The 144,179-nt window shown below is 38.0% G+C and overlaps 4 protein-coding genes across 5 annotated transcripts in view; all 4 read right to left on the bottom strand.

The window, feature by feature from the left end:
* Positions 1-20,687: 20,687 nt before the first annotated feature.
* On the bottom strand, positions 20,688-67,713 carry LOC103127616 (disintegrin and metalloproteinase domain-containing protein 29-like). Of its 2 annotated transcripts, none has more exons than XM_060186430.1 (2): positions 67,668-67,713; positions 20,688-23,242 (listed from the first exon to the last, which is right to left on the bottom strand). In XM_060186430.1, the coding sequence occupies exon 2, from the start codon at positions 23,088-23,090 to the stop codon at positions 20,931-20,933; it is 2,160 nt and encodes a 719-aa protein (XP_060042413.1). In that variant the 5' UTR covers positions 23,091-23,242; positions 67,668-67,713; the 3' UTR covers positions 20,688-20,930. The 2 variants fall into 2 exon arrangements, with proteins under 2 accessions (XP_060042413.1, XP_060042412.1); XM_060186429.1 differs by lacking the exon at positions 67,668-67,713 and adding an exon at positions 23,689-23,851.
* Positions 61,532-64,616, bottom strand: LOC103118093 (disintegrin and metalloproteinase domain-containing protein 20-like). The gene is made up of 2 exons (XM_007528270.2): positions 64,549-64,616; positions 61,532-64,060 (listed from the first exon to the last, which is right to left on the bottom strand). The coding sequence occupies exon 2, from the start codon at positions 63,929-63,931 to the stop codon at positions 61,532-61,534; it is 2,400 nt and encodes a 799-aa protein (XP_007528332.2). The 5' UTR covers positions 63,932-64,060; positions 64,549-64,616.
* A 36,776-nt stretch (positions 67,714-104,489) lies between the features above and the next one.
* Positions 104,490-110,107, bottom strand: LOC103118094 (disintegrin and metalloproteinase domain-containing protein 20-like). The gene is made up of 2 exons (XM_007528271.2): positions 110,038-110,107; positions 104,490-107,187 (listed from the first exon to the last, which is right to left on the bottom strand). Exon 2 carries the CDS (start codon positions 107,061-107,063, stop codon positions 104,616-104,618), a length of 2,448 nt encoding a protein of 815 aa, XP_007528333.2. The 5' UTR covers positions 107,064-107,187; positions 110,038-110,107; the 3' UTR covers positions 104,490-104,615.
* Positions 110,108-142,806: 32,699 nt separating this feature from the next.
* LOC103118095 (disintegrin and metalloproteinase domain-containing protein 20-like) overlaps positions 142,807-144,179 on the bottom strand; it is a 2,540-nt gene continuing 1,167 nt past the window's right edge. The window contains exon 1 of the mRNA XM_060171655.1: positions 142,807-144,179. This exon is cut by the window's right edge and continues 1,167 nt beyond it. Within this exon, the coding sequence (XP_060027638.1) occupies positions 142,917-144,179 (1,263 nt within the window). The 3' untranslated portion in view covers positions 142,807-142,916.

Consider the following 144,179-nt stretch of genomic DNA (forward strand, 5'->3'; position numbering starts at 1 on the left):
AAGGCAGACAGAGAAGAGAGAGATGTAAAGACACCAAAACACTTTTCTACCATGGTTGGAGCACCTTTTGTACTATTACTGGTTCTTGCATGTAGTATCAGAACTTGAACCCAGGGCCCCATCCACTATAATCCATGAACTTTACCCAATGAGCTTTTAACTCTCAAAACCATCACTTTCAATGGCCTACACTAGAAAGTCCTGCATTGTCACTTAAGTCATACTATTTTCATTATGATCTAATTACTATAGTCAATTAATAGTGAAAGGTTATAAATAAACTTTGCTTTTCATGATGGTGTACCAGTATGTCACTGGAGAAATGGCATTTGTGCGTGGTCATGACTCTGGCTGGCTCTCTTTGTAGTGTACAATTATTTCATTTGACTATTTTTAGAGATCCATTTATTTATTGTCTCTAATGGGTGTACAATTTTGAACAATAAGAAGGAGCTTTGCTTATCCAAAAAATTTTAAATCTTCTAGTAAGGGTGCATTGGAGGACTTGTGGAACAAGTGAGATTTTGGCCATACCTTCAGAAACAGCAATGAGTCAAATAGGACAATGTTATCAGAGACAAAAAGTCAAGCATAATTACAGAATAATGTACTGAGTCACTAATCAAATTAAAGAATAAAATGATATACGTTGAAAACATTTTCTGATGACTTTGGATTACTTTATCAGACTGTGATACAATGGGGGGTTGGTATTGCACAAAACATTGACCATAATAAACACAACCAAGCAGAGGAAAAAGGGAAACTACATGAGAATTTGCAGACAACAAAATGGTAATGTTTATCTTACATTGCAAAACAACTAGATCCCTTCATAGTAGACTGAAAAGTCTTTCCTGAGATGGAGATTACTCATACCCTTGAAGCAAATTGCCAGCTGATGTCACATCATAAGAGATATGTGCTACTATTGTTCTTGACTATTTTACTTATGAGAGGTACTCAACATCTTGGTGCTGTTTCCAGAAGGGAAATTGGCATTAAATTAATTAACCAATCAGAGAAAAGGGAATTTCCATATGCCTATTTGGCTAACATTTCCCCTTTCCATATTCTTTGGTGAAAGAATGATGAAAGATATAGTCTTAATAAAGGTTTTCAAGTTTTGTGTTGGACTTAAATCTAGAAGAAGCTAAGTAAAGACATGCAGGGATGATAATTAATCCTTGACCTAAATCATTAGAACATATCTGCCAGTTCTGCACAAAAGCCCTTATTATCTACCATAGCAGAAGACCTAGAAGCCCCATCTGTTACAGTACAAGTGTGATGCCATCAGCAGTAAAAGTCCTCAGGAGAGGGCACAGTTTATAAAGGTCTACTAATGTCGCAAAAGATGAAGTGAAACCAGAAAGGTTACTCAGTGGTAGAGGACAGGACTCACATGGACACAGTCCTCGGTTTTCTCTCTGGTCAGTACGTGAGATATAATGGTGTCCTGGTTTCTTTTCTTTCAATTTTTTACTCACTCTAAATGAATACATGTGTTGGAGAATGGAGCCCACTGTCCCAGGAAGTCCAGGCTGTTGTTTCCATGAGGTTCAAGTCAGTTGACCCCAACTCTCCCTTTAGGTGGAGACAAGGGAAGGTCCCCCTGACCTCTTGAACTAATGATGGATGGCTTCTCCAAAAAGGGGGCTACCTTTCTGCACATGCCTCTCCTCTCCCCTTAAAACAAAGGCCATGAATACTGTACATTGTTTTTGGCCTAACTTGAAAGCCACCACATGCGTTTTTACTCAACTGTTTCTCCTTCTCCCCCTTCCTCTGAAGTGCCTGTAATTTACCCTGAGGTGCCTGTAATTTACCCCGGGGGAAATATGCATTGTGAAGCTTGTGATCAAACCTTGTATGGTCATTCTTCATTTGTGATCAAATAGTTTATAGGTTAACATGCGGCTATGCATTGTGTTGCTCTGTGCTTGGGTTAATGATTACTTTGACTTCTACCTGGGCAATGGGTATATGTATTTGCTTTCTCTCTCAAATAAACGAATCATTCTCCGAGGTTTTTCCCAGGGCTGACTGAGTGCTTGTCTCCCTGAGCACTTCGCCCTTGACAGGCTGAGCTGCTCCAGGACCCATGGAGGCTGCTTTTGACCTCTGTCTCCCAATAGCCAGGAAAACGGGCAAACCCAAGAGTGAGTCCACAGACACATGTTCCTTAAAAGATAGAGGAAACAGCTTCAGAATACTCAGTTTACTGACTAGATAAAAGCAATGACCTTTGCTCCATACTCTCAGAGAGTTAAAGAATAGAAAGTTATTAAGGGAGGGGATGGGATACAGAGTTCTGGTGATGGGAATTGTGTGGGGTTGTACCCCTCTTATCCTATGGTTTTGTCATGTTTCCTTTTTATAAATTGAAAAAAGAAAAACAAGTGGAATACATCAATTTTTAAAAAACTTTTTTGTTGTTGTTCATTAAACATCTTCTGTGAAAATATTGATTTAAATTAATTATAGTTCTCCTTTTGGTCTATCTCCTGGTAACCTCCAACTTACCAAAAGGAAAAAAATTCACATCGCTGCTACTGAACCAGTAAGAACAAGAAATCCCCTTATTTATCCTATGGCTGAAAAATGGGAAATATATATATACCCTTCACTTAAATGGCTCTGTGAAGGTTCTCCAGACAGCTTTCCAGAATGCTGCCAATTTACATACTTCTTATATTTTTAATGAAATTCTCCTTAATTTTCACAACTGTATGTGTGGACTTAGTTCTTTGATATAGTTCCCAGAGTTTAGTAAGACACAAGCCCTTCACTCTCTGGGAAGAAATCTACTGTCCATGATATTCCTCATAATCTTTAGTCACTGTGGTGGCAGTTGAATGTTCCTTCTGAGACTAACTCCTTTCCATTGCATTTTTCCATGGGGATGGTGGTGGCAGGCAGTGTGTGGGGGGAGCTTTTTTACTTTCCTTAAAGAGAAGATAATCAGCTGTCCTCAGCTTTGTTTCAAAATAAAATTTTGTATGCACAGTTCCAGGGTCATTGTCTCTGAGGGGAGGAAGCTTAGTCAATCTCTACTTCCCAGTCATAAACACTTGCATTAGGTCAATGAAATAGCTCAGTGCTCCTTTAGCACTTTGTGTGTGAAACTACCTATTTTGTGATGTATGTATATGTGTATAACATTCCTGTGAATATACCAGCATGGGAATGTGCCACAAATTATTCAACTATAACTGATTGAGATGTATTGGTCAAATCACAGCTTGGACATGGTAATAGTATAGTTACTGTCAGAACTGAGTATCTGTGATCATTTTAATAATTTCAATCACTGAAAATACGAGGCCATTTCTATAGGGCCTATAGTTCATATTGTAAGTATTCAAATTCCTGCATATGCTAAGGAATATAAAATAGTTCAAGGTGCCAGGGGTCAGCCCCAGCAGGTACTTAGGGTAACCTGAAAGAGAAGGCGAATCGGCACAGAATGAGGAAGAATGAGAGACGAGTGAGTTGATACTGAATCAAGCTCAAGCAGACATCTCTGTCATACTTAAGCAGAACTTTATTTTTGTAGTCTCATTAGACTTATCTCATTAAAACAAAAAATCACCAAGGGATGTATTATTAAAGCAAAAATCACCAAGGCTTTGGTCACTAATACATAAATCACCAAGGCTTTGATTATTAACACAAAAATCACCAAGTAAGAACAGCACAGGTAGGGAACACCTCCTGCTTTGTGGAACATTCATATTCCAGGGGCACTTTTCTACCTAGATATCACATCATAGTTTCTATGTTTTTTTGTTATTCCTGTAGCTGTGTGCTAGGCAGATGTCCTATTGATTAAGATTAATATTCTACCTGTGTGTTTATGACATTCTCTTGCCCCTATGCATCAGAAGTCGTGGTTCATAGAAAGTTCAAACATGTTATGTTTCTAGGGACCTTAAATAAAAGTCGTGGTTCATAGAAAGTTCAAACATGTTATGTTTCTAGGGACCTTAAACAAATTGAGCAGTCCATTTTTCATAAAATTTGTTCCATTGTTTGATCAAGGGGTTTTGTTTTATTCCTTACTGAGAAGGCAGCAATGTGGTGCTGACCTGGGCTAGCCTCTCCATAAAGTTAAGCTCCCTAGCTGGAATCCATCTTCTGTGTAAGCTCACTATGTGACCTAGGTTCTCCAGTACTATTCCTGCATAAGGAAGTGGGAGCATAGTCGTAGGTGGTCAATTAAAAGGCCCATTGTATCTAGGCAGGTATCATAACCTTCTGTTTATTAATTATGCTATGTAAGGTGGCCCTTCTACTGTGGGAGCCACCAATCTTTTCCTATATTTTAGTGGGAATACTAAAGGAAGTTGTGTTGCAAAGAGGAAACCATTTTTTCCTATTGGAGTCTCCTGAAAAATTCTGCATTACAGATATCGCTTGTTTATTATGATCGATCTTACAGAGTGCAGTGCAGGTTTTGTCATTACTTTTGTTATTGGTCCAGCTATGGGCCTGCCCATAGGTAAATATTATTAAGACCACCCAGAGCTTAATCCCAAGCCCTCTACACAGCAAAAGGCAAGATGGTTTCAGTTTGGTCTGGAGACTCCAGCTGTGCTGAACTTCCTGCAAAGTTGGTACCATGTCAAGAAGCTTGCATGCCGGCATCTGCAACATCAAGGGGCCTGGGGCAACAGAATAATGGTTCTGCAAAATACTTTCATGCCTGAAGTACTGAGGCCCCAGGTTCAATCCCCAAGAAACACCATAACCCAGAGCTGAGCAGTGCTTTCTCACTGTATCTCATTAAAATAAAATATTGTGTAGGGGTAGATATCACAGTGATTATGCAAAGAAGCACTTATGCCTGAGGTTCTGAAGTCTCAGATTCAGTCTTCTGAACCACCATAAACCATATCTGAGCAGTGCTCTGGTAAAAACAAAAACAAACAAACAAAAAAATTTCAAAGCAGTTTTCAAATTTGTTTATAACAGTTTGTGTCAGGAAATTGTGAGGGTGTGGTAAAGCCTGGCAGGGCTTGACCTGAGGAGGGTGTCTATACTGTCAGTATCTCTTTCTACTGAGAGGTTGAGCAAGGAAGGACAGGAGTAACCCCAAAGGTTTTCCTTATCTTATCAAACTCCCTGTCTCACAAGTCACCCAGTATTCCTGATACTATGGCCATTGGATAAAAAGAAAGGGGAGGATGTCGGGAAATAGTGAAGATGTGGTTGAGCTTGACTTGAGGGAACTTCCATTCTCTCATTTATCAGACTTATTATCTGTATAAAAATTGTTTTTCCTGAAAGATCCCCACCCATTTCCAATCTTTTGATCTATCTTCTTTCTACCCTCAAGACCCTCCCTGCCTGCAGGATATTATTACTCCTACCAGTAAAACCCTCGCAACAGTTACTAAGGAAGTTCCTACTTTCCCCAGCCCCCTTATGCCTTTCTCTGACTCTTTCCAAACCATGTCAAGCCATTTCCATTTCCAACTTGCTACTTCCAGGTCTGACCTTTAAAAGCCTATTCTCCCTGATCAATAAAGAACTGAATTATCTTGGAGGGCAAAGCCAAGATGGCAACTTGGAGGCAGCTGCTGGCATGAGCTCCAACAACAACTGCTGAAAAGGGTAGGATACCTGGCCATCAGCAAGATGGTTAAAGAGGGGTCCTCAGTATGACACCAAAAAGGTGTAGCTCAGTTTGGGTTAGGAAACAGAGGAAAAAGAAAGGAAATTTTCTGATTATTTTTGAAGCGCACCCCTCTCTCACACCCTATAACAAGACTCCGAGGGCTGGAGAGCTGCTACTAGCAGACTCCCTGCTGAACTTTTTTCTTTACCAAGATTCATGGCTAACTAGGGGTGTGATTCTAATCCTTTTACTTTCTGATTCTCTTTGCTCTTTTTTTTTTTCTTTTCAAGCTCAATTGGAGTGACATTATATCTAACCAATCAGAGCCATACCCTGACTGAGAAAGGCTACCTGGAGTTTTTTTTGTTTTGTTTTGTTTTTTTAACAATTGGCTGAAATTTCTCAGGCTGCTTGAGCCAATTGGGAGCCATCTATGCTGCAGACTGACTGTTATGGCTTTTTTATTCTGTTCTATTCTATTATTACTATTATATATACACATCCCTTTCTCCCCACTCCTTCAGGTTGACCAAAATTAACTTTTAGTGTATTTTCCATTGTTAAGTGACTAGGTGACCTATCCATTGTAAGAGGAACTTGTTTCACTCTACCTACCTCCTCTATCCACTGCCCCCCCATCTCACTCCTCCTAGCTAATTAAAAAAAAAAAAAAACCTCTTTCCTTTCACTGCTATTGTTTTTTTTTCTTCTATTTATTCTTCTTTTTTCTTCTATTTATTCTTATTTTCTTTTTATTCTATTTATTCTTATTTTCTTTTCTTCCTCCTTCTTCTGCTTTCTGAAGTCACTGATACTCATTTGTGAATTATTTTGGGGAAGATTTCTGACTCAAAGTGGAATCTCTTTGTGGGTGTCTCTTCTATACTTCCCTTTCCTCTTGATACCCCTAGAGTTTACAATGGACAGCAGATTTGCATAACTGTCTATTCTTGCTATCCCTTTTTTCCTATTGCTTTCTTTTTCATTTGTATTTGGTTGCTATTTTTTCTTGAAGGCATTGTTTGGCTAACTGATATTGGTTAAACTACTTCAATCCTTGCTTCAGTTACTACTGTAATTTCCAAGGTTGGTGACTGCACTTGTCATAAAGTTCTTTAGTATAGCATGGTTTGTACTCAAAACACAACAACTGAAGAATAACAGAACAAAAAATTAAAAAACACATCAATAAAAGAAAATGATTAAACCAAGAGCAAATAAAACTGCTACTGCAATGAATGAAGACAGGAGCCCAAGAGACTACAAATCAGTCAGAACTAACCATAGACAAGAAAAGTATGCAAGCAATACTAAACTTAATAATCACAGAAATGAAGACAACTATGGAGGAAAGGGCAAGCAGAATTAGAGAAATATCAGATAAGACCTGTCGGTCCCTGTTTGTGTGCCGGATGATGCTTCGCAGGCAGGAGAGAGACAGCCAGGGACTCATGGCTGAACTGGAAAGCAGTGCAATGCTTATTGAGAAAAGAATCTGCATTTATAGTTTCCAGGAAAGAAGTGGTAGGGTGGAAAACAGGATGTGACTAGGAGAGGGGGCAGAGTGAAAAGAGAGTGTGAACCAGTGAGGATTAAACTAGTGTCCTGAAAACAGGGCGAGTCTCAGGTAAAATGGTGATTATGTAAATAGACCACAGCATTAAACAGGAGGGAGCTGGCATACTGCCCCACAGAGACCCTCAAGGAAAATAGTAGCTACCTCTAGGTAACACAAGAACTGCAAGATGAAATAGATGAACTGAGGAAAGAAGCTGAGGGAAGGGAAAGCAGACTAACAGAAGCAGAAAACAGAATTAGTCAGACAGAGGATGAGTTAGAGAAAACTAAGAAAGAGGTGAAATAGCTCAAAAAGAGATTGGGAGACACAGAAAACAACAACAGAGACATATGGGATGATCTCAAAAGAAGTAACATTCATATAATTGGCCTGCCAGAGGAAGAAAGAGAGGAAGGGGAAGCAAACATTCTAGAGGAAATAATAGAAGAAAACTTCCCACACCTGAATAACAGAAAGGACATTAAGATTCAAGAGGCCCAGAGAGTTCCAAATAGAATCAACCCAGACCTGAAGACACCAAGACACATCATAGTCACAGTGAGAAGAAGTAAGGATAAAGAAAGGATTCTAAAGGCTCCAAGAGAAGAACAAAAAGTCACATACAGGGGAAAACCCATAAGACTATCAGCAGACTTCTCCACTCAAACTCTAAGCCAGAAGAGAATGGCAATATATCTATAGTGCCTGAATGAAAAAGGGTTTCAACCAAGGATAACATATCCTGATAAAATTCATTCAAACTAGATGGAGGAATAAAAACCTTCTCAGACATACAACAGTTAAAGGAAGCAAACATCACCGAGCCTGCCCTGAGGTTCTGAAAGACATTTTATAAACAAGAACATCACTATAACACTTGCAATATATCAGAAAAAAAATTGTTTAATAATGGCAGTACAATACATTGAATACATAATATCAATAAATGTCAACGGCATAAACTCACCCATCAAAAGGCACAGATAGATCAGAAGGAGGATAGATCCGAAAACATAAGCCAACCATATGCTGCTTGCAGGAATACCACCTGACCCAACAAGACAAACCCAGACTTAAAGTGAAAGGATGGAAAACTATCATACAGGCTAATGGACCACAAAAAAGGGCAGGAATAGCCATTCTCACCTCTGATACAATAGACTTTAAACTAAATAAAGTAATAAAAGATAGGCAGGGACATTACACAATGATTCGAGGATCAATCAACCAAGAAGATTTAACAATTGTTAACATCTATACACACAATAAGGAAAAATCTAAATACATCAAACACATACTGAAAGAACTACAAAAATACATCAATAGTAATACAATAATAGTGGGAGACTTTAACACCCCACTATCACACTTAGATCAACAAAGCAGAAAATCAACAAAGATAGAAGAGAATTAAATGAAGAGATTGACAGAGTAGACCTCTTGGATATTTTCAGAGTCCTTCACCCCAAAAAACTGGAATATACCTTCTTTTCAAATCCACATAACACATACTCAAGGATAGACCACATGTTAGGCCACAAAGACAACATCAATAAATTCAAGAGCATTGAAATCATCCCAAGTATCTTCTCAGACCACAGTGGACTAAAAGTAACATTTAACAACAAACAGAAAATTATTAAAAGTCACAGAATTCTACCATTGAACCACCAATGCCCTGGAGGGAGGGTGGTGCTTAGTTATCAATGGTTATGTAAATAGAATACAGTGTTAAGCAGGGGGGATTAAACCAAATGAAACAGAAGGGGTTTTTAGAAGCAGAATTAGAAGCATATCAACAACCAGTCAACACCCATGTTCAGCGGGGAAGCAATTACAGAAGCCAGACTTTCCACCTTCTGCAATCCACAATGACCTTGGGTCCATACTCCCAGAGGGATAAAGAATGGGAATATCAGGGGAGGGGATAGGATATAGAGATCTGATGGTGGGAATTATGTGGAGTTGTACCCCTCCTATCCTATGGTTCCATTAATGTCTCCCTTTTTAAATAAATGGAAAAAAAAAGAGAATTGTATTGTCTTGCCACCTTAAGTCTGTTCCTGAGTCATCTCCCTCCATTGCTGAGTGAATAGCAGCCCAGGCTGGCTCTGGTAGTATTCTCTCCAACCCAGAGAGTATGCGCCCAGGAAGAGGCACCCCCAAGCTAGCCTGACAAGTTTGTATATAAGTGAATTAGAATTTTAATTATTAATATTTCTTATGCTTAATATATTCAATTAAAATTTTCATCACAGTATTTCTGCTACATATAAAATGATGTAAAAGTATACTTCTGGGAGCTGGGCAGTGACACATCTAGAGTATACACATTACAGTGCACAGGGACTCAGTTTTAAGGCTCTAGTCACTACATACAGGGGAAAGCTAGAAAGAAATGCTAGAGTTGTCTCTTTCTCTTTCTTTCCCTCCTGAATTTCTGTCTCTAAAGGGGGCTGGATGATTGTGCACCTGGTTGAGTCCACATTATGATGCACATAATTCCAGCCCCGGCTTCCCACCGGTGTGGGTGGGCACTTCAGGAGTAGTGAAGCTGGTCTTCAGGTGTCCATATATCTCTCTCCTCCTCTACCCCCTCACTCAATCTCTCACTTTCCTATCAAATAAGATAAAAAGGAAAAAAAAAATTGGAGAGGGATGGCCATCGATTGATAGTACCTGGCACAAAGCCCCAGAGATAACCCTGGTAACAAAAACAAATACAGAAATAATTTTAAAATATACAACTTTGATAAAAACATTATTTGATAACTAAAATATTTCTCTCCTTTACAAATATATTCTGGCTATTGGTTTTATTTTCTGAAAAACAGTTCAATTATTTGGCCAATTTCTTTTAATTAAACATATTGCTTCATTGCAATATTCAGACAATTCTGTGATATGAATATAAAATACCACTTATGCATAGAAATTAGATATTTTTCTAACAACAAAGTGGCTTTTCTTTTTAATTTTATGGTGTTTCAGAAAAGAAACTAACTTGTCTTGAATGTCCTATTTTGAAACCTATGTTTTGGTTCAAATAAATTTTGTTTTGGTTTAAATAAAATTTGCCTACTGCTTTGTCATTCTCTCATTTATTCACTTAACATAAGAGTTATGTCTTACGCTAACATTATGGCCATGGATGCTAAGTTCTCAATATTTCATGCCCTATCTTGTTCATAAGACAGCTGTTCTATGACAAGAAGGCAAGACAGGAAGAACATGATCAACCATTGTTTTTTCACACATCAACTTATAGAGTGGATACCTACCCTGACAAAGAGGTATGCTGTCTATATCTACACCCTTATTAGTGGAAAACATGTTTTCCCAAGGTAAAGTCACTACCTATGGAAACAATACCTGAAAAAAAAAAAAAAACTGACTTCATTTGGTACCCGGAATGGAGAAACTCATGAATAACATTATTTAAATTTTTTAAGTAGTAAGCTCTTATTTTTTTATTTTTTATTGTTGTTGTAGTTGTTGTTGTTGTTGCTATTGATGTCATTGTTAGATAGGGCAGAGAGGAGGGAAGGACAGAGAGGGGGAGAGAAAGATAGACAGATAGCAGATCTGCTTCACCACCTGTAAAGCGACTCCCATGCAGGTGGGGAGCCTGGTGCTGGAACCTGGATAATTAAGCTGTCCCTTGCTCTCATGTGCACTTAACCCACTGCACTACCACCGTACTCCCGAATAACATTTTTTTTAACTATACATGGTGGTTTTGGTGCAAAATACTTTAAAAATTGACTGTAACATAATTCTAACAGCAGCAAGCAAAATGGAAAGCCATCTGAAGTTAATAAAAGACAACAACAACAACAAAAAAAAAGAAAACAGTAGGAGTCCATCTGGGATTATACACAACAATAGGCTCCCTTGTGGGCCGCCATAGGATCTTGCTCTCAACATGGATCAACAAAGGTAAAGAATATTCCATCCTCTGAAGGGTATCTGTACAACATACTCTATCTTCCATGTGAGGAAGATGGGTCCTGAAATTGGGGCATCTTGGAACATTCCTACTCATGACCACAGAATGTGAGCTCAGATCTACAGGGATGCAGAGGTCACATAGGCTCCTAAGCTAAATATAGATCCTAGATCAGATCAAATCAATGGAGTTTACAGTCAACAATATTCATACACCTTTTCCATACTTGGAAGCTACTCTCTTCCCTGATACAGTTTTCTGGTCCTTCTTCCAGCCATGATCTTCCCAGACAATAACTTGGATCCATCTGCACATCAGATGTCAGGCTCAAAACAAAACAAAACAAAACAAACAAGCAGCAACAGCAAAAAATCAGTATAGTCATGGACCCTTTGGAATATAACTAAAATAGACCTTCTAACTGTCTATAAATTGGAGACCCCCAACTCTTCATCTGCATTATTCCAGCCTTTAGGTTCATGATTAGCCAAAAATTTGTTTGGCTTTATATGTTAACTCTTTTTTAGCCACTAGGTTCCAGATGCTAACACAATGCCAACCAGACTTCCCTGGACAGATGACCCACCAATGTGTCCTGGAGACCCACTTATCAAGAGCCTCCCCCCGCCAGGGAAAGAGAGAGATAAGCTGGGAGTATGGATCGACCTGTCAGTGCCCATGTTCAGTGGGGAAGCAATTACAAAAGCCAGAACTTACACCTTCTCCACCCCATAATGACCCTGGGTCCATACTTCCAGAGGGAAAAGAATAGGAAAGCTATCAAAAAGGGGATGGGATGCAAAGTTCTGGTGGTATGAATTGTGTGGAGTTGTATCCCACTTATTCTATTGTTTTTGACAGTGTTTCCTTTTTATAAATAAAAATAAACAAAATAAATAACATATTATCATTATAACTGCTTAAATGAAGTTTAAGATAATATATATAGTGTTGTTTTTTTATATAAAATACAGACAACTGTTAGAATCTATAAAAATTAAAAATATCAGATTTCTGGATCAGGGAAAAAAATAGTACAGTCATGGGTCCTTTGGAATATAACTAATATAGGTCTATAAGTTATCTACAAAACAGAGACTCCCCCCCTCCATTCTTCATCTGCACTACTCTAGCCTTTAGGTTCATGATTAGTCAACAGTTTGTTTGCCTTAAATGATAACTCTCTTTTCCGTCACCAAGTTCCAGATGCTAGCATGATGCCAAGCAAACTTCCCTGGACAGACAACTGCACCAATATGTCCCGGAGCCCTGCTTCCCCAGAGCCCCACCCCACTAAGGAAAGAAAGAGAGGATAGGAGTATGGATCAACCTGTCAATGCCCATGTTCAGCGGGGAAGCAATTACAGAAGCCAGACCTTCCACCTTCTGTGCCCCATAATGACCCTGGGTCCATACTCCAAAAGGGTGAAAGAATAGGAAAGTTATCAGGGGGAGGTGTGGGATATGGTGCTCTGGTGGTGGGAATTGTGTGTACCCCTCTTATCCTATAGTTTTGTCAATTTTTCCTCTTTATAAATTAAAAGTAAATTAAATTAAAAAAAAAAAACATTGGGGGAGTTGGGCTGTAGTGCAGCGGGTTAAGTGCAGGTGGTGCAAAGCACAAGGACCGGCATAAGGATCCCCGGTTCAAACCCCGGCTCCCCACCTGCAGGGGAGTCGCTTCACAAGCGGTGAAGCAGGTCTGCAGGTGTCTATCTTTCTCTCCTCCTCTCTGTCTTCCCCTCTTCTCTCCATTGCTCTCTGTCCTATCCAACAACGACAACAACAATAATAACTATAACAATAAAACAACAAGGGCAACAAAAGGGAATAAATAAATAAAATAAATATAAAAAAAACATTGGAAAAAAAAGAACAGGGGCCAGGCACTGGTGTATCTTGTCAAGTACACATATTACCATGTTCAGCAGGGGTTCAAATCCCCACTCTCCACCTGCCAGAGGGATTCTCCATGAGCGGTGGTAAAGTAGGTCTGCAGTTGTCTATTTTTCTCTTTCCCTTTCTATCTCTCCATCTCCTCTCAGTTTCTCCTGTCCAATACAATAAATTAGAAAGAAATGACCACTGGAGTAGTGGATTTATAGTGCCAGCACTGAGCCCCAGCAATAACCTTGATGGTAATAATAAGAAAAAGAATAAACAAAGAACAGTAAGGGAAAACTTATAAGGTGAAACTTGGACTGGGTGTGGCTTATTGCTCCAAAGCAAAGGACTCTGGGGAAGGAGGGAAAGGGACAAGATGAAGGGACCTTGGGATATTGTTGTATTTTTTTACTAGATACCAATCAAGGGAAGATGAGAGGTTGTACCTATGTGTTAAAGACTATAAAAATAATAAAATAAAATTAATTTTCTAATTGAAAAAAATTAAAAATGGAATAAATTTGTGCTTAGCATAAAATTTGATAAAGCAATTTTCTCTGGAAGTATAAACAAGTAAATAAAAAGATATATCTTTAATATCTATTTGCTATTTTCAAGTCTCTTCACCAGAGGAAACTTGTCTGTTAAGACTTACATAACCTGTATTGAATTTATCTTCTTTATACTATCACTCCCATTTTTAAATTGAAGTAACGTGGCATCATAACTTCATATATATTTCAGGTGTACATCATTGAAAACCACCACTTCTAGCAGAATATTACTGAGATGCAAGAAAAGATGAGATTTGCCTTTTTTTTAAGTATTTTATTTATGAGAGAGATGCAAAGAGAGAAAATACAGAGAGAAACACCAGAGCACTGCTCAGCTCTGGCTTATGGTGGTGTGGGGGCATTGAACCTGGAACTCTGGAGCCTCAGGCATAAGAATCTCTTTGCGGGGGGTTCCCGGAAGATGGCGAACTGAGAAGCTGCTAGTGGCTTGAGCTCTGATCACATCCTCTGGAAATGGTAGGATTTTCTGCCTTTAGTAGCCCAGTCAATAAGGGGTTGTAGCGGTAACACCAAGGAGGTGACTATAACTTAATTTGTGTTAAAAAATAAAGTAGAAAAAAAGAGAAAAAAAATTTTTTCTTTTAAATTATTATCTCCAAAGTGTACCTCCCCCCCCCATAACCAGTCCCTGGGGACCAGCTCCTAGCAGGCTCCCCTGCTGAGCTTCTTTCTTTACCAGGATTCCCATCCCACCAGGGAGTATCATTCATTCTAAGTCTAGTCCCTTCTGAAACCTCTGGCCTTTTTTCTTTCTAAGTAGTCAAACCCCCCCACCTCACCCCACATAGCTAATTAACTAATTTAAAAAAAAATTTTAAATAAAAAACTCTTTCCTTCCACCACTCTTTTATTACTGTTCTTTTTCTTATCTTTTTCTTTTTTCTCTCTCTCATTCTTTTTTTTTTCATTCTTGTCATTCTTTCTTCCTTAATCCTACAGCTTCCAAAGCCACAGGCCACATCCCCCACACCACCAGTGTGCTTTCAGTGATACACGTTTGGGAATTATTTTGGGGAAGAATTCTGACTCAGAGTGGACTCTCACTGCAAGAATCTCTGCTCAACTTCCCTTCCTCCTTTAGCTACCCCTAGAATATACAGTGGATAGTAGATTTGCATAACTGTCTATTTCAGCTATCCTTGTCTAGTCCTGAGGTTTTTTGTTTGTTTGTTTGTTTGTTTTTCTTTCTTAACAATCAGCTGCCACTGCTCAAGAGGTTTGAAATAATCTGGGATAGGGTTTTTTTTGTACCCAGATCTATTTTATTATTAATATTATATGAAGGCATATATCTTCCCCCCCACCTTAGTTTGATCAGAATTAACTCTTAGGGTATCTTTCATTGCTAGGGTAGTGGGCATCTTATCTATCATGGGAGGAACTTGTCTCCTTACTCCTCCCTACTCTATAGACTCTCCCCTTCCTCCTCCTCCTAGCTAATTAAAGAAAATAAAATACAATTAAAATAAATTAAAAATAAAGTAATTAAAAAACACTTTCCTTTCATTGCTCCTGTTCTTATCTTTTCTCTTTTCTCTCTCTTGTTTCTTTCTTTCTTTTTTTTTTATGTTGTCATATACTCTTCCCTCTTCTTTGCCTTTCTGAATTTAGGATTTATTTTGTGGAAGAAATCTGAATCAGAGTGGACTCTCTATGTGTGTGTCTCTGCTCTACTTCCCTTTCCCCTCTTGTTACCCCTAGAATATACAGTGGATAGTAGATTTGCATAACTGTCTATTCTTGCTATCCCTTCTTTCTTTTCTCTTTCTTCTTAACTGGGATTTGGTTACTATTTCTTCACAGACTAGAGACATTGTTTGGCTAACTGGTAATGATTAAACTGCTTCAATACTTGCTTCAGTTGCTATTGTAATTCCTGAGGTTGGTGAGTGCAATTGTCATAAAGATATTTATGTAAAGACAATTATAGTGTTGCTTGTACTCAAGACACAAAAACTGAGGAACAACAGAGCATAACAATAAGAAACACATAAATCAAAAAAATGGGTAGATCATAAACAAATAAAACTGCTACTCCAATGAATGAAGACAAGAGCCCAGAAGAAACTACAAATCAGCCAGAAGTAACCATAGATAAGAAAAATATGCAAGCAATAATAATATTATTAATCACAAAAATGAAAACAACATTGGAGGAAAGGAATGGCAGTATTAGGGAAACAACAGTTGAGACCCCCAAGGAAAATACTATCTTGAGGCAATTAGAGAACTGAAAGCTGTAATGAAGAAAGAAGCTGAGGCAAGGGAAAGCAGACTAACAGAAGCAGAAAACAGAATTAGTCAGACAGAGGATGAGTTAGAGAAAACAAATAAAGAGGTGAAAGAGCTCAAAAATAAATTGAGAGACACAGAAAACAACAACAGAGACATATGGGATGATCTCAAAAGAAGTAACATTCATATAATTGGCCTATTAGAGGAAGAAAGAGAGGAAGGGGAAGCAAACATTCTAGAGGAAATAATAGAAGAAAACTTCTCAGACCTAAATAACAGAAAGGACATCAAGATTCAAGAGGCCCAGAGAATTCCAAACAGAATCAACCCAGACCTGAGGACACCAAGACATATCATAGTCACAATGAAAAGGAGTAATGATAAAGAAAGGATCCTAAAGGCTGCAAGAGAGAAACAAAAAGTCACATACAGGGGAAAACACATAAGATTATCTGCAGACTTCTCCACTCAAACTCTAAAAGCCAGAAGAGAATGGCAAGATATCTATCGAACCCTGAATGAAAACGGGTTTCAACCAAGGATAATATATCCTGCTAGACTTTCATTCAAACTAGATGGAGGGATCAAAACCTTCTTAGACAAACAACAGTTAAAGAAGGCAACCATTACCAAACCGGCCCTAAAAGAGGTTCTAAAAGACCTCTTATAAACAAGAGCATCACTATAATACTTGCAATATATCAGAGCAAACAAATATTTATTTTGAACAATGGCAATACAATACATTAAATCCATAATATCAATAAAAGTCAATGGCTTAAACTTACCCAACAAAAGGCACAGAGTGGGGAGATGGATCAGAAAACATAACCCAACCATATGCTGCTTGCAAGAATCCCATCTGTCACAACAAGATAAACACAGACTTAAAGTGAAAACATGGAAAACTGTCATACAGGCTAACAGACCACAAAAAAGGGCAGGAACAGCCATTCTCATCTCAGACACAATAGATTTTAAATTAAATAAAGTAATAAAAGATGGGCAAGGACATTACATAATGATTAGAGGATCAATCAGCCTAGGAGACTTAACAATTATTAACATCTATGCACCCAATGAGGGACCATCTAAATACGTCAAGCACTTACTGAAAGAATTTCAAAAATAAATCAATAGTAATACAATAATAGTGGGAGACTTCAATACCCCACTCTCACACTTAGATCAACAAAGCAGAGAACCACCAAAGATACAAGAGAATTGAATGAAGAGATTGACAGACTACACCTCTTGGACATTTTCAGAGTCCTTCAACCCAAAAAACTGGAATACACCTTCTTTTCAAATCCACATAACACATACTCAAGGATAGACCACATGTTAGACCATAAAGATAGCATCAATAAATTCAAGAGCGTTGAAATCATCCCAAGTATCTTCTCAGACCACAGTCGAGTAAAACTAACATTTAAAAACAAACAGAAAATTATTAAAAGTCACAGAATATGGAAACTAAACAACATACTCTTTCAGAACCACTGCGTCAGAGATTCACTCAAGCAGGAAATTCAAATATTCCTGGAAACAAATGAAAATGAAGTCACAGCCTATCAAAATATTTGGAACACAGCTAAAGCAGTACTGAGAGGGAAACTTATAGCCAAACAATCACATATTAAACAACAAGAAAAAGTTCAAATGAATGACCTTACTGCACACCTCAAGGACTTAGAGGAAGAGGAACAAAGGAACCCTAAAGCAACCAGAAGGACAGAAATCACTAAAATTAAAGCAGAAATAAACAACATTGAAAATAAAAGAACCATAAAAAGATCAGTGAAGCCAAATGTTGGTTCTTTGAAAGATTAAACAAAATTGACAAGCCCCTAGCCAGGCTCACGAAACAAAAAAGAGATAAGACTCAAATTAATAGAATTGTAAACGATGCAGGAGATATCACAACTGACACCACAGAAATCCAGAGAATCCTGCGAAACTTCTATAAAGAACTATACACCACCAAGCTAGAGAATCTGGAAGAAATGGAACAATTCCTAGAAACATATGCCCTTCCAAATATGAACCAAGAAGAACTACAAAATCTAAATGCACCAATCACAGACAAAGAAATTGAAACCGTTATTAAGAATCTCCCCAACAACAAAAGTCCCGGACCAGATGGCTTCACAAACGAATTCTACAAAACTTTCAGGAAACAGTTAGTACCCATACTTCTTAATCTTTTCCATAAGTTTGAAGAAACAGGAATACTCCCTTCCACCTTCTATGAAGGCAACATCACACTGATACCAAAAGCTGATAGGGATATAACAAAAAAGGAAAACTATAGACCAATATCTCTGATGAACATAGATGCCAAAATATTAAACAAGATCTTGGCCAACCGGATACAGCTACATATCAAAAAAATTGTTCATCACGACCAAGTGGGTTTCATCCCAGGAATGCAAGGCTGGTTCAACATCCATAAGTCAATCAATGTCATTCACCACATCAATAAAAGCAAAGCCAAAAACCACGATTATCTCAATAGATGCAGAGAAAGCTTTTGAAAAAATCCAACACCCATTCATGCTCAAAACTCTACAAAAAATGGGAATAGATGGGAAATTCCTCAAGATAGTGGAGTCTACATATAGCAAACCTACAGTCAACATCAAACTCAATGGACAGAAGCTGAAAGCATTCCCCCTCAGATTGGGGACTAGACAGGGCTGTCCACTGTCACCATTACACTTCAACATAGTATTGGAAGTTCTTGCCATAGCAATCAGGCAAGAGAAAGAAATCAAAGGAATACAGATTGGAAGGGAAGAATTCAAGCTCTCACTATTTGCAGATGATATGATAGTATACATAGAAAAACCTAAAGAATCCAGCAGAAAACTACTGGAAGTTATTAGGCAATATAGCAAGGTATCAGGCTACAAAATCAATGTACAAAAATCAGTTGCATTTCTTTATGCAAACACTAAATCTGAAGAAGACATCCAGAAATCACTCCCCTTTACTGTTTCAGCAAAATCAATGAAATACCTAGGAATAAAGTTGACCAAAGAAGTGAAAGACTTGTATACTGAAAACTATGAGTTGCTACTCAAGGAAATAGAAACTGATACCAAGAAACGGAAAGATATCCCATGCTCATAGATTGGAAGAATAAATATCATAAAAATGAATATTCTTCCCAGAGCCATATTCAAATTTAATACAATACCCATCAAAGTTCCACAAAGCTTCTTTAAGAGAATAGAACAAACACTACAATCATTTATCTGGAACCTGAAAACACCTAGAATTGCCAAAAACATCTTAAGGAAAAGAAACAGAAATGGAGGCATCACACTCCCAGACCTTAAACTATATTATAAAGCCATCATCATCAAAACAGCATGGTACTGGAACAAAAATAGGCACACAGACCAGTGGAACAGAATTGAAAGCCCAGAAGTAAATCCCCACACCTATAGACATCGAATCTTTGATAAGGGGGCCCAAAGGATTAAATGGAAGAAGGAGGCTCTCTTCAATAAATGGTGCTGGGAAAACTGGGTTATAACTTCCAGAAGAATTAAATTGAACCACTTTATCTCACCAGAAACAAATATCAACTCCAAATGGATCTAGGACCTGGATGTCAGACCAGAAACAATCAAATACTTAGAGGAAAACATTGGTAAAACACTTTCCCACCTACACCTCAAGGACATCTTTGATGAATCAAACCCAATTGCAAGGAAGACTAAAGCAGAAACAAACCAATGGGACTACATTAAATTGAAAAGCTTCTGCACAGCCAAAGAAACTATTAAACAAAAGAGACCCCTCACAGAATGGGAGATCTTCACATGCCATACATCAGACAAGAAACTAATTACCAAAATATATAAAGAGCTCAGCAAACTTAGCACCAAAAAAGCAAATGACCCCATCCAAAAATGGGCAGAGGATATGAACAAACCATTCACCTCAGAGGAGATCCAAAAGGCTAGCAAACATATGAAAAACTGCTCTAGGTCACTGATTGTCAGAGAAATGCAAATTAGGACAACACTAAAATACCACCTCACTCCTGTAAGAATGGCATACATCAAAAAGGACAGCAGCAACAAATGCTAGAGAGGTTGTGGGGGCAGTGGAACCCTTTTACAAAAAATTATATCATTTTCAGGAAGTCCCAGAGATAGTTTATTTACCTTTATTTTTTCAAATTCATTAGCTTTTGTCTTCCATATTTCACATATGAGTGAGAACATCCTGTGGTTGCTCTTCACCTCTTTACTACTTCACTTATCATAATCACTTCAAGTTCTAGTCACTTGGTTCCAAATGATACAATTTGGTCTTTATGATTGGAGAGTAGTATTTCACTTATGTCTAAGTTCAAATCAAGCCCTTCAAGTGGTAAGGGGAAAATGTAAAGTTCAATACCAGAAAAATTATAGTGCCTTCTATGTGAGGCTCTTGTGTTCTCCTTAATATAAGACAGAAACTGTATCAGTTCAGTTTAGCCACAATAAGAAAACCACACCACCGAGATAAACATGAGTTACTCTCAAGATATATCCATTACTCACTAGATTGGAGATCAAATAGAAAGGATGAACGTCACTGGAAACTGTGTCTCTTATCTAGGTACATTGGTCTCAAACAGTGACAAACAGTGACTGGAACCCTGGATATTTGACTGTAGACTCAAAGACCTCGGAGTTAAATCTCCGTGGCAATATACTTGTTAACTGTGCCAGTTTGTAAAATGGGCAGTGCTCTTGGGCTGTCAACTTAGGAAGGTACCAAAATTACATATGTATTATACATACATATACATGCACATACATACACACATATATACATGTCCATGCAAATGATGAACCAATATATGTTACATATGTGTTTATTTTTATTTATATGTATTTATTTACTATTTTATATGCTGTTGCCAGTATAGAAAAAGCAATACATGAGGAACTTTCTTTAGAGATTGGTTTTATATTTTATAATGCTGTGTTTTTGATGTCTTCTGTTAGATGAAGTCAGAACATTGTACTTTTCTTCCATAGAACATTTTACTAGAGCTGAATTTCTTCTTTATTATATTAAATTAGTGCATGCTGTTCTTTCTTATCTATGTAATCGCACATAAGTTAAAATGGCCATACAAAGAAAGAAAAAAATAACATGAATTATCAGTATTATTAATACAGCATTAACATAACCATGTTTCTTATCCACAGCTCTTCTCAGAATAGGAGGATGTGGGCCACTGTCGATACTGCCTCCATTGCCTGGTAGCTGGCAGTTGGGTGGGTCCCAACCAGTGTTGCAATGACAGTGTTGCCTATTGTTGCAGACTCCACTCATATTGCAGTAGACAGGTGAGCAGATACTGTCAAAACTTGACACATGGATACATTTCCTTTCAATGCAGATGTGCTCCACCCCACACTCTGTACCATCTTCCACATCACCAATATCCGGAATGGTCATCCCCACATGGTAATCAGTGCCCCAGCAAGTGATGTCATTGAACTGAGTCCAATGCACAGTACTGTGATCTTTCAGATGTGGAATTTTTGTGACATTTTCACATTGAAGTCTTCCACACAGGGTATCAGAGATAGAACATTGTATATACCGATAGTCACGAAATCCACAGTGACCAAAACGGTCACCTTGGATGTTTATTTCCATATAGCATCTGAGATCTGCACTCCTGGACCCATTGCCAAAAATTTTCCTGCACTGTTCATCACGATTATTGCATTTCTTCTCATAGCAGTAACTGCCACCTGTGCATGGCGTTCCATCCTGCACATACATGTCTTCTGGACAATGATAGGATATCCCATCGCACCACTCTGGGAGGTCACATTCATTTTCCTGTTTTCTGCACTCTGTGCCTGATGGTAAGAACTGGCAGCCTTTGCAACAAAGCCCAGAAGCACAAACAGCATCAGGTGTCAGAGTGCAATTTGACTGACAACATGGATTTTCTTCACATAACTTTAAGGAGCCACAGTCACACTCCTCTTCATCCTCAATCAGGCTATTCCCACAGCGTGGGTACTTGGGGATCTTATCTGGTTGTGATGGACTGTGCAAACACTTCAATTCTGCAATGAGATGATTCCAAAACCTGATATAACTACAGTTGCTGAATCTGGTTGCTAATGCTTTGCTTGGATTCATTATGCAATGTCCTTTTCCACATGTGCATGTGTCATTATCATGTCCCATGCCTAGACTGTGACCAAGCTCATGTGAGACAGTAAAAGCAAATTCTTGCAGTTTGTCATTGACAAAATTCTCAACTCCACAATTACTATAACTATGGCACACCCCTGCTACATAGGCTAAGGCACTGGTGCCAGACAATACTTGCTTTATGAAAAGGTGTGCAACATGATGTGGCAAGCGGAAAGTAAAACTGCTTTTCTTCCATTTGCAAAATTCCGACAAGAGCATGATCATATTATTTGCATGAAGATGATTTTCGTCAGTCCAGATTTCAATTCCAATTAAAATTATCTCTATATCCAGTGATTTTAGAAAGAAATCTATTCCGTTCATAACAATACATATATCAATGTATACATTTGAGGCATTGCTCTCACTATGAAGATACCGGTTGTGATCCACCACCACTGCCAGTTCTAAATACCGCTTTTCAGACCACCAGCCTTCATACCCACTCTGCATCAAAGTGGAATTTACTCTTTTCAGGGACTTTAGTTGTTGTTCTATTTCTTCATCTGTCAACCCACATCTCATGGATGGGGAAATATCCTCAGTGTCCATCCTATATATCAGATGTTCAAATGTGTTAGGACGATTCTGGGGTTTGATTTCATAAGTAATATCATGTATCTGGAACATTCCTCTAAAACCACCAAAACAGCTACTCAGGGCCACAAGGGACTCTGGGTCTCCCTCCACATATCCATTGTAGAAGCAACCATGCTGGACAAAGGGCTCGTCCTCGAGGAGAGCACCCTGGTCTGTGTAGGTGAACACTGGCATATTTCTAGCCAGCAAATGCTTGTTGACTTTCATGTGGAAGATGTGTGTCTTGCCTCCAAAATGCAAACTGTAAGAGATCCAGCCTGGGGGCCTCATGCTTTCATAAGTACCTGTTATCCTCAAGGGTGTCACCACTTCTGGGAGACCTTGATATCTGGAGTACACAAGTTGGCACTGCCATCCACAATGGAACAGAAAGACCCTCAGCCAGAGCATTAGGGGTGTGTAATTCACATGAACTAGGACTTTAGCCACAGCCATTATGGAGCCAGTGTTTGGAACGATTGGTGACAGCAATAGAGGTTAGGGCAGGAAGCATCACTCTTCTGTCTCCTCTGTGAGAAGGCTGTGTGCAGTGTTGACTTTGAATGATCTTCCTCTGGGTGTAGTGTCAGACCAGCAAAATGGCTACCCTAAAAATAATACAAAGAAAAAAAAAGGCAGAGACTGGAGTGTGATTATGAAAGATCCAAGGCATAAGAGGAAGCCAAAGTAATTTGATAAATAGAATTATCATTTGGCTTAAGACATGAATGATTGTACTTCATTTCATTTAGTCTGAAATCATGTTGAAATAGAGTGATACTATGAGTGTGACAATAAATGACAAGTTGACATTTATTGAACAGAGATGAAGGGCACTTATGTTATGTTGCACTCTTATTATTTAAATATATTAGCATGTATGAGCATTTCCACAGCCAATATATATATATATATTCTCACCAGGATTAGTGCATGCACAATGTATGCACAAGTCCTGGATGCCATTTGTTTCCGTATTTCTTTCTTGCTCATCACTTGTTTCTTTTTAAAAATAAAAATGGAGAGAAGTGGGTATGGGGGTGGGCAGAGATACTTGCAACACTGTTTCACTTCTTGTGAATGGACCTCCTGTAGGTGCAACCTGGGAGCTTGAGTGTGGGTCTTTGTGTTTGGCCATACATGCACTCTTACCAGATATGCCAATGCCTGTGCCCAAAACAGTCTGGTCTTGATGGAATGGTAATAATTGGTCCTGCTTAGAGGATGGTCTCTTGGTCTATATATAACTATGTGGTAAAAATAATAGTTTTCCTTTTAATTTTTGAAAGATTAATTACATATTTCCATTAGTAGTAAGGGATAAAACTATATACATATAACACAATTTTCCCATTTTTATAAAATAATCTTCTAAAAATTATAACATCCTAATTACCTTCTGAAATCATTTTAACTTGTGGTATTGCAATAGTAAGGTAGCAGTTTATTTTTATAAGTTTTTTTTTTCCCTTGTGGAGTTAGGCCTCTGTATGTACACATTTCAATTTTAGCAGGCAATTTTTTTCCCTGTTTTTCATTGAGAGGTATGTAGCTAGATAAGATAAGATAGAAAGAGAAAATGTGCAAGTTTCCTCCAGTGGCATAGGAAATTGCTCCTCTTAGACCCTGGATTCAATTCTACTTAAATCTTTTTTTTTTTGCTTTTCTCCATATTGTTTCATCACTTTTCTTTGTGATTATTTTCTAGTCAATGATGGTATATTTTTTTCCTCAAGAGTGACAACAATATCTGCTTATTTATATTATCAAAAAGCATGTCATCCTATTCAATCTACTTAACCATCAATTTCCATTAACCCAACAATTTCCATTCTCAGAATCCCAGTAGGACAAACAGACCTGACATCTGCTGATGCTGAACTTGGATTACCAAACCCACTTCCAAATAATTAAACTGGTAATCATCTCATTCAATCATTCTTAGTCTTACACCAACTGCTGAACCAATCCTGTGCAAATTTGAAAGACTGACCATCAGATTTAACTATTAATGTTTATACAAAAATAATTTTATTCACAAAGTTTTTCTATAATGTTTATTTTACAAAACTAAATATACTAGTAATAAAATAAGGTTATTTCAGTTCTAGAACTTATTTACAGCAAAATTTATCCGTTGACCCATTGTCACTACCTATATCATATCACCTTGACTGTTTTCTTACATAGAAAACATAAACCACAACTTTTAAACTACATCAAAATCTTATTTTCAAATAACCAAGTCCATGAAGGAATCAATTTAATTTTAATTTGATAGTTTTGGAAAAACTTAACTTTTTTTTTTTTCACAACAAAAAACATAACAGAAGAAACACCAAAACACTTCTCAGCTCTTACATATGGTAATGCCTAGTACCAAATCTGGGCCCAACAAATCCAGTTTCCGAACACTGAGGTATCTCATTAAAACTCAACTTATTCCCACTCAATTTTTTTTTGTCTCAAGTTTAAAACAAATTAGAATGATCTTTTATTCTTGCTTTCAAAACTGCCTTATCAAACTTTCAAAAAAAATCTGTGAAAATAAAAGGGTATCCTTAGAGGAATAAAAATATTTAGAAATATTGAGTAGCTTGATGCTTTATCTGAAATGATTAACTCATAAAGACATTTATTGCAGCCATTTTACTTTTCTTTTGTCCCACATTATTTCTAAACTCTCAGTCTATACATTTCCTCAACATGACATAGAACAATTAGCTATTTTAAAATCTATTATTTTTAAGTTAACACTTAATTTTGAAATTCAGCAGTGATAGTTTAATTACAAAGCCAGAAATTTTTTTTATGATGAGTATATTTAATATTCTCATATGATCCCTCTGCTTTGGTGTTGCAGATAATTGGTAGAGGTCTTGTTTTAAGCTGATTTTTGGTAGTATCTAATGATTTACTAGCATGAAGTTGAGTTGATGAAATGCCAAGTTTCCAAAAGAAGAAAGTACTGTCAATAAATTTTGTTTTGAGAAAAATATTTCTATATTGTGGGTATAGTCTTAGCATACTGATCTGCTCTCCAAGTATCTTCTGATATGTACATTATTAATTACTTGTAGCTATTGTGATGGAAAGAAATTATTTGTAAATCATGTAATGTGGTTGAGAAATATTAATTGATATAAATAAATCCTTCAGAATTCATTTCTGGAATCAAAGCTTGTAAACAACTAATAGGAAAATGAACTTCAAGTATATGTGAACTAGACTTCACTTGTCCTTATAACACTATTTTGTGCAATGAATGCAGGGACACACCTCCTGAGAGAATATACCATTTTCATTCATGATGTGACATAGTATGAGTACCTACAAAACTTCAAAGGAGACTGTCAGATACTATTTTTTTACATTTTTTTCATCTTCTGACAATTTCATCAAATTTATAAATCTCTGTACCCTAGTAACGACTCCCCTCTTTATGCTTATAACCTAGTTTACTATTTTTCAATCTATAAGAAGCAATCCATTTAAAATATAATTTTTCAGCTCTCAAGTAAATTAGCATGGGGTTAGACACAATGAAGATTACAGACCCTCAAGATCTGAAAAACTGACAGTTGTGTTTTGTTTGTGTTTGTTCATGTGTACACTAGTACACCTGTTTTTCCCATATAGAGAGATTAGTTCTTAAATCACTTACCAGCAGAAGTATGAATCCTTCTCATGGTATTTTCTCACTATAACCCTGTCATAGAGAGTTCATACAACCAGTGTCTATGAATAAAGATGTTGACATTTTTACATAATAAAAAAAAAACTAGCTCCTTTTCCTTTCATCTCTCATCTTATTATGATCTAGTTTAACTTCTTAGCAACAAGACTTAACAATTCTATAGACCATGGCAACTGGCTAGTGGTTCTCCTAACTCTGACTTCACTGCCTTCATAAAACTATATCATTCTACCCATTCATAAAATAAATTATAACTTTACCTGTAGTACTGTGTATTCCATAATTACGGTATAAATACTTTGGTTTCAGCACTGCCAATACAATCATAGTTTTGTTTTGTTTTTTGTCATCGACATTGAATGGTAGTGTAGACCACATGAAATTTTTCATATTACATGGAGAGATTTACCATTATTTAAACTGATTTTCTGGAAAACCATAATTAGTGGACAGGAACGTGGTATTGATAGAGCAAGGAACCTGAATGGAGAGGATCCTGGTTTGATCCTTGGTGCTACACATACCAGTCTGGGGTTCTCTGGATTCTCACTCTTGCTCTCTCTCTCACTTACTATAGGAAACTCTATCGCATATGAAATAAACAAATAAAATAAACATTAAAATTGAATCCATTCTCAGTAATTATACATTAATTTATTTAATGAAATTTATCTATATTGAGCTATATAGCACATTTGATTTACATATGCTTAAGGTCCTTAACAAGGATGTTACATATATTATGAAATGATTACCACAAAAATTGAGTTAATATCCAACATCTATTTAAATCCATAAAATTAATTTAATTTTCCTTATAATGGTAACTCTTAGGATCTCCTCTATAATTTTTATATAACCTTCTTCCAGATTGTGACAAAACTCTATGCCTTACATTCTTAGTAGTTACAATAAAAATGCAAGTTTATGTAAGCAGATCCTTTGCTTTTTTTACTAAAAAAAAAAAAGTTTCAAGTTACCATGATTAACTACCCTGGTTGAGGCTCCCTGTCCCCACCTGAAGGGAGGAAACTTCAAATAGGTGAAGCTGTTTTTCAGGTGTCTCTCTTTGTCTCACCCTTTCTTTTCTTTTCTTTTCTTTTCTTTTCTTTTCTTTTCTTTTCTTTTCTTTTTATTTAAGAAAGGATAAATTAACAAAACCATAGGGTAGGGGGGTACAACTCCACACAATTCCCACCACCCAATCTCCATATCCCATCACCTCCCCTGATAGTTTTCCCATTCTCTATCCCTCTGGGAGAATCGACCCAGGGTCATTGTGGGTTGTAGAAGGTGGAAGGTCTGGCTTCTGTAATTGCTTCCCTGCTGAACATGGGCGTTGACTGGTCAGTCCATACTACCAGTCTGCCTCTCTTTTTCCCTAGTAAGGTGTGTCTCTGGGGAAACTGAGCTCCAGGACACATTGGTGGGGTCTTCAGTCCAGGGAAGCCTGGCTGGCATCCTGATGACATCTGGAACCTGGTGATGCAAACTCTAGTGTACTTCTGCTTTCAGGTATATATTTTGCACTAGTTTATGGATACGTGTGAAGATATGCTCTCTCTCACAGAAACTGGTGTATATCTAGGTTTTGGGACTTTGTCAGAAAGTGAGCCACCTGAGATGGAATTAGAGTATACTATGAAAGGAAAGGTCTCACCTGAGTAATGAAGCTGAAGGGTTGTCATTCCACACGTGAAGTCTCTGGACACAGTCTGAAGTGAAGCATGTTGAGGTGGCAATCGTGTTGATTAGGTTGTGATCGGCAGATGCAATATTATTTGATATGGATTGGGAGAGGCATACGGGAAAGTGGGCCCTATCCAAGGGTTCCAGGACTGGGGGAAGTGGAGGCTCTGTAGTAGAGATGTGAGGTTTCTGCTTTCTTAGGGTTCCAAAAGACAATCGATAGTTAATGTTATCATCACATTATTTGGTAATTGGGTTAACTTTGAAAAGTCCTTTTGTTATGGTTTGCTATACAGTACCCAGTATCTTGTATATAGCTGTGCTATTGGTTGCTTCTGATCTACTTGGTTTAGGGTTTTGAAAGAGTCCGCATATCAAATACACAGCCTATATATTAAAAAGCTTCAGTTTGTGTTTTAAAAACTTTGAGACATACAATTAATTTTCCCCCTCTCATATTAGTTAACTAGTGATTTATATGACTAAATTTACTAAGAGTATACATAAACACCATTCCCACCACCGAAAGACTGAAGAAGACATCCAGAAATCACTCCCCTTCACTGTTTCAGCAAAATCAATAAAATACCTAGGAATAAAGTTGACCAAAGAAGTGAAAGACTTGTATAATGAAAACTATGGGTCGCTACTCAAGGAAATAGAAACTGATACCAAGAAATGGAAAGATATCCCATGCTCATGGATTGGAAGAATAAATATCATAAAAATGAATATTCTTCCCAGAGCCATATTCAAATTTAATAAAATACCCATCAAAGTTCCACCAAGCTTCTTTAAGAGAATAGAACAAACACTACAATCATTTATCTGGAACCTGAAAACACCTAGAATTGCCAAAAACATCTTAAGGAAAAGAAACAGAAATGGAGGCATCACACTCCCAGACCTTAAACTATAAAGCCATCATCATCAAAACAGCATGGTACTGGAACAAAAATAGGCACACAGAACAGTGGAACAGAATTGAAAGCCCAGAAGTAAATCCCCACACCTATGGACATCGAATCTTTGATAAGGGGGCCCAAAGGATTAAATGGAAGAAGGAGGCTCTCTTCAATAAATGGTGCTGGGAAAACTGGGTTGTAACTTCCAGAAGAATTAAATTGAACCACTTTATCTCACCAGAAACAAATATCAACTCCAAATGGATCTAGGACCTGGATGTCAGACCAGAAACAATCAAATACTTAGAGGAAAACATTGGTAAAACACTTTCCCACCTACACCTCAAGGACATCTTTGATGAATCAAACCCAATTGCAAGGAAGACTAACGTGGAAACAAACCAATCGGACTACATCAAATTGAAAAGCTTCTGCACATCCAAAGAAACTATTAAACAAACAAAGAGACCCCTCACAGAATGGGAGAACATCTTCATATGCTATATATCAGACAAGAAACTAATTACCAAAATATATAAAGAGCTCAGCAAACTTAGCACCAAAAAAGCAAATGACCCCATCCAAAAATGGGCAGAGGATATGAACAAAACATTCACCTCAGAGGAGATCCAAAAGGCTAAAAAACATATGGAAAACTGCTCTAGGTCACTGATTGTCAGAGAAATGCAAATTAAGACAACACTAAGATACCACCTCACTCCTGTAAGAATGGCATACATCAAAAAGGACAGCAGCAACAAATGCTGGAGAGGTTGTGGGGACAGAGGAACTCTTTTACATTGCTGGTGGGAATGTAAATTGGTACAGTCTCTGTGGAGAGCAGTCTGGAAAACTCTCACAGGGCTAGACATGGACCTTCCATATGACCCAGTAATTCCTCTCCTGGGGTTATACCCCAAGGACTCCATAACACCCAACCAAAAAGTGGTGTGTATTCCTATGTTCATAGCAGCACAATTCATAATGTCTCACCCTTTCTACCTTTTGTTTTCCTCTCTAAATTTCCTCTGCCTCTATTTAAAAAATGTAAGGAAAGGATAAAGAGAATGAGAGAGAAAAAGAAAGAAAGGAAGGAAGGTAGAAGAGGAAGAGAGAAAGGAAAAGGAAAAAAAGAGAAAAAATGGCTGTAAGAACTAGTGCATTTATCATTTTGGAATCAAGCCCTAGCAATAACTTTAGTGTTTTCTAAAAAAAAGAAAGAAAAAAAAGATAAATGAAACTGAAAATAAGAAATATAGAATAAAAGAAAGTAGTAGAAGTAAGAAAAAATTAAGATAGGGCTTGCAAAATAGCTCACTTGGATAGTGATACTGTTTTCTCATACCCACAGCCCAGGTTCCATCCAGACCCCCAGCACACTGAAGGAAGCTTCAGTGATGTAGTATCTTTATAAATCTGTCTCTCAGTTTCTACCTGAAAAAAAAAATCAGAACAAAGCAATGAAGCCCTGACAAAGAACATCAAAATAAAGAAAAAATAATAAAATAGACTAAGAGGTACAGAAGAAAAAAGTCTCAACTCTGAGCATCTTTACCAGATACCTGGGTTCTAAATAAGATTAGCTGAAAAGCACAGCTACACCACATGTTACCAGTAAAGTAAAAGTTTTTTTTCCAGCATTTAATAGCCACTTAACTGCCAGAAAAATATGAAACAAAAGAAACATGCCACTAGAAGAGCACTTTGAGTTGACACTACAGTGGCAGCTTGAGAGGGGCCTGTTGATTGTTTCTGCAGTTGTAGTCACCATGCAAAGTTGTATTCTGGGTCTGAGATGGGCCTGCTGAGTTCATAGGTATATGCTTGTATTAGAATCCCAGGAAATTTCCAGGATATATTGTAGAAAACTAAAGTGACTAGATTCTAGCACTCCTATCTGCTACAGCATATCGTTTACCTATTGTTGTTGTCCTTGCTGCTGTTTTTTTTTGTTTGTTTGTTTGTCTGTTTGTTTGTTTCAAGAATTAAACCCAGGGCCACAGGTGCAAAAATGCATTGCATTCCTGTACTTACTTATGGAATATATGCAAAAGAAAGTAAAAAAAAATATGTCATTCCTAGTAGTGCAAAAATACATAGGATTACATTTAACCAAATAAGTGAAACATTGGTACAGCAAAAATAAGACATAATTGAAAGTAATTCTAGAAGACAGTCATCAATAGAAAGGTAATCTGTGTTCGTGAATCAGATTAATTAATGTAGTTAAACTACCCTTTGGATCATAACAATTGTATACAGTTAATATAACTTCTGTCAGCATTTCAGCTGCAGTATTTACAGAAACAGAAAATGCAAACTTAAAGTTTTCATGGAACTACAAAAGACCCCAATATCCAAAGAAATTCTGGGAAGGAAAAAAGAAAGTTGACATCTCAAAAATCCTAAATCCAAACTATCTTACAAAACTTAAAATCAAATCAACTTTGTTACAGTTTTGATTATTAACATCAATGTAATATCACTGAGGGTAGCTACAAACTTTCTGCTCTCTTCAAAATGTACTGTGGAATACTGAAAATTTGACTCCTTGTCCTCTACAAATCTTGTTCATTACATTCACCTGTGCTCCCTGTATAGTTGCTCAGACTCACCTGACATGCTGCTCTCTGAAGTCCTTGAATTCTTGAGATTTTATGCTTCTGAGGAAGATCCACTCTACCCACAGTAGTTTCTCTTGTGAACCCATCAGTGTGCCATACTTTATATCCCTACTTAATTTTACATAGTCTTTAATTAGTATTTGCTTATCTTTGTAGGTTATAAGCTCCAGGAAAGAACATGGTTTATTATTTTTGTTCACAACTATTCATAGTGACTGTATAATACTTGGTACAAATCCAATGCTCAATAAAAGTTTTTCTAATCCAAGGAATGAATGGACATCATTAGCTGACAAGAAAGTAGGATGCTATTTGTAAAGTTTTCTCTCGCCATAGGATCAATCTGAGAAAGCAATTATGACTGAACTGTTTCAAAATCCTATTTTCCTCAAACATTTGCTCACTCAATTAACCTGCAGCCAGTGACTAATTGATACTGGGACACTGAGCTGGAATAATAAATATCATTCCTACTGCCTCATGAAATTTACTCAGTGGTAAAATTCATTTTCTAGAAATACCTGTGTAGATAGATCCATTCTATGCTCTGTACAAAAAATGGATCCTTCCTTAACTTCCATATGTACATATTCAACTTTCTTCTTCTTAACACTTTTCTTTCAGAGAATGATTTTGAAAGAGCAACTCACATAGAGTCTCCACCGCAGACTTGACTTCAGGATCTTGATATAAAGTGTATTAAACTATAGAGTATAAAATATTTTCTTATTTGAAGAAGTAAATGATTATATATATATGTGTATATATATATATATATATATTCTGAGCCATATATATATAGATATATATATATATGGCTCAGAATGTCTGCTCTATAGGTGTGACCATCTAACTACCAGTGGAAGCAGGAGTTTTGATTTGGATTGAAATATCATTAGGAATTTCTCATGAAAACCATAAATACAATGTCTGCTACTCTGTAATAATTCTTCTTTTTTAAATTTCTAAAATGAAAATATAGACAAGACCATAGAATAAGGGGGGTGCAATTCCACAAAATGCCTACTACCAGAGCTCTCCATATTCTATCTCCTCTCTTGAAAGCTTCCCTATTCTTTAGCCCACTGGGAGTATGAACTCAGGGTCATTATGAGGTGCAGAAGATGAAAGGTCTGGCTTCTGTAATTGCTTCTCTGCTGGACATTTTCATTTGTAGGTCCATCCATACTCCTACCCTATCTCCATCTTTCCCTAGTAGGGCAGGGCTTTGGAGAGGTGGGGTTCCAGGACACATTGCTGAGGTAGTCTTCCCAGGGAAGTCAGATTGGCATCGTGGTAGCTTCTGCAACTTGGTGGCTGAAAAAGCATTAATATATATAACAGAACAAATTGTTTAGCAATCAGGAACTGAAAGGCAAGAATATAGCAATGAGATTTGTGGGTCTCCATTTTGGAAAAACCTAGTAAGTCTATTTGAAGTATATTCCAAGTGGCCCATGACTAAACTAATTTTTACCTGATCCTGACAGCTAACATGTAGCTGGACCAAAGGTATGGTCTAGGGAGATAGCATCAGAGTTGGAAATAGGGCTAGAAAGCTGTATTAGGGAAGAGAATAGCTCCCAAATATGAGAAAGGTATATAAATATTGCTAACTGTAAGCCCCATCAATTTGATCAGGGACCTGTATTCATTGCAGAAGCCTGTGTAACTTCTGCATCCTTGTAGGTCTGATCTTGCAATGTGTGGTCATGGTTTAGAATATTCTAGGCTGCACTAATTTCAGGACCCATCTTCCTCAAGTGGTAGAGTATGTTGGCCCAGCCTCCCTTCGAAGAATGGCAACCCCTGCCTTTGTTGATACATATTGAGGGCAAGGTCTTATAGGAGCCCACAAAGGGGTACACTATGTTGTTCCTGATGGAGATGACCAGTGACAGTGAAGAGAGGAATCTATTAGAAGTCTAGGCCCATAATGTCTGTGTGGGAATCCCAGGATTCCCTGACTAGGGACCCAGGTGATGGGATAGCCTGGTAGTAACCAAAAGAGCCGTTAGTAAAGTATTCTGGTCTCTTGCCCTTATCTAGCTTGTATAGTCCTTACTTTGTCTAACAAGATTAGCCTTGGAGTGAATGAGACAAGTGGAATAGGAAGTAGTTGAGGAAGGTATCTAGGTCTAAGTAGAAGCTATTTTTTAAATTTTCATTATTGGGGGATTAATGGTTTATAGTCAATAGTAAAATATAGTAGTTTGTACATATAACATTTCCACATAATACAACCCCCACTAGGTCCTCCTCTGCCATTGTGTTCCAGGACCTGAACCCTTTCCCCCACCTGAGTCTTTTAATTTGGTGCAATACACAAACTCCAGTCCAAGTTCTGTCAAGTGTATTCCTTTCTGATCTTGTTTTTCAACTTCTATGAATGAGACCATTCCATATTCATCTTTTTGCCTAGTAGGAGCTATTTGATTAAGTACTTTATGTTGTCTTTTTTAGGTCTTTCTACTTACTTGCTGCACTTATTGCAAACTATTGTGCACTTTTACTTTAAAGTATATATATATATTTCCTCCTATGTTCATAGCAGCACAATTCATAATAGCTAAAACCTGGAAGCAACCCAGGTGCCCAACAACAAATGAGTGGCTGAGAAAGCTGTGGTATATATACACAATGGAATACTATGCAGCTATCAAGAACAATGAACCCACCTTCTCTGACCCATCTTGGACAGAGCTAGAAGGAATTATGTTAAGTGAGCTGAATCAGAAAGATAAAGATGAGTATGGGATGATCCCACTCATCAACAGAAGTTGAGTAAGAAGATCTGAAAGGGAAACTAAAAGCAGGACCTGACCAAATTGTAAGTAGGGAACGAAAGTAAAAACCCTGTGGTGAGGGGTAGACATGCAGCTTCCTGGGCCAGTGGGGGGTGGGAGTGGGTGGGAGGGATGGTTCACAGTCTTTTGGTGGTGGGAATGGTGTTTATGTACACTCCTAGTAAAATGTAGTCATATAAATCACTAGTTAATTAATATGAGAGGGGAAAAATCAATTGTATGTCTCGAAGTTTTAAAACACAAAAAAGCTTTTTAATATATAGGCTGTGTATTTGATATGCGGACTCTCTCAAAAGCCTAGACCAAGTAGATCAGAAGCAACCAATAGCACAGCTATATACAAGATACCGGGTACTGTATAGCAAACCATAACAAAAGGACTTTTCAAAGTTAACCCAATTACCAAATAATGTGATGATAACATTAACTATCGATTGTCTTTTTGAACCCTAAGACATCAGGAACCTCACATCTCCACTATAGAGCCTCTACTTCCCCTAGTCCTGGAACCCTTGGATAGGGCCCACTTTCCCGTATGCCTCTCCCAATCCATATCAAATAATATTGCATCTGCCAATCGCAACCTAATCAATGCAACGATGGCCACTTCAACATGCTTCACTTCAGACTGTGTCCAGAGACTTCACGTGTGGAATGACAACCATTCAGCTTCATTACTCGGGTGAGACCTTTCCTTTCATAGTATACTCTAATTCCACCTCAGGTGGTTCACTTTCTGACAAAGTCCCAAAACCTAGATATACACCAGTTTCTGTGAGAGAGAGCATAGGTTCACACGTATCCATAAACTACTGCAAAATATCTACCTGAAAGCAGAAGTACACTAGAGTTTGCAGTGAGTATCCCCCTAACACTAACTCTCCACTATTCCAAGCTTTGGGTCCATGATTGCTCAATAATTTGTTTGGCTTTGTATGTTAACTCTCTTTTCAGCCACCAGGTTCCAGATGTCACCAGCATGCTGGCCAGGCTTCCCTGGACTGAAGACCCCACCAATGTGTCCTGGAGCTTCGCTTCCCCAGAGACCCATCCTACTAGGGAAAGAGAGAAGCAGACTGGGAGTATGGACCGATTAGTCAACGTCCATGTTCAGCGGGGAAGCAATTACAGAAGCCAGACCTTCCACCTTCTACAACCCACAATGACCCTGGGTCCATGCTCCCAGAGCGACAGAGAGTGGGAAAGCTATCAGGGGAGGTGATGGGATATGGAGATTGGGTGGTTCGAATTGTGTGTAGTTTTACCCCTCCACCCTATGGTTTTGTTAATTAATCCTTTCTTAAATAATAAAAAAAAAAAGTATATATATTTCCCCTAACTTTTGGATACATGAGCACATATGCCCTACCTCATTGGCCCTGGTCTATATCTAGGTTCTGAGGCTTTGTTAGGAAGTACACCACCCAAAATATAATTAAAGAGTCCTGTAAGTTAGGAAAGGCCTCATAAGGTTAATGGAGCTGTAAGACTGACATAACATGGCTGGTGTCTCTGTATATAATCTAAAGTAAAACATGTTAAAGTGGTACTGGTTGTATTAATTAGGTTGAGATCAGCATATGCAGCATCAATTGCTATGGATAGAGGAAAGCATACAGGAAAGTGAGCCCCACCCCAGAGGCTCCAGGACTGGGAGAAATATGGGTTTTGTAGAGAACAGGGAAAGTTCCTGTTGTCTTAGGGTTTAAGAAGACAATAGATAGTTATTATTATAACCAAGATATTTGGAAATTTGATTGACTTTGAAAATCCCATTGTTAAAATTTGCTGTATCATACAAGACCTGACCATAATTTCTGTCATTTAATGTTATTTATGTATACAGCTGTGTTTTCTATAGTGACAAAAGCATTTACTTCTGGTCTCCCAAGTCTAAGACTATAAATGATTCAATATTTCAAAGAAAGTCATTATTAGAAGTGTTTTAAAAATTTAAGCCCACTGTTAAAATTCAATCAGGTTACCAATTTGAACCCCTACATGCTTAAATTGAAGAACTATATACTCATAGCTGGATCTATGCATCAAAAAATTCAATACATTAAGTTTATGTTTCCCCTCATATATATTAAATAGTGGTTTATAAGACTATAAGTTAATTGGGAGTATATATTGACACCATTTTATCCACCAAAATCTATGTCCCTACCTCCAACCCCACCCCCATAAAGTTGAAAATCTCACCCTCCACCCAGAGATTTTTACTTTGGTGCCCTATACCAAACACAGTCAAATTCTGCTTTGCAGTTCCCTTTCTACTCTTCTTTCTCAACTTCTGTTTATGAGTGGGATCATCCCATACTCATCTTTGTCTTTCTGACTTACCTCTCTTAACAAAATTTCATCTAGCTCCATCCAAGTTGGGTCAGAGAAGATGGGTTCATTATTTTTAATAGCCAAGTAGTATTCCATTGAGTATATATACCACAACTTTCTAGGCCATTCATCTGTTGTTGGACACCTGGACTACTTCCAGGTTTCAGCTATTATGAACCATGCTGCTATGAACATAGGTGTATAAATATCTTTTTGCTTGGGTGTTATGGAGTCCTTAGGATATATACTTAGAAGAGGAATTGCTGTGTTGTATGGAAGATCCGTTTCTAGCCTTGTAAAAGTTCTCCAGACTGCTCTCCACAGAGATTTGATCAATATATATTCCCACCAGCAATGCAGGAGGATTCCTGTGTCCCCACAACCTCTCCAACATTTGTTGCATCTTTGATGTATGACATTATCATAGGAGTAAGGTGGTATGTCACTGTCGTCTTTATTTGCATTTGTCTGGCAATAAATTACTTGGAACAATTTTTTAAGTATTTTATTTATTTATTTATTTATTTATTTTTGAGAGAGATGCAGAGAGAGAAAGACACAAAGAGAAACACCAGAGCACTCCTCAGCTCTGGTTTATAGTGGTTGGGGGACTGAACCTGGGACTTTAAAGCCTCAGGCATGAGAATCTCTTTGCATAACAATTATGCTGTCTACCCCTGTGACTTGGAAGAATTTTTCATATGTTTATTTGGTCTTTTGGATCTCTTCTATGGTGAACATTCTATTTATATCCTCTGCCTATTTTTGGATGGGATCATTTGTTTTCTTGTGGCTGACTTTGGTGAGATCTTTATATATTTTGGTTATTAGCCTCTTGCTTGATGCATGGCATGAAAAAAAATCTCCCATTCTATAAGCAGTCTCATCATTTGGTCATGTTTCTTTTTGCTGTGCAGAAGCTTTTCAGTTTGATGCAGTCCTATTCATTTAGTCAAAAGTGGGTTTGTGTAATCAAAGATGCACTTGAGGTTTAGATGGGAAATTGTTCCACCAATATTTTCCTCTAAGTATTTGATGGTTTTTGGCCTAATATCCCGGTCCTTGATCCTTTGGGCTTGACTTTTATTTCTGGTGAAATAAAGTGGTTCAATTTCATGCTTTTGCATGTTTCAACCCAGTTTTCCCAACACTATTTATTGAAGTGACACTCTTTCCTCCATTTTATAATTTGGGCCTTGTTATCAAAAATTAGATGTCTATAGCTGTGGTTTAATTCTGTACTTTCAGTTCTGTTCCACTGGTTTGTGAATCTATTTTTGTTCTAGTACCAGGATGTTTTGATGATGATGCCCTTATATATAGTTGGAAATCTGGAGTATGATGCCTCCATTTCTGCTACTTTTCCTCAAAGACTGCTTTTGCAATTCTAGGTGTTTTCTGGTTCCAGATAAATGATTATAATTTTGTTCTATTTTCTTAAAGAAACTTGGTTGAACTTTGATGGGTACCACATTAATTTTGTATATATTTCTGGGTAGAATATTCATTTTAATGACATTGATTCTTTCAATCCATGAGCATAGAATATCTTTCCATTTCTTTATATTTTATGTTTTCTTGATTAGCAACTAATAGTTTTCAGTATACTAGTCTCACTTCTTTGGTCAGATTTGTTTCTAGATATTCTGTTGAGTTTGCTGTGATAGTGAATGGGAGTGATTTCTGGATATACTATTCTTCAGAACTAGTGTTTGCATAAAGGAATGGCACAGATTTTTTTCACATTAATTTTGTAGCCTGACACCTTGCTATATTTCCTAATAATTTCCAGAAGCTTTCTGCTAGATCCTTAAGGTTTTTGTGTGTGTATAGCATTATATCATCTGCAAATAACAAGAGTTCAACTTCTTCCCTTCCAAGCTGTATTCCTTTCTTTTGCCTGATTGCTATGGCAAGAATTTTCAACACTATGTAGAAGAATAATGGTGATAGCAGATAGCCCTTTCTAGATCCCATCTGAGGGGAAATGCTTTCAGCTTTTGCCAGTTGAGCATTTTGTTGGCTATAGGTTTGCTATATGTGAATTCCACTATCTTGAGGACTTTTTCCATCTATTCCCATTTTTTATAGTGTTTTGAATATGAACAGATGTTGGATTTTGTTAAAAGCTTCCTCTGCATCTATTGAGATAATCATGTGGTTTTGGTTTTGCTTTTATTGATGTGGGAAATCACATTGATTGACTAATGTATATTGAACCAGCCTTGCATTCCTGGGATAAATTGTACTTGGCCATGATAAACAAATTTTGATATACTGCTGTATCCAACTGGCTAAGATGTAGTCCAGTATTTTAGCATCTGTGTTTATAGAGATATCACTCTATAGTTTTCCATTTTTGATGTGCCCATCTTCTTTTGATATCATGGTGATGTTTGCATGATAGAAGTGGAAAGGAGTAGAATTGTAGAATTCCTGTTTCTTCAATCTTTTGGAAGAGCTTTAAAAGTGTAAGTATTAATTGTTTCCTAAAGGTTTTGTATAATTCATTTGTAAAGGCATCTGGTCCTAGATTTTAATTGTTGTGAAGATTCTTAATAGCTGTTTCAGTTTCTTTGTCTTTGATTTGTCCACTTAGGTTTTGCAATTCTCCCTGTTTCAGTTTTGGAAGTGTATATGTTTCTATTCTATATTCATCCATATTTCCAGATCCTCTAGCTTGGTGGCATATAGTTGTTCATAGTAGAAGCTTCACATGATTATTTCAGATCCCACTGGTGTCTGTTGTGAAATCTCCCCCAATTATTTGCAATTCTATATATTTGATAGTTCTCCCTTTATTTATTATTTCATTTATTTATTTATTTTAGTGTGTCTGGCTAAGGGTTTTTCAATTTTGTTTAATTTGTCAAAGAGCCAATATTTGGCTTCATTAATCTTTTGTATTTGATGTTGTCTATTTCCACTCTAATTTTAGTGATTAAAGTCCTTTTGGAAGCTTAAGGGTTCCTTTGTTCCTCTTTTAAGTCTTCTTTAAATTTTTTTATATTTATTTATTCCTTTTTGTTGCCCTTGGTTTTTTATTATTATTGTTGTTGTCATTGATATTGTTGTTGTTGGATAGGACAGAGAGAAATGGAGAGAGAAGGGGAAGACAGAGAGGGGCAGAGAAAGATAGACACCTGCAGACCTGCTTCACCACCTGTGAAGCGACTCCCCTGCAGGTGGGGAGCCGGGGACTCTAACCGGGATCCTTAACACCGGTCCTTGCGCTTTGCGCCACCTGCCCTTAACACACTGTGCTACCGCTCGACTTCCCCTCTTTTAAGTCTTTAAGGCATGCAGTAAGGTCATTTACTTAAGCTTTTTCTTGTTCTCTAATGTGTGCTTGTATGGCTATGAAAGTACTGCATTAGCTATGGCCCAAATATTTTGATAACTCGTGTCTTCATTTTCATCTGTTTTTGAACGTTTAGATTTCTTGCTTGAGTGTCTCTTTGACCCAGTGATTACTAAGCAGTATGTTGTTGAGTTTACAAATTTTGTGACTTTTATTAATTTCCTGTTTGTTAATAAGTGTTAGTTTTATTAAACTGTGGTCTACAAAAAATGCTTAGGATGATTTCAGTGCTCTTGAATTTGCTGATACTGTCTTTGTGGCTTGACATATGGTCTATCCTTAAGGATGTTCCATGTGGATTCAAAAAGTATGTTTAATCCAATTTTGGGGGGTGAAGAACTCTGAAAATGGCTGGGAGGTGTAGTCTATCCATCTCTACAATTCTGTTTCTTTGTTGATTATCTGCTTAGATGATCTGTCTAACTGTGAGAGTTGAAGTCTCCTTCTATTACTGTGTTATTATCGGATGTTTTTGCTATACCCAATCATATATATATATATATATATATATATATATATATATATATATATATATCAGATAGAGATAGAAATTGAGAGTAATGGGTATTATAAGAGAGTGATAAAGATAGCTGTAGCATTGTTTCACTGCTTATGAAGCTTTCCCCCCTCCATGTGCAGAAAAGGCACTTAACCTGGGTCCTTTGCTCACTGTAATATGTATACTCAACCAGCTGTGCCACCACCTGGCTTCTTAACAATTACTTCTCACTATACTTTTTGACTATGACTAGGTCTCCAGTAGAAATGTTATATTTTGTCTAAGCCATGTATTTCTTAACCTCTTATTTATTGTATACTTTTTATCTTCCATGTGTATCTCCACTTAACTGCTTCCAGATTAATACTTCTGCAATCTAGTTTGAATAACCTACTGTTCTACCCATTCACTCAATTCTTATCATAAATTGTTTTATTTTTTAAATACCCATTATGTTATTTTTTCATTTTTAAAATTTGTATTAGTGATTTAATATTGATTTACAAAATTATGAGTCAATAGGATTATAAATCCACTCTGGGAATCGGGTGGTAGTGCAGCGGGTTAAGCCCACGTGGCACAAAGCACAAAGACAGGTTTAAGGATCCCAGTTCAAGCCCCCAGCTCCCCACCTGCTGAGGAGTTGCTTCATAAGCGGTGAAACATGTCTGCAGGTGTCTATCTTTGTCTCCTCCTCTCTGTCTTTCCTCCTCTCTCCATTTCTCTCTGTCCTATCTAACAACAATGACATCAATAACAACAACAGTAATAACTATAACAATAAAACAAGGACAACAAAAAGGAAATATTTTTTAAAACAAAGGATTGTAAATCCACTCTATTCCCACCACCAGCTTTCTGAATATTATTTATTTATTTATTCCCTTTTGTTTGTTTTTGTTGCTGGAGTTCAAAACCTTCTCATCCTCTTCCTCCTAACAATTCTCCCCCACTGGGAGTATGGATCAAGCTTGCTTTGGGTGTGCAAAGGTAGGAGTTCCAACTTCTGGAATTGCTTTTCCGCTGGACATGGGCATTGGCAGGTCAATCCACACCCTCAGCCTGTTTCTGTCCTTCCCCAGTGAGCCAGAGCTCAGAAGAATTGAGGTTCCAGGACACACTGGTAAGAACATCTGCCAAGAAAAGTCAGGATGGAATTATGGCAGCATCTGCAACTTGGTGTCTGGAAGATGGCAGGACATAAATAGAGGCAAAATGGTTAATGAACAGGAACCAAAAAAGTAGGAATAAAACAGATGAGATTAGGGATTTTAGGGTAGAAGAAAGCTAGAAAGTCCATTTTAAGCATATTCTTGGAGGTACACAGTTTTGATAGTTTGTTTCAGTTTGATAACTAGCCAGAAGTTGGATATATATATTGTCTAAGAAAATAGTGTCAGAGTAGATTAAAGGCTAGAAAGTTGGATTAGGGCAATTAATATCTCTCATTCCTGAAAAAAAAAAATCTGTGGATACAATTAACTATTTACTATTTACCGTCATTCACCTGACCCAGGATAGATATAGATATGGATATATATATATGATATAGATAGATATAGAGATAGATAGATATATAGATAGATAGATCTCACCAGAGCCCGGCATTACATTATTTTATACAGATTGTTATTCACTCATAATATTCTTAATCTTTTCCCATAATCTACTTGTTTTTTAAAAATCTATTTTGAAACCATTAATTGCTATATGGTTTTTACATCTTGCTTTATATATATGAATGTTGGCATAACTTATTTTCTGCTATTTTCTCTTTCTTTTCAGAATAACTCACATATTTTAGGCACTTTCATTATGTGATTATTTCATCTCCCAGAGCCCTACCCCCTCCCCCAGGGCAAGATAGAAATAGGCTGGGAGTGTGGATCCACCTGCCAGTCTCCATGTTCAGCAGAGAAGCAGTTTCTGAAGCCAAAATATCCAATTTCTGCATGCCAGAAAAAATTCTTGTCCATACACTCAGAAAGGAATAATGAATAGGGTAGTTTTCAATGAAAGGGATGGGAAATGGGACTCTGGTATTGGGAACTGCATAGAATTGAACCCGTTAACTTACAATCATGCTAATCACTATTAAATCACTGATACAGAAATAAAATAACATAAATTAGCATGTATCATTAATTAAGGATCTATCCTCTCATCACATAAAAGTTCAAAATCTGGTCAGCTTACATTTGCTTGGATAAACCTCTATATGCTATATCTCTGTCCAAATTATATTAGGATATTAAGGAAATGTATATTTTAAGACGTTCAAAAGAGGGTCTAGGTGGTGGCACACCTGGTTGAGTGCACATATTATCATGTGCAAAGACCCAGATTAAAACTCCAACTCCCCAGCTATGGGGAGGGGGGAGCTTCACACAGGTGGTGAGGCAGGACTACAGATATCTCTCTACTTCTCAACATCCCCCTCCCCTCTCTCAATTTTTATCAGCCCTTTCTAAACAAAATTAAAAGAAGGAAAGAAAAGTTTTACAGGACTGGTGGATTCTTTGTACAGCCACCAAGTTCCTAAGATAACCCTGGTGCAGGGAAAAAAAAAAGTTTTAAACTACCAAAACAAACTCTCAAATCATAAATGTAACTGGAAGAAAACTGTGAATTGGATGTCCCTTGGTGTCTTAATTTACCAATTTAGCCTTGTATAGTACCTGAGAGCACTGAGTACTTCTTTTGTTCAGCAGAGATCCTCTAACTACAGCATGCTATATTGAAATTTCAGAGGAATAATTTATAGATAGATTCAGAATACTTTTCCTTACATGGAAATGTACTTCATCAAACACACTTCAGATGTCTGGTGTTTTAACAAATATTTTTGAGACTTTTTTATTGTATTTATTTTCTGTATCATTTACACATGAAATTTTTCCTAGGGAAGAAAGTGAGCACATGAATTGTTGTACTTGGAACTTAAATTTAAAAGGGGGCTTTGGATTGCAGGGCAATTAAAGGATTCACACCAGGGAGCTGGGAACGAAATGCATTTAAACAATTAAGGGTTTACTTAGGGTGACACTGGAGTGAAAAGCCAATATCTAGGTACTGTAAATAAGCAATTATCAGCCCCTAGATTAAGAACACAATAGCCCAGAAAGTTCATGAGTCAATAGCCAGGAGTTTAGCCCTAGTTTTCAGAGTTGCAGTGATCAGCAAGTCTAGAGGGTCCTGGGAAGCCTTAGCTGGGGTCACCATGTCCCACAGAAAGCACAGGAAATCAGAAGAGTGGGCTAGATCATAAGAAAGATAATTACCTAGGTTAAACTTTACATGTGACTGAGTCCGAGAAAAGAGCCATCATCCACACCATCATCCCTTCCAGACTCTCAATCCCATGCCAGTCACTCCCTGGCACCACATTCTCCCACAGCATCCAGTCACCACATGCATTCAGGCAAAGAAAGCTGAACTTCTGGCTACTTGCAAGTTCCACCAGGCTGACACCATCTCCAGCCAATTACGTTACACAAAAAATTGTGGAGATACAGACAGAATAAAACCAACTCATAAGGCCTATTTTGCATATGGTTACCAAAAAAAAAAAAGGCCTCAATTAATAAAGTATTAGTCTCTCTTTCTTTATTGAGGGGATTAATGGTGTACAGCAAATATAGTTCATGGGAAAAATGTATCAATTTTCTGAAAAACATTCTTATCTCCAGTCTAGATCATCCCCCATCATCATGCACAATATGTGAAAGCCCCTTATATCTCCACCAAGAGTCCTCTGATTGTACACCAATCCAGTCCAAATTCTACTTTGTATTTCCCTATTTTGTTACTTTTTTTCTCTCAACTTCTGTTCATGGATGATATAATTCCATATTTATTCTTCTCTTTTTGGCTTGTCTCACTTAACATGATTGTTTCACTCCTTTGAAGAACAGTTAGAATTTTAAGAAGGCTGGAATGAAACTACTTAGTTTTTTTTTTTTTTTCCTACAGGAAGCCAGTCTATTACAACATAACATACACACAAGTTTATATGCCATTCGCTCTTTGGTTCTTCTTTCTTTTGTTCATCACCTGGGCTTCACAGCTCTAAGATGAATTTTTCAGATAGGAAATGAGAGAGAGAGTGAGAAAGGAGAGAAAGACCACAGTACCAAAACTTCTTCAGTTCAGTGGGGGTCAGAGTGAACATTAGTTATAAACATAACAAGAAAAGTGCAATTTGCACGTCAGCTATTTGCCCTCATTCTTTAAGTAGCTTGTTATTATTGATACTATTATTATTATTATTATTATTATTATTGTTATCATCCAGGGGCTTGAACCCAGGTCCTTCTGTACTACAGTGTGTGTGCTTAACCAGACATGCCACCACCTGGCCCCCAATTAAGTAGCTCTTTTATCTTAGGTTAAAAAAACAATTACATTGGTATTATATAGTAAGTTTTATGTCCTTTTTTTCAGAATTCATACTAAATCTAAATTTTAATCATGACTCCAAGATGGGGAGAGAAGGGTGAAAAATTTCTATCCCCTCTAATGTCAGATTCCTTTCTGTGCAAGACTTGAAACCTGGGAATCAAATCACCAAGGCTATGATTGATTATAAGAACTGATAGTTTCTAGAAAATACTACATTGTATTTATTATAGAAAATTTTATGTTGTATTTATTATAGTATATAATATATCTCATATGTAGTATGTTATGTGATATGCAATATAACTTGTCACATGAAGTGATAGAATATATGCTCTATGGAAAATAATTTGGGAGGATTTCCAGGAGGCGTGGTTTATGTGGTAGCCATGATTCAACTTCAGCTATCCTCGAAACAACTATTGAACACAACAGAGATCAAATTGGACACATAATCTACAGCTGAAAACATCTACAGCCTCAGGTAGGTGCCTTTGCATGTGGTTTGGGAAAATAGAGAGTGAGTTGGAAGACACAGAGCTCCTAGTAGGCAACACAGCGCTGATGATTCGTGCTATTTTGGACAGAGTACAGTTAACACACACACACACACACCAGGAAGAAAAGAAACTGGAGCTTAAAACCTCTTAATCTCTGACTCCGTTTTTTTTCTTTTTTCCCCGCAGTCTGAGTTTCAGACTAGGACACATAACTCTGATAGCCCACAAGATAGCCCAAAACACCCCTTCTCCACCCACCACTGAAGATTATACAAACAAGTGAAAACCAGAGATCACTGCTGGCCAAAAATAACCAACACCATACATGCGGAAACAGAGACAAAGAGCTAAGTATGCCACAACAAATAGAAAGAAGCAAATCAGATGAAATCCAAGAAATTCCAGATGCAGAGAGCCTATCAGAGACAGACTATAGAAAGCTTATGAGAACTCTATACGAACTTAAGCAATAGTTGAAAGAGCATTTTACTTAGGAATTAAGACAAACAAAAGAAGAACTCAGAACAGAATTTTATAAGAAGCTACAAATCTTGAAGGAAGAACTTTAAGCATAGGTCACTAAGCAGTTAGGAAGCATGAAATAAAGATTTCAAACAGAACTACAAGTACTGAAAGAAACCTTTAGTGCAGTTCAAACCCAGTTAGAAAGGCTTAGGAAATAGAGTAAAAAATGTAGAAGAAAATTTTTCCAGTTGATTCCAGAAGATGGCGGAATGAGAAGCTGCTAGTGGCTTGAACTCAGACCACATCTACTGGAAATGGTAGGATTTTTTGCCTTTAGTAGGCCAGTCAATAAGGGGTCCTAGCAGTGACACCAAGGAGATGACTATAACTCAATTTGGATTAGAAAATAGAGTAAAAAGAAAGGGGAAAATTTTTTTCTTTTAAATTATTATTCCCGAAGCGCACCCCCTTCACCCTCTCCCTCATAACCAGTCCCTGGGGACCAGAGATCTGCTCCTATCAGGCACCCCTTTACCAAGATTCCTGTCCCATGAGTGGGTGTCATTCATTCTAATTCTATTCCTTTCTGAAACCTTTGACCTATTTTCTTTCTAAATAGCCAATCAGCTGCCTCTGCTCAGGGGGCCTGAGACAATCTGGAGCCATCCAAGCTGAAGACAGGACAGATTTATTATTCTGTTCTATTTTATTTTTTTTTTATGTCTCTATCCCTTTTTTTAAAAACAAATTTTTTATTTAAGAAAGGATAAATTAACAAAACCATAGGGTAGGAGGAGTACAACTCCACACAATTCCCACCACCCAATTTCCATATCCCATCACCTCCCCTGATAGCTTTCCCATTCTCTATTGCTCTGGGAGCAGGACCCAGGGTTGTTGTGGGTTGCAGAAGGTAGAAGGTCTGACTTGTAATTGCTTCCCCACTGAACATGGACGTTGACTGGTCAGTCCATACTCCCAGTCTGCATCTCTCTTTCCCTAGGAGGGTGGGTCTGGGGAAGCGGAGCTCCAGGACACATTGGTGGGGTCTTCAGTCCAGGGAAGCCTGGCCAGCATCCTGATGGCATCTGGACCCTGGTGGCTGAAAAGAGAGTTAACATACAAAGCCAAACAAATTGTTGAGCAATCATGGACCCAAAGGTTGGAATAGTGGAGAGGAAGTGTTGGGGGGGTACTCACTGCAAACCCTAGTGTACTTCTGCTTTCAGGTATATATTTTGCACTAGTTTATGGATACGTGTGAACATATGCTCTCTCTTACAGAACCTGGTCTATATCTAGGTTTTGGGACTTTGTTAGAAAGTGAACCACCTGGGATGGAATTAGAGAATGCTATGAAAGGAAAGGTCTCACCCAAGTAATGAAGCTGAAGGGTTGTCATTCCACACGTGAAGTCTCTGGACATAGTCTGAAGTGAAGTAGGTTGAGGTGGCAATTGTTGCATTGATTAGGATGAGATTGGCAGATGCAATATTATTTGATATAGTTTGGGAGAGGCATGCGGGAAAGTGGGCCCTATCCTAAGGTTCCAGGACTGGGGGAAATATAGGCTCTATAGTGGAGATGTGAGGTTCCTGCTGTCTTAGGGTTGAAGAAGACAATGGATAATTAGTGTTAACATCACATTATTTGGTAATTGGGTTAACTTTGAAAAGTCCTTTTGTGAGGGTTTTCTGTATAGTACCCAGTATCTTGTATGTAGCTATGCCATTGGTTGCTTCTGATCTACTTGGTCTAGGCTTTTGAGAGAGTCCGCATATAAAATACACAGCCTATATATTAAAAAGACTCAGTGTGTTCTAAAAACTTCAAGACATACAATTAATTTTCCCCTCTCATATTAATTAGCTAGTGATTTATATGACTACACTTTATTAGGAGTGTACATAAACACCATTCCCACCATGAAAAGACTGTCTGTTCCATTTTATTATCAATACAAGATAAACGTGTACCCCTTCTCCCTCACCTTCAGGTTGACCAGAATTAACTCTTAGTGTATTTTCCATTGCTAGGGAACTGGGTGTCTTATTCACTGCTAAAATAACTTGTTTCACTTTTCCTACCACCCCCACCCATTCTCTCCCTCCCTCCTCGCATAGCTAATTAAATAATAAAAAAGAAATAAACAAATAAATAACTCCTTTTCACTACTCTTTTATTACTGTTCTTTTTATTTACTTTTTCTTTTTTCTCTCTCTCTTTTTTTCTTCTTTTCCTCATTCCTGTCATCCTTTCTTCCTTCCTCCAGCTTTCTGAATACACTGATACACATTTGGGAATTATTTTGGGGAAGAAATCTGACTCAGAGTGTACTCTCTCTGTGTGTATCTCTGTTCTACTTCCCTTTCTCCTTTAGCTACCCCTAGAATATACAATGGATAGAAGATTTGCATAACTGTCTATTCCTGCTACTCTTGTCTAGTCCTGAGGTTTTTTTTTCTGTCTTAATAATCAGTGCCTCTGCTCAGGAGGCTTCAGGCAATCTGGGACAGGTATTTTTACCCTGCTCTATTTTATTATTAATATTATATAAAGTTGAATCTCCTTCTCCTCCCCTCCTTTAGGTTGACCAGAATTAACTCTTAGGGTATCTTTCATTGCTAGGGGACTAGGCATTTTATCCATTATGAGAGAAACTTGTCTCATTACTCCTACCTCCTCTACAGACTCTCCCCTTCCCCTCCTCCTAGCTAATTAAAAAAATAAAATAAAATAAAAAATAAATTAATCAATTAAAAAGTTGCCTTTCACTGCTTTTTTAATACACCTCTTTTTCTTATATTTTTCCTTTTTACTTTCTTGTTTCTCTTTTTTTTAATCTTGTCTTCCATATCTTCCTTCCTTCTTTGTCTTTCTGAATTCAATCATACTCATTTGTGAATTATTTTGGGGAATAAATTTGACTCAGAGTGGACTCTCTATGTGTGTATCTCTGTTCTACTTCCCTTTCTCCTCTTGCTACCCGTAGAATATACAATGGATAGTAGATTTGCATAACTGTCTATTATTGCTATCCCTTCTTTCCTTTCTCTTTCTTCTTAAATTAGAATTGGTTGATATTTTTTCATGGACTGGAGACATTGTTTGGCTAATTGGTAGTGATTAAACTGCTTCAATCCTTGCTTCAGTTGCTATTGTAATTCCTGAGGTTGGTGATTGCTTTTGTTATAAAGGTATTTAGTACAGTGTTGCTTGTACTCAAGACACAATAACAGAGGAACAACAGAACATAAAAAATAAAAAACAGATAAATTTAAAAAATGGGTAGATGAAAAACAAATAAAAATGCTACTGCAATGAATGGATACAAGAGCCCAAAAGAAACTACAAATCAGTGAAGTAACCATAGATAAGAAAAGTATGCAAGCAATAATAAATTTATTAATCACAGAAATGAAAACAACATTGGAGGAAAGGAATGGCAGTATTAGGGAAACAACAATTGAGACCCCCCAAGGAAAATACTGATTATCTTGAGGAAATTAGAGAACTGAAAGCTGAAATAACTGAACTGAGGAAAGAAGCTGAGGGAAGGGACAGCAAACTAACAGAAGCAAAAAACAGAATTAGTCAGACATAGGATGAGTTACAGAAAACTAGGAAAGAGGTGAAAGAGCTCAAAAAGAGATTGGGAGACACAGAAAATAACAACAGAGACATATGGGATGATCTCAAAAGAAGTAACGTTCGTATAATTGGCCTGCCAGAGGAAGAAAGAGAAGAAGGGGAAACAAACATTCTAGAGGAAATAATAGAAGAAAACTTCCCATACCTGAATAACAGAAAGGACATCAAGATTCAAGAGCCCAGAGAGTTCGAAACAGAATCAACCCAGTCCTGAAGACACCAAGATACATCATAGTCACAATGAGAAGAAGTAAGGATAAAGAAAGGATCCTAACAGCTGCAAGAGAGAAACAAATGTCACATACAGGGGAAAACACATAAAACTATCAGCAGACTTCTCCATTCAAACTCTAAAGCCAGAAGAGAATGGCAAGATATCTATCGAGCCCTGAATGAAAAAGGGTTTCGGCGCGGTGGGGGAAGATGGAGGACTTCAATACTTACTTCAGTTGCTACAGTAATTCCGGAGGTTGGTGAGTGCAATTGTCATAAAGGTATTTAGTACAGTGTTACTTGTACTCAAGACACAACAACTGAGGAACAACAGAGCATAAAAAAAATAGAGAAACACATAAATAAAAAAATGGGTAGACTAAAAACAAATAAAACTGCTACCCCAATGAATGAAGACAAGAGCCCAGAAGAAACTAAAAATCAGTCAGAAGTAACCATAGATAAGAAAATTATGCAAACAATAATAAACTTATTAATCACAGAAATGAAAACAACATTGGAGGAAATGGCAGTATTAGGGAAACAACAGTTGAGACCCCCAAGGAAAATACTGATTATCTTGAGGCAATTAGAGAACTGAAAGCTGAAATAGCTGTAATGAAGAAAGAAGCTGAGGCAAGGGAAAGCAGACTAACAGAAGCAGAAAACAGAATTAGTCAGACAGAGGATGAGTTAGAGAAAACAAAGAAAGAGGTGAAAGAGCTTAAAAAGAGATTGAGAGACACTGAAAACAACAACAGAGACATATGGGATGATCTCAAAAGAAGTAACATTCGTATAATTGGCCTGCCAGAGGAAGAAAGAGAGGAAGGGGAAGCAAACATTCTAGAGGAAATAATACAAGAAAACTTCCCAGACCTGAAAAACAGAAGGGATATCAAGGTGCAAGATGCAAGAGAGAAACAAAAAGTCACATACAAGGGAAAACCCATAAGATTATCTGCAGATTTCTCCACTCAAACTCTAAAAGCCAGAAGGGAGTGGCAAGATATCTATCGAGCCCTGAAGGAAAAAGGGTTTCAACCAAGGATAATATATCCTACTAGACTTTCATTCAAGCTAGATGGAGGGATCAAAACCTTCTTAGACAAACAACAGTTAAAGGAGGCAACCATCACCAAGCCGGCCCTGAAAGAGGTACTAAAAGACCTCTTATAAACAAGAACATCACTATAATACTTGCAATATATCAGAGTAAACAAATTGTTTTTTAGAACAATGGCACTACAATACATTAAATCCATAATATCAATAAATGTCAATGGCTTAAACTCACCCATCAAAAGGCACAGAGTGGGGAGATGGATCAGAAAACATAACCCAACCATATGCTGCTTGCAAGAATCCCATCTGTCACAACAAGATAAACACAGACTTAAAGTGAAAGGATGGAAAACTATCATACAGGCTAACGGTCCACAAAAAAGTGCAGGAACAGCCATTCTCATCTCAGACACGATAGATTTTAAATTAAATAAAGTAATAAACGATAGGCAAAGACATTACATAATGATTAGAGGATCAATCAGCCAAGAAGACTTAACAATTATTAACATCTATGCACCCAACGAGAGACCATCTAAATACATTAAGCATCTACTGAAAGAATTTCAAAAATACATGAATAGTAATACAATAATAGTGGGAGACTTCAATACCCCACTCTCACACTTAGACAGATCAACAAAGCAGAGAACCAATAAAGATACAAGAGAATTGAATGAATTGATTGACAGACTAGACCTCTTGGACATTTTCAGACTCCTCCACCACAAAATAACTGGAATACACCTTCTTTTCAAATCCACAAAACACATACTCAAGGATAGACCACATGTTAGGCCACAAAGACAACATCAATAAATTCAAGAGCATTGAAATCATCCCAAGTATCTTCTCAGACCACAGCGGAGTAAAACTAACATTTAACAACAAACTGAAAATTATTAAAAGACATAGAATTTGGAAACTAAACAACATGCTCCTTAAGAACCACTGGGTCAGAGACTCACTCAAACAGGAAATTCAAATGTTCCTGGAAACTAATGAAAATGAAGACACAACCTATCAAAATATTTGGGACACAGCTAAAGCAGTACTGAGAGGGAAACTTATAGCCATACAATCACATATTAAACACCAAGAAGAAGCCCAAATGAACGACATTACTGCACACCTCAAGGACTTAGAGGAAGAGGAACAAAGGAACCCTAAAGCAACCAGAAGGACAGAAATCACTAAAGTTAGAGCAGAAATAAACAACATCGAAAATAAGAGAACCATACAAAAGATCAATGAAGCCAAATGTTGGTTCTTTGAAAGATTAAACAAAATTGACAAACCCCTAGCCAGACTCACCAAACAAAAAAGAGAGAAGACTCAAATAAATAGAATTGTAAACGATGCAGGAGATATCACAACTGACACCACAGAAATCCAGAGAATCCTGCGAAACTTCTATAAAGAACTATATGCCACCAAGCTAGAGAATCGGGAAGAAATGGAACAATTCCTAGAAACCTATGCACTTCCAAAACTGAACCAAGAAGAACGACAAAATCTAATGCACCAATCACAGACAAAGAAATTGAAACCGTTATTAAGAATCTCCCCAACAACAAAAGTCCTGGACCAGATGGTTTCACAAACGAATTCTACAAAACTTTCCGGAAACAGTTAATGCCCATACTTCTGAAGCTTTTCCATAAGATTGAAGAAACAGGAATACTCCCTTCCACCTTTTATGAAGCCAACATCACCCTGATACCAAAAGCTGATAGAGACAGAACAAAAAAGGAAAACTACAGACCAATATCTCTGATGAACATAGATGCCAAAATATTAAACAAGATCTTGGCCAACTAGATACAGCAACACATCAAAAAGATTGTTCATCATGACCAAGTGGGATTCATCCCAGGAATGCAAGGCTGGTTCAACATCCGTAAGTCAATCAATGTCATTCACCACATCAATAAAAGCAAAGCCAAAAACCACATGATTATCTCAATAGATGCAGAGAAAGCCTTTGACAAAATCTAACACCCATTCATGCTCAAAACTCTACAAAAAATGGGAATAGATGGGAAATTCCTCAAGATAGTGGAGTCTATATATAGCAAACCTACAGCCAACATCATACTCAATGGACAGAAGCTGAAAGCATTCCCCCTCAGATCGGGGACTAGACAGGGCTGTCCACTGTCACCGTTACTCTTCAACATAGTATTGGAAGTTCTTGCCATAGCAATCAGGCAAGAGAAAGAAATCAAAGGGATACAGATTGGAAGGGAAGAAGTCAAGCTCTCACTATTTGCAGATGATATGATAGTATACATAGAAAGACCTAAAGAATCCAGTAGAAAATTACTGGAAGTTATTAGGCAATATAGCAAGGTATCAGGCTACAAAATCAATGTACAAAAATCAGTGGCATTTCTTTATGCAAACACTAAATCTGAAGAAGAAGACATCCAGAAATCACTCCCATTTACTGTTTCAGCAAAATCAATCAAATACCTAGGAATAAAGTTGACCAAAGAAGTGAAAGACTTGTATACTGAAAACTATGAGTCGCTACTCAAGGAAATAGAAACTGATACCAAGAAATGGAAAGATATCCCATGCTCATGGATTGGAAGAATAAATATCATAAAAATGAATATTCTCCCCAGAGCCATATACAAATTTAATGCAATACCCATCAAAGTTCCACCAAGCTTCTTTAAGAGAATAGAACAAACACTACAAAAATTTATCTGGAACCTGAATACACCTAGAATTGCCAAAATCATCTTAAGGAAAAGAAAAAGAAATGGAGGCATCACACTCCCAGACCTTAAACAATATTATAAAGTCATCATCATCAAAACAGCATGGTACTGGAACAAAAATAGGCACACAGACCAGTGGAACAGAATTGAAAGCCCAGAAGTAAATCCCAACACCTATGGGCATCTAATCTTTGATAAGGGGGCCCAAAGGATTAAATGGAAAAAGGAGGCTCTCTTCAATAAATGGTGCTGGGAAAACTGGGTTGAAACATGCAGAAGAATGAAATTGAACCACTTTATCTCACCAGAAACATAAATCAACTCCAAATGGATCAAAGACCTAGATGTCAGACTAGAAACAATCAAATACTTAGAGGAAAACATTGGTAAAACACTGTCCCACATACACCTCAAGGACATCTTTGATGAATCAAACCCAATTGCAAGGAAGACTAAAGCAGAAACAAACCAATGGGACTACATCAAATTGAAAAGCTTCTGCACATCCAAAGAAACTATTAAACAAACAGAGAGACCCCTCACAGAATGGGAGAACATCTTCACATGCCAGACATCAGACAAGAAACTAATCACCAAAATATATAAAGAGCTCAGCAAACTTAGCCGCAAAAAAGCAAATGACCCCATCCAAAAATGGGCAGAGGAAATGAACAAAACATTCACCACAGAGAAGATCCAAAAGGCTAACAAACATATGAAAAACTGCTCTAGGTCACTGATTGTCAGAGAAATGCAAATTAAGACAACACTAAGATACCACCTCACTCCTGTAAGAATGGCATACATCAAAAAGGACAGCAGCAACAAATGCTGGAGAGGATGTGGGGACAGAGGAACCCTTTTACATTGCTGGTGGGAATGTACAGCCTCTGTGGAGAGCAGTCTGGAAAACTCTCAGAAGGCTAGATATGGACCTTCCATATGACCCAGTAATTCCTCTCCTGGGGTTATACCCCAAGGACTCCATAACACCCAACCAAAAAGAGGTATGTACTCCTATGTTCATAGCAGCACAATTCATAATAGCTAAAACCTGGAAGCAACCCAGGTGCCCAACAACAGATGAGTGGCTAAGAAAGCTGTCGTATATATACACAATGGAATACTATGCAGCTATCAAGAACAATGAACCCACCTTCTCTGACCCATCTTGGACAGAGCTAGAAGGAATTATGTTAAGTGAACTAAGTCAGAAAGAGAAAGATGAGTATGGGATGATCCCACTCATCAACAGAAGCTGACTTAGAAGATCTGAAAGGGAAACTAAAAGCAGGACCTGATCAAATTGTAAGTAGGGCACCAAAGTAAAAACCCAGTGGTGAGGGGTAGACATGTAGCTTCCTGGGCCAGTGGGGGGTGGGAGTGGGCGGGAGGGATGGGTCACAGTCCTTTGGTGGTGGGAATGGTGTTTATGTACACTCCTAGCAAAATGTAGACATATAAATCAGTAGTTAATTAATATGAGAGGGGGAAATCAATTGTATGTCTCAAAGTTTCTCAAAAGACAAACTGAATCTTTTTAATATATAGGCTATGTATTTGATATGCGGACTCTCTCAAAAGCCTAGACCAAGTAGATTAGAAGCATTCAATAGCACAGCTATATATAAGATACTGGATACTGTACAGCAAACCATAACAAAAGGACTTCTCAAAGTTAACCCAATTAACAAATAATGTGATGATAATATTAACTATCGATTGTGTTTTTGAACCCTAAGACAGCAGGAACCTCACATCTTCACTATAGAGCCCCTACTTCCCCCAGTCCTGGAACCCTTGGATAGGGCCCACTTTCACGTATGCATCTCACAATCCAAACCAAATAATGCATCCACCGATCACAACCTAACCAAAGCAACGATTGCCACCTCAACATGCTTCACCTCAGGCTGTATCCAGAGACTTCACGTGTGGAATGACAACCCTTCAACTTCGTTACTCGGGTGAGACCTTTCCTTTTATAGTACACTCTAATTTCATCTCAGGTAGTTCACTTTCTAACAAAGTCCCATAACCTAGAAATACACCAGTTTCTGTGAGAGAGAGCTTATGTGCACATGTATCCATAAACTACTGCAAAATATCTACCTGAAAGCAGAAGTACACTAGAGTTTGCAGTGAGTACCTCCCTAACACTTCCTCTCCACTATTCCAAGCTTGGGATCCATGATTGCTCAACAAATTGTTTGGCTTCATATGTTAACTCTCTTTTCAATCACCAGGTTCCAGATGCCACCAGTATGCTGGCCAGGCTTCCCTGGATTGAAGACCCCACCAATGTGTCCTGGAGCTCAGCTTCCCCAGAGACACACCTTACTAGGGAAAGAGAGAGGCAGACTGGGAGTATGGACTGACCAGTCAACGCCCATGTTCAGCGGGGAAGCAATTACAGAAGCCAGACCTTCTATCTTCTGCAACCCTCTACGACCCTGGGTCCATGCTCCCAGAAGGCTAGAGAATGGGAAAGCTATCATGGGAGGGGGTGGGTTATGGGGATTGAGTGGTGGGAATTGTGTGGAGTTGTACCCCTCCTACCTTATGTTTTTGTTCATTAATCCTTTCTTAAATAAAAAATTAAAAAAAAAAAAAGAAAAAGGGTTTCAACCAAGGATAATATATCCTCCTAGACTTTCATTAAAACTAGATGGAGGGATCAAAATTTTTTAGACAAACAACAGTTAAAGGAGGCAACTATCACCAAACCAGCCCTGAAAGAGGTACTAAAAGACCTCTTATAAATAAGAATGTCACTATAATACTTAAAATATATCAGAGCAAACAAACATTTGTTGAACAATGGAACTACAATACATTAAATCCATAATATCAATAAATGTCAATGGCTTAAACTTACCCATCAAAAGGCACAGAGTGGAAGGATGGATCAGAAAACATAAGCCAACCATATGCTGCTTGCAAGAATCCCATCTGACACAACAAGATAAACACAGAATTAAAGTGAAAGTATGGAAAACTGTCATCAGACTAACGGACCACAAAAAAAGGCAGGAGCATCCATTCTCAACTCAGACACAATAGATTTTAAATTAAATAAAGTAATAAAAGATAGGCAAGGTTATTACATAATTATTAGAGGATCAATCATCCAAGAAGACTTAACAATTATTAACATCTATGCACCCAATTAGGGACCATCTAAATACATCAAGCACCTACTGAAAGAATTTCAAAAATATATCAGTAGCAATACAATAATTGTGGGAGACTTTAATTCCCCACTCTCACACTTAGATCAACTGAGCAGAAAATCAACAAAGATACAAGAGAATAGAATGAAGAGATGGACAGACTAAACCTCTTGGACAAGAGAAACTGATACCCAGAAATGGAAAGATATCCCATGCTCATGGATTGGAAGAAAAAATATCATCAAAATGAATATTCTCCCCAGAGCCATATACAAATTTAATGCAATACCCATCAAAGTTCCACCAAGCTTCTTTAATGGAATAGAACAAACAGTACAATCTTTTATCTGGAACCTGAAAACACCTAGAATTGCCAAAACCATCTTGAGGAAAAGAAACAGAAATGGAGGCATCACACTCCCAGATCTCAAACTATATTATATGTTTTGATTATATTATATATCATCAAAACAGCATGGTTCTGGAACAAAAATAGGCACACAGACCAGTGGAACAGAATTGAAAGCCCAGAAATAAATCCCCACACCTATGGACATCTAAACTGTGATAAGGGGGCCCAAAGCATTTAATGGAAGAAGGAGGCTTTCTTCAATAAACGGCTCTCTACAATAAATGTATCTAAAATACAAAGAAGTTCAGATACCTCTAAAAGGGTTCAAAGCACAGTGAAGTCAAGTATATTAATATAGATATTAACCATTGGATTATCATTGAAAAAATACCCCCCAACTAACCTGGTTATAGTAATAATTAATTATTGATATTTTAATTCTAACTATAAGAACCCCCTTGCATTTTCTTTAAGAATCTCATCTCTCCTGGTACCTCTTGTACATGCCCGTACTTCTTGATATTCCTATTCTATGATTTCTTAGCACCATACCACCTCTTTTGCTTTCAATAAAATAGCTACTGGTGCTGCCACCCTACATTATGCTGCTACTGCAATACTACTGTGGACTGTAACCAGAGAGACCTAGCCTGAGAAGTCAACCTCACAACTTTTCAAATCTGGTGAGACCTTTCCTAACACATGGGGAAACCTTCATCCACATTAGATGGCACATCATTTAACTAAATAACAGATACTGGATTAGGCTAGGGTTTAGGGTACTGGATATAAGCGTACACATATCCATAAGCAAAGGGCAATTATATAACTCAAAATCAAAGTGCTCAATAGTGGTCAAAGAGCCTAAAGAAGGCATAGTAAATTATTTAATTGATTAGACTTAGACCAAATTAGCTGTGCAACCTAGAAGAGAGAAGACAGATCCCAAAAACGTAATTGTGACTGGTCTAAACAAATGATACTCAATGCTAAACAACTGAGAGATAGTCTAAGATCATAAGATAAGGAGAAGACTACAAAAGTTGGATAAGGGCAAGAGACTGGCCCACTTAATAATGGCCCTTTTAGTCAATATTATACCACCTTATCATCTGGGGCCCTAGTTAGAAAATCCTTCGATTCCCACACACATATGATAGGCCTAGACCTCAAAGTGATGCCTCTCTCCACCATCACTGGTCACTTCCATCAGGAACAGCATCATGTGGGCCTTCTCAGGACCTTGTCCTCATTATAAAGCAATGATAGGAGAAATAGCCAAGTCTCTGAAGGGTTATCCTGCCCTGCCTATGAGAAATACTGGTCCTGAAATGAGTGTAGCCTGTAATGTGCCTCAGATGTAACCATGAGCTATAAGCTGAGACCAGTAGGTACTTAGAGGTCACACAGGACCTGGTACTAAATAAATATAATGGCTCTGGAGCAAGTGGGTGGAGGTAAACATTAATTTTAGCCACAGATTTTTTTTTCAAGAACTGGGGCTACTCCCAACTCTAATCCAGCTTTCTAGCCCTTTTATCTACTGTGATATCATTCTTTCAATGTTCTTTTTTAAATATTTATTTATTTATGTATTCCCTTTTGTTGCCCTTGTTATTTTAATGTTGTAGTTATTATTGTTGTTGTTGGAAAGGACAGAGAGGAATGAAGAGTGAAGGGGAAGACAGAGAAAGGGAGAGAAAGGTAGACACCTGCATACATGCTTCATCACTTGTGAAGCAACTTCGCTGCTGGTTGGGAGCCAGGATGCTTACACTGGTCCTTGTGCTTTGTGCCACCTACACTTTACCCACTCTGCTACTGCCCAACTCCCCAGAAAATATTCTTATCTAACATCAGGCTAGCTACCAAACTCAAGAAAAATTACCATAGTTGTGTGCCCCCAGGAACATACCTAAAAAGGTTTCCTAGCTTTCTTCTACCCTAAAATCCCTAATCTCATCTGTTCTAATCCTACTTTTTGGTTCCTGTTCATTAACCATTTTGTCTTAACTTAGGTTATATCACCTTCCAGACACAAGTTACAGATGCTACCATGACTTCATCCTGACATCTTTGGGTAGATGACCTCACCAATTTGTCTGGACCCTGGAATCTCCAGAGCTCTGGCCCACTAGGGAAAAATAGAAACAGGCTGAATGTAGGGAAATTGTGAGGATGTGGTTGATCTTGGCAGGGTTTGACTTGTGGAAACTTCCATCCTGTCAGACTTTCTCTCTCTACTGAGAGGTTGAGCAAAGAGGGAAAAAGAAAAAAACCCCAAGGTTTGCCTCGTCTTATCAGACTCCCTGCCTCACAAAGCACCCTGTATTCCTGATACTATGGCCTGCTCCCTTATTATCTACATAATCATTTCTTTTTTTGCCTGAAATATCCCCACCCATTCCATTCCTTTGATCTATCTTCTTTCTACCCTAAGACCCTCCCTGCCGGCAGGGTATTATTGATCCTACCAGTTAAAACCCTCGCAACAGTTGCTAAGGAATTTCCTACCTTTCCCAGCTCCCTTTTGCCTTTCTCAGCCCCTTTCCTAGCCATTTCCACTTTCTATTTGCCACTTCTCGGTCTGACCTTTAAAAGCCTGGGCTCTCTGATCAACAAAGAATCAAATCGCCTCACCACCAAGAGCTCTGTCCATGAGTCATCTCCCTCCAATCAATGAGTGAGTAGCAGCCAAGACTGGCTCTGATCAAGTTCCCTGCAACCAAGAGAGTACATGCCTGGGAAAAGGCACCCCCACACTAGCCCGGCAGTTGAAGGTATGGATCAATTGTCAGTGCTCATGAACAGTGGTGGAGCAAATACAGAACCCAGAATTCCTACCTTCTGCTCCCCATAAAAAAAAACCTTGATCCATATCCTCAACACAGGAGAACTGATAAGAGGAGTCTGCATTCCAGCTCCATCAGTACCCAGAGAGACAGAAGGAAAAGGAGAGGGACATATAAAGATAGTTATGATGTCATGATTGACCTGTGAGGAAAAGAGGACTGAGTCAGAAAAAAAAGTGGGAGGCAATTATATATTAATGTGGACAGATAGGTGTAGAGAAGATGGTTGGCCCATGTCTACAACCTTAGAGCAATTGTGGTGGATTGCAATGGGAAGAGTATATATTCAGAACTCTGGTGGTGGGAATGGTGTGGATTAAAACCCCTATTTACATGTAATTCTGTAATATAAAAATAAATTAATAATTGAAAAAAGTATATATATAAACCTTTGGTATTTGTAGTAGATAATCAACCTATAGAAGAATAATCACCGCAATCTTCATTTTTTAATATTTTATTTAATGGATAGAGATAGAGTTGGAGAGGGGAGGGGTAGACAAAGTGGGGGAGAGAGAGAGGACACCAGCAAACCACTAGCTTTGCACTGGTGAAGCTGTCCCGCTGCAGGTGGGAACCAGGTGCTTGAACCAGGGTCCTTGTGCATTGTAGCGTGAATGCTCAACCAGATGTGCTACCACCTAAGCCCATTACAGCAATCTTTGTAGGATGGATACTAAGCATTCTCCTCATATATCAGGTAATTATGATCATTTGTTTCTTTTATCTCTGTATATTTAGAATTTACCTAAACACATTGCACATTTCAAGTAATCATCACTTGTATACTAAAATTTAAACATAATATTTTCTTTAAAATGAAAATACTTTTGTATTTATATTATTAAATAATTTTATTTTCTAATTTTCATTAAATTCATAAATTCTTTAAAAAAATAGAAAATAAGTCCACAGTATATGAATATAAAACATTATGTAATATAAATAATATATGAGTACATATATATTAGATAAATACAAACATACATAGAGGTAATCAACAGGATGAAAGTATTAGTGGTACCAAGCTGAGAGTCATATATAAATTGCACTGACATGACTAACCTCAAAGATTATAAAGACTTCCAATTACACTTTACCTCAATTGTTGGCAAAAGAAATTACGGAGAGAATTGGCAATGGAGGTTTGTGATTTTTTAAATTCCCATTCCCTGTGTGACAAAGCTAGAGAACAAACAGGGATGGGATACAGAGTTCTGGTGGTGGGACTTGTGTGGAGTTGTACTTCTCTTATCCTATGGTTTTGTCAGTGTTTCTTTTCTATAAGTAAATTTTAAAAAAAGAAATGTGTTTTAAACCAAAATACACCAAACTGAATAAACATACACACCATCTATGAGTTATGCTTTTGCTTCAGAGGCAAAAAGAGAGTCTAATTACATGAAAAAATATTCCAAAACTGCAGAGTGAATATATGCTGGCATATTTTCTGAATTGTTTAACAGAGAATACTTATGAACCCAAACAATAAAAAAATCTCTGGACTTTTCTATCAATGAAAGTTGACACATGTTGCAACATTCTATTTCAGGGAATCTAGACTTCATACAAAGAAAAGTTCATAGTTTTAGGGATTCCGATCTTTGTGATTTCTGTCTTTGCAATCCTTTCTGATTCATAGATGCTGATTTTGCTCTTTTAAGTGGAGCTGGAGATTTTTCTTTCTCTTTAGTCGGATCACTTTCTTTTGGATCAATAATCTGTATGTGCTTGCTCTCCTTTGTCTCTTTGGTGTTTTCAGTTTCTTTCTTCTTGTTGGCTTCTGTTACCTCATTGATCTTTTTCATCTCTTCAGCATCCTTCATTAATGTTCTTGTTTCACAGTACTTGAAACAAATCAAAATTAATGCAACTAACAAAAAAAGTATTAAACGAAGCAACCAAAATAGTCTCATAATTGTGCTAGTTATTTGGGGGGCTGGGCCACTATCAACACTACCTCCATCACCTGAATAGTAGCAGTTGGGTGGACTCCATCCAAGATTGCAATGGCAGTGTTGTCTATTGTTGCAAATCCCATTCATTTTACAGAACTCTCGTGAACAAGGACTTTTCAGATCTGACATAGAGATACACTTCCTTTCGATGCAGATGTGCTTTGCACCACATTCTGTGCCATCTTTCACTTCACCAATATCAGGAATAGTCATCCCAAAATGGTAGTCAGTGCCCCAGCAGGCGATATCATCAAGAGAAGTCCAATGGACAGTACTGTGATTACTCAGAAGAGGAATTTTATCCACGTTCACACACTGAACTCTTCCACACAGTATATCTTTAGCATCACATCTTACATACGTATGCTCGTGGAGGCCACAGTGACCAAAACGGTCACCTCGGGTATTCACCTCTTGGTAGCATCTGTCATTTGCACTCTTGGCTCCTTTACCAAAAATTCTCTCACACTGTTCATCACGATTATTACATCTCTTTTCATAGCAGTAACCACCTGGGCATGGCATGCCCCCCTGAACATACACATCCTCTGGACAAAGATAGGATGTCCCATTGCACCATTCTGGGAGATCACATACATTTTCTGCTGCTCTACACACTGTGCCTGCTGGCAAGATCTTACAGTCTTTGCAGCAAAGTTCAGAGGAACAGTTAGCCCCAGGTCTCAGAGTACAATTTGACTGGCAACATGGATCTTTTGCACACAACTTTAAGGAGCCACAGTCACACTCTTCTTGTGGCTCAGTCACATGGTTTCCACAGCGTGGGTATGTGAAGACTTGATCATGCTTTGGTGGACTGCACAAACACATTGCTTTCTCAGTGGTAAGACCCCAAAATGCAGCATAACTACAGTTGCTGAATTTGGTAGCATTCAATATACTTGCATACATTATGCAGTGTGAATCACCACATGTACATGTGTCATTATCATGACGAATCCCCAAATTGTGACCCAGCTCATGTGACACAGAAAAAGCAAACTCTTGAAGCTTGTCATTCCAAAATCTATCAATTCCACAATTATAGTCAATGATACATGATCCTCCTACATATGCTACGCCAAGGAGGTCATTGTAAAATTGCTTTACAAAAAGATGAACAATATCATGTGGCACACGAGTAGTAAAGCTGCCTTTCTTCCACGAGCAAAAATCTACTAAGAGCTTATGTATGTTAACTGTTGGCATGGGGTTTTGTTTAGTCCATATCTCAAGTCCAGTAAAAATCACCTCCACATCCAGTGATTTTAAAAAGAAAGCTATTCCATTCACAACAATGCATACATCAGCATACACTTTTGAGGCATTGCTGTTGCTATGAACATACCTGTTGTTATCCACCACCACTGCCAGTTCTAAATACCGCCTGTGGGTCCACCAGCCTTCATACCCACTCTGCATCAAAATGGAATTGTCACTCTCTAGAGCCTTTAGCTGCCATTCTATTTCTTCATCTGTCAATCCACATCTCAAGGGTGGGGATGTATCCTCACGTTCCATTCTATACACCAGGTGTTCAAATGTACTAGAATGATTTCGAGGTTTGATTTCATAAGCAATGTCATGTATCTGGAGCATTCCTCTAAAACCACCAAAACAGCTACTCAGGGCCACGAGGGACTCTGGGTCTCCCTCCACATATCCATGGTAGAAACAGTCACTCTGGACTAAGGGCTGGTCCTCAAGGAGAGCACCTTGGTCTGTGTAGGTGAACACTGGCATGTGTCTAGCCAGCAAATTCTTGTTGACTTTCATGTGGATGATGAGTGTCTGGCCTCCAAAATGCAAACTGTAAGAGGTCCAGCCTGGCGGTCTCATGCTTCCACCAGTGTTTATCTTCAAGGGTGTCACCACTTCTGGGAGACCTTGACTTTGAGAGTGCCCAAACTGGGACAGTCCAGAATGGAATAGAAAGATCTTCATCCAGAACAGCAAGACTGTATGTCTCATATGTACCAAGGCCTCAGCCACAGCCATTATGCAGCTAGCATTTGGAGCCATTGGTGACAGCTTCTAGGTTGCAGGGCAGGAAGCATAACTGTCCTGCCTCTTCTGTAAGGAGGCTGTGTGCAGTGCTGACTTTGACTAATCTTCCTCTGCGTGTAGTGTCAGACCAGTAAAATGGCTATCCTAAAAATAATACCAAAAATAATAAAAAACAGAAAAAGGCAGAGACTGAAGTGTGATTGTGAAGGAACCAAGGCATAAGAAAAAATCAAAGTAATTTGATAAATAGAATTATCATTTGATTAAAAACATGAGTCCTTTTACTGTATTTCATTTGATCTGAAAGCATGTTGAAATAGAGTGATACTATGAGTGTAACAATAAATTTGGCATGTTGACACTTATTGAACAGAGATGAAGGACATTTATAGTATGTTGCACTGTCTTATTATTTAAATATGTTAGTATATATGAGCATTTATATAACCAACTTATATAATTTTTATCACCAGAATTATCACTATGGCTTAGTGCATGCATAATGTGCCCACAGATGCTGGATAACATTTGTTTCCTTATTTCTTTCTTGTCCATCACTTGTTTCTTTCTTTTAAAAGTTAAAAACAGAGAAAATAGTAGGAGGTGTAGAGATACCTGCAACAATGTTTCACCTTTTGTGAATTGACCTCCAGCAGGTATGACCTGGTAGCTTGTGTCTTGTTCTTTGTTTTTGACCACACATGCACTTTTACTAGGTGTCCCAATGCCTGTGACCAAAACAGTATGGCTTTGATGAAATGGTGATGATTGATTGTGCTTAGAGAATGGACTCTTGGACTGTGATGTAAAAATAATATTCTTCCTTTTAATTTTTTAATGATTAATTACATATTGTCTTAAGTGGAGAGAGGTAAAACTATATAAATATATCACTATTTCTTTATTCTTTAATATAGTCTTCCAAAAATGATTATAACATCCTAATTACCCTCTGAAATCATTTCAATCTGTGATATTGCAATAAGATACCAATTGTTATGTTCTTTTTTTTTCTTCTGGAGTTATGCCTTTGCATGTGCACACTTCAATTTTACCAGGTCTTTTTTTCCTTTTAGAGAGAGAGAAATAAAAGACAATGTAGAAGTTTCCTCCAGTGGCCTAGGAAATTATTCTTCCAAGACTCTGGACTCATTTCTGCTTAAATCTTTTAAAATAATTGCATCCCTTTCTTTGTAATTATTTTCTAGTCAATGATGGGATATTCTTTCTTCAAGAATGACAACAACATCTGCTCTATTTATATAATCAAAAAGCATGCCATCCTATTTATTCTACTTAATCATCATGTACCCAACAATTTCCATTCTCAGAATCCCAGGAGGACAAACAGACCTGACATCTGATTATGACGAACTTGGATTACCAAAACCTCTTCCAAATAATTAAACTGGTAATCATCTCATTCAGTCATTCTTAGTCTAACACCAACAGCTAAACCAATCTTCCACAAATCTGAAAGACTAAGCATCAGATCTACTTATTAATGTTTATACAAAAATAACTTTATTCACATTCATAAATTTTCCATAATCCTTATTTCACAAATATAAGTATACTTACAATACAATAAAAATAAACTAACAAGTTTATTTCAGCTTTATAACTTATTTTCAGCAAAATTTACCCATTGACCAATTGCCACTATATCTCCTTGACTGTTTTCTTACATAGAAAAAATAAACTACAACTTTTTAAAATTTATTTATTTATTTATTTTCCCTTTTATTGCCCTTGTTGTTTTCATTGTTGTTGTAGTTACTATTGTTGTTGTTATTGATATAGTCTTTGTTAGAAAGGACAGAGAGAAGTGGAGAGAGGAGAGGGAGACAGAGAGGAGGAGCGAAACATAAGACACCTGCAGACCTGCTTCATAGCCTGTGAAGCGAAACCTGCAGATGGGGAGCCAGAGTGTTCAAACCAGAATCCTTACTCAGGTCCCTGAGAGCTTAACCTGTTGTGCTACTGCCCAACTCCAAATAAACCACAACTTTTATACTACATTAAAATCATATCTTCAAATAATCAAGTACATGAAGGTATCTTTAATTTTTAATATCATCACTTCAGAAAGACTTATCTATTTATCTTCATGAGAGAAAAATAATAGAGAAGAAAGACCAGAGAAGAAAGACCAGGTGGTCTCTAGTATCAAATCTGGGTCCAAGGCATGTAAATCCAGTTTCCTAACACTGAGATATCTCATTGAAACTCAACTTACTCTCATTCAATTTTTTTTTATCTCAAGTATAAACCAAATAACATTGATCTTTTTTTCTTTCTTTCACAACTGCCATAGCAAACTTCCATTAAAAACATCTGTGAATAAAAAGAAGCTGTCCTTAGAGGAATAAAAATATTTAGAAATATTGAGTAGCTTGATCTTTGTTGGAAATGATAAGCTCATAAAGACATTTACTGCAGCCATTTTATTCTTCTTTTGGTCCATGCTATTTATAAACTCTCACTATACATTTTCTCAGCATGACATAGAACATTTGGCTATTTTAAAATCTATTGAGTTAACACTTAATTTTGAAATTCAGCAATGGTAGTTTAATTACAGAGCCAGGAACTTTTTTTTTTATCTTGAGTATATTTAATAGAGATTTGAGGGGCTGGGTGGTGGTGCACCCGGTTGAATATACATGTTACAACACATGTATATTTGAGTCTCTGGTACCCAGATGCAGGGGGAAAGCTTCACGAGCGGTGAAGCAGAGCTGCAGGTGTCTCTTTGTCTCTACACAATAGAAATTCATGGTTGTCTCTATCCAATAAAGACTGAAAAACAATTTAAAAAACAAAATCTTTAATAAAAAACACTTATTTCTTGAAATTTAACAATGGTGGTTTAATTACAAAGCCAGGATTTTTTTTTTTATCTTGAGCATATTCAATAGAAATTCTCCTATGTTCCCTTTTTTCTGCTTTGTTGTTGCATGTAGCTGGTAGACGTCTTGTTTTAAGCTGATTTTTTGGTAGTATCTAAGGATTTACTAACACTAAGTTGAGTTACATGGAATACCAAGTTCCCAACAGAAGAAAGTAAGATCAGTAAATGAATAAAATATTTCTATATTGTGGGTATATTCTTAGCATATTAATCTGCTATCCAGACAGCTTCTGATAAACACATGGTTAATTACTTATAGCTAGTGTAATAGAAATAAATTATTTATTAATAGTGTAATGTGTTTGAGAAATATTAACTGATATAAATAAGTCCATCAGAATTCATTTCTAGGATCACATCTTGTAAGAAATAAGAAAGTGAACTTCAAGTATATGTGAGCTAGACTTCACTGTCCTTATAACACTATTTTGTGCAATGATTGCAGGGATACACCTCCTGAGAGAATATAACTTTTTCATTCATGATGTGACATAGTGTGAGTGTCCTACAAAACTTCAAAGAAAACTGGCAGACACTGGTTTTTTTTTACAATTTTTCATCTTGATATCTTCAGCAAATTTGTAAATCTCTGGACCCAAGTAAACACTCCCATTTTTATGCTTATAACCTAGTTTACTATTTTTCAACATATATGTAGCAGTCTTTTTAAAACCCAGTTTTGCACCTCACAAATAAATTAGCATGGGGTAGGATATAATGAAGATTAAAAACCCTCAGGATCAGAAAAAATGACAGTTGTATTTTGTTTGTGTTTGTTCATGTGTACACCAATATTCCTGCTTTTCCCATATAGAGATTAATTCCTAAATCACTTACCAGAAGAAGTATGAATCATTCTCATGATATTTTCTAACTACAACCCTGCCATAGAGAGTTTGTACAACCAGTGTCTGTGAGTAAAGATGTTGACATTTTTACATGATAAAAAAACAAGGCCCTTTTCATCTGTCACCTTATTATGATCTAGTTTAACTTCTTAGCAACAAGACTTACAATTCTAAAGAGCATGGCAACTGGTTAGTGGTTCACCCAACTCTGACTCCACTACCTTCATCAACTATATCATTCTACTCATTTATATGAATAAATGATAAATTTACCTGTAGTACTGTGTATTCCATCGTTATGGTATAAATACTCTGGTTTCAGCACTACTGATACTATTACAGATTTCTTTTTTTGTCATCAACATTGAACCATGGTGTAAACCACTTGAAATTTTTCATATTCCAGAAAAAGAGTCACCATTATTTAGACTCATTTTCTGGAAACCCACAATTAGTGGGCAGAAACGTATTATTGATAGAACAAGGACCCTGAATGCAGAGGTTTGATCCTTGCTGCTGCACATACCAGAAAGGGATTCTTTAGATTCTCTCTCTCTTTCTTTTTTTTTCAGTTTTTCTCTTTTTTTTTTTTTTTAAGAAAGGATAAATTAACAAAACCATAGGGTAGGAGGAGTATAACTCCACACAATTCCCACCACCCAATCTCCATATCCCACCCCCTGCCCTGATAGCTTTCCCACTCTCTATCCCTCTGAGAGCATGGACCCAGGGTCATTGTGGGTTGTAGAAGGTGGAAGGTCTGGCTTCTGTAATTGCGTCTCCGCTGAACATGGGTGTTGACTGGTCGGTCCATACTCCCAGTCTGCCTCTCTCTTTCCCTAGTAGGGTGGATCTCTGGGGAAGCAGAGCTCCAGGACACATTGGTGGGGTCTTCAGTCCAGGGAAGCCTGGCCAGCATCCTGATGACATCTGGAACCTAGTGACTGAAAAGAGAGTTAACATACAAAGCCAAACAAATTGTTGAGCAATCATGGACCCAAAGCTTGGAATAGTGGAGAGGAAGTGTTAGTTAGAGTCTCCCTCTCTAAAAAAAAAAAAAAAAAAAAAAAAAAAAAAAACTGTATCTCATATAAAATAAATCCATGCTCAATAATTAAAGATGAATTTCCCTATTGACATTTACCTATATTGAGATATAAGACACCCTTGATTCCCATATGCTTAAGGTCCTTAACAAGAATGTTACTCACATAAATTATAAAATGATTACCACAAAATGAGTTAATATCCAACACATTATTTAATTACAAAAAACTAATTTTATTTCCCTTGTGATGATAATTCTTAGGATCTCCTCTAAATAATTATATATAACATTTATCCATGTTGTGACATAACATTATGCCCTACATTCTTAGTAGCTACATTAAAAATGCAAGTTTGTGTAAGCAGATACTTTGCTTTTTTATAAGAAAAGAGTTTCAAGTTACCGTGATTGACTACCCTGGCTCAGGCTACCTGTCCCCACTTGAAAGGAAGAAACTTCAAATAGGTGAAGCTGTTTTTCAGGTGTCTCTCTTTGTCTTACTCTTTCTACCTTTCCCTTTTCTCTAAATTCCCTCTGTCTCTATTTAAAAATGAGAGAGAAATGTCTCTATTTAAAAGAGAGAGAGAGAGAACAAAAAGAAGGAAGGGAAGAAGAGAAAGAGAACAAGAAAAAAAGGAAAAGAAAAAAAAGAGAAAAAAATGGCTGCAAGTACTACTGCGTTTGTTATTTTTATGCTGGGATCAAGCCCTAGCAATAACTCTAGTGCCATCTAAATTAAAAAGAAGAAGAAGAAGAAGAAGAAGAAGAAGAAGAAGAAGAAGAAGAAGAAGAAGAAGAAGAAGAAGAAGAAGAAGAAAAGAAAAGAAAGAAAAACGAAAGAGGCAAAACCAAAATGGAGACTTGGAGACAACACCTGGTGAGATCTCCAAAAAGAAGTAGCTTACAACCTGGGATTCTCTGGAGAAAGTAGGATATGTGAGCTATCTGTGAAAGGGTGAATAAGAGGGAGGGGTCAGGGTGACACTAAAAAAGAGTCCTATAACCCACTCTTGGGCAGGCAAAAAGAGGTCAAAAGGACAAGGAAAGGAAAATCTTTGGCTTGATTATTTCTGAACTCACACTCTCACCTTCCCCAATCCCCAAAACTAGCTCCAAAGGGCTGGCCAGCTGCTCCTATCAGGCTTCCTGTGGAGCTACTTTATTACCAAGATTCCTGGCTCAGCAGAGGTGTCATTCCAAGCCTTTGTCTTTTTCTTTTCCTTTTTTTGAAGGGTGCTGGAGATCTATTTGAGTAACAGAATTCCTGACCAGTCAGGGCCTCAGTCCTGCCTAGGAAACAGTAGGTGGAGGTTTTTTGTTGTTGTTTGTTTTGTTTTTTGATGCTTATTATTGGTTGTCTTTGCTTGGTTTAGAAAGGGAACTAGGCTGTGTGCTTCTAATCTGGAGCAGTCCAAGCTGCAGACTGATTGTTAGGGTTTTTTCCTATATTTTATTTTATTATTACTATTATTATATACAAGTGTCCCTTTTCCCTCCTCTTCAGGTTGACCAAAATTCACTGTTGTTGCTTTTTCCTTTGATAAGTGGCTGGGTGTCCTATCCACTGTGGGAGGAACTTATATCTCTCTCCCACTTCCTTCCACCCTCTGTTTTCTCTCCTCCTAGCTAATTAAAAAAAGAAATCCCTGTCCTTCCCCTGCTCTTTTTCTTTTCTCTTCTTCCTTCTTTTGTTTTCTGAATTCATTGGCACTCGTTTGTGAAATATTTTTTATGAGAATCTGAATCAAAGTGGAGTGTGTGTGTGTGTGTGTGTGTGTGTGTGTTTATAGCTTTCTTTTCTACTTTCCATTCTCCTACTGCTATCCTTAGAATTTATACTGGAGAGTAGATTTGCATAATTTTCTACTCTTGCTTCTTTTTTTCCTTTCTTTTCTTTTTCCTTCCTTTTTTTTTTTTTTTTTTTTTTACTTGGTCTGGAGGTATTGTCTGGCTAACTGGTAATGATTGAACTGTATTAATTGCCACGGACCACCACAGCAGATGAGCAGCAGGAGTGTCAGGTGTCTCTAAGGCAACCTCCCTGGTGGGTCAGGAGTCAGCGTAAGGGAGAACAGATAGACACCACACTCTATTGGAGGGTAAATCTGGACTCATTTTAATAGTGAAACTGCATTAGCTTTTATACTTTTTTCAGGTTACATTCAGGTTGCCTAAACAACTAGCTCATAAGGAAGTATCAATAAGCATCATAGTCTTGTGGCTTTGGCAGGCTACATGTTACTCCCCTATTTCTGTAAACAATACTTAGTATCGCCCTGTTCTCAGGGGAAGTCATACTCAGAATTGTTTTTGACTTTTGTGGAGGGCTATTTCTATCATAAATCTTCTATGGGGGGCAAACGGATCTTTGCCTAGTCGTGGACCACTGCTCATCTAGATCTGGTACAGTTTAACTATTAATCTTTCTTTGTTTCAATATGTCAACTTGTACCTGGGAGGCCTCAATCTCTGCATTCTTTCTTTGAGGGGCAGGTCTTAACATGACTTCTTTTGTCCATCTATGTTCACCCACCTTCTCCACTTTCATAATGTAACTTTCAAATATGCCCCTATGTAAGGGAGAAGGAGTCCTTCTGACTCTCCATTCCCACCAGGAACTGCCAAAGTGTTATTAATCAATTGTGACAGTATAATTATTTGTAACAATAATGGGGGGATAATGCATTGACCCATTCTCATCCTCCTTCCCAGCTTCCTTGAAGTCTGAATGCAGGTCCAGAGGAGATGACCCTGTCAGGCTCCCTGGAATTCGTGACGGGGTGCCGTAATTAATCCTTGCTTCATTTATTATTTTTGTAATTTCTGAGGTTGGTGACTGCATTTCTGAAAGGTCATTAGTATAGCATGGCTTGTACTCAAAACACAACAACAGAAGAATGATACAACAGAAAAAAAAACACATCATTAAAAAAAATAGTTAAACTAAGAGCAAACAAAACTACTACCACAATGAATCAGGGCAGAAGCCTAGAAGAAACTGCAAATCAGTCAGAAGTAACCACAGATAAAAAAAGTATGCAGGGAGTCAGGCGGTAGTGCAGTGGGCTAAGTGCACCTGGCACAAAGTGCAAGGACCAGCATAAGGATCTCAGTTCGAGCCCCTGGCTCCCCACATGCAGAGGAGTCGCTTCACAGGTGGTGAAGCAGGTCTACAGTAGTCTTCCCCCTCTGTCTTCCCCTACTCTCTCCATTTCTCTCTGTACAACAATGATGACATCAATAACAACAACAGTAATAACTAGAACAATAAAAAAATAAGGGCAACAAAAGGAACAAATAAATAAATATTTTAAAAAATTAAAAAAAGAAAACTACACAAGCAATAATAAACCTAATAATCACAGAAATGAAGACAACTGTGGAGGAAAGGGATATCAGAAATAAGGAAACAACAGATGAGACACTCAAGGAAAACCCTAGCTACCTCGAGTTAATTAGAGAAATGAAAGCAGTAATAGCTGAGTTGAAAGGTCAATTAGTGGGAGTCTGGTAGTAGCACCTCAGGTTAAGCACTGCGGGCTAAGCACATGTAGCACAAAGCACAAGGATTGGCCTAAGGATCCCAGTTTGAGCCTCTGGCTCCCCACCTGCACGGAGTTACTTCATAAACAGTGAAGCAGTGAATCAGGTGTCTCTCTTTCTCTCCCCCTCTCTGTCTTCCCTGTCTCTCTCTATTTCTCTCTGCCCTATCCAACAACAATATCAATAATAACTGCAACAATAAACAACAACAAGGGCAACAAAATGAAATAAATAGATAAATACTAAAAAAAAAAAGAATAAAAAAAGGCCAATTAACAGAACAAGCTAAAAGTATAACTGAACTGAAGAAAGAAACTGAGGGAAGGGAAAGCAGATTAACAAAAGCAGAAAACGAAATTAGCCAGACAGAGGACAGAGGATGAGCTATAGAAAACTAAGAGAGTGATAAAAGAGCTAAAAAAATGACTGAGAGATACTGAAAACAACAATAGAGACATATGGGATGATCTAAGAAGAAGTAACATTCCCATAATTGACCCACCAGAGGAAGAAAGAGAGAAAGGGGAATTAAATATCCTTGAGGAAATAATAGATGAAAACTTTCTAGACCTAAGCAACAGAAAGGACAGTAAGATTCAAGAGGCCCAGATAGTCCCAAACAGAATCAACCCCAACCTGAAGACAGCAAGACACATCATAGTTACAATGAAAAGAAGTAAGCATAAAGAATAGATCCTAAAAGCTGCAAAAGAAAAAACAAAAAATGACATACAAGGGAAAACCTATAAGACTATCAGCACAATTCTCCACTCAAACTCTAAATGCCAGAAGAAAATGGCAAGTTATCTACTGAGCCCTCAATGAAAAAGGGTTTCAATCAAGGATAATATATTCAGATAGACTTACATTCAAACTAGATGAAGGGATCAAAACCTTCTCAGACAGACAATAGTTACAGAAGGCAACCATCACCAAACCCGCCCTGAAAGAGGTTCTAAAAGACCTATTATAATCAAGAACATCACTATAACACTTGCCATATAACAGAGCAAATAAAAACTTGTTGAATAATGACATTGCAATATGTCAAATCTATTCTTCTTCTAGCGTTTGCCCTTCTTCCGTAGCCAGTCAACAGCGTCAGGTTGAGCCTGATGTAAAGTTTTGAGACCTCCTTTGAATCTGGAAAGGTGACAGTCATTGACTACGTGGGTCATAGTCTGTCTGTAGCCACAGGGGCAATTCGGGTTGTCTCTGGCTCCCCAGTGATGGAACATAGCCACGCACCGGCCATGGCCTGTTCGATAGCGATTGAGGAGGGCCCAATCATAACGTGCTAGGTCAAAGCCGGGTTGATGCTTGCAGGGGTCTGTGATGAGGTGTTTGTTCTTTACCTCAGCTGACTGCCAACTCTGTTTCCAAGAGTCTGGAACAGAGAAGTTCAGTGTAGGTGTAGGAGACCAGATTGGGTGACGAGTCGTCAAGTGTTGGACAGCGTGGGCGAAGATATCCGCGTATATTGGCAGGTCTAGTCGAGTGTAGACGTGGGAAATGAACTTAGATGATGCCGCATCCAGATGAATATCTGGCGGGGCGATGTTGCTAAGAACTGGCAGCCATGGAACCGGGGTGGAATGGATGGTTCCAGAAATTATCCTCATGGAGGAATATAATTTGTAATCGACCAAGTGGACATGGGGGCTACGGAACCATACTGGGGCACAGTATTCTGCAGTGGAATAGCATAATGCCAGAGATGATGATCGTAGTGTGGAAGCGCTCACGCCCCATGAGGAGCTGGCCAGTCTTGCAATGATGTTATTCCTCACACCCACCTTTGCTGTAGTTTTTATGAGATGTTTGTGAAATGACAGAGTGCGATTGAGAGTAACGCCAAGATAGACTGGCTGGGCTTCATGCCGGATTCTCATATCGCCAAGCTGCACATTAAGCTCACGCGAGGCCGAGGCATGGTGTAGATGGAAAACAGATGATACCGTTTTTGCAGTGCTAGGGATTAGTCGCCATTTTTTACAGTAATCAGATATCAGAGACATGTCTTTCGTGAGTGTTTCCTCGAGGATGTCAAACTTGGATGCCTGAGTTGCACAGCAGATGTCATCGGCTTAGATGAACTTCCTTGAAGAAGTTTCTGGGAGGTCATTGATGTAAATATTAAATAGCGTAGGAGCCAGAACAGAGCCCTGGGGGAGGCCACTTGAGACAAGTCTCCATCTGCTAGACTTGTCACCCAGATGCACCCGGAATCTTCTGTTTTGGAGAAGAAATGATATAGTGTTGGCCACCCATGGAGGCAGGCATCTTGAGATCTTGACTAGGAGACCACGGTGCCAGACCATGTCATAGGCTGCTGTGAGATCAACAAAGACAGCACCCATCTTTAAATTCTTCTGGAATCCATTTTCAATGTAAGTTGAGAGGGCCAGGGCTTATTCGCTGGTAGATCTTCCTGGGCGGAAACCAGCTTGGTTCATTGGGGAAACTGACGATCCTTCCTAGCTGACTGATGATCCTTCCTAGCCGACTGAATCCACATGGAACCCAGTCACTTTCAAAGCCAGCAACAAGCAGCTCCTGACAGCTTTCAAGCTGTTGGTCCTGCTCTTCGAGTCCTCCAACTTAATGTTGAGGGGCTGTCCTTTGCCAAACACGTTCTTATTGGTCAACTGGCAATACAGCATCAGGCAGATGTTATCTGCCTACAAGAAACACACATAGCAGTCGATGAAGCTGCTCGATTCACCATCAGTGGATTCGATTTAATATGCTATAATCTCCATCCTAAACACGGCCGAGCCATCTACGCCAAATCGTGTCTTGCGGACGTTTACCACACGGCCTCTTCGACCTTCTACGACTCCATTACTATTGGAACTATTCATCTCGTCAACGTATATAAGCCTCCCAGTGCCTCATGGGATAATGAGGTCCTGCCTAGCCCAAATCACCCAGCCGTTTAAGTTGGAGACTTTAATAGTCATCACCAAGACTGGGGATATTCTTCCACTCGTGCTGACGGCTCTATCTTAGCCGACGGGCTTCAGCAAATGACCTCTCCCTATTATACGATCCCAAAATCAAATCTATAATATCAATAAATATCAATGGCTTAAACTCACCCAATAAAATACACAGAGTGTGAGAATAGATCAGAAAACATAACCCAACCATATGTTGTTTACAATAATCCCACCTGACTCAACAAGACAAACTCAGGCTTAAAGTGAAAGTATGGAAAACTACCATACAGGATACAGGACCACAGGGGGGTGGGGGGTGGGGAAGCAGGAACAGCCATTCTCCTCGCTAACTAAATAGAATTAAAAAAAAATAAAGTGATAAAAGATAGACAAGACTATTACATAATGATTAGAGGATAAATCAACCAATATTTAACAATATTAACATCTAGGCACCCAATGAGGGACCATCTAAATACATTGAACACCTACTGAAAGAACTGTAAAAATATATCAATTATAATACTATAATAGTGGGAGACTTCAACATCCCACTCTCACACTTGGATCAACTAAGCAGAGAATCAACAAAGAAAAAAAGAGAATTAATTGAAGAGATGAGCAGACTAGACCTCCTGGACATTTTCAGAGTTCTTCACCCAAAAAAACTGGAATACACGTTTTTTTTTCAAATCCACACAGCACATCCTAAGGATAGACCACATATTAGACCACAAAGACAGCATTAAAAATTCAAGAGCATTGAAATCATCCCAAGCATCTTTTCAGACCAGAGTGGAATAAAGCTAACATTCAACAACAAACAGAAAATTACTAAAAGTAACAGAATTTGGAATCTCAATAACATAATACTGCTTAATAACCACTTTGTAAAAGAGGAACTTAAGCAAGAAATTTAAATGCTCCTGGACAGATAAAAATGAAGATACAAGCTATCAAAATACTTGGGATACAACTAAAGCAGTACTGAGAGGGAAACTCATAGCCATACAATTGCACATTAGAGAACAAGAAAAACCTCAAATATATGACATTACTGCATGCCTTAAGGACTTAACTAAAATAATGCCTACTGGCTATCTACAAAATGGCTACAAAACGGAGACCCACCCCTCCCCATCTCTTCATCTGCAATATTCCAGACTTTAGGTTCATGATTATTCAGCAATTTGTTTGACTCTATATATTAACTCTTTTTGCAACCACCAGGTTCCAGATGCTAACATGATTCCAGCCTGACCTCCCTGGTCATACAACCCCACCAATGTGTCCTGGAGCCCCCTTTGCCAGAGCCCCACCCCACTAGGGAAAAAAGACAGGTTGGGAGTATAGATTGGCCTCTCAACACCCATGTTCAGTGGGGAAGCAATTACAGAAGCCAGACCTTCCACCTTCTGCATTCCAAATGACCCTGGGTCCATACTCCCAGAGGGATAAAGAAAAGGGAAGCTATCAGGGGATAGGATGGGACATGGAGTTCTGGTGTAGGATGGGACATGGAGTTCTGGTGGTATGAACTGTTTGGAGTTGTACCCCTCTCATCCTATGGTTTTTGTCAGCTTTTTCCTTTTTATAAATAAAAATTCAAAAATTCAATACAAAAAAATTTCAGAGTGGAATGAAACTATAAATAAGAGGTACACTTTTGTAGAAGATAGATGAAAGTTATAGAAGTTAGGAATATTATGATAGGGCTGGAAAAATACCTCACTTTTTTTTTATAGTGTCACTTCTTTGTCATGCCTATACCCCAGGTTCCAGTCCTGTTCCCCCCACACCGCAGGAAGCTTCAATTATCTTTGCTTATTTCGCTCTGTTTCTCTCTCTTGTTTTCTACCAGGAGAAAAAAAAAATCAGATGAAAAAAATGAAGCCCTGACAAGGGAAGATAAGTAAGAGATACTAGATATAGGCTAGGGTTTAGAGTACTTGGCACAGTTGTACACGTATCCATAAGCAAGGGGCAATTATATAACTCAAAGTTAAAGTGCTCAATAACTGTCAAAGTGCCTAATGAAGACATAGTAAATTCTGTAATTGACTGGAATTAGACCAAATTATCTGGGCAACCCAGCAGAAAGAAGACATATTCCAAAATCCTAATTATGACTGGGCTCAACAAATGATACTCAATGTCTAAACAACTGAGAAAAGGTCTAAGATCATCAGATAAAGAGAAGACTACAAAAGTTGGATAAGGACAAGAGACTGGCCCACTTAATAATGGCCCTTTTAGTCAATATTATATCACCTCATCATCTGGGGCCCTAGTTAGAAAATCCTTCAATTCCCACACACATATGATGGGCCTAGACCTCAAAGTCATCCCTCTCTCCACCATCACTGGTCACTTCCATCAGGAACAGCATCTTGTGGGCCTTCTCAGGACCTTGTCCTCATTATAAGCAACGATAGGAGGGATAGCCAAGTCTCTGAAGGGATACAGGGGTATCCTGCCCTGCCAATTGGGAAAGGCTGGTCCTGACATGAGTGAAGTCTGCAGTGTTTCTCAGATGTGACTTTGAGCTATAAGCTGAGACCAATAGGGACTTAGAGGTTACACAGGCTCTGGTGCTAAATGTAAACATAGATAATGTAAAAATATAAATGTAAATATATGGATTTAGGTTAGATGGATGGAGGTAAATATTTAATTTTAGTGACACAATTTTTTTTCAAGCATGGGTGCTACTCTCTGTCCTAATCCAACTTTCTAGATCTTTTCTCTACTCTGACACCACTGTTTCAGACAATATTCTTATCTGACCTCAGGCTAGTTACCAAACTCAAGCAACACTGCCATAGTTGTGTACCCCCATTAACATGCCTAAAATGGATTTCCTAGCTTTCTTCTACCCTAAAACTTCTAATCTCATCTGCTTTATTCCTCCTTCTTGGTTCCTGTTCCTAACCATTTTGTCTCAATTTAGGTTATGTCATCTTTCAGATACCAAGTTATGGATGCTACCATGACTCCATCCTGACTTCTCTGGGCAGATGAACTCACCAATGTGTCCTGGATCCTCACACCTCCAGAACTCTGACCCATTTGGGAAAAACAGAAACATGCTGGGGGTATGGATCTACCTGTTGACACCCATGATCAGTGGAGAAGCAGTTATAAAAAGCCACAACTCCTACCTTCTGCTCCCCACAAACAACCTTGATCCATACCCCCCGCAGGGGAGAAGTGATAAGATGGCTCTGAATTCCAGCTCCATCAGCACCCAGAGAGACAGAAGGAAATGTAGAGGGACATATGGATGTACTTATGATGTCATTAGTGGCTTGGAGGAGGAGAGAGGTTGAGTCAGGAGAAAAAGGGGGCAATTATGCTTAAATGTGGATGGATAGTTGTAAAGATGTTGGTTAGCCCATGTCTACAACCTTAGGGAAACTATGGTGGACTGCAGTGGATTCAGCACTCTGGTGGTGGGAATAATGTGGATTTAAGCCCCTGTTGACATGTAATTTTGTAAAATAAAAAATTAATACTAAATAAATAAATAAAAGTTTTTAAATTGCTCAGTGATAAAGACATCACAATTTAAATTTTAGGTGTACTGAGAATGGAGCAAAGTGTACAGTACAGTGGGTAGTAGAAAAAGATGTATATGACAAAACTTTGGTTATTTTCCAAAGACATTAAGTTATATAAGTATATATACTTAAAAGTAAGGATGAGCATCATGGTGAATAAATTTGTTCATTAGGATTTGAAGCTGTACACTTAGTAGGTGCATCTGGTCATTTTTTTGTCTTCATAAAATGGGAATAATTAAATTGAAATTCATTTATTTCTATTTTACTCTTGCTAGTGTTGAGAGTGCTGAAAACCAAATCCAGGGTTTCATGTAAGCAAAGCACACACTCTAACATTAAGCTCTATTCTTGGCCATGAATGCAAAGTTTGAAATATTTTCCAGGTGTTATGTAAGAGGCAAAGCAAGAGGAACCAGGCAGTGGTCTACCTGGTTGAATATGCATTACCATGTGCAAGGACCTGAACTCTATACCCAGTCACCACCTGCACTGAGAATGGAGGTAAGGGGGTGAGAGAGTGAAGCTTCACAAATATTTCAGTTTCTTGGGGTAAATGATTCTGAAAATGTCCAATAGTTCTATTTGATTTATCTCCTCATTTAGCTCCTTCATTTATTTATTGATTTTCTGCCTGGATGATCTGTCATGTTGAGAGGGTGGGGTGGTGAAGACCCCTACTATCATTGCATTGCTGTTAATATATTTCTATAGCTCTTTTAGTAGATGTTTGATATATTTAGATGGGTTCTCATTGGGTGCATAGATGTTAATAATTGTTAAGTCCTCCTGATTTACTGATCCTCTGATTATTAAGTAATGTCAATCCCTATCTTTTTAATTTTATTTATTTTAAATTCTATCATGTCAGATATGAGAATAGCTGTTCCTGCCCCTTTTTGTGGGCCATTGGCCTTTATGATAGTTTTCCATCCTTTCATTTCGAGTCCGTGTTTGTCTTATTGAGTTAGGCAGGTTTCCTGTAGACAGCATTTTGTTGGGTTGTGGTTTCTGATCCATCTTCCTACTCTGCCTTTTAGTAGGTAAATTCAGGCCATTGACATTTATTGATATCAAAGATTAAAGATATTTTAATGCCATTCTTGTAGATTTTTAGAGTGTTCTGATAGATGGCCTATTTATAGTGGTCTGACTGTTTATAGGAGATGTTTCAGAATTTTTTCAGGTCAGGCCTGGTGATAGTTGATTCTTTCAACTGTTGCTTGTCTGAGAAGGTTTTTATGACTCCATCTAGTCTGAATGACAGTCTAGTAGGATACAATAGTTTTGGTTGAAAGCCTTTCTCATTGAGCACTTGATATCTTGCCATTCTCTTCTGGCCTGTAGTGTTGGTATGGAAAAGTCTGCTTCTAATCTTAGGAGTTTTCCTCTGTAGGTGACTCTGTTTTTCTCTTGAAGCCTTCAAGACCTTTCTTTATGCTTATTCCTTTCCATTCTAAATAGGATGTCTCCTGGTGTCTTTAAGGCAAAGTTAATTCTGTTTAGGACCCTCTGGGCTTCTTGAAACTTTATGTCTTTTATGTTGTCTAGACTAGAGAAGTTCTCAGATATTATTTCCTGAAGAATGCTTTCTTCCCTTCCCTCTCTTTCTTCCTCTGGTAAGCCAATAGTATGCATATTATTTCTTTTGAAGTCATCTCATATGACTCTATTGTTGTTTTCAGTATCTCTTAAACTCTTTTTGAGATCGCTTACTTCTTTTTTTATCTGTCTCTAATTTGTCCTCAATCTTGCTAATTCTGTTTTCTGCCTCATTTATTCTACTCTCTCTTCCCTCTACTGTTTTCTGTAGTTCATCTATTTTGTTGCCCTGTTCTGATACTGTTTTAGCTTTCAGTTAGTTGTGTTCTTAGCTCAGCTATTTCAGCTTTCAGCTCTCTAATAACCTTGAGATAATTTGTGTTTTCTTCCAGAGTCTCATTTGTTGTTTCTAGATTTCTAATGACAATTCTTTCAAATTCTTTACTCACTCCTGTGACAATTTCCTTAATAAGCGTTTGGATGTTGACTTCACTTTTTGTGGTTCAACCTTTAGAGGGATTTTAGATGGACTCTTTGTCCTGGTTCATTTCTCCAATAGTTCTTGTTGGTTTGACCATTCTCTACAGTATGTTATGAGATGCCTCTCTCAGTATTTTTCAGATTACTGATCACTCTTGCCTGAATTGACTTGTGTCTAAGTTAGGCACTTAAACAGTTCACAGTCATGGAAATTAAAAGTTGTTTCAATATTATTTCAATCTCTGAGTTGGAGCACAGAGGCTGTTAAAAGCCTCTTTTGTTATTTTTCTTTCCTACAGGCTATGGGAGCCTGAGGGATTTTAAACTATAAGTAGGCTTCATTCACTCATGACCAAAATATAAAGCAGGGTGGGGCAGAGATAGCACAGTGGTTATTCAAAGAGACTCTCATATTCCAAGGATCCAAAGCTCCAGGCTCAATTCTGCCTCTCTGCCAAACTGGGCAGTACTGCTGGGCCCTGTGTGTTTCTAAACATATCTTGTTTATAGTCTGTAGGTTCTGAGGCAATTTATCACCATGTTCTCATCAGGAGAACAATGTGAAAAGATTCCCACTATACAGCCCCACTGCTAGGCCACTGAGATGTAACACTTTTCCTGAGTTTCCTGATCAGTTCTCTGTTCCCAGGTATTAGCACAGGGCCTCCCCTGTGCTGCTCCAGCCTCTGAGGGCAGTAGGAATGAAGACTCACAGTTGCATTTGGTGAGACTTAGGGGTGTTCTCTCCTCCCTTCAGCAGTCTTTTTGTTGGTAAAACACACTGGGGGTAGTGCCTCAACTGGTAAATCTCTCTTTAGGCTCCTCCCTGTCCATGAGCCGCACGTGTGTGCACTCGCCATTGATTTCATGGATTCCTGAAGTCATTCTAGTCCTGCCTTGTTATGGTCCCAGGTGGTCTCCTTTGGTATTCCTACTTGGCTGGGGAGAGGAGAGGAGAGAAACACAGCTGCTGCTGCTGTTCCGTAGCCCTACCTCTGGAAGTTCCCTGAAGCTTCACAAACAGTGGAGTTGTCCAGGTGTTTCTTTCTCTTTCCTTTTATATCTCTATCCCCCCTCTCAATCTCTCTCTGTTCTGTCTTATAAAAGAAATGATGAAAATAAAAATAATAAAATAAATAGCTTCCAGGAGCTATAGATTCATAGAGCAAGCACTGAGCCCTAGCAATAATCTTTGGGTTGGGGTGGAGTGGGTACTGGGAGGCACTGGGTATCCAGTATGGAATGATGAAAAAGAACTTGAGTTTGTGTTATGCAAATACTTATGAGGCGATAAGAGACTGAACTCATCATGTGTCAATAATTGTCTTGTAAAACATTATTTCCCCAATAAGATGATTTTGGAGAAAAATCTACATTTCACATCAAATTTTGAAGTTTTAAGCAGCTTAAACTTTTGGATCATTTCCCCCATGTATTTAGCTTTATTTTTATTATATATTTTTTGCCTAACAATTTGGAAATACTTAAAGATATTTGATGAATTACAGTAATTGTTTGTTGATGTGTGCTACAAATTGATAATGACTGCATTATTTAATTCCCCTGAAGGTAAGCATAAATTGCGTTCTACAGAGGCATAATAGGAAAATAATTTTTTCCTTCTATTAAGTAGCTGTGTTTCATAAGATCTTCTTGGATTAAAACAATAAGCAGAGGGGGCCAGGCAGTAACATAGCCAGTTAAGTGCACATAGTAATGAATCACAAGGACCAGCATAAGGATCCCAGTTCAGGCCTCAGCTCCCACCTGCAGGAGGTGGCCTCATGGGCGGTGAAGTAGGTCTGCAGGTATCAATCCTTCTCTCCCCTTCTCTGTCCTCTCCTCCTTTCTTAATTTCTACATGTCCTATCCAATAACAACAAGGGCAACAAATATGGGGGAAATGGCCCTCAGGAGCAGTGGATTCCTTGTGCAGGCATCAAGCCCCAGAGATAACTAAAAAAAGCGAAAAAAAAAAGGAAGGAAAAAGAAAAGAATAAGCAGAGATCACTTTTTTATATATACTTATGATTTTTCTCTTTCCTAATCTCATAACAACACAGGAATGACTCTTGGTCAAGATTGAGACTGGCTTTTCTCTTTTCCTGGTGAAACAAGTCATAGCTTTATGAGTTAGATAGATACATATTTAATTTTTTATTATTTATTTTCCCTTTTGTTGCCTTTGGTGTTTTCTTGTTTAATTGTTGTAGTAGTTATTATTATTGTTGTTGTTGATGTTGTTGTTGTTGAATAGGACAAAGAGAAATGGAGAGAGGATGTGAAGACAGAGAGGGGGAGAGAAAGATAGACACCTGCAGACCAGCTTCACTGCCTGTGAAACGACTCCCCTGCAGGTGGGGAGCAGGGGGCCGGAACTGGGATCTTTACGCTGGTACTTGAGCTTCGTGCCATGTGCGCTTAACCTGCTGCTCTACTGCTCACCTCCCTTGAGTTAGATATTTTAAGGGGAAATACACTTTTGAAGCACTTCATAACTCTGAATTTACAGATCAAATAATATAGCAGGGTTAATTTGATAAGATGAATATATATATATATATACTATATCAAGTATTTCAGATATCACATGTTGAGAAAGTCAAGACTCATAAACATAATTTTTAATTCATTTTCTTTCATTGCTAAATCTTATTAAAATGAATCTGTATTAGCAAATCTAAAAAGTGCTACATAATAGAACTATAGTATACACAAATGACCTAGAATCCAAAATATCTATTGATATTTAGTATTTTATTTTCAATTATTTATTTTGGGTAAAGACAGGAAAATTGAAAGAAAATCAGGGGGGGTGGGTTGTGGTGTATCTATTTGAGTTCACAGATTGTAATGCACAAGGAACAGGGTTAGAGCCCCAGGTCATTCCCTGAAGTGGGAAAGTTTTTCAGCTGATGAATCAGTGCTGCAAGTGTCTCTCTTCCTCTCTATCCAAACTTTTCCTCTCAATTTCTGGCTGTTTCCACCCAATAAATAAATAATTATAATAAAAATAGATCAATAGATATGAGAGAGAGACAGAGAGAGAGAGAGATGGAGAGAAACCTGCAAAATTGCCTCACCAATTGTGAAAGTTCAACCTGGCAGGTGGTTATAGGGTGCTTAAAACCAAGACCTTGAACACTGTAGTGTGTGTGCTCAACCATTATCCAACCTTAATACTGAATATTTTAACTGATGTATAGTTTAATATGAGGAGGTAATAAGATAAATGTACATTAGGGACATAGCACTTTTAGCAGATGAAAAAAAGAACTTATTAACATTCTACTCCAATCACTCTACACATAAAAGTGTAATCTTTTCAAGGAATATGATTATTCCAAATGATTGGAAATAATCTTTACTCCTTTTGATAATCATGTGAATCCAATACAAATTAAAATGGGATCAGAAAAATATGAATTGAATGAAACATAAACACTCAGCAAAATATAAAACTTATGGAAGGAAACTAGAGTTTAGTATAAAATAAGTTCTGTCAAACATGTGTACATACATATTTGATAATTATAAACATCATTAATTAAACTTAAAAGAATTATAAATACATAAGAATAAGTCAATAAAATAAAAAATAAAGAAAATATACAAAATTAGATTGTTCATTTGTAAATATTAATGAAAGGAACAAATTTTAGCTAGATGATGAGAATATGAGGACATAAATATAGAAATTAGTGGAGCAAGAGCCAGGTAAAGGAACACCTAGTAAAGTGCATATATTACCAAGCTCAAGGACCCAGGTTCAAGCTTCTGCTACCCACCTGCAGGGTTTCACTTCAAAACAATGAAACACGTCTGCAAATCTCTCTCTCTCATTCCCTCCCTACCTCCCTCACTGTCATTTCTCAATTTCTCTGTCCTGTCTAATAAAAATCAGAAAGGAAAAAATGGAGTATTCATAGAGCTGGGACCGAGCTTCATAGCCACGGTGGAAAAAAAAAAAAGAAAAAAATTAGTGGAACAGACTTGATGGTGATATATCCTTACGCAGATGTTCATTGGGTATCACAAAAAAGATACACATCTAATTTTAGGGGAGGGAAAATAAATTTGTCTTTCCACAGTCTTTTTCTAGACTCATAGACGTGCATATGTAAGGAGTAAAAATAACTAAAGCAAGGCCTGGTAAAATAGTAGTACACTTGGGTATACCCACCTTTGAACTTGGACTCCACCCATTGGTGCTTCTCTCTCTCTCTCTCTCTTTCTCCTGGTTTCCTTGCCTCTTTGTCTCTATCTAAATATAAGCAAACAAATAAGTTTTTAACGATTATAATATATTGTACAGAAGATTAACTTAAATGGAATTGCAGACATAAATATAAGAAAAAAACTCATTTTGAACTTATAAAATAAAACCGGAGAAAAGGTGTGACTCCTTTTGGAGAATAGTTTTATTTATGAAATCAAAAGTATGAAAGTTAACAAGAAGGGGAAAATGTTAACAAAGTGAAAAAAAAACTAGGCTTTAAAATAAATTATTAAAAAGATTAACAGTTTCATGAAAAATATATTCAATCATACATCTATAAAGAACCTGTACTCAGGATACATCAAGAATTTTCATGGCTTTTTAATAAGACAAAAATCTACGAAGAAATTACATGTATAACTGAAAGATTAATGGGAACTTTTGTTAATGGGCTTCTTCATTAGTGACATAATGACGACCACAAAAATATACCACTATATAAACCAGAGAGATTGTAATATAAAGACCATCACGAATTTGGGTGAAAACTTAAAGAAGCTGACTGTAACATATCTCTAGGAGAATGTAATGTGTTACAGACAAATGACTGAACTACTTTAATACTTGGTTCTGAATGAAAGAACTAAAAACAAATTATTATAGATAATGCTCCAAAATATGAAATGACAAGAAAAGGTAACTTTACTGTCAGTGTTGTACTAGAGTGGGAGACACTGTGCAGAATGAAGAAAAATTCTAAAAAGATGAAGATGTACTTAAACTATGATTAATGTCTCCACAAAAGTTAAATTTACTAACTATAAATTATATTTATACTCAGGATCTGGAACATGATGGCAGAGGAGGATATAGTACAGATTGAATTGATATGTGGAAAACCGAAATATGTTACATATGTACAAACTACTGTATTTTACAGTTGACTGTAAACTATTAATCCACCAATAACAAAATAAAAAAACATATTTATATGTATATGCATAAAATTATGGTATACACATTTTATACAAGATAGTAAATAACCATTAAAATTACTTGAATAAAAGTATTCTAATGGTATCAGAAGTACTTCAAAGAAGTATGAAATGTACAATTTAGGATAATGAGCTATCAGAAATTTTATTTGTTTGTTTATATTGGCCAGAACACCACTCAGGTCTGGCTAGGTGTTACTACTTAAAAAACATAGGATCTCCTTCACACAAGTCCCCTGTGTCACCATCTCCCCAGCCCTATTGTTGATTTCCAAATGTAGCTCTCATTGTAGTTTCTCAAGTACATCTCACTAGTTCACATAATGACTCTAACAGAGGCACAACATAGTTTTCTTCTGTAGAAAGCAAATATCCTGCTTGTATGTGATATCCTGCTTGTGTGAGTTATCCTATTAGTCTTTGGTGAATCTCTGTGGTAAGTGGTAGATGTGCATCAATAGTTAACTGTTAAGTATTTTATTTTTGAAAACTAATGAGACTATACTAAATGTTCTCTTGTCTCTTGTATGGTATTGCTCAGGTAGTAACTGACTTAAATGTGCAGTGCTAGAATGTCCACTTCTTCAGCAGTTTTATTTATATTGAAGAAAATCTGAGTGTGTTTTCTTAGAACAACTTAACAGGAAATAGCAGTAATCCAATGATGTTTTAAATTACATCTAACATGTTTTGACCAAATCAAATTAATGAGCATTTTCACAGCTACAGTTTTGTTTAATTACCTGTGCTAATGGAATACTTACAAGATTTTAAGTGAAAAGTCTTTAAGATTTATTTATAATAAAATAGCTTTTAAATAATATTTACTTTTCCCAAAACTACAGAGAACTCAAATTAAGTTGAGTATTTTTTCATTATGAAAAAATATATAATAATTCAAGTCCCTAAACTTAAGGGTCATGATGAAAACATCCAAATACTTTGATTTACGGCTTAAAATGTGTAGTTTTTGTTCACACTGTAACTCTCAGAAAGAAAATTATGAGGAATTACGGAAAAAATATATCTAGACTGGAGAAATGCTATCATCAATAGTTTAACAGATTTTCACTTGAGATGCTGAGGTCCCAGGCTTCATAATAGACATAACTGAACAGAGCTCTGATTAAAAAAATAATAAATATGGAAATAAGTAAATATCACATCTTTAAATATAGTATGATACTATCTAAAAATACTGATCCTATAGATTTAAGCTACTGTCTTCAATACAAAAATGATCCAGTGAAAATTCCCTTATATTAACACAAACTATCACTGATTACAGTACAGTTTTTTTTTTTCCATGTTTTCCTTTTTTATTTTTATTTTTATTTTTATTTTTTTTTTTAAATTTTTAATTTAAGAAAGGATTAGTGAACAAAAGCATAAGGTTTTTTAAATGTTTGTCAATGAACAAAAGTAAGCTAGAATAACACTCTGGCACAAGAGATTTTGGGGGTCACACTCAGAACCTCATGTTTGTGAGCCCAGTGTTTATCCATACCTACACCTTCTGGGCCTTCACTTAAAATATTCAGGAGGAGATAAGAAAACATGTATTTTATAGTGCCCTATTGAAATATAGTAAAAGAAGGAAAAAAGCTGCTTCCTCAAATCTTTGTATTAAACTTATACTACTGTACGTAATATGTAGCATTAGAAATAGTAGCTAAAAATTCAGAGTGTTATATTGGAACTAAGGTAAATTTTTGAAAGCTTAATATCCATTAAATATAGAATTCCATATAATTCCCACCACCAGAGTTCCACATCTCATCCCCTCCATTGGAAGATTCCCTATTCTCTATTCCTCTGGGTTACAGACAAAAAAATCTTTGTGGGGTCTAGAAGGTGGAATGACTGGCTTCTGTAATTGCTTCTCCTTTGAACATGAACTTTGGCAGGTCAACCCAGACTCCTAATATGTTTCTATGTTTTCCCTAATGAGGTAGGGCTCTGGGCAGGTGAGGTTCCAGTAAACATTGGTGAGGTCATCTGCCTAGAGATGTCAGAATGGTGATATAACAGTATCTACAACTTGATGGTTGAAAATCAGTAGGATATAAAGCAAAATGAATTATTTAAAAACAGGAACTTAATGGTAAGAATAGAATAGATGAGAGAGCTGGGTGGTAATGCAGTGGGTTAAGCATAAGTGGCATGAAGCATAAGGACTCCTGTTCAAGCCCCTGGCTCGCTACCTGCAGAGGAGTCCCTTCACAGGTGGTGAAGCAGGTCTGCAGGTGTCTATCTTTCTCTCTCTATCTCTGTCTTCCCCTCCTCTCTCCATTTCTCTCTCTGTCCTATCTAACAACAAGGACATCAGTAACAACAACAATAATAACTACAACAACATGGGTAACAAAAGGGAATAAATAAGCAAATAGTTTTTTTAAAGAATAGAATAAATGAAACTAAAGATCTTTATGTGGGAAGACGCTAGGAAGTCTATTTTATGTCTATTCCAATGGGCCCATAACTTTAGTAATTTTGATCTTGATAGCTAGCATAAAGGTGGGCTAAAAGTATTGTCTGGGAAGATGGTGTGAGACTTGAGAGTGGAACAAGAAAGAACAAAGAGTATCTCCAAAATATAAGGAAAGTATACTAATAGCATGACCCTTTTTTTTAAAAAAAATATTTATTTATTCCCTTTTGTTGCCCTTGTTTTATTGTTGTAGTTACTGTTGATGTCGTTCTTGTTGGATAGGACAGAGAAAAATGAAGAGAGGAGGGGAAGACAGAGAGGGGGAGAGAAAGACAGAAACCTGCAAACCTGCTTCACCGCTTGTGAAGCAACTCCCCTACAGGTGGGGAGCCAGGGACTCAAACCGGGATCCTTATCCTTGCGTTTTGCGCCATGTGCACTTAACCCACTGTGCTTAACCCACTGCGCTACAGACTGACTCCCAGCATGACCTTTTTATTTAAGATAATAGGAGAGATACAGGGCAGGGGTAGATAGCATAATGGTTATGCAAATAGACTGTCATGCCTGAAGCTTTGAAGTCCCAGGTTCAATCCCCTGCACCACCATAAACCAGAGCTGATCAGTGCTCTGGCAAAAAAAAAAAAAAAGAGAGATACATATATGTATAGAGAGAAATAGTGGGCCAGAGAGTGGCTATAGCATCAAATTTCCTTCAGTGTGCTAGAGGTGGGGACTGACCCTGGATATCTTGCATATGAAAGCAGGTACACTATCCATGTGAGTGTTCTTCACTGACAAACAATATATTATTTTTAAAATTTTAATATACATTGCTTTTCCTTTGTACTATAAGTGTGCTAAACCAAACCAAACTTCTTCAATGCTTAGTTGTAATTTATGGTATTAACATATGTACATAATTTTATGTATTTTTTATTTTTATTTTTATTAATTAATTAATTTATTTATAAAAAGGAGACATTAACAAAACCATAGGATAAGAGGGGTACAACTCCCCCTAATTCCCACCACCAGATCTCCGTATCCCATCCTGTCTCCTATAGTTTTCCTATTCTGTATCCCTCTGGGAGTATGGACCCAAGGTCATGGTTGGATGCAGAATGTGAAAGGTCTGGCTTCTGTAATTATTTCCCCACTGAACATGGGCATTGACAGGTCGACCTATACTCCCAGCCTGCCTCTCTTTTTCCCTAGAAGAGTGGGGCTCAGAAGAAGCAGAGCTCCAGAACTCATTGGTGGGGTTATCTGTCCATGGAAGTCTGGTAGGCATCATGGTATCATCTGGAACCTGGCGGCTGAAAAGAGAGTTAACATACAAAACCAAACACATTGTTGAAGAGTCATGAAACTAAAGGCTGGAATAGTGTAGATGAAGTGTTGTGGGGAGTCCTCCATTTTGTAAATAGCTAGTAAGCATATTTTAGTTATATTCCAGAGGACCTATAGTTATACTAGTATCTTTTTTTTCCCTGAGCCCTAAATCTGGTATGCAGGTGGATCCAGGTTATTGCCTGGGGAGATGATGTCATGGCTGGAAAAGAGTCAGAAAGCTGGATCAGGGAAGAGAGTAGGTCCCTAATATGGGAAAGTGGTATAAATATTGTTGACTGTAAACCCCATTGATTGATATTGTTTGGGGCCCATATTCAGCTTAGGAGCCTATGTGACCTCTGCGTCCCTATATATCTGAGCTCACATTCTGTGGTCATAAGTAGGAACATTCCAAGTATAGCATAGAATATGTTGTCCCCCTTCCCTTCGGAGGATAGAATATTCTCTACCACTGTTGATCCAAGTTAGGGCAAGTTTCCATGGGGGCCCACAGAGGGGTCTCTTTTCTTGTTCCTGATAGAGATGACTGGTAACAATAGAGAGAGGGATTTATTTGATGTCTGGGCCCATCATGTCTGTTTGGGAATCTCAGGACTCCCTGAATAGGGCCCCAGCTCATGGGGTTGCCTGATAGTGACTAAAGAGTCATCGTTAAAGTATGGCAGTCTCTTGCCCTTACTCAGCTTTGGCAGTCCTTGCAAAAAGGACTAACTAAGGTTAGCTTTGGAGTGAGGGAGAGAAATGTAATAGGAAGTAGGAGAGGAAGGTATCTAATTCTAATAGGATACTATTTCATTAGGAACTTTATACTGACTCACTGCAGACTATTGTGTACTTATGCTTTCAGTTATACATTTTGCCCTAGTTTATGAGTACGTGTGAACTTATGCTCTATCTCAGGGGACCTGGTCTAAATCTAGGTTTTGGGACTTTGTTAGGAAGTTAACCACGGTCGCACCTGAGAAATGAAGGTGAAAGGTTGACATTCCACACCTGAAGTCTCTGGACATAATCTGAAGTGACGCATGCTGAGGTGGTACTCATTGCATTGATTAGGTTGGGATTGGCGGATGTAATATTATTTGGTATGAACTAAAAGAAGCTTTCAGGAAAGTGTGCCCCACACTAGAGTTTCTAGCACTGGGGGAAATATAGGCTTTATAAGGGAAATGTGAGGTTTTTGCTGTCTAAGGGTTCAAGAAGACAATAGATCCTGTTATAATCATGTTATTTGGTAAGTGAGTTAACTTAGAAAAGCCCTTTTGTAGGATTTACTGTATCATACCCAACATCACCATAATTTATGTCCTTTGATATTATTTGTATATAGCTGTGCCACTGGTTGCTTCTATTCTCACTGGTATAGACTTATAAGAAAGCCAACATATCAGACTCAGCCTAAGTATTAAAAAAGACTCAGTCTGTGCTTTAAAATTTTTGAGACTTACAATCATTTTTTACCCTCTCATATTAATTAATGATTTCTAAGATTACAAATTAATAGGAGTATACATTAACACCATTCCCACCACTGAAGGACAGTATCCCAGCCCACCCACACACCCCCGCCACAACTGGAAGGCAAATGTCCACCCTCACCCTGACCACAGGGTTTTTACTTTGGTGCCCTACTCCAGATTTAGTCAAATCCTGCTTTTAGTTGCCCTTTGTGTTATTTCTAAACTTCTGTTGATGAGTGGGATCATCCCATACTCATCTTTATTTTTCTGACTTAGCTCACTTAACATAATTCCTTCTAGCTCCATCCATCTGGGTCAGAGAAGGTGGGTTCACTGTTCTTAGTAGCTGCATAGTAGTATTCCATTGTGTATATATACCACAGCTTTCTCAGCCACTCATCTGTTGTTGGGCACCTGGGTTGCTTCCAGGTTTTAGCTATTATGAATTGTGCTGCTATGAACATAGGAGTACACACCTCTTTTTGGTTGGGTGTTATGGAGTACTTGGGGTATATTCCTAAGAGAGGAATTACCGGGTCATATGGAAGGTCCATGTCTAGCCTCCTGAGAGTTCTCCAGACTGATCTCTACAGAGGCTGGACTAATTTACATTCCCACCAGCAGTGCAGAAGGGTTCTCTGTCCCCACAGCCTCTCTAGCATTTGTTGCTGTTGTCCTTTTTGATGTATGCCATTCTTACAGGGGTGAGGCGGTATCTCAATTTTTCTCTGACAATCAGTGACCTGGAGCAATTTTTCGTATGTTTGTTAGCCTTTTGGATCTCTTCTGTAATGAATGTTCTGTTTATATCCTCTGCCCATTTTTGGATGGGGTCGTTTGCTTTCTTGTTGCTAAGTTTGCTGAGCTCTTTGTATATTTTGGTGACTAGTCTCTTGTCCAATGTATGGCATGTGAAGATTTCTCCCATTCTGTGAGGGGTCTCCTTGTTTGTGTGATAGTTTCTTTGGCTGTGTAGAAGCTTTCCAGTTTGATGTAGTCCCATGGGTTTGTTTCTGCTTTAGTCTTCCTTGCAACTGGGTTTGTATCTTTAAAGTTGTCCTTGAAGTGTAGGTGGGAAAGTGTTCCACCAGTGTTTTCCTCTAAGTATTTGATCGTTTCTGGTCTAACATACATTCCCTTGATCCTTTGGAGTTGATTTTTGTTTCTGGTGAGATCAGGTGGTTCAGGTTCATTCTTCTGCATGTCTCAACCCAGTTTTCCCAGCACTATTTATTGAAGAGAGTCTCCTTCCTCCATTTAAAACTTTGGGCCCCCTTATCAAAGATTAGATGTCTATAGGTGTAGGGGTTTAGTTCTAGGATTTCAATTCTGTTTCACTGGTCAGTGTGCCTATTTTTGTTCCAGTACCAGGCTGTTTTGGTGCTGATGGCCTTATAATATAGTTTGAGATCTGGGAGTGTGATGCCTCCATTTCTGTTTCTTTTCCTCAAGATTGTTTTGGCAATTCTAGGTGTTTTCTGGTTCAAGATAAATGATTTCAGTTTATTTTCTATTCTCTTAAAGAAGCTTGGTGGAACTTTCATAGGTATTGCATTAAATATGTGTATGGCTCTGGGGATAATATTCATTTTTTATGATATTAATTCTTCCAATCCATGAGCATAGGATGTCTTTCCATTTCTTGGTATCAGTTTCTATTTCCTTGAATAGTGACTGTTTTCAGTACACAAGTCTTTCACTTCATTGGTCAGCTTTACTCATAGGTATTTTATTGATTTTGCTGCAGCAGTGAATGGGAGTGACTTCTGGATGTCTTCTTCAGATTTAGTGTTTGCATAAAGAAATGCCACTGATTTTTGTACATTGATTTTTAGCCTGAAACCTTACAATATTGCCTAATAACTTCCATTAGTTTTCTGCTGGATTCTTTAGTTTTTTTTTTTTTTTTAATTTTCTTCCTTTTTTCTTTTTTTTAATATTTATTTTATTTATTTATTTCCTTTTGTTGCCCTTGTTGTTTCATTGTTGTAGTTATTATTGTTCTTGCTGTTGGATAGGACAGAGAGAAATGGAGAGAGGAGGGGAAGACAGAGAGAAGGAGAGAAAGATAGATACCTGCAGACCTGCTTCACCGCTTGTGAAGCGACTCCCCTGCAGGTGGGGAGCCGGGGTTCGAACCGGGATCCTTATGCTGCTCCTTGTGCTTTGCGCCACCTGCGCTTAACCCGCTGTGCTACAGCCGACTCCCTCTTTAGTTTTTTCTATGTTCTCTTGTTTTCAGTGTCTCTCAATCTCTTTTTGAGCTCTTTTACCTCTTTCTTTGTTTTCTCTAGCTCATCCTCTGTCTGGCTTATTCTGTTTTGTGCTTTTGTTAATCTGATTTCCCTTTCTTCAGCTTCTTTCTTCAGTTCAGTTATAGTGTTAGCTTGTTCTGCTAATTGGCCTTTTAGTTCAGCTATTTCAGTTGTCATTTCTCTAATTACCTCGAGATAGTCTGTATTTTCTTTGAGGGTTTCATCTGTTGTTTCCCTAATTCTGATAGCCCTTTCTTGTACAGTTGTCTTCATTTCTGTGATTAATAGGTTTACTATTGCTTGCATACTTTTCTTATCTATGATTACTTCTGACTTGGAGTTTCTTCTGGACTCCTGTCCTCATTCATTGTGGTAGCAGTTTTATTTGATCTTGATTTAACCATTTTTTTAATTGATGTGGTTTTTATATTTCTGTTCTGTCATTCTTCAGTTGTTGTGTTTTGAGTATAAGCCACGCTATACTAAAGACCTGTATGACAAATGCAGTCACCAACCTCAGAAGTTACAACAAAAATAACTGAAGCAAGGATTGATGCAGTTCAACCAATACCATTTAGCCAAAAAAACCCTCTATTCCTCGGGAATATAGCAACCAACCAAAAGAAAAAGAAAGGAAAATCAAAGAAAGGAAAACAAGAATAGACAAATATACAAATCTACTGTCCACTATAAATTGTAGGGATAGAAAGAGGAGAATGGGAAGTAGAGAGGACACACACACACAGGGTCCACTCCAAGTCATATTTCTTCCCCAAATAGTTTACAAGCAAGTATCAATGAATTTAGAAAGAAGAAAAAAGGAAGAGCAGTGAAAGGAAAGAGTTTTTTGTTTTTGTTTTAAATTAGCTTACAGGAGGGAAAAAGTTGAGTGTAGGGAAAAGGCAGAGAGAAACAAGTTCCTCTCACATTGGGTAGGACACCCAGTCACCTAGCAATGGACAAAACAACAACAGTTAATTTTGGTCAACCTGAAGAATGTGCATGGAAACGGACATGTGTATCTAATAATAGTAATAATAGGATAAAATAGAGTAAAAAACCCCTAACAGTCAGTTGGCAAATTGGACCACTCATGTTTAGCTACAGGCAGGTTGAGCAAAGACAATAGTTGTGAGAAGAATCCAAAGAAAAAAAAGAAAACCTTCCAGGGTTTCCCAGCAATGGATGCAGGGATGCAGCTCAAATTGCTCAGGTATTTTGTCACTGATATGCTCAGGCCACTTAAAAAAAAGAAGAGTTACTTAAAAAAGGATGAGGGTTGGAATGGCACCCCTGATGAGCCAGGAATCTTGGTGAAGAGAATAGCTCAGCAGGAAGCCTGCTAGAAGCTGCTCTCCAGCCCCTGTGGTTTGGGGGTGGGGGGTGAGCTCAGAAATAATAAAAATATTTTCCTTTGTTCCCCTGGCCTCCATTTTTCAGACAAAGAGTAAGTTATAGAACTGTATTTTGGTGTCACTCTGACCAGCTCCTGTTCACCCTTCTATAGACAGGCCAGTATTCTACCTTCTCTAGAGAATGCTGGGTTACACACTATTGCTTCTTGGAGCTCAGGGAAGCTGCAGCTCCAAAGTCACCATGTTGGCTCTGCCTCTATATGTATTTAATTTTTTTGGATAAGCAATAGCAATTTGAATATCTGGGCTTTCCAATTATGTGGCTTTGTCATTGTATCCTAAGCTTCATGATTTGAGAGATGAAGATGTTATATAATAAAATATATTACATCATTATTAAATCAAAAGCAAAGTTGCATGATTGAAGGAAACTCATGCACTACTTTATGAAAGTGAAAATTAAATTCAACTTATAACTTGACTAGTAGTATCAACCAGTGCATAAGCTCATGCCAAATTATCAGCTGTAATTTCAGAAGGTAATTATATTCATAATCATGTCGTAAGAACAGTAAGTCTATTTATTAGAATTTTCATAGTAATTTTTCACTTGATAACAAATGAACCTATATTTCCCATTCCTCATCTTCCTTTTTTGAGAAAGTTTCTATTCTGTCGATGATTTAAATTTTTATAAAACTATTCATACTGACTAGTGGTCAATAACCAAGAATGATTTCTGTTATTATTCTTTTTAAAATGATTTATTTGATAAGACAGAGAGAAATTGGGGTTTGGATGGTAGTACAGCAGGTTAGGTGCAGGTGTGCTTTAAAAAGTTTGAGACATACAATTTTTCCCCTCTCATATTAATTAAATAAAGATTTATATGACTACAAATTAATAGGAGTGTACATAAACACCTACCACCAAAAGACTGTCCCATCCCACTCCCTTACCCCCCTCACCACCCCAAGAAGCCAAATGTCCACCCTCACCCTCACCAAAGGGTTTTTACTTTGGTGCCCTACTCTAGATTTAGTCAAATCCTGCTTTTAATTTCCCTTTCTGTTCTTCTTTATCAACTTCTGTTGATGAGTGGGATCATCCCATATTTATCTTTATCTTTCTGACTTAGCTCACTTAACATAATTCCTTCTAGCTCCATCTAAGATGGGTCAGAGAAGGTAGATTCATTGTTTTTAATAGCTGCATAGTATTCCATTGTGTATATATACCATTGCTTTCTCAGCCACTCATCTTTTGTTGGGCACCTGGGTTGCTTCCAGGTTTTAGCTATTATGAATTGTGCTTGCAGACCAGTTTCAACACTTGTGAAGCAACTCCCCTGAGGATGGGGAGCTGAGGGTTCAAACTGAGATCCTTACAACTGTCCTTATGTTGGCACCACCTGTGCTTAACCCACTGTGCTACCACCCAACTCCCATCTCCATTTCTTTTAAACATGACCATATCATAGTTGATAAACCATCAACATATACATCTACAGTGCCTATCCAAGTGGCACAAAGGGTTCAGATGAAGAGAGTAAATTATGTACTACAATGCCTAAGGAGACTAACTTTATTTGCTAAACAGAAAGAAGAGAGTCATGAGTAAAGGAGAAAATTATTAAAATAACAAAGATGTTGGCATAAAGCTTTTAGAGTCAGCACTTACTCCAAGAGACTAATAATATCAAGCAAATGGTACACCAGCCAAAACTTAACAAAGAAATGAGGGGAAAAGGTAGTCTGATAAAAGTCCTCTTCAGATCACAATCACTAAAGCACACCTATATTTTGGGCACACTAAGGTGTACACATTTAATACCAATGTCTTCTCTGTAACACACCTGTTATGTGTAATGCTACAATCAGGGTGGTCAAGCAAGGGAAAATAACTTACAAGAACCAGGGTATTGACAAATCTAGGTATGATCACTGAGTAAAAGTGACCAAAATATCATGCCTGTGGGAACAACAGATAAGTCATATAAAACACACACACGCACACACGCACACACACACACACACCATCATTTTAAAACCTACAAAATTTAAAGAAACTCACTGAGACATAGGTGAGTTTAAGAAAGCTGGGTAACATACAGAAACTAAGGAATCATATGAAAGAGACATGAAAAACTGCCGGAACATACAGAAACTAAGGAATTTATGACCACCAACCCTACCTTGCAAAAACTACTGAAAGGAGTCCTACAAGGAAGGTAGCAAAGGAACTTAACTCTAAATTAAATAATCTAAGGTAGGATAGAACTGGGACCACAAACAACAACAACAAATGGAGCAGAAAGGAGAGAAGAAAGCACAGTGTGGTCAAAATTACTGAAGCAAGGGTAACTAGTAAAAACCTAAACATCAGAATTGAAACTCTGAAATTTTAGTCTTCACTTCACCTTCACTGGAAACTGAAGGAAACCTGATGGGTGGGATGAGCCAAGAATAAAAAGATGGATACTGGATGACTTCACATTTATGTGAAACTTGGGAGACAAAGTCAGAAAGAGAGAGCACAGGATTACACTTGAACTGGAATTGCTTTACTGTACCAAAGCAAGGACATCTGGCAAAGGAATAAAATAGAGGGATTTGAGGAGGGGGCTTTGGAGTCCTTCATGAGATGGGAGGGAGGTTGAGAGTATTTAACAGATTCCTGTTATGCAGAACTGGAAAATCATATACAGGTGTATGTAAACAGTAATCCATTAACCATGCCCATGAATAAATAGATAGCAAGTCTAAATTTGCTTTTTTGCTATACCTAGCCTTTTTATTATATATATCAGATAGAGACCTAATTGAGTGTATGGGGATGATAAGAGAGTGAGAAAGACAGCTGTAGCATTGCTTCACTGCTCATGATGCTCTCCTCCTGAATGTGCAGACAGGGGGCTTAACTGGGTCCTTTGTGCACTGTTATGTGTGCTCAACCAAGTGTGCCTCCACCTGACCCTTTGATGATTATTTCAATTCGCTACCCTTTTTGACTTTGACTAGGTCTCCAGTATTAGAAATGCTATATTTTATGTAAGCCATGTATTTCTTAAACTCGTATTTTATAATTTTCTCCTCCATTTTTATATCAGTTTAGGGATATCTTTACTCAGCTGCTTACAGATAAATATTTCTGCAATCTAGTTTGCATAACCTACAATTCAGTCCATTCACTTTATTCTTATAATGCATTGTCTTATTTTAAAATACCCAACTACATTATTTGTACAGATTGATATTCTTTCATAATAATCTTAATCTTATCCCATAAAATATATTTAATCTATTTTTAAACCACTATTCCTGTCATATTTTATATATCATTCTATAGTTATGCATGTTTACATAAGTTATTTTTTTATTTTCTGTGTCTTGCTTTCTTTAGAATAACACACACATTTTAAGCTCTATCATTATGATAATATTCACCTTCCAGGTGATTATGCAAACAAACTCTCATGACTCAAGCTCCAAAGTCCTAGGTTCAATCCCCACAACACCATAAAGCAGAGCTGAACAGTGCTCTGGTTAAAAAATAAATAAATAAAAATAAAAAATATCCACCTCCCAGAGCCCCATTCCCCAGGGCAAATATAGAAACAGATTAGGGTCATGGATCCACCTGCCAATGTCCATGTTTAGCAGAGAAGCAATTTCAGAAGCAAAAGCTTCCACCTTCTACATACCATAAAGAATTTTTTTTTCCTTAGTCCCAGAGAGAAATAACAAATAGGGAAGTTTTCAATGAAGGGGATGGGAAATGGGACACTGGCTTTGGGAACTGTATAGAATTGAACTCCTGTTATCTTATAATCATGTTAATCACTACTAAATCACTAATACAGAAATAAAATAAAATATCCTGTATTATTAATCAAGACCTTTACCCTCTTGTTACATAAAAGTCCAAAATCTGGTAGGTGTACTTGAAGCCACTACATTTGCTTGGATGAACCTCCATATATAGTATCTCTGTCCAAAATATAGCAGGATTTTAAAGAAATGCATATTTTATTTTAAGAAGTTTCAAATGAAGGTCTAGGTGGTGGAACACCTGGTTGAGTGCACATGTTATTATATGCAAAGGCCCAGGTTCAACCTCTCACTCACCACTTATGGGGGGTGGGGAAGGAACAAAGGTTTACAAGAGGTGAGTCAGGTCTACAGATATCTCTCTCTTTCTCTACCTCCCCCTCCGATCTCAATTTTCCTCAGTGCTTTCTACATAAAATTGAAAGAAGAATGAAAGAGATGGTTGTCAGGACAGTTGGATTCACTGTGCAGCCACCAAATTCCTAAGATAAACCAGGAAGTGGTGTGTCGGGGGTAGGGGGGAGGTTTTGAACTAACTCACAAAACTCTCAAATTGTAAATGTAACTGCAAGAAAAAATAACTGTGAACTGGAGGTCCCTCTGTGTCTAATTTATGAACCTAGCCTTGTACAGCACCCAAGATCATCAGATACTCCTTTTGTTCAACAGAGGTCCTCTAACTAGAGCATATTAAAATTTCAGAGGATTTTTTTTTTTTTTTACTCTAGGATTATTGCTAGTGTTCGATGCCTGCACTACAAATCCTGGAGGCCATTTTCCCCACTTTGTTGCCCTTGTTTTTGTTATTGTTGCCATTGCTGTTGTTGTTGGATAGGAAAGGGAGAAATAGAGGGGAGGAGAAGACAGGGAAAGAGGAAGGTGGACACCATGAAGCAACTGCCTTGAAAGTGGGGAGCCAGGGGCTCGAACCAGGATCTCTATGCTGATCCCTGTGCTTAGACACATATGTGCTTAACCCAGTGTGCTAATACCTGGCTCCCTGGAATAATTTTTTTATAGATTCAAAACAAATTTTCCTTACATGGAAATGTACTTTATCAAATATACAATACTTCTTCAAATGCCTGGTGTTTTCAAAAAATAATATTGATATTTTCTATGTTTATTTTTCTTTGTCATTTCCATATAAATTAGAAGAATTTTTTTCCTAGGGAATAAAGTGTATACACATGTTTTGGAGATACTGAGAGAATAAAACTAAACCACAAGGTCTGTTTTACATGTAGTCAGCAAAAAAAAAAAAAAAAGGCAACAATGAGATACCACAAATACCTCTCCTAGGGATATATTCTAAAAACTAAATCACACAGATTCAGAAAGATCTGTGTACACCTATGTTCATAGCAGCACAATCCATAATAGCCCAAACATGGATGCAATCGAGGTGTCCAAGACAAATGGATGGCTATAAAACTTGTGGGATATATACACAACGGAATAATTCTAAGCAATTAATAATCATGACCCCACCACCACCCCCCAAAAAAAGAATCATGACCCATTCTGGATAGAGCTAGAAGGAATTATGTTAGTGAGATAAGTCAGAAAGAAAAAGATGAGTATGGGATGATCCCCCTCATAAACAGAAGCTGAGAAAGAAGAGCTGAAAGGGACATGCAAAGCAGAATTTGACTGAGTTTGGAGTATTGCACAAAAGTAAAAACTCTGAGAAGGGGGTAGATTTTCAGCTTCACGACAAGGGGTTGGGGGTAGGAATACAGACCTTTGGTGGTACAAGTTTTGTTAATACACACTATTAATTTATAGTCTTACAATTCACTATTTAATCTATATGAGGGGGAAATAGATTGAATATCTCTACCTTTTTTGTGCATAGACTTCAGTTATGAGTATATATTCCTTTAATCTAAACACGTAAGGTGTAAAATTGGCTTACTGAATTTTAATTGTGGGCTTAAAGTGTTAATACATTTCCAAGAAAAAAGGTCTTTACCTTTATTTTGAAATATTAAATCAACTATATAAACTTACACCAGAGAGACCAGAAGAAACTTGCTGAATAACTATACTAGGTAGGGATATATGTAAATAGCAGGAAAGGACATAAATCATGGGGAGGTCATATGGGATACAGAAAATCCTAACAATGGAACTTTCAAAGTCAACCAAAATCTCAAATAACCTTATTATCATAATAACTATCTATTCCCTTCGTAAACCCTAAGACATCAGGAACCTTCCCCATTCTTTATAAAAACCCCTATTTCTCCCAGTTCTGGAATGTCTGTCTGGGGCATGGCTCCTTTTTCAACAGGCTTTTCTTGACCCATATCAATGATGCTGCATCTGCTGATCTCAACCTAATCAATGCAGCCAGTACCACCTCTGCACGTTCCCATTTGAACAGTGTCCACAGATTACAGACTGGGATGTCAACCCTTCAGCTATAGTACTCCGGTAAGACCTTCCTAGCTCATAGAACACTTAAATTCCACTTCATATAATGCACCTCCTAATAAAGCCCAGGCACCTAGATATCAATCAGGGCTCAAGAGACAGAGCACATGTACACATGTATCCATAAGTTAGGGAAAATATATACCTTAAAGCAAAAGTACACAATCATTTTCAGTGACTAATAAATGCAGCAAGCAAGTAGAAAGACCTAAACAAGACAACTTAAAGTAGCTAATCAAACAGTTTCTGCTTAGACCTACATACGTTCCTCACCTACTTCTGATTTCACTACCCTCAGTCACTCCATGGCTAACCTTGTCAGACAAAGTAAGGACTACAAAACCTGGATAAGGGCAAGAGATTGGTACACTTTAATTATAGCTCCTTGGCTTTCTACTAGGACACCTTAACTTCAGGTGCCCTTGTCAGGGAATGCTGGGATTCCCGCACAGACATGATGGGCCTAGACCGCTAATAGATCCCTCTCTTCACTGTCACTGGTTACCTCCCTCAGAAAGAACATAATAAATCTTTATGTGGTCCCACATAAGACCTGTACCTCAATGTGGATCAACAATGGGAGGGACTGCCCCATTCTTGGAAGGGAGTATGGGTCAGCATACTCTACCACTCAAACAAGATGGGTCTGGCAATGGGTGAAGCCTAGAACATTCTTAGCTATGACAACAGAATGATAACTCAGATCTACAGGGATACAGAGGTTAAGCAGACTCCTATACTGAACATGGACCCCAGATCAAATCGATGCAGTTTACACTTAATGGTATTTATATATTTTCCCCATATTTGGGAGCTACTCATTTCCCTGATCCAGCTTTCTGGTCCTATTTCCAACCCTGACTCCATCTCCCCAGATAATACCTTTGGCCCACCTGCATGTTGTCTGGTAGAATCAGGAAAAAATTAGTAAAATCAAAGGCTTCTTGGAATATACCAAAAATAGACCTACTAGTCTTTTTCAAAATGGAGACCCAAAATCTCAATTGCTATAGTCTTACCTTTAGGTTCCAGATTAGTAAACAATTTGTTCTTCCTTACATCTTAATGCTTATTCAGCCGCCAAGTTACAGATGCTTCCATGGTGCCGACCTGACTCCCCTGGGCACACAACTTCAACAGTGTACCCTAGAAACCCATCTCTCTGGAGCTCTGCCCCACTAGGGAAAGAGAGAGCCTGGCTGGGAGTATGGATGGAACTGCCAGTGCCCATGTTCAGTGGGGAAGCAAGTACAAAAGCCAGTCCTTCCACCTTCTGCTCCACATAATCATCCTGTGTCCGTACTCCCAGAGAGATAAAGAATAGGAAAGCTTTCAGTGGAACTCTGGTGGTGGCAAATGTGTGGAATTTACCCTTCCTGTCCATGTTTTTGGATATTCTCTATTTTATATATTATAAAAGAACTAATAAATAAGTCTCCAAGCTAAAACAAAATTAGAAGAATAAAAATGAATCTACTTATTTTTTTTCCCTACAAGAAGCTAGTCTATTACAGAACATAAACTACACAAAATTTTAGATGCCATGCACTCTTCCGTTCTTCTTTGTTTCATCATCTGGGCTTCACAGAGCTGAGATGACATTTTCAGATAGGAAATGAGAGAGAAAGAGAGGAGAGAGAGGTCACAGTAGCAAAGCTTCTCAGTTCAGTGTAGGAGGGGCAAGCTGAACATTCGTCATAAACATACCAAAGGTCTGCACTTTCCAAGTCAGCTATTTAGCCTCACACTTTATTTTATATTATTATAATTTTTTTCAATTTTTTATTATCTCCATTTATTTGATAGAAAAACCAGAAACAGAAAAGAGTGGGGAGATAGAGAAGAGAGTAATAGAGAGACACTTGCAACCCTGGTTCACTGCTCATGAAGCTTTCCCTAATGCAGGTGGGAAAGGCCTTGAACCTGGATCCTTGCGCACTATAATATGTGCATCAACCAGGTGTGCTCACACGTGGTCCCGAGCCTCACTCTTTAAGTAGCTCTTTTATCCTAGGTTATAAAAACAATTATATTGGAATTTTATATCAAGTTTTAAGTTGTTATATATCAGAATTCAAATGAAATCTAAATGTTAATGATGAGTCCAAGATGAGAAAGGGAAGAGGGAAAAAAATTTCCATCCCCTCTAATGTCAGATTCCTTTCTGTGTTTTCCACTGTACTCTGTTAAGTCTACATTAGGGTTCAGTGAAAATAAAGGATATCACAACCCCCAAAAGTACTGTGAGTTGCTCACAGGAATATATAGATGCCTTTAATACGGCTGGATCAAAGTAATGGGTTGGGTTTAAACAAACCTCTAATTACACACAGATCCAGTGACTTAAAACTTCTAACTCTAAAGAGCTGGTTAGCAAAACTGGAACTGAGATGTCAGAAATATTGAGAGGGTCTTGAAACACGGCAATCAAATGATCAAGGGTATGCTTGATTATAGGAACTGATAGTTTCTAGAAAATACTGCATTGTGGTGGTTAGACAGTAGCTCAGCAGGTTAAGGGCACAAGGCACAAAGCACAAGGGCCTGCATAAAGATCCAGGTTCCAGCCCCCAGCTCCCCACTTGCAGAGGGGTTGCTTCACAAACAGTGAAGCAGATCTACATGTGTCTGTCTCACTCTCCTCCTCTCTGTCTTCCCCTCCTCGTTTCTTCTCTCTCCTATCCAATAACAACAATAGCTATAACAACTACAACAAGGACAACAAAATGGGAAAAATGGCATCCAGGAGCAGTGGATTTGTAGTGCAGGCACTGAGCCCTAGCAATAACTATGGAGGCAAAAATATATATAGATAATAATACATTACATACATTATAGTATATATCAATATATGTAGTATGTTGTAGTATGCAATATAATGTTTCTTATGAAGTTATAGAATTTATGTTATATGGAAAATAATTCCACAGGACATTAATATACAAATTTATATAACAAAATAATGTATGAGTACATATAAGTTAAATAAATACGAGCATACATAGAGGTAATCAACAGAATGAAAGTATTAGTGGTAGCAAGCTGAGAGTGCTATGTAAATTGCACTGACATGACTAACCTCAAAGATTATGAAGACTTCCAATTGCACTTCACTTCCCTTATTGGGAAAAGAAATTAAGAAGGCAATTAGCAGTGAAGGTTGTGATTTTTTAAATTTCCTTTGCCTGTGTAACAAAGCTAGAGAACGAAGAAATGTGCTTAATTTAGACCAAGATATAGCAAATTAAATACACATACACACCATCCATGAGCCATGCCTTCGCCTCAGAGACAAAAAGAGGGTCTAATGACAATTGCTGAGTGTTAATATGCTAAAAAATAGCATATTTTCTGAATTGTTTAATGGAGAATATTTATGATGCCAAACAATACAAAAAGTCTCTGGGATTTTCTATCATTGAAAGTTGACACATGTTGCAACATTTCTATTTCTGGGAAGCTAGATATCATACATAGAAAGTTCATAATTTTGGGGATTTCTGTGTTTGTGATTTCTGTGTTTGCAATCCTTTCTGATTCATAGATGCAGATTTTTCTTTCATAGATGGAGCTGGCAACTTTTCTTTCACTTTAGGCTGATCATTTTCTTTTGGTTCAATAATCCCTACATGCTTGGTGGACTTTGTCTCTTTGGTGATTTTAGTGTCCTCCTCCCTGTTGCTCTCTGTGATACCTTTGGTCTTATCCATTTTTCTTGTTTCATTGGTCTCTTCAGACTCCTTCATTAATTTTTTTCTTTCACAGTACGTAAAACCAGCCGAAATTACTGCAACTAGCAGAAAAAGTATTAAACGAAGCAGCCAAAATTGTCTTGTACCTCTTGGACCTGCTTCGATTACTTTGGGGGCTGGGCCACTATCAACACTACCTCCAAAACCTGGACGTTCGCAGTTGGGTGGACTCCATCCAAGATTGCAATGGCAGTGTTGTTTACTGTTGCAAACCCCATTCATTTTACAGAACTCACCTGAACAAGGACTTTTCAGATCTGACATAGGGACACACCTCCTTTTGATGCAGATATGCTCTGCACCACATTCTGTGCCATCTTTCACTTCACCAATATCAGGAATAGTCATCCCAAAATGGTAGTCAGTGCCCCAGCAGGTGATGCCATCAAGAGAAGTCCAATGCACAGTACTGTGATTACTCAGAAGAGGAATTTTATCCACGTTCACACACTGAACTCTTCCACACTGTCTATCTTTAGCTTCACATTGTACATAAGTATGTTCATCGAGACCACAGTGACCAAAACGGTCACCTCGGGTATTCACCTCTTGGTAGCATCTGTCATTTGCACTCTTGGCTCCTTTACCAAAAATTTTCCCACACTGTTCATCACGATTATTGCATCTCTTTTCATAGCAGTAACCACCAGGGCATGGCATGCCCCCCTGAACATACACATCCTCTGGACAAAGATAGGATGTCCCATTGCACCATTCTGGGAGATCACATACATTTTCTGCTGCTCTACACACTGTGCCTGCTGGCAAGATCTTACAGTCTTTGCAGCAAAGTCCCGAGGAACAGTTAGCCCCAGGTCTCAGAGTACAGTTTGACTGACAACATGGATCTTTTGCACACAACTTTAAGGAGCCACAGTCACACTCTTCTTGTGGCTCAGTCACATGGTTTCCACAGCGTGGGTATGTGAAGACCTGATCATGCTTTGGTGGACTATGTAAACACTTTCGATGCTGTGTGGTAACACGCCAAAAAGAGGCATAACTGCAATTGCTGTATTTTGTTGCATTTAATATAGCAGGAAACATTATGCAACCAATAGCATCACCACATGGACATGTGTAGTTAAACTGAGTATCATGACGCATCCCCAAATTGTGGCCCAGCTCATGTGACACAAGATTAGCAAATTCTATCAGCTCATCATTTGTAAAACTATCAGATCCACAATTGTTTGTGTCACATACTGCTCCTACATATGCTAAACCAAGGAGACCAGAGTAATCTTGATTTACAAAAATATGAACAACATCATGTGGCACTCGATTAGCAAAGCTGGTTTGCTTCCATGTGCAAAACCTTGATAAGAGACTAAACATGTTATTTACTGGCATGGGGTTTTGGTTAGTCCAGATCTCAAGTCCAGTTAAAATCACCTCCACATCCAATGATTTTAAAAAGAAATCTATTCCATTCATAACAATGCATACATCGGCATACACATTTGAGACATTGCTGTTGCTATGAACATACCTGTTGTTATCCACCACCACTGCCAGTTCTAAATACCGCCTGTGGGTCCACCAGCCTTCATATCCACTCTGCATCAAAGTGGCATTGTCACTCTCCAGAGCCTTTAACTGCCATTCTATTTCTTCATCTGTCAATCCACATCTCAAGGGTGGGGATGTATCCTTGCGTTGTATACTATATACCAGGTGTTCAAATGTATCTGAATGATTTCGAAGTTTGATTTCATAAGCAATGTCATGTATCTGGAGAATTCCTCTAAAACCACCAAAACAGCTACTCAGGGCCACGAGGGACTCTGGGTCTCCCTCCACATATCCATGGTAGAAACAGTCACTCTGGACTAAGGGCTGGTCCTCAAGAAGAGCACCCTGGTCTGTGTAGGTGAACACTGGCATGTGTCTAGCCAGCAAATTCTTGTTGACTTTCATGTGGATGATGTGTGTCTGGCCTCCAAAATGCAAACTGTAAGAGATCCAGCCTGGGGGCCTCATGCTTCCACCAGTGCCTGTTATCTTTAAGGGTGTCACCACTTCTGGGACTCCTTGACTTTGAGAGTGCCCAAAGTGGGACAATCCAAAAAGGAATAGAAAGATCTTCATCCAGAACAGCAGGGCTGTATGTTTCATATGCACCAAGGCCTCAGCCATAACCATTATGGAGCTAGCATTTGGAGCCATTGGTGACATTGACAGTGGACAGTGCAGGAAGCATCACTGTTCTGTCTTCTCTGTGAGAAGGCTGTGTGCAGTGCTGACTTTGAATGATCTTCCTCTAGGTACAGTGCAGTGTCAAGCCAGCAAAATGAATATCCTAAAAAATAATAAACAAAAAAGGTAGAGACTGGAGTAGGATTATGAAGTAGCCAAGGCTTAGGAGGAAGCCAAAGTAATTTAATAAACAGAATTTTCACTTGTCTTCATATATAATTGTACTGCATTTCATTTGATCTGAAAGCAATTTGAAATAGAGTGATACTATGAGAGTAATAATAAATGTGACAAGTTGACATTTATTGAAGATAGATGATGGGCATTTTTGTTATTTTCCACCTTGCTAGTAGTTAAATGTATAAGCATATATGAGCATTTACGCAACCAACCAACACACACACACACACACACACACACACACATTGTCACTGGGATAATCAATATGGCTTAGTGCATTCATGATGTGCTCACAGCTCCTAGATGCTATTTGCTTCCTTGTTCATCATTTGTTTCTTTCTTTTTAAAAATAAAAATGGAAAGTTGTGGTTATGGGGGGGAGCTGAGATACCTGCAATACTGTTCACCTCTTCTGAATTGACCCCCTATATGTGTGACCTGGGAGCTTGTTTCTGGATCTTTGCTTTTGGCCACATGTGAACTCTTACCAGATGTACCAATGCCTGTTCCAAAGTGGTATGGTCTAGATGAAATGGTCATGACTGATCTTGTTAGAGCATGGACTATGTATCACTATGTGATATAAATACTAGTCTTTCTACTAATTTTTTAATGATAAATTACATATTGCCGTTAGTAGAGAGAGGAACTACAATATAAATATATCAATATCTTTTAATTTTTATAAAATAACATTCTAAAAATTATACCTTATTATTTTTTTAATTAATTTTTTTCCAGAGAACTACACAACTCTGCCTTATGAACCTGAGACTTTAGAGCCTCAGAAATGAGGGATATTTGCATAACCATTATGTTATCTCCCTCACCCCCAAAATTATAACTTATTCTAATTACCTTCTAAACTAATTTCACTTTGTGAAATTGCAATAGTAAGATACCGTTCGTTTGTATAATTTCTTTTCTTGTGGAATTAGGCCTTTGCATGTGCATGCTTTAATTTTACCTGGCCATTTCTCCCCATTTTAACCCAGAGAGAGAGAATGAGAGAGAATGCTGAAGTTTCATCCAATAGCATAAAAAATTGGTCCTCTTAGACCCAGACCTAATTTCTGCTTAAATATTTTTAATAGTCTCATCCCTTTCATTGTAATTATTTTCCAGTCAATGATAATATATTGTTTCCTCAAGAATGATAGCAACATTTGCTTTATGTTCATTCTCGAAAAGCATGTTATCCTATTTATTCTACTTAACAATCCGCCCAACAGACCCCATTCAGAATCCCAGTTGGAATCCCAATTGGAGAAACAGATCTGACATCTGATGATGATAAACTTTGTTTAACAAAACCTCTTCCCAATAATTAAACTGGTAATCATCTCAATCAATAATTCTTAGTCTTATACCATCTGCTAAACCAACCCTTCACTGATCTCAAAGACTGACCATCATATCTACACATTAATGTTTATCCAAACATAATTTTATTCACGCTTCAAGTGTTTTATAATGTTTATTTCATAATAATAAATATACTAACAATATAATAAAAAATAAACTAAAAAGTTTATTTCAGCTTTAGAACCGTTTTCAGTAAAATGTATCCATTGACCTATTTCCATTACCTAAACATTATCGCTCTATTTTTCTAGATAGAAAAAATAAACCACAACTTTTATACTACATCAAAATCTTATCTTCAAATAATCAAGTACATGAGGGAATCAATTTAATTTAATTGGATAGTTTTGGAAAGACTTATCTGTTTATTTTTCACTAAAAAAAAGAAAGAGGAGAAAAATGAAAAGAGCACTTCTCAGCTCTTAGATATGTGGTTTGTAGAATAAAATCTGGGCCAGTTTCCTAATGATGAGATATCTCACTGAACTTCAACTCATTCCCATTCAATTTTTTTGTCTCAGGTTTAAACCAGTTAGATTGATCCTTATTTTCTTCTTTTCACAATTGCCATAACAAACTTTCAATAAAAAAAAATCTTGGAAAATATAAGGGTGTTCTTAGAGGGTAAAAAAATTTAGAAATATTGTGTCTTTTACTTTGGTGCAATACACCAACTCCAGTTCAGGTTCTACTTTTGTTTTCTCTTTTGAAGATCAGTAAATTGTTTTTGAGAAAAGTATTTCTATATTGTGGGTATATTATTAGGATACCGATCTGCTCTGCAGATATCTTCTGATATATACATGGTATATTACTTGTAGATATTGTAATGGAAATAAATTATTTAAGAATAATGTAATGTGTTTGAGAAATATTAACTGATATAAATAAGTCCATAAGAATTTATTTCTAGGATCATAGATTGTGAGCAACTAATAGGAAAATGAACTTCAAGTATATGTGAACTAGATTTCACTTGTCTTCATAACACCATTTTGTGCAATGATTGCAGGAACACACCTCCTGAGAGGATATAACATTTTCATTCATGATATGATATACCATGAGTGTCTTACAAAACTTCAAAGTGTGAGATACAATTTTTTATGATTTTTTTCATATTGACAGCTTCATCAAATTTGTAAATCTCTGGACCTTAGTAGCCACTCCCCTCCCCCCCTTTTTTTTTTGCTTATAACCTAGCTTACCATTTGTCAACATATAAGTAGCAATCTTTTTAAAACCCAGTTTTGCAACTCTCAATTAAATTAGCATGGGATAGGACATAATGAAGATTACAGAACCTCAAGATCAGAAATATTAACAGTTATGTTTTGTTTGTGTTTGTTTATGTGTACACTAGTACTCCTGGATTTCCCATATAGAGATTTGTTCTTAAATCACTTACCAGCAGAAGTATGAATCGTTCTCATATTTCCCAACTACAACACTGTCAGAGTTTGTACAACCAGTGTCTATGGATAAAGATGTTGACATTTTTAAATGACAAAAAAAAAAATTCCCCTTTTCCTTTCATCTCTCATCTTATTATGATCTAGTTTAACTTCTTAGCAACAAGACTTACAATTCTATAGACCATGGCAACTGGCTAGTGGTTCTCCCAACTCTGACTTCACTACCGTCATCAAATATATCATTCTAATCATTTATATGAATAAAAGATAACTTTACCCGAACTGCGTATTTTTTTATTATAGTATAAGGTCTTTGGTTTCAGTACTGCTGGTACATATGTGATTTTTTTGTATTCCATGGAGAGATTTACCATGATTTAAACTGATTTTCAGGAAACCCATAATTAGTGGGCAGGGATAGAATATTGATAGAGCAAGGAACCTGAAGGGAGAGACACCTGGTTTGATCCTTGGTGCTCCACATACCAGTCTGGGATCCTTTGCATTTTTCGTTCTTGGTCTCTCTCTCACTTACTACAGATAACTCACTCTATCTCATCTGAAATAAACAAAGGCAATAAGTCTTAAAAAATGGAATCCACTCTCAGTAATTATAAATGAATTTCTGTATTGACATTAACCTATATGAAATATATAGCACATTTGAGTTACTTAAGCGTAAAGTCCTTAACAAGGACATTACTCATCTATATTACAAAATTATTACCACAACAAATGAGTTAATATCCAACATCTTATTTAAATTTTAAAAATTAATTTCATTTTCCTTGTGATGATAACTCTTAGGATGTCCTCTAAAAATTGTACATGAATCGTGTATCTATATTACAACATAATACTATGCTTTACATTCTTAGTAGTTATATTAAAAATGAAAGTTTGGTTTTTATAATTTTTATTTACAAAAAAGAAACACCAACAAAATCATAGGATAAGAGGGGTACAGTTCTACATTGTTCCCCCCACCACCAGAACTCCGTAACACCTCCCCTCCCCTGATAGCTTTCCTATTCTTTAACCCTCTGGGAGTATGGACCCAGTATCATTACAGGGTGCAGAGGGTGGAAGGTCTGCCTTCTGTAATTGATTCCCAGCCAAACATAGGCATTGGTAGGTTGATTAATACTTGCAATTTTTAAGTTACTGTGTTTAGCTACCCTGCTTCAGGTTTCCTGTCCCCACCTGAAAGGAAAAAACTTCAAACAGATGAAGCTTTTTTCAAGTGTCCCTCTTTGTCTCACCCTTTCTACCTCTTCCATACCTCTAAATTCCCTCTCTCCCTACTTAAAAGGGAAGAAAGAGAAAAAAAATGTAAGAAAAGAGGAGAGAAGAAAGAAAAGAAGGAAGTATGAAGGAAGGAAGGGAGGAAGGAAGAGGAAGAGAAAAAGAAAAAAAAGAAATGAAAAGAAAAAGTAAGAGAAAAAAATCACTGCAAGGACTGCTGGGAAACTGTGCAGATGCAGTCACATCTGCCATGTTGTCCCCTCAGGCTACTGCTAGTTCCCGCGAGAGTTGGGACATTTTTGGAGTGCCTGTTCCGCCATGTTGTGCCCTCAGGGCATTGTCTATTTACCCGAGATATCTGGAGTGCTTTGGTTACTCCTCCCACCTCCCATTCTCACGAGAGTTATTATCCTATCTTGGAGTATTATTGTTACTCCTCCCCCTTCTCATTCTCATGAAAGCTGCTCCTATAAAAGCCCTTCTTCCGCACCTCGTTCTCTTGCCAGCGCTTCACTTTGGTGTTCAGACGCAGGAAAGGTTACTGCGTGAGGCAGCCATTTTCGCTACTTCCACATGGCCCAACCTGTTTCTCTAGCACTCAACTCTGAGGTGCCAGCACAAATAAAGATTTGTGTTCCCTCTTTGCTCCAGACCTCTTCTCTCTCTTCTCCGTGGCACACAACAACATCTGGTGCCCAATGTGGTGCACGAACTCACAACCCTAAGATTAAGAGTCTCATGCACTACCAACTGAGTACCATGACAAATAAAAACAATAATAATAATAAATAAATAGGAAAGATACATCCCCCAATACTCAGTTGGCTAAGGCACCAAACCTCTTTTTCTATAAAGCATCCAAATCAAGTGCCCTGCTAACCACAAGAAGCAGATTGTTTGTGTTTCTTCCACAGAAATCCTGGAAAAAACCATCTGGACCCCTGCACACTCTGACATCACCCACTAGATGGCACGACTACAGTGGCACACCCCCCGAAACCCTAGATGTCACCTAACGTGATCTGAAGAACCTGATTCACAGACTCCAAGGACAGAGCTTTTTTACTGCCTGTCTGCCTTTCCTGCTTCTGCTTTGACCTGTCACGTTTTGGCAATTCCAGCTCACTCTCTACAGAAAAGCAGAATTCCAGAGGCTGACCTTCCTCATGCAGCATTTCATCACCTGCCATTTCTCCCCCTAGTCGCCTACTTTGGACTGAGACTTCTATTGGACTTGCTGATATACCCTTTGGACACTTTAAACAATTTTACAGCAGCTTCATTCCCTTCACATTGCTGGTTTCTCATAGACTGACCCTGAGTAGTTCATAGACTTTACACACTGTTGCCCTGGGCATTAGATAAAAGGAAAAGGGGAGATGCTGGGAAATTGCGCAGATGCAGTCACATCTGCCATGTTGTCCCCTCAGGCTACTGCTAGTTCCCGCGAGACTTGGGACATTTTCGGAGTGCCTCTTCAGCCATGTTGTGCCCTCAGGGCATTGTCTATATCCCCGCAATATTTGGAGTGCTTTGGTTACTCCTCCCCCCTCCCATTCTCACGAGAGTTATTATCCAATCCTGGAGTGCTATGGTTACTCCTCACCCTTCCCATTCTTGCAAAAGCTGCTCCTATAAAAGCCCTTCTTCTTCCACACCTCGCTCTCTTGCCAGCACTTCACTTTGGTGTTCAGATGCAGGAAAGGTTACTGCATGAGGCAGCCATTTTCACTACCTCCATGTGGCCCAACCTGCTTCTCTAGCACCCAACTCTGAGGTGCCAGCACAAATAAAGATTTGTGTTCCCTCTTCACTACGGACCTCCTATCTCTCTTCTCCGTGGCACACAACAACACAAGGACAAGTGCTTTTGTCATACTGACATCAAGCCATAGGGATGACTTTAGTGCCATCTAAAAAAAGGGAGGGGCCGGGGATGTAGCATAATGGTTATGCAAACAGACTCTTGTGCCTGAAGTTCCAAGTCCTGAGTTAATCCCCTATGTACCACTAAAAGCCAGAGATGAGTAGTACTCTGTTGTTTCACTATATCTCTCTCTCTTCGCCTCTCTCAAAATATATACATATATTTTTAAATGAAAAGAATTTCAGCAATGAATGAGATTGAAAATAAGAGACACATTTTTGTAGAGAATGGAAGAAAGTAATAGAAGTTGGGAAAATTAAGATAGGGCTGATAAAGTAGCCCATTTGAATAGTGGCACATTTTTGTCATGCGGATAACCCAGGGTCCAGTCCAGTCCCCACCACGTTAGAGGAAGCTTCAACAATGTAGTATCTTTACTTATCTCTCTGTTTTTGTATCTCAGTTTATACCAGGAAAAAAAATCACAACAAAACAATGAAGCCCTGATAAGGGAAGATAAATATAAAGAAAAATAAAATAAAGACTAAGAGTAAAATAAGTTTCTTCCATCTCTGAGCTTCTTTACCACCTACTTGAGTTCTAAAAGAGATCAGTTGAAAGACACAGCTTTACCACGTTACTAGTAACAATTTTTTGTCAACCAATAATGCCCTCCTAACTCCCAGAAAAATATGACAGTGGTGACTTGAGAGGGGCCTGCTTATTTGTCGTTAAAGTTTGGAGGCTCCAGCAGGCCAGGCTAGTGTCACGGGGATAGACAGAGACAGAGACTCGGGGACACAAAGCTGGGCTGAGAAGCTGCAGTTTAATCTTTATTCACGAACGGGCAAATCACCACACCATGTGCTTCCCCATCATTCTCCCCTAGAAGCTGCCACTGGGACTCTGGACCTCCTTAGCATAGGGGGTGGGGAGAAGGAGGGGCACGAAACTAGCAGGGGCCAAACCAAATCTCTCAGAGGTATGGGGAAGGGGACCAAACGAACACGAAGAATACCAACATATTCCTTCTTTATTTTTTTTTTTTAACTAAATGACCACAGTATCAGGGGTGTGGGGTGAACAGAAACCTATATTGTACAGGCAATTTCAAAAAAAGAAACTGGAACAAACATGGAGAAACATATAAGCGAGTAACAAGAACCAGTGTGCTGCCAAGGGAAGGCCTGAGGGGGGCATTTTTGTCTCTGTGGGCAAAACTTTATCAGCTAAAAAAACATTTTCTGCCTCTGGGGGCTTCTTTTTCCTCTGGAGGGCGTTATTTGTCTTGATAGGCATTTTCTAGCATGGGGGGAGGGTGAGGCCTAGAGTATTTTGCACTAGTTTATGGATACGTGTGAACATATGCTCTCTCTCACAGAACCTGGTCTATATCTAGCTTTTGGGCCGTTGTTAGAAAGTGAACCACCTGGGATGGAATTAGAGAATACTATGAAAGGAAAGGTCTCACCTGAGTAATGAAGCTGAAGGGTTGTCATTCCACAGGTAAAGGCATGGGACACAGTCTGAGCTGAAGCATGTTGAGGTGGCAATCGTTGCGTTGATTAGGTTGCGATTAGCAGATGCAATATTATTTGATACAGATTGGGAGAGGCATGTGGGCCCAATACTAAGGTTCCAGGACTGGGGGAAATATAGGCTCTATAGTGGAGATGTGAGGTTCCTGCTGTCTTAGGGTTCAAAAAGTCAATGGGTAGTTAATGTTATCATCACATTATTTGGTAACTGGGTTAACTTTGAAAAGTCCTATTGTTAGAGTTTGCTGTATAGTATCCAGTATCTTGTACGTAGCTGTGCCATTGGTTGCTTCTGATCTACTTGGTCTAGGCTTTTGAGAGAGTCTGCATATCAAATACACAGCTTATATATTAAAAAGACTCAGTCTGTGTTTTAAAAACTTCAAGACATACAATTAATTTTTCACCCTCATATTAATTAACTAGTGATTTATATGACTACAGTTTACTAGGAGTGTACATAAACACCATTCCCACCACCAGAAGACTATGTCCCATCCTACCCACCAACCCCCACCCACCACCAGCCCAGGAAGCTGCATGTCTACCCCTCACCAGAGGGTTTTTAATTTGGTGCAGTACTTTCAATTTAGTCAGATCTTGTTTTTAGTTTCCCTTTCATATCTTCTTTCTCAACTTCTGTTGATGAGTGGGATCATCATACACATCTTTATCTTTCTGACTTAGCTCACTTAACATAATTCCTTCTATCTCTGTCCAAGATGTGTCAAGAAGGTGGGTTCATTGTTCTTGATAGCTGCATAGTATTCCATTGTGAACATATACCACAGCTTTCTCAGTCACTCATCTGTTGTTGGGCACCTGGGTTGCTTCCAGGTTTTAGCTATTATGAATTGTGCTGCTATGAACATAGGAGTACACACTGCTTTTTGGTTTTGTGTTATGGAGTCCTTGGGGTATAACCCCAGGAGAGGAATTACTGGATCATAAGGAAGGTTCATGTCTAGCCTTCTGAGAGTTCTCTACTGCTCTCCACAGAGGCTGTACCAATTTACACTCCCACCAGCAATGCAAAAGGGTTCCTCTATCCCAACAGCACAGCCTCTCCAGCAATTGTTGCTGCTGTCCTTTTTGATGTATGCCATTCTTACAGGATTGAGGTGGTATCTTAATGTTGTCTTAATTTGCATTTCCCTGACAATCAGTGACCTAGAGCATTTTTTCATATGTTGTTTGTCTAAGAAGCTATTGATCCCTCCATCTAGCTTGAATGAAATTATAGCAGGATATATTATCCTTGGTTGAAACCCTTTTTCATTCAGGGCTCGATAGATATCTTGCCACTCCCTTCTGGCTTTTAGAGTTTGAGTGGAGAAATATGCAGATAATCTTATGGGTTTTCCCCTGTATGTGACTTTTTGTTTCTCTCTTGCAGCCTTTAGGATCCTTTCTTTATCCTAACTTCTTCAAATTGTGACTATGATGTGTCTTGGTGTCTTCACGTCTGGGTTGATTCTGTTTGGTACTCTCTGGGCCTCTTGAACCTTGATATCCTTTCTGTTATTCAGGTCTGGGAAGTTTTCTTGTATTATTTCCTCTAGAATGTTTGCTTCTCCTTCCTCTCTTTCTTCCTCTGGCAGGCCAATTATACGAATGTTACTTCTTTTGAGATCATCCCATATGTCTCTGTTGTTGTTTTCAGTGTCTCTCAATATATTTTTAAGCTCTTTCACCTCTTTCTTCGTTTTCTCTAACTCATCCTCTGTCTGACTAATTCTTTTTTCTGCTTCTGCTAGTCTGCTTTCCCTTGCCTCAGCTTCTTTCTTCATTACAGCTATTTCAGCTTTCAGTTCTCTAATTGCCTCAAGATAATCAGTATTTTCCTTGGGGGTCTCAACTGTTGTTTCCCTAATACTGCCATTCCTTTCCTCCAATGTTGTTTTCATTTCTGTGATTAATAAGTTTATTATTGCTTGCATACTTTTCTTATCTATGGTTACTTCTGACTGATTTGTGGTTTCTTCTGGGCTCTTGTCTTCATTCATTGGTTTAGCAGTTTTATTTGTTTTTAATCTACCCATTTTTTTATTTATGTGTTTCACTCTTTTTTTTTTATGCTCTGTTGTTCCTCAGTTGTTGTGTCTTGAGTACAAGTAACACTGTACTAAATACCTTTATGACAATTGCACTCACCAACCTCCGAAATTACAGTAGCAACTGAAGTAAGTATTGAAGGAGTTTAATCGTTACCAGTTAGCTATAACCAAATCCCAGTGAAGAAAGAGAAAAGAAAGAGAGGATAGCAAGAATAGACAGTTATGCAAATCTACTATCCAGTGTATATTCTAGGGGTAACAAGAGGGGAAAGGGAACTAGAGCAGAGATACACACATAGAGAATCCACTCTGAGTCAGATTTCTTCCCCAAAGTAATTCAAAAATTCAGAAAGGCAAAGAAGAAAGAAGTGTATGACAAGATTGAAAAAAAAAGAGAGAGAGAGAGAGATAAGAGAGAGAAAAGGGAGAAGATAAGAAGAAGAGTTGTAATTAAAGAGCAGTGCAAGGAACTTCCCAAATGTGTATCATTGAATTCAAAAACAAACAAAAAGAAAACACCCTGTTTGGTGGTATGGGGTATCCTGCTAGGAGCTGGTCCCAGGGACTGCTTATGGGGGTGGGGGGTGGCGGGAAGGATGTATGCTTGAAAATTAAAAGGAAGAAAAAAGAATTTTTTCCCCTACTCTAATTCTTAACCCAAATTAAGTTATAGTCACCTCCTTGGTGTCATCGCTATGGCCCCTTATTGGCTGGCCTGCTAAAGGCAGAATATCCTATTGTTTACACGAGATGTGTCCGGAGCTCAAAGGCTAGCTGCTTCTCAGTCCACCATCTTCCGGGAAACCCCCCCCTCCAGACTTTTTAAAGGATTTCTCGAAAATGAAAACTAGCTCCAAGTCCTTTGATCCAATGAGTGCTATACTCAAGAAGTCTTTGGATCCGCCCTCAGGGTCGTGGTGGACCCTGGAGACTCCCAAGAGAAAGCCCCCGAGCTAATGTGCTCTTGCCGGGTCCTCTACCCGCTGCGCTCTGCAACCGGCGGAGGAGCCGCCTTCCCGGGCGGAGGACAATGCCCGGCGCACTCACCTTGCCCCGCACCGCCTGGGAAGTCTGGAGCCCCGCTAGTCGTTGTCACCTTTACTCTAATTCTTAACCCAAATTAAATTATAATCACCTCTTTGGTGTCATCCCTTATTGACTGGCCTGCTAAAGGCAGAAAATCCTACCGTTGCTGATAATGCGATCAGAGCACTTGCTGTTAGCAGCTTCTTAGTCCACCATCTCTCTCAATCTCTTTTTGAGCTCTTTCACCTCTTTCTTAGTTTTCTCTAACTCATCCTCTGTCTGATTAATTTTGTTTTCTGCTTCTGTTAGTCTGCTTTCCCTTCCCTTTCCTTTCTTCAGTTCAGCTATTTCAGCTTTCAGTTCTCTAATTGCCTCAAGATAATCCTTAGTTTCCTTGGGGGTCTCAACAGTTGATTCCCTAATACTGCCATTCCTTTCCTCCAATGTTGTTTTCATTTCTGTGATTAATAAATTTATTATTGCTTGCATACTTTTCTTATCTATGGTTACTTCTGGCTGATTTGTAGTTTCTTCTGGGCTCTTGTCTTCATTCATTGGAGTTGCAGTTTTATTTATTTTTGATCTACCTATTTTTTTGATTTATGTGTTTCTTATTTTTATGCTCTGTTGTTCCTCAGTTTTTGTGTCTTGAGTACAAGCAACACTGTACTAAATACCTTTATGACAATTGTACTCACCAACCTCAGGAATTACAATAGCAATTGAAGCAAGGATTGAAGCAGTTTAATCACTCCCAGTTAGCCATACAATGTCTCTAGTCCACGAAAAAATAGCAACGAAGTCCAAGTGAGTAAGAATGAGAAAGGAAAGAAGGGATAGCAAGAATAGACAATTATGCAAATCTACTATCCAGTGTATATTCTAGGGGTAGCAAGAGGATAAAGGCAAGTAGGTCAGAGATACACACATAGAGAGTCCACTCTGAGTCAGATTTCCTCCCCCAAATAATTCACAAATGAATATCAGTGAATTTAGAAAGACAAAGTAGAAGGAAGGAAGAAATGGAAGACAAAATAAAAAAAGAGAAACAATAGAGAGATAAGAAAAAAGATAAGAAAGAGAGCTGTAATAAAAGAGTAGTGAAAGGAAAGTTTTTTAATTGATTAATTTATTTTTTATTTTATTTTATTTTTTAATTAGCTAGGAGGAGGGAGAAGCTAGAAAAGTAATTGACAGACACTTACAACAACAGAAGAGACATATTGGATGACCTTAAAAAAAGTAACATTCTAATAATTAGCATACAAGAGGGAGAAAGAGAGGAAGGGGAAGTAAACTTTATAGAGGAAATAATAGAAACAAATATCAAAGGGATTCAAGAGGTAGAGTGAAGAACTAAGGACAGATAATCTTATGCAAGTAAAGTTGAAGAACAATATCCTCACAGCCCCAGCAGTGGTCCAGATTGGTCAGGTATCCCACTACTAAGATAATGCTTTAGCCTCTTCACAAAGGGGGAAAAATGCTTTGTTTTGAAAAGACTTCCCTGCTGAGCTTGAATTCTTGATAAACAGATGAACTTTACAGAAGCACCTCCCTGTCAACTGCTGGTTCCCTCACCCCTCTAGTGTGGGGGTGCTGTTGGGGGGGTGCAGATGGAAATAGGCCAACTCTGTGTTTCCTTTATCCTTTCATCCTAGAAAGGTAAAAAAAAAAAGCCTAGAAAGGTAAAAAAAAAAGGCCTAGAAAGTTAAAAAAAAAAAAAAGCCTAGAAAGGTAAAAAAAAAAAAAAAAAAAAAAAAAAAGGCTGCCTGTAGTAGAGAATTCTGGGACTGAACCTCATAACTGTGGTGGAAAAAAAAAGAAAAAAATGGAAAAAAGTAAAGAAGTAAATTAGTGGAACAGACTTAATAGTGATATATCCTTTCACTGATGTTCATTTGGGTATCACAAAAAATATACACATCTCACTTTAGAGAAAAGAAAATAAATGTGTCTTTCCACAATCTCTCTTATTTTTATTTTTATTTTTTGGAACAGCATAAGGATCCTAATTCAAGCCCTCCGCTCCCTATCTGCAGGAGAGTTGCTACACAGGTGGTAAAGCAGCTCTGCAAATGTCTATCTTCCTCTCCTCCTCTCTGTCTTTCCCTCTTCTCTACATTTCTCGCTGTCCTATCTAGCAATGATGACATCAATAACAACAACAATAATAACTACAACAATAAAAACAACAATGGCAACAAAAGTGAAAATAAATAAAAAAGAAATATAAGCAAGTTTGATTAAAAGATATTCAATCATATATCTATGAAGAACCTATACTCAGAATACATCAGAATTTTCATGACTTGTTAGTAATATAAAAATCTACTAAGAAATTACATGAATCACTAAAAATGGGAACTTGTGTTAAAAGTCTTCCTCATTAGTGAAATGCAAATGACAACCACAGAAAAATACCACCACATAAATCAGAGAGATTGTAATAAAAAAAGATAATAATGAATTTGGGTAAAAATTTAAAAAGACTGAATATCATATATTTCTAGGAGAATGTAATGTGTTACAGACAGAAAAATGAACTATTTTAATATTTGCTTCTTTATAAAAGAACTAAAACAATGAGGTTCCAAAATATGAAATAATAAGAAAAGGTAATTTTTTCATAGGTGTGTACAAGAGTGGAAGACACTGCGTAGAGTGAAGAAAAATTCTGAAAACACAGAAGGTGGAATGACTGGCTTCTGTAATTGCTTCTCCACTGAACATGGACTTTGGCAGGTCAAGCCAGGCTCCTAACCAGTTTCTATCTTTCCCTAATGAGGTAGGGCTCTGGGCAAGTGGGGTTCCAGGAAACTTTGGTGAGGTCATCTGCCCAGAGAAGTCAGAATGGCGATATAGTAGTATCTGAAATTTGATGGTTGAAAATCTGTAGGAAATAAAGCAAAAAGAATTGTTTAAAAGCAGGAACTTAATGGTAAGAATAGAATATATGAGGGAGTCAGTGGTAGCACAGCAGGTTAAGAGCACTTGACACGAAATGCAAGGACCCTAGTTCAAGCCCCCAACTCCCCACTTGGTAACAGGGGAGTTGATTCACAGGAGGTGAAGCAGGTCTGCAGGTGTCTATCTTTCTCTCCCTCTCTCTGTCTTCCCCTCCTCTCTCCATTTCTCTCTCTGTCTTATCCAACACAGCAACATCAATAACAACAACAATAACTACAACAATAAAACAAGAGCAACAAAAGGGAATAAATAAACAAATATATTTTTAAAAAGACTAGAATAGATGAAACTCAATATCTTCATGTGGGAAGAAGCTAGAAGGTCTATATTTTGTCTATTTCAATGGGCCCATAACTTTAGTAAATTTTTGCCTGACTGATCTTGATATTCAGCATAAAGGTGGGCTAAAAGTATTGTCTGGGAAGATGGTGTGAGACTTGAGAGTGGAATGATAAAGTAGGACTAGGACAAAGAGTATTTCCCAAATATGAGGAAAGTATACTAATAGCATAACCTTTTTATTTAAGATAAAAGGAGAGATACATATATACATAGAGAGAAAGAATAGTCCGGGGGTGGCTATAGCATCAAATTTCCTTCAGTGTGCTAGAGGTGGGTACTGACCCTACATATCTTGCATATGAAAGCAGGTACACTATTCAAGTGAGTGATCTTCACTGCCAAATAATATATAATTTTTAAAAATTTTAATATACATTGCTTTTTCCTTTGTACTATTAGTGTGCTAAACCAAACTTCTTCAATGCTTAGTTGTCATTTATGGCATTAACATATGTACATAATTTTTATGTAATTATTTTTTATTTATGCAATTTTATAGTAATTTGAATATCTGGGCTTTCCTATTATGTGGCTTTGTCATTGTATCTTAAGCTTCACTATAAAATTGTGGAGCAGAGAGATGAAGATGTTATATAATAAAATGTATTACATCATTATTAAATTAAAAGCAAAGTTGCATGATTAAAGGAAACTCATGCACTACTTTACAGATATTGAATTGATATATTAAATTCAACTTAAAACTTAGTATAGAGAAAAACATCGAGAAGAGGGGAAGACAGAGAGGAGGAGAGAAATATATAGACACTTGCAGACCTATTTCACCACTTGTGAAGCGACTCCCATGCAGGTGGGGAGCTGGGGGCTTGAACCCGGATCCTTACACTGGTCCTTGTGTTTGTGCCACCTGTGCTTAACCCACTGTATTACCACTGAATCCCATATCCATTTCTTTTTTTTTAATTTTTAATTTTTTAATTTTTAATTTTTTGTTTAATTTTTTATAAAAAAATTTTAAATTTTTATTTTTAAGGTGACATTGACAAAACCATAGGATAAGTGGGATATAACTCCACACAATTCCCATCATCAGAACTTTCTATCCCATCCTTTCCCCTGATAGATTTCCTATTCTTTAACCCCCTGGGAGTATGTACCCAAGGTCATTGTGGGATGCAGAAGGTTGAAGAACTGTCTTCTGTAATTGCTTCCCCACTGAACATAGGTGTTGACAGGTAAATCCTTACTCCTAGCCTTTGTTTCTCTTTCCCTAATGGGGAAGGGATCTGGGGAAGTGAAGCTCCAGGACATATTGGTGAGGTTGTCTGTCCAGGGCTGTCTAGTTAGCATCATGCCAGCATGTGGAACCTGGTGGTTGAAAAGAGAGTTAACATAGAAATCCAAACAAATTGTTGACTAATCATGGACCTAAGGGCTGATATAGTGAAAATGCAGAGTTGGAGGGTCCTCTATTTTGTAGATAGCCAATAGGCATAATTTAGTTAAATTCCAAAGTGTCAGTGGCTATAATAGTTTTTTTTTCCTTTTTATTTTTGCCCCTGAGCTTGAAATATGATATGCCAGTGGATCCAAGTTATTGTCTGGGGAGATGATTTCATGGCTGGGGAAAGGATCAGAAAGCTGGATAAGGGAAGAGAGTAGCTCTCTAATATGGGAAAGGGGTATAAATATTGTTGACTATAAATCCCATCAATCCGATGTGATCTGGGGTGCATAATTAGCTTAGGAGCCTGTGCAATCCCTCTAGATCTGAGCTCACATTCTCTGGTCATGGGTAGGAACATGCCATGCTGCCCAATATTGACCCATCTTCCTCAGGTGTAGCTTAGATGATTTTGTCCATCTTCCTTTTGGAGGATGGAACATTCTCTACCATTGTTGATCCAAGTTGAGGGCAAGGTCCTATGGGGGCCCACAAATGTCTGGAAGCCCCCTGCTCCATCCTCCATTGCTGACACTATGGTCTATTTACATAATCATTGTTTTGCCTGATCTGTCTTCTTTCTACCTCGAGACCTGCTCTGCCTTCAGGGTATTAATTAATCCCACTGGTTAAAACCTTCTCAACAGTTGCTAAGGGAGTTTCTACCATTAGCCCACTCTTCCCTTTTCTCCACCCCTTTTCCTAGCCATTTACTTTTCCAACTTGCCACTTCCGGTTTTCTAAGATATAAAAATGTTGTGTCTGATCAATAAAGATGCATTGCATTCCCGCTCCACCATAAGTTCCTCATCTCTCTCTCCAGCGACACTAGCCCAGCATTCTGGTGACTGAACATGGGGCCACTGTCTCCACACAAGCGGCAGACATACGTTGGTGCCCCAGATAAATTTACAATTGCTTGGCTCTCTGCAGCCTTATGCTTAATGAAAGCAATGTGATTCCTTTTATCCCTCTTCTTATTTTTCTGAGACCTCTCTGCCATGGGTGACCTTCCTCCTTATGAAGAGGTTTCCCAAACCCTCTACTCTTTTTTCATGAGACAGGTTATCTATCTCTGGGACATTTTGCTCTGGGCCACACATTGGTTCATATTGACCATGATTGTAGACCTTGGGAGATGTGTGGAGATTTCCCCTGGGACCTCCTTGACTCCCTCTCCCATGACCCCATGGAGAAGTTCGATTCTAACTTGCAGAGCCTTCTATTCCCCAAGACTGGAGACACATGGTTAGTTCTACCCTCCTGAATTGATTCTTCCTTCTATGGGAAGCCATTTTTGGGATGGATGCCTGCAGCAATCCCCCAGGAACAGTCAGAACCAGCCTAACTGGGATTTTGAGGCCCTTTTTGGAGTAGGATGTCCTCTGAGACTCATAATGCATCATAGCAGGATCTAAAGAACCTGCTTCACAGAGCACAAAAACAAAACCTCCCTACTGCTTTTCTCCCCCAACCCTTCATTTTCTCTGAATATCTTAAGCTTGCTGTCTGCCCCCTCTGCTTTCAGTTGTGTTTTGTAAGAGAGTGATTTGAATGACTGAATTTTTTGTATGACAAATTTTGATCAGAGCACTCTGAAACTTAGTTGAATTTATATAAAAGTGCTGGCCATGGTTTCTGGAGACATCCAGAAACAATACTTTTTTTTTTCTTTTGAATTTTTTTAAGTCTTGGAGTAAATGTAAAACATTTAGTCTTAAACTGTGTGGATGGAAATGGTTCAAATAAGACAGTACAGATCTAAATTCATGTTTGAAATGATATGTCTTAGTAACAAAAGTTTTTCTCCTCTTGTATGTTAAAGACTGCATGTTTATGTGTGTTTTTGAAGTTTGGTAAACATTAAGGTTAAAAGTGTAACTTTGAAGTGCTCTGAAAACTAATCTTGTGGAAATTAATTCACAACAAATCTGGCATCAATCTGACATTGTAAATGTTCTAAAAAAAACATTGTCACTAACATGTGTTAACTAAATAACCTGAGTTTGTTTAAATCTAATGTAAAAATTAGTTAAAAATCAATATATTTCAACTAAATCTGGTCCAAAGATCCTGTGCACACCTAGGATGTGTCTCCATCTTAAATGGGTGTAACAAAAGGTAGAAAAGACTCTATTGATATGTAAAGTTCTCATATGCCTTCTCAATTAAAGAGGTAGAAACAGCCTGGGTGAATGATAGATCACACAATGGATATGCTAATTATTCTCATGCTTGAGGCTTCTAACAATGGTTCTTCTATTTACCTTTCCACATTTTATTGAGCTTAAACTGTTTAAACAACATTAAAATCGTACTAGAAAGGACTTCCAAAATTATAAAGATACTTAAACCAATTATAATCATTGAGTTATCAATTATAGTAAACTTCTAATTTGTTACAAGTTTTTTTCTTCACAAATAAATGTCTATAGCTATGTCAAGCCTTCACATGAAGAAGCATCTGCTCATATGGTAAGGTATTAAACTATATAAGAAGTTCCTCCATATACAACATTCACATATTTTTCTACACTTAACTGGTGTATCGCATTTTGCCATTATATGTCTGCCTTTGTCAGCCAACAATTTAAAGACTTTTTTCCTTTATAACATCACCCATGCCACAGACATCCCTTACAACCCCCAAAGACAAACAGTTGTTGAGAAGGCTGGCCAAACACCTAGGCCCAATTAAGTAAAGAAAAAAAAAAAGGGATACATCCCCACAATATTCAGTTGGCAAAGGCACTAACTACATTAAACCTTTTTTAATATCTATAAAAATTCAAACCAGAAGCCCTGCTAACCATGGGAAGCAGATTTGTTTGTGCTTCCTTCACAGGAAACCCTAGAAAACCATCTGGATCCCTGCACACTTGGACAGCGCCCCCCCCCCCCAAACCCATGATGTGACCTGACATGATCTGAAGAATCTTATTCACAGACTCCAAAGACAGAACTTTCTTACTGCCTTTCCCTCGCCCATCACTGTCTGCCCTTCTTGCTTCTGCTTCACACTTCACGTTTTGGTAGTTCAAGCTCACTCTCTACAGAAAAGCAAAATTCCAGTGGCCATCTTTCCCCATCAAGGTAAGACGTATGACAATTCTTCCCCTGGTCATTCTTCTATCTGGTGATTCTTCTATCGAACTTGCTGGTGGACCTTTGGACACTCCCTTTACATTGCTGGATTTCTCAAAGACTAACTGCAGCAGTCCATGGACTGTATTGGGACTCTACAGAACTGAATAATCCCTTTGCATGGCAGGCCACAAAACCCTTCTCCTGGCAAGCCAAACTTCCCCTTGCTTCCAGGCCCTGCCCCCTTGTCATTAGGCCCTGCCCTTTGTCGGCAGGAGACACCCCTTCACCAATAGGCCCCACCCTCTCTGCCCATTAGGCAGCCCCTCTCTGCCTACCAGGCCTCTCTTCAGTCTCACGCTGTCCCTTGCTACTCTTACTTATAGCTCCCTGTCTTATTCCAGTTCTTTTGAAAATGCCTGCAGGATATCATTCTGCCCAAAAGGTTTCTGTTCACCCCTACACTGCTATTCCCCTGACATAAATGGAGTCTTTTACAGACATTGACCCATTTATATATGGCCATTAAGAAAAAGGGAAACATCAGGAAATTGTGAGCATGTGGTTGAGCTTTGAAGGGTTTGAACCTGAGGAGTGTGTCTATCCTGTTAGTCTCTCTCTATACTGAGAGGTTGAGAAAGGAAGGACAGTAGTAACTCCAAAGGTGTGCCTCATCCTATCAGACTCCCTTCCTCACAAAGCACCACACATTCTTGATAGTATGGCCATTAGATAAAAAGAAAGGAGGATATGTTGGGAAGCCCCCCACCCCATTCCTGTCTCCATTGCTGACACTATGGCCTATTTACATAATCACTGTTTTGCCTGATCTATCTTCTTTCTACCTCGAGACCCGCCCTGCCTTCAGGGTATTAATTAATCCCACCAGTTAAAGCCTCAGCAGTTGCTAAGGGAGTTTCTACCATTAGCCCGCTCTTTCCTTTTCTCTATCCACTTTCCTAGCCATTTCCTTTTCTGACTTGCCACTTCTGGTTTTCTAAGATATAAAAGTGTTGTCTCTGATCAATAAAGACGCATTGTGTTCCCATTCAGCCTTGAGTTCCTCATCTCTCTCTCCAGTGATGCTAGTATGGCACACAAAGGCATCTATTTTGTTATTCCTGACAGAAATGACCAGTAAAAATGGAGAGAGGGATTTATTCATGGTCTAGGCCCATAAAGTCTGTTTGTGAATCTCAGGACTCCCCGATTAGGGCCTCAGCTGGTGGAATGGCATGATAGTGAATAAAGAGTCATAGTTAAATTATGCCAGTCGCTTGCCCTTATTCAGCCTTTGCAGTCCTTGTTTTGCTAAGGTTAGCTTTGGAGTGAGTGAAATAACTGTAATAGGAAGTAGGTGAGAAGGGTATGTAAGTCTAAGTAGACACTATTTCATTATGAACTTGATACTGACTCACTACAGACTATTTTTGCTTTCAGATATATATATATATTTGCCTTAATTTATGGATACATGTGAACATATGCTCTGTCTTATGGGGTCTGGCCTATATCTAGGTTTTGGTACTTTGTTAGGAAGTGAACCTCCTGGAATGGAATTAGAGAATACCATGAAGGGAAAGGTGTCACCTGAGTGATGATGGTGAAGGGTTGACATTCCATGTCTGCCTTCTCTGGACACTGTCTGAAGTGAAGCATGCTGATATGGAAATCACTGCATTGATTAGGTTGGGATCAGAAGATATAATATCATTTGGTATGACTTGAGAGAAGCATGCAGGAAAGTCAGTCCCACCCCAGGGGTTCCAGGATTGGGGGAAATATAGGTTCTATAGAGTAAGTGGGAGGTTCCTGCTGTCTTAGTGTTTAAGAAGACCATAGATAGTTACTGCTATAATCACATTGTTTGTCAATTCAGTTAACTTTGGAAAAATCCCTTTGTTAGATTTGCTTTATCATACACAAATCACCATATTTTATGTCCTTTGACATTACTTGTATGTAACTAAGCAACCAGTTGCTTCTGGTTTCCCTGGACTAGGGTTTTAAGAGAATCAAAATATCAAAGACTCAGCCTATGTATTGAAATAATACTCAGTCTATGCTTTAACAAGTTTGAGATATGGTAGTTGGGCCATAGCACAGCAGGTTAAGCACACCTGGCACAAAGACCAGCATAAGGATCCTGGTTCAAGTCCCTGGCTCCACACCTACAGGGGAAAAGCTTCATAGGCAGTCAAGCAGGTCTGCAGGTGTATATCTTTCTCTACCCCTCTCTGTCTTCCCTTTATCTCTCCTTTTCTCTCTGTCCTAGCTAACAACAATGACATCATTAACAACAACAATAATAATCACAACAATGAAAAATAAGGGCAAAAAAGGGGAATATATAAATAAAAAAAATTTTTTTTAATTCTACCAATGTTTTCCTCTAAGCATTTGATAGTTTCCGATCTAACATCCATGTCCTTGATCCATTTGGAGTTGATTTTTGTTTCTGGTGAGATAAGGTGGTTTCAGGTTCATTCTTCTGCATGTTTCAACTCAGGTTTCCCAGCACCGTTTATTGAAGAGAGCCTCCTTCCTTCATTTAATAGTTTGGTCTCCCCCCTTATAAAAGGTATTAAAAGTATTAAATGATGTCCATATGTGTGGGGGTTTAGTTCTGGGCTTTTAATTCTGTTCCACTGGCCTGTGTGCCTATTTTTGTACTAGTACCAGGCTATTTTGATGATGATGGCTTTATAATATGGTTTGAAATCTTGGAATGTGATACCTCAATTTATGTTACTTTTCATCAAGATTATTTTGGCAATTCTAGGTGTTTTCTGGTTCCAGATAAATTATTTTAGTTTTTGTCCTATTCTCATACAGAAGCTTGGTAGAACTTTGGTATCACGCTAAAGTTGTATGTGGCTCTGGGGAGAATATTCATTTTGATGATATTTATTCTTCCAATCCATGATTATGGGATGTCTTTTCACTTCTTAGTATCATTTTCTATTTCCTTGAATAGTGATTCATAGTTTTCAGTATACAAGTAATTTACTTCATTGGTCAGCTTTATTCCTAGGTATTGATTTTGCTGCAACAAGTGAATGGGAGTGATCTCTGGATGTCTTCTTCTTCAGATTTAGTGTTTGCATAAAGAAATACTACTTATTTTTGTACATTGATTTTGTAGCCTGACACCTTGCTATATTGCCAGTTAACTTTGGAAAAATCCCTTTGTTAGATTTGCTTTATCATACACAAATCACCATATTTTATGTCCTTTGACATTACTTGTATGTAACTATGCAACCAGTTGCTTCTGGTTTCCCTGGACTAGGGTTTTAAGAGAGTCAAAATATCAAAGACTCAGCCTATGTATTGAAATAATACTCAGTCTATGCTTTAACAAGTTTGAGATATGGTAGTTGGGCCATAGCACAGCAGGTTAAGTACACCTGGCACAAAGACCAGCATAAGGATCCTGTGGTCTGACAAGGAACTTTGGATGATTTCAATGCTCTTGAATTTGTTGATGCTGTCTTTGTGGCCTAGCATGTGGTATATCCTTGAGTATGTGCTGTGTGGATTTGAAAATAATGTGTATTTGAGTTATTTTGGGTGAAGAACTCTGAAAATGTCCAGGAGGTCTATTCTCCCCATCTCTTCATTTAATTCTCTCATTTCTTTGTTGATTCTCTGCTTCATTGACCTGTCTAACTGTGAGAGTGGGGTACTAACATCTCCCAGAATTATTGTATTATTATTGATGTATTTTGTAGTTCTTTCAGTAGGTGTTTGATGTATTTAGATGGTCCCTTGTTTGGGGCATAGATGTTAATAATTGTTAAATCTTTTTGGTTGATTGATCCTCTAATCATTAAGTGATGGCTTTGCCTATCTTTGATTATTTTCTTTTTTTTAAGGTCTTTGGTGTCAGAGATGAGAATGATTATTTCCACTTTTTTTGTGGTCCATTAGCTTGTATGATAGTCTTCATCCCTTCACTTTAAGCCTGTTTTTGTCTTGTTGGGTCAGATGGGATTCTTGCAGGCAGCATATGGTTGGATTGTGTTTTCTGATCTGTCCTCCTACTCTGTGCCTTTTAATGGGTGAATTTAAGCCATTGACATTTATTGATATTATGGATTTAATGTATTGTAATGCCATTGTAGTTTCAATTTTGTAAAAAAAAATTGTAGTCCTACAATTTTTTATTTGCTCTGATATATAGAAAGTATTATGGTGATGTTCTTGTTTATAACAGGTTTTTAGTACCTCTAAGGGCAGGTTTGGTGATGGTTGCCTCCTTTAACTGTTGTTTGTTTAAGAAGGTTTTGATCCCTTCGTCTATTTTGAGTGAAAGTCTAGCAGGATATAGTATCCTTGGTTGAAACCCTTTTTCATTCAGGGCGCAATGGATATCTTGCCATTCTATTCTGGCTTTTAGAGTTTGAGTGGAGAAATCTGCTGATAATCGTATGGGTTTTCCCCTGTATGTGACTTTTTGTTTTTCTCTTGCAGCCTTTAGGATCCTTTCTTTGTCTTTACATTTTTCATTGTAACTTTTATCTGTCTTGGTTTCTTCAGGTCTGGTTTGATTCTGTTTTGGATTCTCTGGGCCTCTTTAATCTTCATGTCATTTCTGTTTTTTAGGTCTGGGAATTTTTCTTCTACTATTTCCTCTAAAGTTTTTACTTCCCCTTCCTCTCTTTCTTCTTCTGGTAGGCCAATGATATGAATTTTACTTCTTTTGAGATCATCCCATATGTCTCTGTTTTTGTTTTCAGTGTCTCCCAATCTCTTTTTGAGTACTTTTACCTCTTTCTTAGTTTTCTCTAGCTCATCCTGTGTCTGGCTAATTCTGTTTTCTGCTTCTGTTAGTCTTCTTTCCCTTCACTCAGCTTCTTTCTTCAGTTTAGTTATAGTATTAGCTTGTTCTGATAATTGAACTTTAAGTTCAGCTATTTCAACTTTCAGTTGTCTAATTACCTCAAGGTAGCTAGTTTTTTCCTTGAGGGTCTCATCTGTTGTTTCCCTAATTCTGATAGCCCTTTCCTCCATAGTTGTCTTAATTTCTGTGATTATTAGGTTTACTATTGCTTGTATACTTTTCTTATCTATGGTTACTTCTGACTGATTTGGAGTTTCTTCTGGGCTCCTGTCCTGATTCATAGTGGTGACAGTTTTATTTGCTCTTAATTTAACCACTTTTTTATTGATATGTTTTTTTTATTTTTCTGTTCTGTCTTTCTTTAGTTGTTGTATTTTGAGTACAAGCCATGCTATACTAAAGAACTTTATGACAAATCCAGTCTCCAATCTCAGAAATTATAATAGTAACTGAAGCAAGAATTGCTGCAGTTTAACCAATACCAGTTAGCCGAACAACACCTCCAGTTAAAAAAAAATAGCAACCAAATCCAAAAGAAAGAGAAAGAGAACAGAAAAAATGGGAAAGCAAGAATAGACAATTATGCAAAACTACTATCCACTGTAAATTGTAGGGATAGCAGGAGGAGAAAGGGAAGTAGAGACACACACACAGAGTCGAATCTGAGTCATATTTTCTCCCCAAAACAATTCAAAAGCGAGTATCAGTGCATTCAGAGAGCAGAAGAAGGCAGAAGGAAGGATATAAAGACAATAAAAAGAAAAAAATGGCAAAAGGAAAGAGTTTTTTTTTTAATTAGCTAGGAGGAGGGAGATAGGGGAAGGTGAAATGAAGAGTTACTTCCTCTCACACTGGATATGACACACAGTCACCTAGCAAGGAAAAAAACAATAACAGTTAATTTTGGTCAACCTGAAGAAAAGGGACACATGCATATACAGTAGTAATAATAAAATAGATTAGAGTGAAAAATGCTGACACTCAGTCTGCAGCTTGGACAGCTCCAGATTGGCTCCTGCAGCCTGAGCAAAGATAGCCAATTGTAAGGAGTATCCAAAAAAAAAACCAAAGAAAAACCTCCAAGTAGTTTTTCCCAGGCAGGGGTGAGGCTCTTATTGGTCAGATATTTTGTCACTCAAATAGAGCTCCAGCCACTTGGAAAGAAAGATAGATAGATAGAGAGAGAGAGAGAGAGAGAGAGAGAGAGAGAACTCAGAAAATAAAAGGATTGTAATGACATCCCTGGCAAGCCAGGAATCTTCTTAAACAAAAAAGCTCAGCTGGAAGCCTCCTAGGAGCCACTCTCAGCCCCTGGGTTCTGGTTCTGGAGTGGTGAGGAGGGGTGAGCTTCAGAAGCCATCAAAAGATTTCCGTCCTTTTTTCTCCATTTTCTAACCAACCCAGAAGTAGGCTATGGGACCCCTCCTTGGTGTCACACTTAGAACCCCTTATTCACTCTCCTGCTTACATCCCAATGTCCTACTCTATCCAGTTGCTTTTGATGCAGCTCATGCCAGTAGATATCTCTGAATCACCATTTTGGCTCCGCCCTCCTGTTGGATAGTCTGCCAGCTCCCCCTGGCTTCTGCTTAACCATATGCCTATATAGGGATAGATTTAATCCCATTCAAAGCTTTGGTCTATTTACATAAATCACTTTTACATTTACATAAAGCACCACACTCCCTCCAGGACATTGGTGGTTTAGTGGTAGAATTCTCACCTGCTCCACCCCCTCTCCTTGTCACACCCTGATCCTCTCCTTGTCACACCCTGATCTTCCACCAGTCATTTTTCGCTCCACCCTATCTATATCACATCCTGTTTCCACCCTACTTGGAGAGTATAAAAACAGCTGCTCTTCTGATTAAAGACACTTGGAAATTGCTTTCTGGCTCCGAGAGTTCCAGAGTGTATCTCCTGCAAAGTTAGTGCAGCAGCCTAGATCAGCTCCAGTTGAGTTCTCTCCAACACAGAGAGCACTAGCTCGGGAAGAAGTACCCTCAGGCTACCCTGGCACCCTCCCATCTCCATTTCTTTTAAACATGACCATATCATAGTTAATAAACCATCAACATCTATAGTTCTTATCCAAGTGGCAAAGGGGTTCAAATGAGGGGAGTAAATCATGGACTACAATGCCTAAGGAGACTAACTTGATTTGCTACACAGAAAGGAGATTCATGAGTAAGGGAGAAGATTATTAAAACAATGAAGATGTTGGCATAAAGCTTTTAGAGTCAGCACCTACTCCAAGAAACTAATAATATTAAGCAAATGGTAAACCAGTCAGAAACTTAACAAAAAAAATTAGGGGAAAAGGTAGTCTGATAAAAATCCTTTTCAGATCACAATCATTAAAGTACACCTATATTCTGGGCACACTAAGGTATACACATTTAATACCAATATCTTCTCTGTAAAACACCTGTTATGTGTAATGCTGCAATCAAGATGGTCAAGCAAGGGAAAACAATTTACAAGAACCAGGGTATTGACAAATCTAGGTATGGTCATTGAGTAAAAGTGACCAAACAAACATGCATGCTGAGAAAAACAGATAAATCATTTAAAATACACACAGAGAGAGAGACAGAGACAGAGAGAGAGACAGAGACAGAGACACAGAGAAAGAACATCATATTAAAACCTACGACAATTAAAGAAACTCATGAGAAATAGGTGAGTTCATGAAAGCTGGGGAAAGGGTAGGAAAAATATCTTGAGACAAAGATCACTTGAACAGTGTAGCAGCCCTTAGGAAGCAGAGGGAGCCATATTAGAATGCAGGCTCACCCAGGAAATGTGGGTGACACATTGTTGCTGAGAGTGGCAGCAAAATGAGACTGGCAGCACTCCCATCACTCACTATTTTTCTATCTGAACCAAACCATAGTAAAGTGGAAGACTCTGCTGGGTCACTCCCCACCAAGACAGACAAAAATAAAACCATAGCACTTTCTGTTGCTTGAACAGCAGAAACCACACTCAACCATAACCTGGAAAGAACATTGCTGTCCAAAATCACAGAGACTAAAAATAATATCTGAGTTTGAATTCAGAAAGCATATTAAGAATGAAATTTAAGAGTGAAGCTATAACATAGAAACAGAAGTTAAAGATCTCAGTGATCATGTCACCAAAGAGCTAAAAATTCACAAAGAGAATGTGAAGCAACCATTTGAAGGAGAGGATGTACAGAAGCATACCAGGAATTAAAAAGGAGACCTACTAAATAAAAGAAATTAGCTTGTGGGGAGACTTATCAGGGCTTGTAGATGAAACCATCACACTCTTAAAGTAGAAAGATCCTAAAGATGGAAACATTACCAAAAAGTGAAGCAATTTTCTATGAAATGTCTGATTTCATTAGGAGAAAATAATGTGAATATTATTAGGGTTCCTGAGGATGAAGTTAAAGATATCATATCTAAGGAAATAGTAGGATAAAATTACACACACCTGGGCAATATTTACAACATTGAGGAAGATGAATAAAATCCAAAACTCTTGACTCCCAAAAAGCCCTTTCAATGACCCATCATAGTAACATTATTCAAAAAAAAAGAACCCTGAAGAGATACTGCAGGCTGCTATTAAAAGGAAGAATTCAAGGGGCCAGGTGGTAGTGTAACTGGTGCACTGCATGTAACAATGTGCAGGGACTCACAATCAAGTCCAAGATGCCCATACAGGGGGAAAGCTTTGCAAGTGGCTAAGCAGTGCTACAGGTCTCTCTCTCTGTCTGTCCCTCTCTCTCCTCCCACCTCCACCTTCCCTCTCAATTTCTGGCCATCTCTATACAATAAATTAAAATTTTTGATATACAGATGCAGAACTTTTAGCCTTTCACCAGATTTCTCAACACAAACTTGAAAGGCAAGAAGGAAGAAGAATGACATATTTACAGTACTAGGAGATACAGATTACCAGCTGCAATATTCTATCCTGTTAAACTATCCATTAGTCATGAAAGAGAAATGAAAAACTTCCCTAATATACAAAAACTAAGGAATTTATGACCACCAACCCTACCTTGCAAAAACTACTGAATGGACTCCTACAGTGAAAGTAGATAAGGAACTCGAACTCTAAATTAAGTAATCTGTGGTAGAGTAGAACTGAGAACACAAACAACAACAACAAATGGAGCAGAAAGAAGAAGAAAGCACAGAGTGGTCAATGTCAGTGAAGCAAGGCTAACTAGTAAAGACCTAGACACCAGAATGGAAATTCTGAAATTTCCATCTTTACTTCATCTTCACTGGAACCTGAAGGAAACCTGATGGGTGGGATGAGTCAGGAAGAAAAGTGTAGAAACTGGATGACTTCACTTTTAGGTGAATCTTGGGAGACAGAGTCAGAAAGGGAGAGCACAGGATTAAACTTGAACTGGAAATGCTGTACTGCACCAAAGCAAGGACATCTGGCAAAGGAATAAAATAGAGGTTTTTGAGGAGGGTGCTTTGGAGTCCTTCATGGGATGGGAGGGAGGTTGAGAGTATTTAATAGATTGCTGTTATGCAGAACTGGAAAATCATATACAGGTATATGCAAACAGTAATTCATTAACCATGTCCATGAATAAATAGATAGCAAGTCTAAATTTACCTATTTGCTATACCCAACATTTTTATTATATATATATCAGATAGGGACATAATTGAGTGTATGGAAATTATAAGAGAGTGAGAAAGACAGCTGTAGCATTGCTTCCCTGCTCATGATGCTCTCCCCCTGAATGTGCAGACAGGGGGCTTAACTGGGTCTTTTGTGCACTGTTATGTGTGCTCAACCAAGTGTGCCTCCACTTGACCCCTTGATGATTATGTCTACTCACTGCTCTTTTTGACTAGGTCTCCAGTATTACAAATCTTATATTTAATGAGAGCCATGTATTTTTAAATTGTATTTTATACTTTTTGTCCATCATGCATATAACACTTTAGGGATATCTCCACTCAGCTGCTTCCAGATAAATACTTCTGGAATCTAGTTTGTGTAACTTACAATTCAGCCCATTCGCTTAATTCTTATAATACATTGACTTATTTTTAAAATACTCTGTTACGTTATTTTGTACAGATTGTAATTCACTCACAATACTCTTATTCTTTTCCCATAATCAACATATTTTTATCTATTTTGAAACCATTACTCCTGTCATGTTTCATATGTCTTTCTATAGCTATCCTTGTTGACATAATTTATTTTTTGTTTTCTCTGTCTTGATTTCTTTTCAGAATAACACATATATTTTAAGCACTATCATTATGATAATATTCACCTCCCAGAGACCCATCTCCCAGGGAAAACATAGACACAGATTGGGGTCATGGATCCACCTGCCAATGTCCATGTTTAGCAGAGAAGAAACTTCAGAAGCAAAAGCTTCCACCTACATACCATAAAGAATTTTTTTCCTTAGTCCCCAAGATAAATAAGGAATAGGGAAGTTTTCAGTGAAGGGGATGGGAAATAGGACACTGGTTTTGGGAACTGTATAGAATTGAACTCCTGTTATCTTATAATCATGTCAATCACAACTAAATAACGAATACAGAAATAAAATAAAATATCCTGTATCATTAATCAAGACCTCTACCCTCTTGTCACATAAAAATCCAAAATCTGGTAGGTATACTTGAAGCCACTACATTTGCTTGGATAAACCTCCATATACTGCATCTCTTTCCAAATTATAATAGGATTTTTAAAGAAATGTATATTTTAAGAAATTTCTAAAGAAGGTCTAGGTGGTGGAACACCTGGTTGGATTGCACATGTTATTATATGCAAAGACCCAGGTTCAATCTCCCACTCACCACTTATGGGGGGGTGGGGAAGGATACAAAGGTTCACGAGAGGTGAGTCAGGTCTACAGATATCTCTCTCTTTCTCTACCTCCCCCTCTGATCTCAATTTTCCTCAGTGCTTTCTACATAAAATTAAAAGAAGAAGGAAAAAGAAATGGTTGTCAGGACTGTTGGATTCACTGTGCAGCCACCAAGTTCCTAAGATAAACCTGGTAGTGGTGTGGGAGGGGGAGGTTTTAAACTACCCCACAAAACTTCCAAATTGTAAATGTAACTGCAAGAAAAATAACTCTGAACAGCAGGTCCCAGGGTGTCTAATTTATTAACCTAGCCTTGTACAGTACCTAAGATCATCGGATACTCCTTTTGTTCAACAGAGGTCCTCTGACTAGAGCATATTAAAATTTCAGAGGATTTTTTTTTTTTTTACTCTAGGATCATTGCTAGTGCTAGTTGCCTGCACTACAAATCCACTGCTACTGGAGGCCATTTCCTCCACTTTGTTGTTGTTATTGTTGCCATTGCTGTTGTTATTGGATAGGAAAGGGAGAAAAAGAGGGGAGGGGAAGACCGGGAGAGGGGAAGGTGGACACTTTCAGACCTGCTTCACAACCTATGAAGCAACCGCCTTGAAAGTGGGGAGCCAGGGGCTCGAACCAGGATGTCTGTGCCCATCCCTGTGCTTGGACATATATGTGCTTAACCCAGTGTGCTACTGCCTGGCTCCCAGGAATAATTTTTTGATAGATTAAAAAAATTATCCTTATATGAAAATGTACTTTATCAATATACAATACTTCTTCAAATGCCTGGTGCTTTCAAACAAATAATATTGATATTTTCTATGTTTACTTATCTTTGTCATTTTCATGTAAATTAGAATAATTTTTTCATAGAGAAAAAAGTGAGTACTTATTTTGTGGAGATACTGAGAGAAACTGAACCACAAGGCCTGAAAACTGAACCACAGAAAACTGAACCACAAGGCCTGTTTTACATGTAGTTACAAAAAAAAAAAAAAAAAGATAACATTGAGATACCACAAATACCTCTCCTAGGGATATATCCTAAAGACTAAATCACACACATTTAAAAAGATCTGTGTACACCTATGTTCATAACAGCACAATTCTTAAAAGAGCAAACTTTAAGAATCATGACCCCTGCCAAAAAAAAGAATCATAAGCCCACTTTCTCCAACTCATTCTGGATAGAGGTAGAAGGAATTATGTTAGTGAGATAAGTCAGAAAGACTAGATGAGTGTGGGATGATCCCCCTCATAAACAGAAGTTGAGAAAGAAGAGCAGAAAGGGACATGCAAAGCAGAATTTGACTGAGTTTGGAGTATTGCACAAAAGTAAAAACTCTGAGAAGGGGGATAGATTTTCAGCTTCACTACAAGGGGGTTGGGGCTAGGAATACAGATCTTTGGTGGTACAAGTTGTGTTAATGCACATTATTAATTTATAGTCTTATAATTCACTATTTAATAAATACGATGGGGAAATAGATTGATTGAATGTCTCAAACTTTTTGATGCATAGAAATCAGTTCTTAGTATTTATTCCTTTAATCTAAGCATGTAAGGTGTAAAATTGATTTACTGAATTTTAATTGTGGGCTTAAAGTGTTAGTATATTTCCAATAATGACCTTTCTTTTGAAATATTAAATCAACTATAATCTTAGTGCAAAGAGACCAGAAGCAATTAGCTATATAGGATAGGGATATATGTAAATAGCGTGAAATGACACAAATCATGGCAAAGTCATATGTGATATAGAAAATCCTAACAATGGAACTTTCAAAGTCAACCAAAATCTCAATAACCTTATTATCATAATAACTATCTATTCCCTTCTTAAACCTTAAGACATCAGGAACCTTCCCCATTCTTTATAAAAACCCTTATTTCTCCCAGTCCTGGAACGTCTGTCTGTGGCATGGCTCCTTTTTCAGCAGGCTTTTCTTGACCCATATCAATGATGCTGCATCTTCTGATCTCAGCCTAATCAATGTAACCAGTACCACCTCTGCACATTTCAATTTGAACAGTATCCACAGATTACAGACTGGGGATGTCAACCCTTCAGCTCCAGTACTCTGGTGAGACTGTTTCTTGCTCACAGAACTCTTAAATTCAACTTTATATAATGCACCTCCTAATAGAGCCCTGACACCTAGATATGAACCAGGGCTCAAGAGACAGAGCACATGTACATATGTATCCATATGTTAAGGAAAATATATACCTTAAAGCAAAAGTACACAATCGTTTTCAGTGACCAACATACATGCAGCAAGCAAGTAGAAAGACCTAAACAAGACAACATAAAGTAGCTGGCTAATCAATTAGTTACTACTTAGACCTAGATACCCTCCTCACCTACTTCTGATTTCACTTACCTCAATCACTCCAAGGCTAACCTTGTCAGAAAATGTAAGGACTACAAAACCTGGATAAGGGCAAGAGATTGGTACACTTTAATTATAGCTCTAAGTTCATTTCCCACGTCTACGCTCGACCGGACCTGCCAATATACGCAGATATCTTCACCCACCCTGTCCAACGCTTGACGACTCGTCACCCAATCTGGTCCCCTACGCCTACACTGAACTTCTCTGTTCCAGACTCTTGGAAACAGAGTTGGCAGTCAGCTGAGGTAAAGAACAAACACCTCATCACAGACCCCTGCAAGCGTCAACCCGGCTTTGACTTAGCACATTATGATTGGGCCCTCCTCAATGGCTATCGAACAGGCCATGGCCGGTGCGTGGCTATGTTCCATCGCTGGGGAGCCAGAGACTACCCGAACTGCCCCTGCGGCTACAGACAGACTATGACCCATATAGTCAATGACTGCTACCTCTCCAAATTCAAAGGAGGTCTTGAAACTTTACATCAGGCTCAACCTGACGCTGTTGACTGGCTACGGAAGAAGGGCAAATGCTAGAAGAAGAATTATAGCTCTTTGGCTTACTACCAGGCCACCTTATCTCCTGGGGCCCTTGTCAGGGAATTCTGGGGTTCCCACACAGACATGATGGGCCTAGACCTCTAACAGATCCCTCTCTTCACTGTCACTGGTTACCTCCCTCAGAAAAAACATAATAAATCCTTATGTGGTCCCACATAGGACCTGGACCTCAATGTAGATCAACAATGGGAGGGATGGCCCCATTCTTGGAAGGGAGTATGGGTCAGCATACTCTACCACTCAAACAAGATGGGTCTGGCAATGGTTGAAGCCTAGAACATTCCTAGCTATGACAACAGAATGATAACTCAGATCTACAGGGATACAGAGGTTACGCAGACTCCTGTACTGAAAATGGAACCCAAGTCAAATCTATACGGTTTAAGCTTAATGGTATTTATATATTTTCCCCATATTTGGGAGCTACTCACTTCCCTGATCCAGCTTTCTAGTCCTATTTCCAACCCTGACTCCATGTCCCCAGATAATACTTTTGGCCCACCTTCATATTGTCTGGTAGAATCGGGAAAAAATTAGTAAAGTCATAGGCTCCTTGGAATATACCAAAAAAAGACCTACTAGTCTTTTCCAAAATGGAGACCCCAAGCCTCAATTGCTGTATTCTTACCTTTAGGTTCCAGTTTATTAAACAATTTTTTCTTTTTTACATCCTAATATTTATTCAGCCACCAAGTTTCAGATGCCATCATGATGCCAGTCTGAATCCCTTAGGCACACAATCTCAACAATGTACCCTAGAAACCCGTCTCTCTGGAGCTCTGCACCACTCGGGTAAGAGAGAGCCTGGCTGGGAGTATGGATGGAACTGCCAGTGCCCATGTTCAGTGGAGAAGCAAGTACAAAAGCCAGACCTTCCACCTTCTGCTCCACATAATCATCCTGTGTCCGTACTCCCAGAGAGATAAAGAATAGGAAAGCTTTCAGTGGAATTCTGGTGGTGGCAAATGTGTGGAATTTAACCATTCCTATCCATTGTTTTTCAATATTTTCAATTTTACATATTAAAAAAGAGCTAATACATAGGTTTCCAAGTTAAAAAAATTTCAGAATGCTAGAAATGAATCTACTTAGTTTTTTTTCTCTACATGAAGCTGGTCTATTACAGAACATAACTTACACAAAAGTTTATGTGCCATGCACTCTTCCATTCTTCTCCATTTTGTCATCATCTGGACTTCACAGATAAGATGGTGACTTTTTCAGATAGGAAATGAGAGAGAGAGGGGGAGAGAGAGAGAGAGAGAGAAAGAGAGAGAGAAGAGATGGAGAGGAAAGGGAGAGAAATCACAGTAAAAAAACTTCTCATTCAGTGGGTGGGGGCAGGCTGAACATTAGTTATAAATATAACAAAGCACTACACTTTCCAAGTCAGCTATTTAGCCTAACTATTTTATAGATTTATAATTTTTGATCTTTTTTATTATCTTCATTTATTTGATAGTAACAACCAGAAACAGAGAAGAGTGGGGAGATAGAAAAGAGAGTAATAGAGAGACACTTGCAACCCTGGTTCACCACTCATGAAGCTTTCTTTCCCTGATGCAGGTGGAAAGGGGTCCTTGAACCTGGACCCTTGCACACTATAATATGTGCATCAACCGGGTGCACCATCAAGTGGCACCAAGCCTCACTCTTTAAATAGCTCTTTTATGCTAGGTTATAACAACAATTATACTGGAATTTTATAGCAAGTTTTATGTTGTTATATTTCAAAATTTAAATGAAATCTAAATGTTAATGATCCAAGATGGATAAGAGAAGAGTGAAAAAATTTCCATCCCCTCTAATGTCAGATTCCTTTCTGTGCTTTCCACTGTACCCTGTTAAGTCTATATTAGGGTTCAGTGAAAATAAAGGATATCACAACCCCCAAAAGTACTGTGAGTTGCTCACAGGAATATATAGATGCCTTTAATATGGCTGGATCAAAGTAATGGGTTGGGTTTAAACAAACCTGTAATTACACATAGATCCAGTGACTTAAAACTTCTAACTCTAGGAAGCAACTACAGAAGCCAGACCTTCCACCTTCTGCATCTCATAATAACGTTGGTTCCATACTCCCAGAGGGATAAAGAATAGGAAAGGGTACATGATTGCTCAACAATTTGTTTGCCTTTGTATGTTAACTCTGTTTTCAATCACCAGGTTCCAGATGTCATCAGGATGCCGGCCAGGCTTCCCTGGACTGAAGACCCCACCATGGTGTCCTGGAGCTCCACTTCCCCAGAGACCCACCCTACTAGGGAAAGAGAGAGGCAGACAGGGAGTATGGACTGACCAGTCAACGCCCATGTTCAGCGGGGAAGCAATTACAGAAGCCAGACCTTCTACCTTCTGCAACCCACAATGACCCTGGGTCCATGCTCCCAGAGGGATAGAGAGTGGCAAAGCTATCAGGGGAGAGGGTGGGATATGGAGATTGGGTGGTGGAAATTGTGTGGAGTTGTACCCCTCCTACCCTATGGTTTTGTTAATTAATCCTTTCTTAAATAAAAAAGAAAAAAAAAAGAAAACAACAACAACAACAAAAAACTTCTAACTCTAAAGAGCTGGTTAGCCAAACTGGAACTAAAATGTCAGAAATATTGAGAGGGTCTTGAAACACGGCAATCAAATCATCAAGGGTATGTTTGATTATAGGAACTGATAGTTTCTAGAAAATATTACATTGTGGTGGCTAGACAGTAGCACAGCAGGTTAAGGGCACAAGGCACAAAGCACAAGGGCCTACATAAAGATCCAGGTTCCAGCCCACAGATCCCCACCTGTAGGGGGGTGCTCCACAAGCAGTGAACAGATTTGCAGGTGTCTACTTTTCTCTCCTCCTCTCTGTCTTTCCTTCCTTGATTTATCTCTGTCCTTTCCAACAACAAGAGTAGCTATAACAACTACAACAAGGGCAACAAAATGGGAAAAATGGCCTCCAGGAGCAGTGGATTCATAGGGCAGGCACTGAACCCTAGCAATAACCCTGGAGTCAAAAAATATATATAAATAAATAATAATACATTGCATACATTATATTATATATCAATATATGTAGTATGTTGTGATATGTAATAATGTGTCTATGAAGTAATAGAATTTATGTTATATGGAAAATAAGTCCACAATACATGAATATACAAATTTATACAAAAAAAATGTGTGAGTACATATAAATTAAGGAAATACAAACATACATAGACGTAATCAACAGGATGAAAGTATTAGTGGTATCAAGCTGAGAGTGCTATTTAAATTGCACTGACATGACTAACCTCAAAGATTATGAAGACTTCCAATTGCAATACACTTCCCTTATTGGGAAAAGAAATTAAGGAGAGAATTGGCAGTGGAAATTGTGATTTTTAAATTTCCATTGCCTATGTGACAAAGCTAGAGGACCAAGAAATGTGTTTAATTTAGACCAAGATATAGCAAATTGAATACACATATACACCATCAATGAGCTAATTCTTTGCTTCAGAGGCAAAAAGAGAGTCTAATGAAAAAATAATACACAATTGTTGAGTGTTAATATGCTAAAAAATAGCATATTTTCTGAATTATTTAATGGAGAATATTTATGATGCCAAACAATACAAAAATCTGTGATTTTTCTATCAATGAAAGTTGACACATGTTGCAACATTTCTATTTCTGGGAAGCTAGATATGATACATAGAAAAGTTCATAATTTTTGGGATTTCTGTCTTTGTGACTTCTGTGTTTGCAATCCTTTCTGATTCATAGATGCAGATTTTGCTATTTTAATTGGAGCTGAAGATTTTTCTTTCACTTTAAGCTGATTACTTTCTTTTGGTTCAATAATCCCTACGTGCTTGGTGGACTTTGTCTCTTTGGTGATTTTAGAATCTTCCTTCCTGTTGCTCTCTGTGATGCCTTTGGTCTTACCCATTTTTCTTGTACTAATGGTCTCTTCAGCATCCTTCATTAATTTTCTTCTTTCACAGTACTTCAAACCAGCTAAAATTAATGCAACTAGCAAAAAAAGTATTAAACGAAGCAACCAAAATAGTCTTATACTTGTTTCAATTATTTTGGGGGCTGGGCCACTATCAACACTACCTCCAAGTCCTGGATGTTCGCAGTTGGGGGGACTCCATCCTAGATTGCAATGGCAGTGGTCTTTATTGTTGCAGATTCCATTCATTTTACAGAACTCACTTGAACAAGGACTTGTCAGGTCTGACATAGGGACACACTTCCTTTCAATGCAGATATGCTCTGCACCACATTCTGTGCCATCTTTCACTTCACCAATATCAGGAATAGTCATCCCAAAATGGTAGTCAGTGCCCCAGCAGTTGATGCCATCAAGAGAAGTCCAATGCACAGTACTGTGATTACTCAGAAGAGGAATTTTATTCACATTCACACACTGAACCCTTCCACACAGTATATTTTGAACATCACATTGTATATAAATGTGTTCACGGAAGCCACAGTGACCAAAACGGTCACCTCGGGTATTCACCTCTTGGTAGCATCTGTCATTTGCACTCTTGGCTCCTTTACCAAAAATTTTCCCACACTGTTCATCACGATTATTGCATCTCTTTTCATAGCAGTAACCACCTGGGCATGGCATGCCCCCCTGAACATACACATCCTCTGGACAAAGATAGGACGTCCCATTGCACCATTCTGGGAGATCACATATGTTTTCGGCTGCTCTACACACTGTGCCTGCTGGCAAGATCTTGCAGTCTTTGCAGCAAAGCCCAGAGGCACAGTTAGCCCCAGGTCTCAGAGTGCAGTTTGATTGACAACATGGATCTTTTGCACACAACTTTAAGGAGCCACAGTCACATTCTTCTTGTGGCTCAGTCACATGGTTTCCACAACGTGGGTATGTGAAGACTTGATCATGACTTGGTGGACTGTGTAAACACTTTCTTTTCTGGGTGGTAACACCCCAAAAGTAGTCATA

Source organism: Erinaceus europaeus, chromosome 2 (assembly GCF_950295315.1).
Source record: "Erinaceus europaeus chromosome 2, mEriEur2.1, whole genome shotgun sequence".
Classification (NCBI taxonomy): Eukaryota; Metazoa; Chordata; class Mammalia; order Eulipotyphla; family Erinaceidae; genus Erinaceus; species Erinaceus europaeus.

What these genes read in the sequence shown, in the direction of transcription:
- LOC103118094 (XM_007528271.2), bottom strand. Translation starts at nt 107,063, where the DNA reads ATGTCACCAATGGCTCCAAATGCTAGCTCCATAATGGTTATGGCTGAG.
- LOC103127616 (XM_060186430.1), bottom strand. Translation starts at nt 23,090, where the DNA reads ATGGCTGTGGCTAAAGTCCTAGTTCATGTGAATTACACACCCCTAATG.
- LOC103118093 (XM_007528270.2), bottom strand. Translation starts at nt 63,931, where the DNA reads ATGGCTCCAAATGCTAGCTGCATAATGGCTGTGGCTGAGGCCTTGGTA.